The following is a 144,179-nucleotide window of genomic DNA, read 5'->3' as shown; positions in this document are numbered from 1 at the left end:
TCCCCACTGTATATACAGTGACTTGCAAAAGTATTCACCCCCTTGGCATTTAAAATTATTTTTTTGCCTTACAACCTGGAATTAAGATGGATTTTGGGAGGGGTTTGTATCATTTGATTTACACAACATGCCTACCATTTGAAGATGCAAAATAAGACAAAAAAGACAAACAAGAAATAAGACAAAAAAACTGAAAACTTGAGCGTGCAAAACTATTCACCTCCCAAAGGAAATACTTTGTAGAGCCACCTTTTGCAGCAATTACAGCTGACAGTCTCTTGGGGTATGTCTCTATAAACATGACACATCTAGCCACTGGGATTTTTGCCCATTCTTCAAGGCAAAACTGCTCCAGCTCCTTCAAGTTGGATTGGTTCCGCTAGTGTATAGCAATATTTAAGTCATATCACAGAATCTCAATTGGATTGAGGTCTGGACTTTTACTAGGCCATTCCAAGACATTTAAAGGTTTCCCCGTAAAACCAATCGAGTGTTGCTTCAGCAGTATGTTTAGGGTCATTGTCCTCCTGGAAGGTGAACCTCCGTCCCAGTCTCAAATCGCTGGAAGACTGAAACAGGTTTCCCTCAAGAATGTCCCTGTATTTAGTGCCATCATTCCTTCAATTTTAACCAAATTCCCAGTCCCTGCCAATGAAAAATATGGTGTTCAGAGGTTTTGGGTTTGCGCCAGACATAGTGTTTTCCTTGATGAACAAAAAGCTCAATTTTAGTCTCATCTGACCAGAGTACCTTCTTCCATATGTTTGGGGAGTCTCCCACATGCCTTTTGGCAAACACCAAACATATGTTATTTTTTTCTTTAAGCAATGGCTTTTTTCTGGTCACTCTTCCATAAAGCCCAGCTCTGTGGAGTGTACAGATTAAAGTGGTCCTATGGACAGATGCTCCAATCTCAACTGTGCAGCTTTGCAGCTCTTTCAGGGTGATCGTTGGTCTCTGTGTTGCCTCTCTGATTAACGCCCTCCTTGCCTGGTCCGTGAGCTTTGGTGGGCGGCCCTCTCTTGGCAGGTTTGTTGTGGTGCCATATTCTTTCCGTTTTTTAATAATGGATTTAATGGTGCTCGGTGGGATGTTCAAAGTTTCTGATCTTTTTTTATAACCCAACCCTGATCTTTACTTCTCCACAACTTTGTCCCTGACCTGTTTGGAAAGCTCCTTGGTCTTCATGGTGCCACTTGCTTGGTGGTGCCCCTTGCTTAGTAGTGTTGCAGACTCTGGGGCCTTTCAGAACAGGTGTATATATACTGAGATCATGTGACACTTAAATAAAGTCCACCTGTGTGCAATCTAAATAATTGTGTGACTTCTGAAGGAAATTGGTGGCACCAGATCTTATTTAGGGGCTTCATAGCAAAGGGGGTGAATACATATGCACACACCACTTTTTGTTCTTTTTTCATTTCACTTAACCAATTTGAACTATTTTGTGTATAGTGTTACATGTAATCCAAATAAAAATCCATTTAAATTACAGGTTGTAAAGCAACAAAATAGGAAACACGCCAAGGGGGATGAATACTTTTGCAAGGCACTTTACGTCCATCTTAGCTCGCTCATTGATGTCTTAATCAAAATTACGGATTGCCGCTCATCGTTCCCTTATGCCATATCTTATACATCTCAATTGTCAGTAGAAACCATTTTTTAAGCAAGTCAGACATATCAGCTGTGTCTTTTTAAAGGCAGTAAATGAGACTGAATTAACTGTTTTGCTGCCAGACAAGGCTCCGCTGATAACCAGGTGTACAGTAGCCTTGGTAAGGATTCACTCCATGGTGTTGAAATGAAAGCTCTGCTGTCGGGACTAGCTAACATTAGCCAGCTAGCTAGCTAATGTTATGATATGAGTATGAAATTGTAATTTGTGTTGTTTAATGTTCTAGGGACTCCTGAGAAAACCAGCAAACCAAGGCTGTCGTCTTGTGAAACAGTGGATGTGAAGAATCTTGTGTTCGCCTGCCTTGCTTATTTTTGCCATGCAATGCAACTGAAGTAACGTAGCCAGCTAACAATTTATTTGCTTATTGTGTAGTGGAGGATAAAAATTACTGTATGCCTATGGATGTGTAGCTAGATACAGTATACAGATACAGTGTCCACATGATTAAGCATGTATTTCATGTATCAACAATTACATTAACTCATTTTAGACAAAATGAGCCGTTACTGCCTTTTTGCTTGGTAGAGCAGCATGAACCTCAGCTATAATAGTTGTTGTATCGACTTCAAGTCTGAATGGCATAAATGAAGCCTATGGATTTATTAGAATATCATAACTTTATTGTGCCAAGGATAGAAGTCCTATATACAGTTGAAAACGGAAGTTTACATACACCTTAGCCATATACATATAAACTCAGTCTTTCACAATTCCTGACATTTAATCCTAGTAGAAATTCCCTGTTGTAGGTCAGTTAGGATCACCACTTTATTTTAAGAATGTAAACGGTCAGAGTAACAGTAGGGAGAATGATTTATTTCAGCTTTTATTTATTTCATCACATTCCCAGTGGGTCAGAAGTTTACATACACTTTATTAGTATTTGGTAGCATTGCCTTTAAATTGTTTAACTTGGGTCAAACGTTTAGGGGTAGCCTTTCACAAGCTTCCCACAATAAATTGGGTGAATTTTCGCCCATTCCTCCTGAAAGAGCTGGTGTAACTGACTCAGGTTTGAAGGCCTCCTTGCTCGCACATGCTTTTTCAGTTCAGACCAAAAATTTGCTATAGGATTGAGGTCAGGGCTTTGTGATGGCCACTCCAATACCTTGACTCTGTTGTCCTTCAGCAATTTTGCCACAACTTTGGAAGTATGCTTAGGGTCATTGTCCATTTGGAAGACCCATTTGTGACCAAGCTTTAAGTTCCTGACTGATGTCTTGAGATGTTGCTTCAATATATCCACCTACTTTTCCTGCCTCATGATGCCATCTATTTTGTGAAGTGCACCAGTCCCTCCTTCAGCAAAGCACCCCCACAACATGATGCTGACACCCCGTGCTTCACAGTTGGGATGGTGTTCTTCGGCTTGCCTCCCCTTTTTCCTCCAACATGGTCATTATGGCCAAACGGGTGTATTTTCGTTTCATCAGACCAGAGGATTTTTCTCCAAAAAGTACCATCTTTGTCCCCATGTTCAGTTGCAAACCATAGTCAGGCTTTTTTATGGTGGTTTTGGAGCAGTTGCTACTTCCTTGCTGAGCGGCCTTTCAGGATACGTCGATATAGATACTTTTGTACCTGTTTTCTCCAGCATCTTCACAGGGTCCTTTGATGTTGTTCTGGGATTGATTTGCACTTCTCGCACCAAAGTACGTTAATCTCTAGGAGACAGAACGCATCTCCTTCCTGAGCAGTATGATGGCTGCCTGGTCCCATGGTGTTTAAACTTGCGTGCTATTGTTTGTACAGATGAACGTGGTACCTTCAGGCATTTGGAATTGCTCCCAAGGATGAACCAGACTCGTGGAGGTCTGCAATTTTTTTTCTGAGGTCTTGGCTGATTTCTTTTGATTTTCCCATGATGTCAAGCAAAGAGGCAATGCGTTTGAAGGTAGGGCTTGAAATACATCCACAGGTACACCTCCAATTGACTCAAATGATGTCAATTAGCCTATCAGAAGCTTCTAAAGCCATGACATATTTTTCGGGAATTGCCCAAGCTGTTTAAAGGCACAGTCAACTTAGTGTATGTAAACTTCTGACCCACTGGAATTGTGATACAGTGAATTATAAGTGAAATAATCTGTCTGTAAACAATTGTTGGAAAATTGACTTGTGTCATGCACAAAGTAGAGTGGAGTGGTTGAAAAACTAGTTTTAATGACTCCAACCTAAGTGTATGTAATTTTCCGACTTCAATTGTACATGTACTGTATTACCACGCATGAGATCCCCAAATTGTAGCCTGTACATAGAATATATTCACTGATCATGTACTCTTTCTTGGCAAATAAAAGAGCGGTTTAGGTATGAATCTCTTTGAGACATTCTTTTTCATTCATATCCACTACCAGGTGTATCAAACTCCATTCTTTGAATGATGCTGTGTCCGCATGTATGTATTACAATGATACACTTCAACAGTGTTTACCTCTCCTGTTCCTGGGACATCAATGACTACACATTGTAACTATGCAATAGACTAGAAACATGATTTAAATAAAGGCTGATTTGTAATTCATATATACAGAAAAAAACAGTACACTACACTTCCTATGCGTATCTAACTCCCTTTATCTGCGTTAATCTGAGGACACAGGATAGGTGTAGTAATCCAATGAGATACTTAATTTCAACCAGTGGTGAATGTGAAATGCTTTATTGAAAGTTCATTATCCAGGTGTTTTAAATAAATAATACATGCATTCTAAATATTATAATTGTAATATTATATTATAAATCTTTGTGGGCTATACTCAGCCTTGTCTCAGGATGGTAAGTTGGTGGTTGAAGATATCCCTCTAGTGGTGTGGGGGCTGTGCTTTGGCAAAGTGGGTGGGGTTATATCCTTCCTGTTTGGCCCTGTCCGGGGGTGTCCTCGGATGGGGCCACAGTGTCTCCTGACCCCTCCTGTCTCAGTCTCCAGTATTTATGCTGCAGTAGTTTATGTGTCGGAGGGCTAGGGTCAGTTTGTTATATCTGGAGTACTTCTCCTGTCCTATTCGGTGTCCTGTGTGAATCTAAGTGTGCGTTCTCTAATTCTCTCCTCTCTTTCTTTCTCTCTCTCGGAGGACCTGAGCCCTAGGACCATGCCCCAGGACTACCTGACATGATGACTCCTTGCTGTCCCCAGTAGACCTGGCCGTGCTGCTGCTCCAGTTTCAACTGTTCTGCCTTATTATTATTCGACCATGCTGGTCATTTATGAACATTTGAACATCTTGGCCATGTTCTGTTAAAATCTCCACCCGGCACAGCCAGAAGAGGACTGGCCACCCCACATATGCTCTCTCTAATTCTCTCTTTCTTTCTCTCTCTCTGAGGACCTGAGCCCTAGGACCATGCCCCAGGACTACCTGACATGATGACTCCTTGCTGTCCCCAGTCCATTTGACCGTGCTGCTGCTCCAGTTTCAACTGTTCTGCCTTATTATTATACGACCATGCTGGTCATTTATGAACATTTGGACAACTTGGCCATGTTCTGTTATAATCTCCACCCAGCACAGCCAGAAGAGGACTGGCCACCCCACATAGCCTGGTTGCTCTCTAGGTTTCTTCCTAGGTTTTGGCCTTTCTAGGGAGTTTTTCCTAGCCACCGTGCTTCTACACCTGCATTGCTTGCTGTTTGGGGTTTTAGGCTGGGTTTCTGTACAGCACTTTGAGATATCAGCTGATGTACGAAGGGCTATATAAATAAATTTGATTTGATTTGATTTGATTTTGATTTATAAATACAAGATCAATCTGTACTTCAATGCACATATGGTGTGCATTATAAAAAAAGAGGAACAAAGAGGTGTAGAAGACAGAAAAGGAAAGAGGTAAAACAGAGGAGCAGGGAAGACAGCATATTTATATGGCTGCAGATGTCAGGCAAATGTGTATAGGTGGCAGGGAAGTCAGGCGCAGGAGAGTCAAACGGAGTGTAAAATGGGGTCTTTTAATAATGTCATAGTAACATGCTCCATAACACTAAACAGGAAAAAGAACATAAACAAATATGGGTACGAAGACCCGTCGCGCACCTATACAACAAAAACACTACACTGACAAATAAACAATCTCTGACAAAGACATGAGGGGAAACAGAGGGTAAAATACACAACAGGTAATGAATGGGATTGAAAACAGGTGTGTGGGAAGACAAGACAAAACCAATGGAAAATGAAAAATGGATCAATGATGGCTAGAAGACCGGTGACGTCGAACGCCGAGCACCGCCCGAACAAGGAGAGGCAACGACTTCGGCAGAAGTCGTGACAGTACACCCCCCCTGACGCGCGGCTCCAGCCGCGCGTCGACACCGACCTCGGGGACGACCCGGAGGGCGAGGTGCAGGGCGATCCGGATGGAGACGGTGGAATTCTGATAACATGGAAGGATCTAACACGTCCTCCACCGGAACCCAGCATCTCTCCTCCGGCCCGTACCCCTCCCAGTCCACGAGGTACTGAAGGCCCCTCGCCCGACGTCTCGAATCCAAAATGGATCGAACAGAGTACGCCGGAACCCTCTCGATGTCTAGAGGAGGCGGAGGAACATCACGCACTTCAGCCTCCTGGAGCGGGCCAGCCACCATCGGCCTGAGGAGAGACACATGGAACGAGGGGTTAATACGGTAATTAGTGGGCAGTTGTAACCTATAACATACCTTGTTCACTCTCCTCAGGACTTTAAACGGCCCCACAAACCGCAGACACAGCTTCCGGCAGAGCAGGCGGAGGGGCAGGTTTCGGGTCGAGAGCCAGACCCTGTCCCCTGGTGCGAACACTGGGGCCTCACTGCGGCGACGGTCTGCGCCAATTTTCTGGCGCCTTATGGCACGCTGAAGGTGGACGTGGGCTGCCTCCCAGGTTTCCTCAGCGTGCCGAAACCAATTGTCCACCGCAGGGGCCTCGGTCTGGCTCTGATGCCAAGGAGCCAGAACCGGCTGATACCCTAATACACATTGAAAAGGAGTAAGGTTAGTGGAGGAGTGACGTAGCGAGTTCTGAGCCATCTCTGCCCAGGGCACGAACTTCGCCCACTCCCCCGGCCGTTCCTGGCAATAAGACCGCAGGAACCTACCCACATCCTGGTTAACTCTCTCCACCTGCCCATTACTCTTGGGGTGAAAACCTGAGGTAAGACTAACCGAGATCCCCAGACGCTCCATGAACGCCTTCCAGACCCTTGATGTGAACTGGGGACCCCGATCAGACACTATATCCTCAGGCACCCCATAGTGCCGGAAAACGTGTGTAAATAGGGCCTCTGCAGTTTGTAAGGCCGTAGGTAGGGAGACCGGGCAAAGGGAGGAGACGACAGGACTTTGAAAACCGATCCACAACGACCAGGATCGTGGTGTAACCCTGTGAAGGTGGAAGATCAGTCAAAAAATCCACCGACAGGTGCGACCACGGCCGTTGAGGAACGGGTAGAGGTTGTAGCTTACCTCTGGGCAGGTGTCTAGGAGCCTTGCACTGGGCGCACACCGAGCAGGAAGAAACATAAATCCTCACGTCCTTAGCTAAAGCGGGCCACCAGTACCTCCCTTCAAGACAGCGCATCGTCCGACCTATCCCAGGATGACCAGAGGAGGGTGACGTGTGAGCCCAATAGATCAATCGGTCGCGGACAGCAGACGGAACGCACAGACGACCAGCTGGACACTCAGGGGGAGAGGGCTCTGCACGTGACGCCCGCTCAATGTCCGCGTCCAGCTCCCACACTACAGGCGCCACCAGACACGAAGCTGGGAGTATGGGAGTGGTTCCATGGATCGCTCCTCTGTGTCATACAGCCGAGACAATGCGTCTGCCTTAACGTTCTGGGAGCCTGGTCTGTAAGAAAGAGTAAACATAAAACGAGTGAAAAACATGGCCCACCTTGCCTGGCAAGGATTCAATCTCTTCGCCTGCCGGATGTACTCCAGATTGCAGTGGTCAGTCCAGATGAGAAAAGGGTGTTTAGCCCCCTCAAGCCAATGCCTCCACACCTTCAAGGCTTCTACGACAGCTAACAGCTCTCGGTTCCCCACATCATAGTTTCGCTCCGCTGGGCTGAGCTTCTTCGAAAAGAAAGCACAGGGGCGAAGCTTCAGTGGCGTACCCGAACGCTGAGAGAGCACTGCTCCTATCCCAGCTTCGGACGCGTCCACCTCCACTATGAATGGCAAAGAGGGATCCGGATGAGCCAGCACAGGCACCGAGGTAAACAGAGTCTTCAGGTGCTCAAAAGCCCTGTTCGCCTCAGCCGACCACCGCAAGCGCACCGGGCCCCCCTTTAGCAGTGAGGTAATGGGAGCTGCCACCTGACCAAAACCCCGGATAAACCTCCGGAAGTAATTAGCAAACCCCAAAAAACGCTGCAACTCCTTTACCGTGGTTGGAGTCGGCCAATTACGCACGGCTGTAATGCGGTCGCTCTCCTCCACTCCTGAAGTGGAAATCCGATGCCCTAGGAAGGAGATGGATTGTTGGAAGAACAAGCATTTCTCAGCCTGGACATATAGATCATGCTCCAACAGGCGACCAAGCACCCTGCGCACCAGGGACACATGCTCGGCGCGTGTAGCAGAGTATATCAGAATATCATCTATATACACCACTACACCCTGCCCGTGCAGGTCCCTGAAGATCTCATCTACAAATGATTGGAAAACTGATGGAGCATTCATCAACCCATATGGCATGACAAGGTATTCATAATGACCTGAGGTGGTGCTAAATGCCGTCTTCCACTCATCACCCTTCCGAATATGCACCAGATTGTACGCACTCCTGAGATCCAATTTTGTGAAAAAACGTGCCCCGTGCATTAACTCAATAACCGTATTAATCAGAGGTAGCGGGTAACTATATTTCACTGTGATTTTATAGACCTCGATAATCAATGCACGGGCGTAAACCGCCATCCTAACCAGGGTAGGCCTAGCACCACAGAATACGCAGGAGAATCAATAAGGAAAAGACTAATCTTCTCCTTGTGACCCTCCTGCGTTATCATACACAAAGGTACGGTTACCTCCCTGATAAACCCTGACCCTAATGGTCGACTATCTAAGGCATGAATAGGGAAAGGCATATCCACAGGAACAATAGGGATCCCTAAACTATGAGCTAGACTTTTATTAATGAAATTCCCAGCCGCACCTGAATCTACTAGCGCCTTATACTGGGAATGCAGTGAAAAACATTAGTGCAGACAAACATTAGTGCAGCAGAGGGCTCTGGATGAGAATGTTGCCTACTCACCTGGGGTGATGCCAGAATGCCCTGCCTGCCTTCTCTATTCCCAGAGGAACCAACCCGGCACTGACCAGCAGTGTGCTCTCTGCGACCATAGATGGTGCTCGAGCGGGAACCCCCATCCGGTCTCCCTGCGCACCATCCCTCCCAATTCCATAGATTCGGGAGAGAGGGTGCGGAAGGATGGAACAACCAGACCCAGATCTAGACATCCAGGAGTAACCAGCATGATGTCCAGCCTGATGGACATATCTACCAGCTGGTCGAAGGTGAGGGTGGTGTCTCTACAGGCCAGCTCCCGACGGACGTCCTCGCGTAGACTACAATGGTAATGATCGACCAGGGCCCTGTCGCTCCATCCAGCGCCGGCAGCCAAGGTCCTAAACTCCAAAGCAAACTCCCGTGCACTCCTCGTCTCCTGCCTCAGATGATAGAGGCGCTCACCCGCCGCTTTGCCTTCGGGTGGGTGGTCGAATACTATCCGGAATTGGCGGGTGAACTCCTCAAAATGGTCCAACGCCGCATCCTCCCTTCTACACACAGTGCTGGCATACTCCAGGGCTTTCCTGGTGCGGCATGAAACGAGGGCGCAACTCTTCTCACGGTCCGATGATACTGGGGAGACCGTGGCCACAAATTCAGTTTAAGAAGAAAACCCTGGCAGCCGGCAGTATCTCCGTTGTATCCCGTGGGTAGAGATAAATGGATCTTATTAGGTTCAGGAGGGGGAAAAGCATTCAAGGGAGATCCCGTTTGTGGTGGTGGAGGCGCTGGAGAAACTCCCTGTCTCTCCCAGCGGTCCATATTCTGGACAATGCGATCCAAAGCGGCGCTCAGACAGTCAATCTCCTCCGCTTGTTCCCTTACGCGTTCCTCCATCTCCATGAGCGAAGTGTCTTCTCCTGCTGACTTTATATTTTTGGTCAGAGATTCTGTCAGAGTCGTGTGTATAGGTGGCAGGGAAGTCAGGCGCAGGAGAGTCAAACGGAGTGTAAATGGAGTCTTTTAGTATAAGTCCACTTAACATGCTCCAAACACTAAATACGTACATACATAAACGAACATGGGTATGAGGACCTGTCGCGCACCTATACAACATAAAACAACACTTGACAAATAAAACAATCTCTGACAAAGACATGAGGGGAAACAGAGGGTTAAATACACAACAGGTAATGAATGGGATTGAAAACAGGTGTGTGGGAAGACAAGACAAAACCAATGGAAAATGAAAATGGATCAATGATGGCTAGAAAGCCGGTGACGTTGACCGCCGAGCACCGCTAGAAAAAGGAGAGGCAATGACTTCGGCAGAAGTCGTGACACTGACATTTTAGCAGCTGACAGTGAACATACATCTGGCAATAACTACATTTTCGACCCCTTGATCAGCTCACAGTCTGAAAATAAAGAAAATAGCTTATTTTTTGTAGAAAGGAAAACAATAACAGAGATTTGTGGCATCCTGGCATCTGTGGTAGAACAGTCAGAAGCAGCCCTGTAATATCCTGTCCTCATGCTCCTGGGTAGCACAGGGTTTTTGCCTTGGGGACCGAGATGTTTCTCAACATAGAGCTGCCTATGATGACAGCTGGTGATGTTGAATGGGCCAGTCTCTAAGGCAGCCTCACAGTCTGGAGCTCTGAGGATCTGAACCCGAGGTAGAAGCCACAGGACGAAGACGCAGATACTTCCGGTTCCGATCTGGATTGGGAAGCCACCACGGACAAAGGCACCGGAACCTCTGGATCCAGGGCAGCAAAGCTGTTTTTGGTCTGTATCAGTTCCGGGTTCAACATCTCCATGGAGACCCCTGTTGCCAGAGAACGCCTTCTTAAACTTCCACGGCGAGTGACGTACCTTTATGGTTGGTTGGCTGGGTCTAAATCAGCTTCGTTCTCCAGGGAAGGGGGAGACCCCTTCAGGGATGGAACCCTGCCAATCACGGGCTAGTCGGCTTTGGAGATCCGACACGGCGGTGAAACTAAAATAAAATTAGGTGGGCACGGGTTCCCCAATAGCTTATGTAGGTTTTCTACTTGTTTGCTAAGAGTAGCAAATTTGCTCCTGTAGTCCTCTGCAAGCAAACAGTTGCTACACTGAAAGTCAACGCGATCCACATTGTCCCGGAACAAAGTAAAGTAAACACAGCTCCTGCAACGTTGGAAACATTCAATAGCGGCCTCCCTTTGAAACCGCCGAGCCACCTAGGCTAGCTGGGCTTTCGCTTCTCTCCCCCTATACGGAATCTGGCAGGACAGATAGCAGCATTCACAGCAATTTAGCCCAACAGAGCCGCAGGATTCAAAATAAAATAAAAGTCTAGAAAAACACCGTCAGCTTTTAAACCGAGGTCTTTAGTTCAGGTTTCAGCTTTCGACAGGTTTCAGTTTTGGCGTTTGACAGCGTTCAGCAACAACAAACATACTTCGTGCCCCTTTTGCCTACTTACTCCTGAGTCCTGCCCTGGGCCTGGCTCTAGCCTCGATATCCCTGGTATCTCAGAGTTGGTTCTTGGAGAAGTCCACAGCTTTCTATGAACTGTGGAAAGGTTGCACTAGAGGAGGAAGAAGATCTGTAATTGTAAGAGCCTGTGTAATACTTTAGCGTAAATCAGCCTAATCCAGTGTTTCCCAAACCTGGTCCTGCACATTTTGTTTTTTGTCCTAACACTACACAGCTGATTCAAATGATCAAAGCTGGATGAATAGTTGATTATTTGAGGGCAAAAAAACAAAATGAGCACCCCATGGTCTAATCCCATCAATATCAAATCATACCTGACTTTCTCTCTATCTTTCTTTATCTAACATCCCTTCCCTGTCTTACAATTATTCTCTCATCTCTCTTTTGCTCGTTCACTCTCTCTATCTCTCTCTTTTTCTTTATCTCTGCATTCTCATGATGAGAATGTGTGTGTTTTTGCCTGTGGACACATAGTGGTAGTGAACTGTCTTTTAAGGGCATGTCAGGTGTGTTTGTAGTTCCAGCTAACCCACAGTACTACTACTTATCACCTAGTTACAATGTTTATGTGTGGCCTCCTTCATGCCCAGTTAGTAACTGTCACTGACCTGGAGAAATGTGTAGGCAATATGCTCCCAGTTTGGAGTTTCATGACACAGTCAGGAGGAGAGAAATGTGGAAGGGGTCATATCCCTCCCTGTCCCACTTTCTCTTTCACTCCTCTCTCTCTTTGTTACTTGACTCTCAGGTATGTGAGGAACTCTCCCTCCCCCCTGAAGCTCCTCAGGCAGTTTTGACCCCCCCCTCCTCCTCTTTTGAGAAGAATCGGAGTGATGCCCACTGTCAAGGTTGCTACACTGTTTTTATTTATACTGGAGATGGATTCAAATCAAACCAAAGTTTATTTGTCAAATGCACTGAATACAACATTTCACCTTACAGTGAAATGCTTACTTACAGGCTCTAACCAACAGTGCAAAAAACGGTGAACAATAGTTCAACTTCTTGCGACTAGCAATCCCGGATCCGGGAGCGTAATTAGCATAACGCAGCGGACATAAATACCCCTAGAAACTTTTCCTATTCATGAAAATCGCAAATTAAATATATTCAAACACAAGCTTAGCCTTTTGTTAATCACACTGTTATCTCAGATTTTCAAAATATGCATTACAGCCAACGCTAGACAAGCATTTGTGTAAGTTTATCATGGCATAATGCTATGCTAAGCTCTGCTGGCAGCAGGCAACATTTTCACGAAAATAAGAAAAGCAACCAAATTAAATCATTTTACCTTTGAAGAACTTCGGATGCTTTCACTCAGGAGACTCCCAGTTAGATAGCAAATGTTCCTTTTTTCCAAAAAGATTATTTTTGTAGGCGAAATAGCTCCCGTTTGTTCATCATGCTTGGCTAAGAAATTGACCGGAAAATGCTACCACTACAACGCCAATTTTTTTCAAAATTAGCTACATAATATTGACAGAAACACGGCAAACGTTGTTTAGGATCCATCCTCAAGGTGTTTCTAACATATATATTCGATAATATATCCGTCGAGGCAAATGGTTTCTCATAAGAAGCGATTGGAAAAATGGCTACCTCAGTATTTTACGCAAGATTTTCTGCGGGAGTCACGATGTGACAACTTGCTAAATATGCTCCCTTACGGCTATTCTTCAATGGAAATGCGTAAAAAGACGTCACAATGCTGTAGACACCTTGGGGAATACGTGGAAAACGTAAGCTCATTCGTAGCTCATTCACAGCCATATCAATGGATTTTTATCTGGGTTTCGCCTGTAACATCAGTTCTGTAGCACTCACAGACAATATCGTTGCAGTTTTGGAAACGTCAGAGTGTTTTCTTTCCAAAGCTGTCAATTATATGCATAGTCCAGCATCTTTTCGTGACAAAATATCTTGTTTAAAACGGGAACGTTTTTCATCCAAAAATTAAAATAGCGTCTCCTAACACCAAGAGGTTTTAAGTAAATAAATAAAAACAACAGAAAGACAGTGAAAAACAGTAGAGAGGCTATATACAGTAGCAAGGCTATAAAAGTAGCGAAGCTACATACAGACGCCGGTTAGTCAGGCTGATTGAGGTAGTATGTACATGTAGATATGGTTAAGGTGACGATGCATATATAATGTACAGAGTAGCAGTAGGGTAAAGAGGGGTTGGCGGGTGGTGGGTGGCGGGACACAATGCAGATAGCCAATGTGCGGGAGCACTGGTTGGTCGGCCCAATTGAGGTAGTATGTACATACAGTGGGGCAAAAAAGTATTTAGTCAGCCACCAATTGTGCAAGTTCTCCCACTTAAAAAGATGAGAGAGGCCTGTAATTTTCATCATAGGTACACTTCAACTATGACAGACAAAATGAGAAAACAAATCCAGAAAATCACATTGTAGGATTTTTTACGAATTTATTTGCAAATTATGGTGGAAAATAAGTATTTGGTCACCTACAAACAAGCAAGATTTCTGTCTCTCACAGACCTGTAACTTCGTCTTTAAGAGGCTACTCTGTCCTCCACTCGTTACCTGTATTAATGGCACCTGTTTGAACTTGTTATCAGTATAAAAGACACCTGTCCACAACCTCAAACAGTCACACTCCAAACTCCACTATGGCCAAGACCAAAGAGCTGTCAAAGGACACCAGAAACAAAATTATAGACCTGCACCAGGCTGGGAAGACATCAACTGTGGGAGCAATTATTAGGAAATGGAAGACATACAAGACCACTGATAATCTCCCTCGATCTGGGGCTCCACGCAAGATCTCACCCCGTGGGATCAAAATTATCACAAGAACGGTGAGCAAAAATCCCAGAACCACACGTTGGGACCTAGTGAATGACCTGCAGAGAGCTGGGACCAATGTAACAAAGCATACCATCAGTAACACCCAACGACGCCAGGGACTCAAATCCTGCAGTGCCAGACGTGTCCCCCTGCTTAAGCCAGTACATGTCCAGGCCCGTCTGAAGTTTGCTATAGAGCATTTGGACGATCCAGAAGAAGATTGGGAGAATGTCATATGGTCAGATGAAACCAAAATATAACTTTTTGGTAAAAACTCAACTCAAAGAATGCTGAGTTGCATCCAAAGAACACCATACCTACTGTGAAGCATGGGGGTGGAAACATCATGCTTTGGGGCTGTTTTTCTGCAAAGGGACCAGGACGACTGATCCGTGTAAAGGAAAGAATGAATGGGGCCATGTATCGTGAGATTTTGAGTGAAAACCTCCTTCCATCAGCAAGGGCATTGAAGATGAAACGTGGCTGGGTCTTTCAGCATGACAATGATGCCAAACACACCGCCCGGGCAACGAAGGAGTGGCTTCGTAAGAAGCATTTCAAGGTCCTGGAGTGGCCTAGCCTGTCTCCAGATCTCAACCCCACAGAACATCTTTGGTGGGAGTTGAAAGTCTGTGTTGCTCAGCAACAGCACCAAAACATCACAGCTCTAGAGGAGATCTGCATGGAGGAATGGGCCAAAATACCAGCAACAGTGTGTGAAAACCTTGTGAAGACTTACAGAAAACGTTTGACCTCTGTCATTGCCAACAAAGGGTATTTAACAAAGTATTGAGATAAACTTTTGTTATTGACCAAATACTTATTTTCCACCATAATTTGCAAATAAATTCCTTAAAAATCCTACAATGTGATTTTCTGGATTTTATTTTCATTTTGTCTGTCATAGTTGAAGTGTAAAAAAGAAGCCAAAAGAAGTTAATGCAACCGCTGTGTCAGATTACAAAAAAGCAAGCCATGCAATAATCTGAGCACAGCGTTCAAACAACAAAGCAGCCAAAAATATATCTGCCATATTATGCAGTCAACATTAGTCCGAAATAGCATTATAAATATTCACTTACCTTTGATGATCTTCATTAGAATGCACTCCCAGGAATCACAGTTCCACGATAAATGTTTGATTTGTTCGATAAAGTTCATCATTTATGTCCAAATAGCTTCTTTTGTGAGCGCGTTTGGTAAACATATCCAAACGCCCGTTCAGGTCCAGCCGAACGTCGGACGAAAAGTAAAAAAAGTTATATTAAAGCCCGTAGAAACTTGTCAAACTAAGTATATAATCAATCTTTAGGATGTTTTTATAATGAATGTTCAATAATGTTCCAATCTGAGAATTCCTATGTCTGTAGAAAAGCAAAGGAACGAGAGCTAACACTCTTGTGACCGCGCCTTATAGCCTGTGGCACTCTGCCAGACACCTGGCTAAATCAGCTCTCATTCTCTCCCCTTTCATAGTAGAGGCCTGAAACAAAGTTCTAAAGACTGTTGGCATCTAGTGGAAGCCCAAGGGAGTGCAATATGACCCGATTTACACTGTATATTGGAATGGCAAATAGTTGAAAAACTACAAACCTCAGATTTCCCACTTCCTGGTCAGATTTTTCTCAGGTTTTCGCCTGCCATATGAGTTCTGTTATACTCACAGACATAATTCAAACAGTTTTATAAACGTCAGAGTGTTTTCTATCCAATACTGCTAATAACATGCGTATATTAGCATCTGGGACAGAGTAGCAGGCAGTTTACTCTGGGCACGCTATTCATCCAAGCTACTCAATACTACCCCCCTGTCACCAAGAAGTTAAATTACTATAAATATATAACTTAAATGAAATCATAAGTGTAATACATCAAAATAAAGTTTCACTTTGTTGTTAATCCAGCCTCCTTGACAGATTTCAACCAGGCTTTACGGTGAAAGCAAACCATGTGAATATTTGAGGACAGCGCCCAGCACACAAAACATTACCAACCAAGTAGATTAGTCACAGCAGTCAGAAATAGCAATATAATTAATCACTTACCTTTGATGATCTTCGTATGGTTGCACTCACAAGACTCCAAGTTACACAATAAGTGTTCGTTTTGTTCGATAAAGTCCCTCTTTATATCCAAAAACCTGCATTTAGTTAGCGCATTTTGTTCAGTAATCCAATGGCTCAAATGCAGTTACAACAGGCAGACGAACATTCCAAATAGTATCCGTAAAGTTCTTAGAAACATGTCAAACAATGTTTATAATCAATCCTCAGGTTGTTTTTATTCTAAATAATCGATAATATTTCAACCGGGGGGAGTGCTTGCGGGATTCCACCCGGAGGAGCAGATCCCGGATGGATAGCCATACCTTCTTCCCTAGCCATTACCGGGGAGCCGGGGTCCAATATAAAAGAAATACAAGAAAGGCGCTCTCTCGGTCATGCGCAGGAAACAGCTCTGGGGACATCCCACTATCCACTCACTCAAAGTGGTCATTGTCACGCCCTGGTCTTAGTATTTTGTGTTTTCTTTATTATTTTGGTCAGGCGAGGGTGTGACATGGGTTATTTATGTGGTGTGTTTTGTCTTGGGGTTTTTGTAGGTTATGGGATTGTGGTATAGTAGAGTTGTCTAGGTAAGTCTATGGTTGCCTAGAGTTGTTCTCAATCAGAGGCAGGTGTTTATCATTGTCTCTGATTAGGAACCATATTTGGGCAGCCATATTCTTTGAGTGTTTCGTGGGTGATTGTTTCTGTCTCTGTGTTTGTTTGCACCAGATAAGGCTGTTTAGGTTTTTCATGTTACGTTTATTGTTTTGTATTGTATCGTCATTATCTTTATTAAAGATGTATGAAGATAACCACGCTGCATTTTGGTCCGATCCCTGCTACACCTCCTCTTCAGAGGAAGAAGAAAACCTTAACAATCATTATCCCTCATTTTTTCAGATTAAAAGCTTGAAACAATGCCTATAGACTGTTCAAAACTAGTGGAAGCCATAGGGAACGGAATCTGGGTCCTATCCCTTTAAATGGTGGATAGGCTTGCATTGGAAAAACAGACATTTCAAAATAATGGCACTTCCTGGATGGATTTTCCTTGGGTTTTCACCTGCCATATCAGTTCTGTTATACTCACAGACATAATTTTAACAGCCCCCACTCCGACATCCAAAGCATCGGCCTCCACCCCAAACTGATGGGGAGGGTCCGTATGAACTAGGATTGGAGCCATGGTGAAGCGATGTATTAAGGTTCTGGAATGCCGGTCTGGGCTGTGGACCACGTGAACAGAATCTTGGTAAGGGTAGACAAGGGGGAGGCCAGGGTGCTGTAACCCCTGATTAAGCAGCGATAAAATTTGGCAACCCCAGGAAGCATTGCAGCTGCACCCTGGACATAGGCTGAGGCCAGTCCACCTCCGCTTTCACCTTCTCGGGATCTATCTGGACTCTTACAGCAGAGATGATGTAGCCTTAACAAACAACTGGCTCTCCAGAAGGTGCTGCTAAACCTGCCGGACATGGAGCACTTGTTCTTGGGGGGAGCAGGAGAAGACAAGGATGTCATCAATGTAGACGAAGACAAACTGGTTCAGCAAGAGCCTGAAACACAGCAGGGGCGTTGGTGATACTAAAGGGCATGACTAGATATTCATAGTGGCCGCTGACCATGTTGAAGGCAGTCTTCCCCCTTTTGTATCCGCACCAGGTGATAGGCGTTACATAGATCCAGCTTGGAGAACACAGTTGCCCCCTGGAGTGGCTTGAAGGCTGAGGAAATAAGTGGTAGCGGGTAACAGTTCTTTACCGTGATGTCATTGAGTCCTCGATAGTCAATGCATGGGCGCAGGGTCTTGTCCTTCTTCTCCACGAAGAAGAACCCTGCGCCAGCAGGAGAGGAAGAGGGGTGGATAAATCCAGTAGCTAGGGAGTCCCCAATAGCCTTGGTTTCGGGTCCCGACAGCGAGTACAGAAGCCCCCTGGGCGGCGTGGTGCTAGGGGTGGTGCGGCGCAAAGGAAGTGGCCCGGGACTTGCTGAACACCTCCTGAAGATGCTGATACTCCGCGGGGATGGCGGAGAGATCCAAAACTACCTCAGAGGACCCAGGAAGACGTCCCGGGGCAGACTGTGCAAACTTCAGACAATGGGCGTGACAGAACAGACTCCAGCCCAGGATGGCTCCCATAGACCAGTTGATGAATGGATTGTGTCACTGGAGCCAGGAGAATCCCAAAACCACAGAGATCTGGGGGGATTTGATGAGCAGGAACTGAATGGTCTCGCTGTGATTCCCTGACACACGTAGGTTGATGGGAGTGATGTTGTGGGTGACCTGGCCTATAGAGTGCCTGTCCAGCGCTCGAACATCCATGGTAATGGAGAGGGGATGAGTGAGAATGTTCAGCTCGGAAGCCAGTGCGGGGTCCAAAAAGCTCTCATCGGTCCAGAGTAAATGAGGACCCGGAGAGATTTGGACTGTTTCCCCCACAGGAGAATGACATGAAAAGGGGTGTGAGTAAGGGAAGCAGAAACTTTCTTCATCAGACCCACCCAAGTACTCACTCCCTAGTTAGCCTGGTCCTTAACCGTGCACGAGGACACAACATGACCAAAAGTCCCACAATACAGACAGCTCCTTGTGCTGACCCTATGTTTCCGTTCCGCTGGTGACAGCCCCGCTCTGCCTAGTTGCATGGGCTTGGGACACAGTGCCTCGTCCGTCTTTGGTGACTCTCGAGGAAGGTCCGGAAACCTTGGGTGCTCTCGGCCATGGGACAGTCGGGGACTTCTGGGTGGCTTGGAGGCGAGGTAGAATCCCTGGACGGGCGAGCGACATCAAATTCCCTCTCCATCCTTCATTCCTGCAATCGCTCATCAATGCGGATGGTTAAAGCGATGAGGGAGTCAAGATCCGTTGGTAACTCCCAAGCCGCAAGCTCGTCCTTAACCTCCTCCGAGATGCCGTGCAGGAACATGTCGAACAATGCTTCGCTGCCAATGTGGGGAAATCCACCGCATAGTCGGCCACAGTGCGGGCATCCTGACGGAGCTGGATTAGCTTCCAAGCAGCTTCTCTCCCAGAGAATGGGGCATCGAAAACCTTCCTCACCTCTCCCACAAACCCCTCCAGGCTGCCGGCTGCTGTTCCTATAAGGCGGTAGCCCAAGTGAGAGCCCTCCCAGACATCAGCGTAACGAGGGGAAGGAGGAGGGTTGAAGCTTGAAACTGAGGGCACACTGAGTTAAAAATGCCTGAAAGTTGCTCATCTCTCCATTAAAGTGTTCCGGGGGAGGTAACTGGAGATCCCGGGAAGGTGGAGTGGCCTGTGGGGCGGTGCTGCTAACTGCTGAGTTACTGGGGGGCAGTGGGGTTACCACCGTGGCTGGCTGACCCCCAGACAACCCACAGAATGAATTCTGCAGTATGTCCAATGCCTGGTCATTGCGCTCAGCCAACATTTGTACCCACTCCATCAGCCCACGAAGCAACTCCTCGTGCCTACAAATGGAGGCTCGTTGCGAGGAGATGGTATTGCACAGGTGGACCGGGTTTGCTGGGTCAGTCATGGCCAGTTCGTACTATCAGGGATCAGGTAAGAACCAGATGCAGACCGTGTCGAAGTAACAATGTTTATTAGAGCAACAGGGGCAAAGGTACAGGACAACAGTCAGGCTCAGGTCAGGCAGAGGTCAGTAATCCAGAGGTGGGGCAAAGGTACAGGACGGCAGGCATGCTCAGGGTCTGGCAGAGTGGCCAGGCAGGTGGGATCAGGGTCAGAACAGACAGGGGTCAAAACCAGGAGGACGAGAAAAGAGACTGGGGAAAAGCAGGAGCTGATACAAAAAACACTGGTAGGCTTGAACAAACAAGACGAACAGAGAACACAGGTATAACCACACAGTGGATGATGATAGTTTCGGCAGTTGCCGGTCTTCGCATCCCAGGTTGACATAATTTCTAGCTGCAGACTCGTAATTAGTATCTAAGATTTGCTCTTATTCCGTTGGTTCAACTCTGATACTATTGATCCCATTTCCACCTGTGTAGCTAATGCTCCATGTGGTATGGTTAGGAATTCAACAACCATACCAACCTTAGCTTACGCTGAGGTTTTTGTGGTCTAAACTCAACCTGTGCCCCCTCGGTGTCCATCGAGGTATGCGGGGTCTGAAGAGGATTTCCTCAGGAGGTGGTTTATTTATAACAGTAGAAAAGGGCTGTTCCATGACGCCAGATCATGTCTGTGCTCACAGGGACGGACCAAAGACTTAGTTCAACTTTAATAGAGAATACAATTCTTACACATTTAAAGATTAACATCATATTTCATAATTTCACAAAGAGTTCTTCACAAAGAGATATCTTTACTAATTCACTTTATACAACAAATTGCAAACCCCATAATTGAGAAATGTACATATTCAGAGATATAGTCATGTGTGTTTCCTGTCCTCTCTGAGGTCACCAATTGAAGCACATTCGTCATACCCGTCCTTTAAGTGTCCACGGACAATCCCCACCTCCTCACAAGACATTTTGAGGATTTAGGAGTTCATCATGTGAAATCCTTTGTTCTCTCTATGTGTCTCTTTCTGCATGGCCAGGGGGAGAGCATCTCCTCCGTAAATTTACGATCTGAGATAACAGAACCTGGGTGTAGGAGAGAGAGAGAGAAGGGGAAGCCACTAGCTATACCCCAAAAGGGCCACGTCAGGACACAGGGCAAATAGAACCTTGGCCTGGGTCTCCAGTCAAGGAGGGGGGTTAAATGGAGACGAAGGAGGGTGGGGTGTATGTTCAAACCCCACTCCGGGTTTAAATCCCTGCCCTCTCAGACAGCTCCTCAGCTGAGCAAATAATGAAGTGGGTTAGCTAAGTTAATTGTGAGGGCTGTGACGAGAAGCAGAAGGGCTGGGGAGAATAGCCATCTCTTGCATACAAACACACACACACACCGTGTCATACTGTATGAGTAAGAATTCCTGAGTCATTGGTCAAGCTTCTTGTAATCAGTGTAATCAGGTAGTTAGCTTCCCCTTGTTGAAATGATACAGATGAATACCTCCCCATTCTCTCTGCCTGACATCCAACACCACTGCACTTCTGACCATGATGAGTTTAATTTACATTTAGCATTGAGTTTCACATTGACTTACTATGTTTCCATTAGGTTGGAATGAATCTCTCTCTCTCTGTCTCTTTCCCTTTTGTATCGTAGAACCTGAGTATCGTAGAACCTGAGTATGGTGGCGGAGGGCTCCATCAGTAACCTGAAGAAGCAGATCCATATAGCCCACCTGTTTGGAGTCCTTGTGGTCGTGGCTCTCAACATCTTCAAGTAAGAATTTCAGTCTGAGCAGCTCAACAGCTGTATCCTCAGCTGGCCTGGGTCTCTTCCTCTCTCTCTCTGACCCCAGATTTCTTAAAAGCATGCAATGCACTTATGCAGACACAACATGTATGGTCTTAGAATTTAGATCAGTTTGCGACAAAGATACGCAAACACATATGAGCGTCCGTGACCACACACACACGTAATGTAGTTGAGGTCAGTGTTTAGAGAGCTGAATTTGTTTGACCTAGCATTAGTCTGCCAGTGTAACTGAGGAGTTTACACAGGAACTGTGGCCTGTCAGCAGCTATTAGAGTGTGGTTACATTTCTCCAGGTCCATCCCTCAGCTTTTTACCAAAAGAAAGGCGGGGAGGTGGCTTTGTTTCAATGAAGGATTCAAGCTTTAAATACATCAAGGTTGATCTCTCATTTAAATACATAATGTGTCCCAATGGCTGTGTCACACCACACCATTCATTGCTCTACGTTTGTTCCTCTGGTTGTCTCTAAGGTTATGGTATTCTTGGTTACTCCACAGGACAAATACCCAGGCAGAGATTGACCTGGTGTGCAAGATCGCCAACGAGTCTGAGGCGTCGGATGCCATGCTATATCATCATGGAAGTATGTGAAAGGAAGTAGACTAAATAGACGGGCTTGTCACGTTTCTGCAAAGCCTTCTGGCTTGTGATGTAAGAGTGTGCAGGAATTAGGTTGCTATGTCCGGTCATTATAAAATGCCCCAATATAACACACTTTGTTTATACACCAGTTGGAGAAGTTATTCATTTCTCCAACAATTCTAGTATTACAGTATATGGGGTTTTATGTGAACCTATGGCAATGAGACACAGTGCTATCTTATTTATGTGTAAGCACATGGTGGTTGTTAGCATTAGCATGGTGTAGCACTGGCCTGTGACATTGTTTGGAGCTTGTCATTCCTCTGCTATGCCATACAGAGGAGGTGTGAAGAGAACACTGGCCAAGACTGGGCCTGCTTTGGGCCAACCATACAGCTAGTAGAGAGGTGGTTACTCAAGTGATGATTAACCTTGCCTGGCACCTGAAGACTTGAGCTCCCCTAGTCAGTCCCACGATGATAACTGAGGTTCTCAGTCTTAGACATTTACGTTCAGCCTGTGCACATTGTCCCTGTAATACCTTTATAGCGGTACAGTGTGAAATATGTTGACCCAGAGTTAAAGTCTTAAAACGAATCTAGGCTCATGTGGATGAAGCCTCTTCTAACCACAAGATTATTAAAGACCCGTGACTGGTGACTAAGTGGACAGATACAGACAAACAGCCGACGGCCTGAGGGGCCTGATTCACAGTCGATGCTTTTGCAGACACTGCCATTCAGATTTCCCACATAGGTGTGTTCAGTATGGAGTAAAAAATACATAGCTGACTGAAAGTATAGATTTGGGGAGCCACCATCATGCTTCTTCATTATAACCGTGCTGCTTACCATTTTCAAGTCATTTTAAGATCGGTGAGACATAGTTATTGTGGGCAGGGCTGTTTAGGTATAAGGTCATTACAGTAATGGATGGAAGGAAAGAGTGAATTAGATTAACACTGTGCTGGAGCCTGGGATGGGTCAAAGTCACAGCAGTGGGAAATGGTATCTGGTACCACAGGAACCTACAGAGAATAAGATCCAACAAGACATGACTTGTTGATTGCAGATCTCATCCAGATGGAATAGGAACACAACAACAATATCTGCTTGTTTTTATCCAATTTAAATGTAATTATTTGTTTGTGGGAATTTTATAAAACAAAACATCAACAATATCCAAGGTCTGAGGAATCATTTATTTAATTGTCCCTAATAAATCTGATTAGAATTAAAGACAAAACAAATATTGATGAGATGGTGTAGCTTTGAGAGAAGGAGTGAGCATTCTCTCCATGGCTGAGGAGACTGTTTTGCAAGCTTGTTCTATAAGCATTTTGTGGTGGAGAGAAAATCAAGATGATTATGTCCCTGTCTGCTTTGGAGGGCAAGGGTTGACTGTTATCTTTAGTTTTTGGAGGTGCAATTATATTACCTACCTGAGAGACTGGATTGCTCACGTGCATGCGCTGGTGTGTGTAGGTCAATGGAGCCATTGCTTGTCTGTTTGATAAGCGGTGGTATCATGTAGCTGTCCTCAGATGTCTGGCCAGGCATGGTTTACAACCCGAGCTAAGGACTGTCAACAAGCACAAGACATACTGCAATCCATAGGTTGTTTTAACTTTTGTCTCCTGAGTAAATGTGACAGACACCTCATCTTTTGAGATTAAACATTTAGATTAGAATCAGAATCACTTTCATTTGTCATGTACATTTACATGTACGGGGAATTTAACCTGATGAAATGGTGCTGACCAAAGTAAATAGAATATATACAGATAGACATATATGGGACAATAAAAACGGTAATATCTTATGTTTCTCCGTGACATGACTGAATGATGACACGGATAATATACAGTTGGCTGGGTGTTCCGTGCATCAGCAGGACAGAACAACTGCGTCCGAGGGGTGGGGGTGTGTGTCTATTTGTCAATGTCTAATATTAAGGTTTTGAGGTATTGCTCGTCGAAGCTAGAGTAACTTATGATAAGCTGTAGACCACACTATCTACCAAGAGAGTTTAACTATATTCGTCGTAGCGGTATATTTACCATCACAAACCGATGCTGGCACTAACACCGCACTCAACGAGCTATATAAGGCCATAAGCGAACAAGAAAATGCTCATCCAGATTTGGCGCTCCTAGTGGCCGTGGACTTAATGGAGGCAAACTTAAATCCATTTTACCTCATTTCTACCAGCACGTTACATGCAACCAGAGCCACCAAAAAAGACTCACCTTTATTCCACACACAAGCTCTCCCTCACCCTCCATTTAGCAAATCTGACCATAATTCCATCCTCCTGATTCCTGCTTACAAGCAAAAACTAAGCAGGAAGTACCAGTGACTCGCTCAATACGGAAGTGGTCAGATGAAACAGATGCTACGCTACAGGATTGTTTTGCTAGCACAGACTGGAATATGTTCTGGGATTCATCCAATGACATTGAGGAGTATACCACCTTAATCATTGGCTTCATCAATAAGTGCATTGACGACGTCGTTCCCACAGTGACTGTACATACATCTGCCAACCAGAAGCCATGGATTACAGGCAATATCTGCTCCGAGCTAAAGGCTAGATAGAGCTGCCGCTTTCAAGGAGCGGGACACTAATCCGGACGCTTATAAGAAATCCTGCTATGCCCTCAGACAAATAATCAACAGGCATAGCGTCAACATAGGACTAAGATCGAATCCTACTACACCGGCTCTGATGCTCGTCGGATGTGGCAGGGCTTACAAACTATTACGAACTACAAAGGGAAACCCAGCCGCGAGCTGCCCAGTGACACGAGCCTACCAGATTGGTTAAATGCTTTTTATGCTCCCTTCGAGGCAAGCAACACTGAAGCATGCATGAGAGAACCAGCTGTTCTGGACGACTGTGTGATTACACTCTCCATAGGCCGATGTGAGCAAGACCTTTAACTAGGTCAACGTTCACAAGCTGCGGGAGGCAAATGGATTACCAGGATGTGTACTCACAGTATGCGTGGACCAGCTGGCAAGTGTCTTCACTGACATTTTCAACCTTTCCCTGACCGAGTCGGTAATTCCCTACATGTTTCAAGCAGACCACCATAGTCCCTGTGCCCAAGAAAGTGGAGGTAACCTCCCCAGGTGATAAGGGTAGGCAACAACACATTTGCCACACTGATCCTCAACATGGGGGTGCGTGATTAGTCCCCTCCTGTACTCCCTGTTCACCCACGACTGTGTGGCCAAGCACGACTTCAACATCTTTCATTTTGCTGATGACACAACGGTGGTAGGCCTGATCTCCGACAAAGATGAGACAGCCTACAGGGAGATGTCAGAGACCTCGCAGTTTGGTGCCAGGACAACAACCTCTCCCTCAATGTGAGCAAGACAAAGAAGATGCTCATGGACAACAGAAAAAGGATAGCTGAACACCCCCCCCCATTCACATCGACGGGGCTGTAGTGGAGCGGGTCGTGAGTTTCACGTTTCTTGGTGTCCACATCACCAACAAACTATCATGGTCCAGGCACACCAAGAAAGTCATGAAGAGGACACAAGATTAAAAGATTTGGCATGGGACCCCAGATCCTCAAATGTTATTCAGCTGCACCAACAAGAGCATCCTGACCCTTTGCATCACCGCCTGGTATGGCAACTGCTCAGCATCCGAACATAAGACACTACAGAGGGTAGTTCGTATGGCCCACTGCATCACTGGGGCCAAGCGTCCTGCCATCCAGGACCTACATACTAGGCGATGTCAGAGGAATGCCGTCACCAAGTCATAGACTGACTCAAAAGGCTCCTTAACAGCTTCTACACCCAAGCTTCTACACCCAAGCCATAAGACTGCTGAACCCCCCCCCCATTGTTTTTACACTGCTGCTACTCGCTGTTTGTTGTCTATGTATAGTCACCTCAAAAATTACCTGGACTAACCTTTACCCCTGCACATTGACTTTATTTAATTTCTTTACTTTAGTTTATTTCGGAAATATTTTCTTAACTCTATTTCTTGAACTGCATTGTTGGTTAATTAAGGGCTTAGAAGTAAGCATTTTACTGCAAGTTCTGACCCTGTGGTTTTCGACATGTCCCTCAATTGTTCACGGATTGTACTTCCGGCGCCGACAGAGATGGCCGCCTCGCTTCGCGTTCCTAGGAAACTATGCAGTTTTTTGTTTTTTTACGTGTTATTTCTTACACTAGTACCCCAGGTCATCTTAGGTTTCTTTACATACAGCCGAGAAGAACTACTGAATATAAGATCAGCGTCAACTCACCATCAGTACGACCAAGAATATGTTTTTCGCGATGCGGATTCTGTGTTCTGCCTTACAACCAGTGTAACAGAGTGGATCACATGCAGCGACCAAAAAAAAAAAAAACGACTCAGAAAAAGAGGGAAACGAAGCGGTCTTCTGGTCAGACTCCGGAGACGGGCACATCGTGCACCACTCCCTAGCATTCTTCTTGCCAATGTCCAGTCTCTTGACAACAAGGTTGATGAAATCCGAGCAAGGGTAGCATTCCAGAGGGACATCAGAGACTGTAACGTTCTCTGCTTCACGGAAACATGGCTAACTGGAGAGACGCAATCCGAAGCGGTGCAGCCAGCGGGTTTCTCCACGCATCGCGCCGACAGAAACAAACATCTTTCTGGTAAGAAGATGGGCGGGGGCGTATGCCTTATGGCCAACGTGACATGGTGTGATGAAAGAAACATACAGGAACTCAAATCCTTCTGTTCACCTGATTTAGAATTCCTCACAATCAAATGTAGACCGCATTACCTACCAAGAGAATTCTCTTCGATTATAATCACAGCCGTATATATCCCCCCCCAAGCAGACACATCGATGGCTCTGAACGAACTTTATTTAACTCTCTGCAAACTGGAAACGATTTATCCGGAGGCTGCATTCATTGTAGCTGGGGATTTTAACAAGGCTAATCTGAAAACAAGACTCCCTAAATTTTATCAGATCTATGATATATAGATCTGATAAAGATCATATAGATCTGATATAGATCATATATCTCTGCATCCCTAAATTATATCCATTCATATATCCTTATGTACATATTCTTTATCCCCTTACACTGTGTATAAGACAGTAGTTTTTTTTGGAATTGTTAGTTAGATTACTTGCTCGTTATTACTGCATTGTCGGAACTAGAAGCACAAGCATTTCGCTACACTCGCATTAACATCTGCTAACCATGTGTATGTGACAAATAAAATTTGATTTGATTTGATTTGATTTGATTTGGATGATGTGTGTCCTCCTGGGCAGCTCACAGTGAGTGTCTGGTCTGCGTGGGTCCTTGTCCTCTTTTGGTCAGATGGGAATTTCCCTCACGCTTCATAAAATACGCCACCCGCTTTCCTTGCAGACCCCCACCGGATAGCTCCGCAGACAGATTCAATAATCCTGTTCGTTGATGCCAAATTGTTGTGGAAATTCTACACATGGGACAGTCGAAGTAAATCTAATAGCCTCTACAGGATCGGAGGGTCCCCCGTGGGATGGTTGAGCTAATGTAACATAATGTGATGTAAGTATGTAAGTAATGGAAGTAACAAAAACAATTCCCAGGACATAGACATGTCAGATTTTTTGGCAGAAAGCTTAAAATCTTGTTAATCTAACTGCACAGTCTAATTTACAGTAGCTATTACAGTGAAAGAATACCATGCTATTGTTTGAGGAGAGTACACAGTTAAGAACTTGGAAATGTATTAATAAACAAATTAGGCACATTTATACAGTCTTGATACAACATTTTGATCAGAAATGCAACGTTCATTGGATCAGGTGAAACTTTGCACATACACTGCTGCCATCTAGTGGCCAAAATCTAAATTGCGCCTGGGCTGGAATAATACATTATGGTCTTTCTCTTGCATTTCAAAGATGATGTTACAAAAAAATTGAGGACACACAAACAGACACACACACCCCTCTGCACGTTGCTCCTAATCTGCAGCTTTTTCAGTGAGAATGTGCAGGGAGGTATTTTGCCACATAAAACACATTTAAACACTGTTTTTTCTGATCCGACTATCAACTGTCAATTTACGGATACGATCGTGAGCATGGCCATGTCAGCACATGTTTACAAATCTTGTTTACATGACACATCTAAAATCAGGCTGCCTGATGAGATTTTGATAAACGCACAAAATCACCAATAAAAATAAACGTTCTACCATGTTCTTTTGGGGAAGCCTATTTGATTCTGAGTTCGGACAATATAAAATGTGTATGTGAAAACTATTTCTAAGATGCATAGACCTACTTTCAGTTTTTCTGAACTTCACTCACACATAGCAAGCATAGAGAAAGGCTTGCGCTGCTGGTGCAGTCACAAGCCCAGATCAAATACACTGCTGCAGTTAATGTAGCCTAAGTCAGCTGACATACCATGCAAACCAATTACAGAATGTGACGACAAAACTGAAGCAAATTGTATAATCTGCTGGGTTGATATCCAAGATTTTAATTTAGTACAGTCTGCAAAGGCCCTTAGCATCACTAATATTGAGTTGTACTGTAGAATAAGGTCATAAAGACAGATGACATGCTTACCTCTGTTGTGCCTTGCTGTACCTCTAAATCTTTGTAAAAACAAAAAGACTACTACTGCTGAAAGAAAGATTTTTTGGACTCCATTGAACAACAAGGCAGACCGGTCTTTTATATTTCCCTCCAGTAGTTTCTAATAATATTCACATATTTGTACCATACACTACTGTCATACAGTCTGCTACATGAGTTTGAAACACTGTTCACTACATTAGACAAACTAACATAGGGGCTGGAATCATCCCATATTAGAGTACACTCCATTAGGCCCCATTAACTGCCATTAGCCCCATTAACTGCCATGCACCTGGAACTGAGGCTGGTCTGTGGGTATTCTTCCATCAGCACAGTTTGTCCCGCTCATTGATGGCCATGAGTGCATTGTGGAGCTCATTATGCACAGTCTTCACACTGGGAGAGAGGAGAGAGGGAGAAAAGGGGGAAAGAGAAGGATAGAAATGGGAGGGAGAAAGGGGAAATGAGAGATCAGGGCATGACAGAAAGTATCCGTGAGAGATGTGATAAAGAAAAACCACCCAATCTCTACACACCCTCCTCGTAACAGTCTGACTGCAGGTGTAGCCATCCTCTCATTGTTGATGATGTTCATTGTGGATCATTGCAGATCCTCTTCCTCTCCTCCTCCTGGGATTGGTCAAAGATAGAATCCATCTCCTCCATGTAGCGGGAAAGCAGGAATCGCATCGAGGGATGTTACATTTGCGGGAGATATACACATTGTTACACACACCCACTTACATATGCAGTATATAGGCAAGTTTCCAGTAGAATATCTTGTAATTACAATATTGCAATATTGAGCAAAGGGTAACTGTAAAAAAAAAACGTATTCTCTACTTTGATTGGGGTTGTACTGTATTTTCAAATGTGTTGGTGGATTACAGGTGGATGTACATCTTTGATGTAGACTGTTTTTGTTTTTTACATCATTTCAGGTATGACTGCCAGAAACAAATAAAGCTTTGTAAATTATAGGTATTTAAATGGACTAGATGGTTTCAAATAATAACATTAATTAGCTAGTTAATTCTACTCATCAAGGCCTTTTAAAATAGGAAGTCAACTCTGCTGTTTACAGCTAGCATTAGACATCTAACTAGGAATCGTAGCTAGGTAAGACCTGTGTAACGGTTTTCTAGTGGTGATGAAGGAGAGTCGGACCAAACTGCAGCGTGTCGATTGCGATCCATATTTATTAAACAAAACGTAAACACGACTAAACACTAAACACGACTAAACACTACAAAACAATAAACGTAATGAAAACCGAAAACAGCCTATCTAGTGCAAACTAACAGAGAGTACAAGTAAGACACTAAGGACAATCACCCACGACAAACTCAAAGAATATGGCTGCCTAAATATGGTTCCCAATCAGAGACAACGATAAGCACCTGCCTCTGATTGAGAACCACTCCAGACAGCCATAGACCTTGCTAGACAACCCACTAAGCTACAATCCCAATACCACCACCAAAACCCCAAGACAAACACACCACAATTACAAAAACCCCATGCCACACCCTGGCCTGACCAAATACATAAAGATAAACACAAAATACTTTGACCAGGGCGTGACAGAACCCCCTAAGGTGCGGACTCCCGAACGCACCTCAAAACAATAGGGAGGGTCCGGGTGGGCGTCTGTCCATGGTGGCGGCTCCGGCGCGGGGACGTGGACCCCACTCCTTTAATGTCTTAGTCCCCTCTCCCTTCGTCCCTGGATAGTCCACCCTCGCCGCCGACCATGGCCTAGTAGTCCCCACCCAGAACCCCACTGGACTGAGGAGCAGATCGGGACTGAAGGACAGCTCGGGACCGAGGCAGCTCGGGACTGAGGGGAAGCTCGGGAGTGAGAGAAAGCTCAGGAGTGAGAGGAAGCTCAGGAGTGAGAGGAAGCTCAGGAGTGAGAGGAAGCTCAGGAGTGAGAGGAAGCTCAGGCAGGTAGATAGATCTACCAGCTCCTGGCTGGCTGGTGGTTTCAGCAGATCCTGGCTGACTGGCAGATCCTGGCTGACTGGCAGATCCTGGCTGACTGGCAGATCTGGAAGAGTCTGGTTGACTGGCAGATCTGGAAGAGTCTGGTTGACTGGCAGATCTGGAAGAGTCTGGTTGACTGGCAGATCTGGAAGAGTCTGGTTGACTGGCAGATCTGGAAGAGTCTGGTTGACTGGCAGATCTGGAAGAGTCTGGTTGACTGGCAGATCTGGAAGAGTCTGGCTGACTGGCAGATCTGGAAGAGTCTGGCTGACTGGCAGATCTGGAAGAGTCTGGCTGACTGGCAGATCTGGCGGCGCTGGGCAGACTGGCGGCGCTGGGCAGACTGGCGGCGCTGGGCAGACTGGCGATGCTGGGCAGACTGGCGGCGCTGGGCAGACTGGCGGCGCTGGGCATACTGGCGGTGCTGGGCAGACTGGCGGTGCTGGGCAGACTGACGACGCTGGGCAGACTGACGACGCTGGGCAGACTGACGACGCTGGGCTGACTGGCGATGCTGGGCAGACTGGCGATGCTGGGCAGACTGACGGCGCTGGGCAGACTGGCGACGCTGGGCAGACTGGGGGCACTGGCGGCGCTGGGCAGACTGGCGGCACTAGCTGCTCCATATAGGCTGACAGCTCTGGCGGCTTCTTACAGACTGACCGCTCTGGCGGCTCCGGGCTGACTGGCAGCTCCTTGCAGACTGGCAGCTCCTTGCAGACTGGCAGCTCCTTACAGACTGACAGCTCCGTGCAGACTGACAGCTCCGTGCAGACTGACAGCTCCTTGCAGACTGGCAGCTCCATGCAGACTGGCAGCTCCATGCAGACTGGCAGCTCCATGCAGACTGGCTGCTCTATGCAGACTGACATCTCTGGCTGCTTCATGCAGACTGACATCTCTGGCTGCTCCATGTAGACTGGCTGCTTCATGCAGACTGGCAGCTCGGGCTGCTTCATGTAGACTGACAGCTCTGGCTGCTCCATGCGGACTGACAGCTCTGGCTGCTCCATGTAGACTGACTGCTTCATGCAGACTGGCAGCTCGGGCTGCTTCATGTAGACTGACAGCTCTGGCTGCTCCATGCAGACTGACAGCTCTGACTGTTCCATGCAGACTGACAGCTCTGGCTGCTTCATGCAGACTGGCAGCTCTGGCTGCTCCATGTAGACTGGCTGCTTCATGCAGACTGGCAGCTCGGGCTGCTTCATGTAGACTGACAGCTCTGGCTGCTCCTTGCAGACTGGCAGCTCCATGCAGACTGGCATCTCTGGCTGCTCCATGCAGACTGACAGCTCTGGCTGCTTCATGCAGACTGGCAGCTCTGGCTGCTCCATGCAGACTGGCAGCTCTGGCTGCTCCATGCAGACTGACAGCTCTGGCTGCTCCATGCAGACTGACAGCTCTGGCTGCTCCTTGCAGACTGGCATCTCTGGCTGCTCCATGCAGACTGACATCTCTGGCTGCTCCATGCAGACTGACAGCTCTGGCTGCTCCATGCGGACTGACAGCTCTATGCGGACTGACAGCTCTGGCTGCTCCATGCAGGCTGGCAGCTCTGGCTGCGCTGAACAGGCGGGAGACTCCGGCAGCGTAGGAGAGGAGAAAGGCTCTGGCTGCGCTAAACAGGCGGGAGGCTCCGGCAGCGCTGTAGAGGAGGAAGGCTCTGGCTGCGCTGAACAGGCGGGAGGACCCGGCAGCGCTGTAGAGGAGAAAGGCTCTGGCTGCGCTAAACAGGCGGGAGACTCCAGCAGTGCAGGAGAGGAGAAAAGCGCTGGCTGCGCTGAACAGGCGAGACACACTGAAGGCCTGGTGCATGGTGCTGGAACTGGTGGTACTGGATCGAGGACACGCACAGGAAGCCTGGAGCGGGGAGCTGCTACCGGAGGACTGGAGTGTGGAGGTGGCACAGGATGGGCTAGACCGTGAAGGCGTACTGGAGATCTTGAGAGCAGTGTTGGCACAGGATGTGCAAGGCTAGGGATGTGCACAGGAGGCCTGGTGCGTGAGGCTGGCACCAACTTCACCAGCCGACTAACACGCACCTCAGGACGAGTATGGAGCGCTAACCCAGGTGCCATCAAATCCCCAACACGTTCCGTCGGGCGAATTCCATGCAAAAAGCACCAACACAGCAACTCCCTCATTTCTCTCTCCTCCAATTTCCCCATTAACTCCTTCACAGTCTCTGGTTCTGGTCTCCTCCTTGGCTCCTCACGATAAACAGGGAGAGTTGGCTCAGGTCTGACTCCTGACTCTGCCACACTCTCCCTGAGCCCCCCAAGAAATTTTGGGGCTGATTCTCAGGCTTCCATCCGCTACGCCGTGCTGCCTCCTCATATCTGCGCCTCTCAGCTTTCGCCGCCTCCAGTTCTTCCTTGGGGCGGCGATATTCTCCAGGCTGAGCCCAGGGTCCTTTACCGTCCAGTTCTTCCTCCCATGTCCATTTCTCCAGGTGGTGCAGCCTCTCCCACTGCAGCTGCTGCTGCTCCTGCTGCTGCTGCCTCTGTTGCCTCTCCTGTGGTTCCTGCCTGTTAACACGCTGCTTGGTCCGTTGGTGGTGGGTGATTCTGTAACGGTTTTCTAGTGGTGATGAAGGAGAGTCGGACCAAACTGCAGCGTGTCGATTGCGATCCATATTTATTAAACAAAACGTAAACACGACTAAACACTAAACACGACTAAACACTACAAAACAATAAACGTAATGAAAACCGAAAACAGCCTATCTAGTGCAAACTAACAGAGAGTACAAGTAAGACACTAAGGACAATCACCCACGACAAACTCAAAGAATATGGCTGCCTAAATATGGTTCCCAATCAGAGACAACGATAAGCACCTGCCTCTGATTGAGAACCACTCCAGACAGCCATAGACCTTGCTAGACAACCCACTAAGCTACAATCCCAATACCACCACCAAAACCCCAAGACAAACACACCACAATTACAAAAACCCCATGCCACACCCTGGCCTGACCAAATACATAAAGATAAACACAAAATACTTTGACCAGGGCGTGACAACCTGAATGTATCTCTGGTTAATAACATTAACTAGATAGCTAGATCAAGATAATGCATAGCCAGATTATTTGTATTTCTGGAATAGTCATAAATAGCTAGCTAAATAACTGGCTAGGTAGCTAACATTCAGGAGCTATCAATGTTCAAATGTTACTTAACCTAGCTAGATATCCAGCTAATGTAGCTAGCTAACGTTAGCAAGCTGGGTGGCTAGCTAGTACCTATGTTCAACATCTAACGTTGTGATACACAAACAGAACAATGCATGGAATAATCTGCAGAAAAAGGCACATATAAGAACTTTTAACCAAGCTAACTAGCTAACCCCCATTGGTTTGTTTTAACTAAGGTTAACTAGCAAGCTGTTTGGGCTCCTTGTGGTCAATTTACAGTGTACAAATTGCTAAACAACCAACCCGTTTGCCGCAACATGACCAATAGAGCTAACAACCAGATTTTTGTCTGGACTATATTTTCTGGTGGAAGAATTTAATTGTATGAAGCGATGTCTGCAATATGCAAAATTTGAATAGTTCACCGAACTTCGGTTTATGTGACAAATCAAGCAATGTATAGTGTAGGGAATCATCATTGTCATGTAAATTGCAGTGACATTGTATTTTCAGCTGTTTGAAGATGGTGTACAAAAAAAGTTATTAACAGGAAGCATAGAAATTGCTCAAAGACCAACCACTTCTTAGATTTGCTTCAATGAGAATAACAGATCTATAACTCACATTTCTATTTGAATTTGGTCAGGTGGCCAAAAAAGTTACATGTTTCAGCTTTACTTTAATATGTTGGTAACTGTTTAATAAAATCAAGGCACGTGAAGCAGTCACATTTTCCGGTGACTATTCAGAAAATCATTATGTGGAAGTTATGTACTGTGGTAAATGTATTCCTTTCATGCAAATGTAGGCACTTTATCATTATGGAATTGTAAGACCTTTTTACAGTTGATCTAGTGTCTGTAGCTTAAACTGTTAAAGAGCTGTAAACATTTTGAAAATCAACAACTTTAGGCTGCCATTGACAGTCATGTTGTTTTATGCGATTTCAAAGAGTTCTAATGCACAGTAGTAATGTATGGTGGCAGGATTTATGTTATTATCAGACCTTCTGGAAAAAAGACTTTCAGCATAAGCAGCTTGACTGCTGCTTGAGTACTGTAGCTGTATTGATACTTGATACTTCAACAACAGATGTAGTCACATTGAATGGCTTGATTAGGATTTAAACCTTCTCTCAAACAACTTAATACATACTCTTAGAATAGGGTTCCCCCTACCCTGCAAGCAGATACCCATAGACTTCCAGTCATTGCACTAATGCTAGTTAGCATTGGCTCACAAATCTACCTTTAACTTCCTTCATACTGGACACAGATACATAAAAATAGTGTCCCTTAGATCATCTGACTCTGGGGAAGTAAACAAAGGGCCTCATTGTCAAAATCCTGAAGTATTCATTTAAGGGGCGAAGCCGGGGGGGGGGGGTGGTTCTACTATGCTAACATAGGAAATGTTTTAAGATGGTCATACCAAGGATCATTTAGATTTTTGATTTTGAAATTTAGGACCCCTTTAGATATAATATATTTTTTTACAAAAATTATTTGATAAAACCTTTGTATTTATTAAGGAACCCCATTCTTTCTGGTGTCCAGCAACATAAAGGCAGTAATATACAATACCATGTTTTATTGGAATCACTTTTATAGATAACTTTGATACCTGGAAACAGAAGATACTCTACAGGAATGACGGCATCCATCCAAATCAAGGCTGTGTTGAAACAATGACCCAAGACCAGCTCAGTTAATCCCTACCATTGTGACAACGAGTCGTCATAATGCTGCATCAAATGTGATCCTGGGGGCATTAGCAGACACAATGGAAGTAACTTCAATTATGTCCCCCTAATTGCCCTGAATACCTCTGTTGATCCTACAGCTATTATATGCAGTAATCATGAGCCGTTGAACCAGAGTTATACTGTTAGCACTGCGGCGGTGTGCCATAGTAGGAAGATCACCGTGTGCAGCTCACCCTGCTCTATCAGCTCTAATATATAAATAACATGAGCACATCTACTTCTGATAAGCTTCCCAGTAAAGCATAAAAAATAATCAAGCAACCCAGAAAGTGCTAAAAAATAGCCCATATTAACATATGTAGCCTAAGAAACAAGGTCCATGAAGTCAATAACTTGCTTGTAATAAATAACTTGCTTGTAACAGAACATTCATATTCTGACTATCTCTGAAATTCACTTAGACAATAGCTTTGATGATACAGTAGTAGCAATTCATGGTTATAACATCGAACCGAGAAGACAGAAATGCCAACAGGGGTGGTGTTGGGGTCTATATTCAGAGCCACACGATGTCGCCAGTGTTTGGAATATGGCTGAGTTGCACAAGAGTTGCTGAGTTGCATAAGACGTGATGAGGAGAGCTTTTTTCTTTTCATTCATGTATTGAATACAGATTGCCCTGTCTACAATTTGATCAATTATTAACGTTTAAAAATACCTAACGTAGTATTACAAAAGTATTTTGAAATATTTTGGCAAAGTTCATAGGGAACTTTTTGAAATATTTTGTAGTGAATTTGCGTTTTTCTAAGCTGTTTTTATATGGATCAAACGGGCTTTATAAATGGACATTTTCGATATATATGGACGGAATTAATCGTACAAAAGGACCAATTGTGATGTTTATGGTACATATTGGAGTGCCAACAAAAGAAGCTTGTCAAAGGTAATGCATATTTTCTATTTTATTTCAGCGTTTTGTGTAGCGCCTGCTACGCTAGCTCCTTTGTTTACTGCTGGTGCAGATGGCTGCAGGCTATCAGATAATAGCTTCTTATGCTTTCGCCGAAAAGCATTTTTAAAATCTGACATGTTGGCTGGATTCACACCGAGTGTAGCTTTAATTGAGTATCTTACATGTGTGATTTAATAAAAGTTTGAATTTTATAGCATTTTATTTGAATCTGGCGCTCTGCATTTCCCCTGGAAATTGGCCAGTTGAGACGCTAGCGTCTCCCCTATCCTCATTAAGTACCTGAAACCCTTTCTTGTGGAGAGTTGCTATAGACCACCAAGTGCTAACAGAGAGGTATATTTTCTGAGTGACCTTAATATTGATGGGCTTTCAATAATCTGCCAACAAAAACAAAAGCTTCAAACTGTAACCAGGTTATCAGTCAATCTACCAGGGTATTTACAAACTTGGTGTTACTTGCTGAGGAGGCCTGTAATTCGCACATTCTGAAATTCCAAACAAAATGTTACTGTATGGCGAGCTGCCAAACCCGCAATGAACGCTGCTACTCAAACCCGTACAACGTAACCACATCTTGATGGACAAACACACACACACATGCACACAGTCACCAGCACATATGATTTACCAGACAGGCACACCATCTCAGGTTGAAAATACGTCTGTGTGTGTGTGTGTGTGTGTAAGAGAGTTTATGCATCACATGTTAACAGTAACCTGAGTGCTGTGCATTGTGACTTTGCCAAATTGTTGCTCTTAATCAGATATTTCCTCATATGGATATGTTGCGTAAGAGAGAAACTTCTCACACAGCCTGGTAACTTGCACAGGGTTCCCACAGGTCCTTGAAATCCTTGAAGGTTTGTGAATTTGAGAAGAAAAACCATCAGGGGTGGATAAGCTTTAATATTGTGGGAAGATTGTTGCTTCCATCAATGTAATTGTCTGTATTTCCAATCCCCCATATATTTTTGGGGTAAACATACATACATACATACATACATACATACATACATACATACATACATACATACATATACACATACAGTTGAAGTCGGAAGTTCACATACACCTTAGCCAAATACATTTAAACTCAGTTTTTCACAATTCCTGACTTTTAATCCAAGTCAAAATTCCCTGTCTTAGGTCAGTTAGGATCACCACTTTATTTTAAGAATGTGAAATGTCAGAATAATAGTGGAGAGAATGATTAATTTCAGCTTTTATTTCTTTCGACACATTCCCAGTGAGTCAGAAGTTTACATACACTCAATTAGTATTTGGTAGCATTGCCTATAAATTGTTTAACTTGGGTCAAACGTTTCGGGTGGCCTTCCACGAGCTTCCCACAATAAATTGGGTGAATTTTGGCCCACGTCATCCTGACAAAGCTTGTGTAATTGAGTCAGGTTTGTAGGCATCCTTGCTCGCACACGCTTTTTCAGTTCTGCTCACAAAATTTCTAAAGGATTGAGGTCAGGGCTTTGTGATGGCCACTCCAATACCTTGACTTTGTGGTCCTTAAGCCATTTTGCCACAACTTTGGAAGTACGCTTTGGGTCATTGTCCACTTGGAAGACCCATTTGCCACCAAGCTTTAACTTCCTGACAGATGTCTTGAGATGTTGCTTCAATATATCCACATAATTATCCATCCTCATGATTACAAATATTTTGTGAAGTGCACCAGTCCCTCCTGCAGCAAAGCACTCCCACAACATGATGCTGCCACCCCCGTCCTTCACAGTTGGGATGGTGTTCTTCGGCTTGCAAGCCTCCCCCTTTTTCCTACAAACATAACGATGGTCATTACGGCCAAACAATTCTATTTTTGTTTCATCAGACCAGAGGACATTTCTCCAAAAAGTACAATCTGTCTCCCCATGTGCAGTTGCAAACTGTAGCCTGGCTATTTTATGATGGTTTTGGAGCGGTGGCTTCTTCCTTGCTGAGCGGCCTTTCAGTTCATGTCAGTATACTTTTGTTATGTTTCCTCCAGCATCTTCACAGGGTCCTTTCCTGTTGTACTGGGATTGATTTGCACTTTTCGCACATAAGTACATTCATCTCTAGGAGACAGAACACGTCTCCTTCCTGAGCGGTGTGACGGCTGCTTGGTCCCATGGTGTTTATACTTGCGTACTATTGTTTGTACAGATGAACGTGGTACCTTCAGGCATTTGGAAATTGCTCCCAAGGATGAACAAGACTTGTGGAGGTCTAAAAAGAAGATTCTGAGGTCTTGGCTGATTTCTTTTGATTTTCCCATGATGTCAAGCAAAGAGGCACTGAGTTTAAAGGTAGAAGTTGAAATACATCCACAGGTACCCCTCCAATTGACTCAAATTATGTCAACTAGCCTATCAGAAGCCTCTAAAGCCATTACATACTTTTCTGGAATTTTCCAAGCTGTTTAAAGGCAGTCAATTTAGTGTATGTACACTTCTGACACACTGGAATTGTGAAATAATCTGTCTGTAAACAATTGTTGGAAAAATGACTTGTGTCATGCACAAAGTAGATGTCCTAACCACCTTGCCAAAACTAGAGTTTGCTAACAAGAAATTTGTGAAGTGGTTGAAAAATTTGTTTTAATGACTCTAACCTATGTGTATGTAAACTTCCGACTTTAACTGTAGATAAAGCAGAAGTGCTGAACCTAACCATTCAGACCACAGTCCTACATGTATGTTTTCAAAAATGTTCTGTTTTAGTGTTTGTCCTGTAAGTTTAATCAAGGAAAAAGCCCCAAAAAGATAAGCTAAACACAGATATATACTGAACTAAAATATAGACGCAACAAGTAATGTGTTGGTACAATGTTTCATACACACAGAAGCTTTTTTTTCTCTATTTTTGTGCACATACTTATAATAATCCATCCACCAGACAGCTGTGGCATATCAAGGAGCTAATTAAACAGAATAATCATTACAGGTGCAAATGTCATGTTAATTTCTCTACCATAAGCCAATGTCATTTTAGAGAATTTGGCAGTACCTCCAACCGGCCTCACAACCGCAGACCATGTGTAAACACGGGACCTCCACATCCGACTTCTTCACCAGCGGGATAGTCTGAGGAGGAAGGGATGAGGTTGCTGGGGAGTATTTATATCTGTAATAAAGCCCTTTGACTGGGCCTGGCTCCCCAGTGGGTGGGCCTGTTTCCCAGGTGGGTGGGCCTCTGCCCAGTCATGTGAAATCCGTAAATTAGGGCCTGATAAATTTATTTCAATTGAAGACACCTATCCTATAGGATTTATCCTATTTTCTAAAGGAATTCTTGTATTGGAATCCTATAGTATTTTATAGGAATCCAATGGAGTCCAATAGGACTGGTTCCAAAATCTGAGAAGATTTTTCTACTAGGGATCTACCAGAAATTGGCAAAACGGGGTTGTTTTGCACACACAGACAAGGCACACACAGTGCATTTGGAAAGTATTCAGACCCCTTGACTTTATCCACTTGTGTTACGTTACAGGCTTAATTTAAATTGGAATAAAAAACGTTTTCAAATGTATACAAAAAAACTACGGGAATATCACATTTACAAAAGTGTTCAGACCCTTTACTCAGTACGTTGTTGAAGCACCTTTGGTAGCAATTACAGACTCAAGCCTTCTTGGGTATGATGCTACAGGCTTGGCATATTTAGGGAGTTTCACCCATTCTTCTCTGCAGATCCTCTCAAGCTCTGTCAGGTTGGATGGAGAGTGTTGCTCCACAGCTATTTTAAGGTCTCTCCAGAGATATTCAATCGGGTTCAAGCCCAGGCTGTGGCTGGGCCACTCAAGGACATTCAGAGACCCGGAGCCAATCCTGCATTGTCTTGGCTGTGTGCTTAGAGACGTTGTACTATTGGAAGGTGAACCTTCACCCCAGTCTGAGGTCCTGAGCACTCTGGAGTAGGTTTTCATCAAAGATCTCTCTGTACTTTGCTCCGTTCAACTTTCCCTTGATCCTGACTAGTCTCCCAGTTCCATTTAACTTTTAATGACATCCCAAAATAGACAATCTTCCACATTCCATCTCTCCTCATTACCAGCACTCGGAGGATGAAATATATTGTCCCCGTGTCCATTGTTTGATGTTCTAGTTTTGGGCTGTAAACTCTTCCTAAGGCACAAAGACATTCCGATCACCAATACTGGAGACCAGAAAGGAGTTGGTCTGCTGCCTTACAATTTACGATTGACGTAAGGTGTCATAAAACCCCCACATCAATCGCTCTACAGAGAGAGCTCTGTAACACTGTCACCTGGTCCTTTGGATCCTGACAGGAGAGGCATGGCACTCCAGATGTGACGCTTGGCATTCAGTCCAAAGAGTTTAACCTTGATTTCATCAGATATGGGAATCTTGTTTCTTTAGGTGCCTTTTGGCAAACTCTAATGTGCCTTTTACTGAGGAGTGGCTTCAGTCGGTCCACTCTACCATAAAGGCTGGATTGGTGCAGTGCTGCAGAGATTGTTTTCCTTCTGGAAGGTTCTCCCATCTCCACAGAGGAACTCTGGAGCTCTGTCAGAATGCTCATCAAATTCTTGGTCACCTCCCTGACCAAGGCTCTTCTCCCCTGATTGCCAGTTCTAGGAAGAGTCTTGGTGGTTTCAAACTTCTTCCATTTAAGAATGATGGAGTCCACTGTGTTCTTGGGGACCTTCAATGCTGCAGAAATGTTTTGGTACCCTTCCCCAGATCTGTGCCTTGACACAATCCTGTTTCGGCGCTCTATGGACATTTCCTTTGACCTCATGGCTTGGTTTTTGCTCTGACATGCACAGTCAAATGTGGAACCTTATAAATACAGGAGTGTGCCTTTCTAAGTCATGTCCAATCAATTGAATTTCCTACAGGTGGACTCCAATCAAGTTGCAGAAACATATCAAGGATGAGCAATGGAAACAGGATGCACCTGAGCTCAATTTCGAGTCTCATAGCAAAGGGTCTGTTTTTTATTTTTAATACATTTGCAAACATTTCTAAAAACCTGTTTTTGCTTTGTCATTATGGGCTATTGTGTGTAGACTGATGAGGACATTTTATTTTATTTTATCCATTTCAGAATAAGGCTGTAACATAACAAAATGTGGAAAAAGTAAAGGGGTCTGAATGCTTTCCGAATGCACTGTATATTTAGCAATAACAAACAAGAAAAAACATTTCTAGAATAATAACGTTAGAAAACCAGAGATTCTCTGAAGCTGACCTTGGGAGTTAGGCTAATTAACACTGCAAGCTCGTGCTAGCTGTGACGTCATCAGTCACTCTTAAAGGGACATGCTTTCTTACAGGTAAGTTGATACCGGTTGGGGCGCAGGAGATGGGGGTGTGAGCAGGTGGGTCTGGGCAAGGTTGATGTTGTGAATGTTTGAATATGTTGACGTTTATATGTGTATGTTTTGTATTGTTGCAACAAAAATAATAAAAAATTAAATTCCAGTAGGAACAAAAGTAGTCCTATAGGATTCTGATATAGGTGATACAAAATCCTATCATATATGGAACAATATAATTACTTTTGATTTCCAATCGGGGGAGAAAGTTGTCAAATATGATACCATTTGGATTCTGATGACACAAAATACTGGTGACACAAAATACTTTAGGACTGCGAGAATCCTATAGGCAGTGGCAACCTTTCATTCAGGGCAGGTGGGGCTTTCCTGTTTTGCATTTTATTTAGGCATTAATACATGTCACATATCAGTTTGCAAACAATGTAAATAATATATATATATATATAATTGAGTTAAGAAAATAATTTTCTCGAGTAAAGCAGCTCCAAAATGCAGGTGTTTCAGCCTAGCTCTGTGTTTTCTGTGGTGGTGCGGCAAGCCAGCAGAGAATATTGAGTTGCGCCGTGATTGACTCAGTGTTCTATCACTCATGGGGACACTAAATCACCGCCACGTGTAAGGGTAGAGCTAGAAAATTCAAGCTCCTTGGGTGCTGCCATAGAGTTACATTAGAAGTGCCCATCCAAGAAGGGTCAAGGTCAGTGGCCACAGATAACATTACGTCAAATCATATTATATCTACAGTAGCTTTGATTGGACTGATCATGTCAACATCATGCTTTCAAAATCTTAGCTAGCAGTCATCATCATGAATGAAGTCGACAATCTACTGGCAAATCGTTTTTAATCCTTGTATATGAAGAGTATTAATGAAGAGAAATTATAGATAAAATGTATCGGTGCTCATCGTCCATTGGACACAAACATTACACAACAAGTTGGAAATCACAAATTCAAACAATGAATGATTTGGAAGGAATCAGTGTGGCTAACGCCCAATTTTTCAGTTTTTGATTTGTTAAAAAAGTTTGAAATATCCAATAAATGTCGTTCCACTTCATGATTGTGTCCCACTTGTTGTTGATTCTTCACAAAAAAATACAGTTTTATATCTTTATGTTTGAAGCCTGAAATGTGGCAAAAGGTCGCAAAGTTCAAGGGGGCCGAATACTTTCGCAAGGCACTGTATGTAGCCTTTATTTATCCTACCGTTCTGACTTTGTGTACAGGGAGAACACTGTAAGAACGGCCCATGTTCTGAATTCTGTCGCTGTACATTTCAAAAGTGCTGAACAAATAGTTGTATTGACTACGTTCGTCCTAGATTGCTCATTGTCTTAATTGAAATTACGGATGGCCTCTCATCCGCTTGTCGTCCCCTTACGCCATAGTTTCTACATCTCAATTGTCAGTAGAAGCCACATTTGTTTAAGCAAGTCAGCCATATGAGCAATGTTTTTTTTAAAGGCCGTAAATGAGGCTGTATGAACTGTTTCGCTGCCAACAAGGCTCCGCTGATCGCCAGGTGTCGCAGTGGTAAGGTGTTGAGCCTGCTGTTGGGACAGCTTTATGTAGGCTCTAACAGTTTGTGGGCAGCGTTTGTCACCATTATAGTGCAATTCATGCATTGTTTAGTTTTGTGTTGTGGCTTTGCTGGCATGCCCATCTGTTGTTGTTTTTTTGCCTGTCAAGGTGTACATGCCAAAACCAACACTGCCTATAGGATCCAAAATTATACTTTTTTATTTTATTTATACTTTTTTATTATACTTGAAAATTTAGGCATAAACAATACATATGGTACAGTACAATAGGGAAAATAGAATAAAGATGCTCCTCCCCTTTGATCTGAAAACAACCCGCTCTGTGTAGCAGGTAGAAAGTCACAGTGACAAGATGCTGCTACCAAATTAAGTGATTATGCAACGCTTGCTATTGCACACTGGCCTTGGCCATGTTGTAGGGAGGGGAGGAGCGGGGTCCTAAAAGAGTTCGCTGCCTCTCACGTTTCATCACTTGAGCGCTCGACTACCCCGTCTCGGTCCTAGGACGCATTTTAGGCGCGTGGATGCATACTTGCTATCACTGACTACCTTTTTTTAAATTGCTTTTATCGCATTTGCCGTGGTTTCCGGACGAGCAGGAGCCAAAGAGTTGAAATAAGTGCGGTTTTCGCTATGGGAGCACAGACCTCAGCGCATCGGGACGGGAAGAGCCAAGAGGATGCTTCAGCCGAGAATCTGAGATCAGCGGTGAACGCGATTTCGGAGGGAGATAGCGTCGTCGAATCCAAGGTAAAACAACGGTACCCAGTAATGGCCACGTTACAGCTGACAATGTCAATATCTACTACCCTCAGGCTTAGCCTACACCCCATGTTTATAAACATATTTTAGTTTATTTTGATAGAAAAAAAAAGTATAAAATATTGGGCATCAATGTTGAATATTTTTGAGAAATTATAAACTCACGATGCTGGGATGCAGTGCAACTTTTTTTTGCTGAGTAATGCTATGAGGTGCCTGTGGTCGCTGCAGTTAGCCTGTCTGTAGTAGGCTGTAGTAGCGGACTAAACTCTACTCCCGCAGTAATAAAAACGCCAACTGTGGTCTGCCGTGGTCACGATTTACGGCTCAACATCATGGGCTCACGGCATCAACAGTCCCTGTGTGCGTTTCAATAGCCTATAGCAGCCTAACATGGATCTGCTGCTGCTGATGATGGAGAATGATAAGAAGAAGAATAAAACAGAGATTTATTAAACATTTATATTCATAACACACATGCAGTCACAATACAGGCTGCAATATTTTGTAGCTTGTAATGAATGGCACTCCCCAAGTTGATTGACAGCGGCATGTCTTGGTCTTCAGATTTAGCCTCCACATCTAGATAGTTTCCTGCACTTTTTGAAACATACTCAAAGATACCCTAGATAAAATGATGAAAATCATAAAAAAGGTATTGGCCAGTAATAACCTTTTAGCTTTTTGTGTCACATGATAATGCCATGTTTTGATTCCAATGTGCTTGTCCCAGCTCATACATAGCTGTCAAATCAAAACATGTGCTGGTCCTATGTTAGTATGTAGGGTGCATAATTGTCACATCTGTGTTAAATTGCGAACAATGAACCATGTTGACAACAAGGTCCATATGACTGACACGGATTCTGCTGTGGTGGACAGTGCAGTGCCCCGAGACTCAGCAGCGCTGGGAAGGCATGTCTCAATTTTCACCTTGTGAAAAGAAAAATGACAAGAGCACAGCAAATGTCCAAGGGGGTGCCTGGCTGGTTCTGACTTAAGATCCAGACGCACCGACGCAAACACGCGCACGCACACACACACACACACACACACACACACACACACACACACACACACACACACACACACACACACACACACACACACACCTTCATTTAATTAGGCATAACAATCATTCTTTTACTGTGGCTGGTGTTCTAGAAGCCAGGCGTGGCACAGTGGGTGTCCAACACGATACACTCTGCAGCTGGGAGCTGTGGATAGGCATTCATTTAATTAGGCATAACAATCATTCTTTTACTGTGGCTGGTGTTCTAGAAGCCAGGCGTGGCACAGTGGGTGTCCAACACGATACACTCTGCAGCTGGGAGCTGTGGATAGGCATCAGTGATGTTTTTGTTCTACTGTAAGATAAGAGGAGATAGGCCCACTGACTCCAGATGGGTTATGGATATATTGCCTCTGTGTGAACGCTTCTGTAGGTTATGCGTGAATAATTCAGCTTTAGGAGGACTTCAGTTAATGGCTTGGTACATTTGGCCACCTGCTGTTTTTGAAGCACCATTAAACATAATGCATTTCTTGACCTTTTAGTAGCCAGAAGGTGTAAAGTCAAGTTGATCTTTATTTTGTTGTATTTTACAGGTCAACAGCTACATCAAAGAGTATTTTAATATTACCATTCTATGCTGAACATAAAATGAACAGTAAATATTAGAGACTTTCAAAGATCCATTTCCCTTATATTTTGATGCAGCTGTATAGCACAAACTAAGCATTCCCTCAAGCTTGTTTTTCTGTGTGCTCCTGATGTCATGGTGTGTAATAGTGAGGGTATTGTGATTTGTGATTTTAGCAAGAACAGAGAAATAGGCATGTATGTATTTTGGATGACAATATGTACCCCACTGTAGCAGCTTTGTAGGACTTTTCAAGCAACTTGCTACTTTGCTACTTCAAACATTTTTGCTTTCTCACCAATCTCAAATTTTAGTAACTTCTTGCATTTTTACTCGATATTTGACTCCTAGTATCGATTTGTAAAAAGCTAGTGATAACTACCGCTAGTTGGCACTACTTGCACTGAAACTCGGTTATTTTTCATCCTATAGCTTGTTCTCCATCTTCTTTTTAAATAATGAGCCAACATGTTTTCAGTACTTTTATTTCCCTGACTGATAAAAACGTATTTTCTCATGCTCTCTCATCTCTCTGTAGCAGACATATAGTGAGCAATATGTTTGGACCATCAAATTGCAATAGAATCGCTGTATCGTCTCGCAATACATATAGAATCGTGAGAATCGCAATACATATTGTATCGGCACCTAAGTATTGTGACAATATTGTATCGTGAGGTCGCTGGCAATTCCCAGCCCTACTAAATACATTGTTTTGCTCCTGACACACAATACCTGTGTCAATCAAGAAATGTATGTAGCATGAACATTCCTTACACAGCACCATCCATCCGTAAGCACATACATGCATTCATACAAACACTGTTTACACATGCCTGTGTCATGCAACATGCAGTTCACAATAGAGGGCCATTCACTTGCTCTCAGCAGAACACAGTAGCAGGTGATTATACACATTTACATGGGAAATGTTATGTAATGTAATGAGTAGATCGCTTAAAGGCCCATACGTTCTTTTATAATGATCTTTGGCTGGTCTAGCTCCGTTATGACTTTTATTATTCTGTTTAGGACTGAAGGACGAGGCAGGCATAGAGGGATGGGAGTGGGTAGGGAGGAGGGGAGGGCGTAAAGCCAAATTGAGGAGCCATTGAGGATTGGCTGAGGGAGACAGGCTTGATTGTGCACCAGCCCAAAACAGCCAGGAAGGAGAGTGTTTTGGGTGGGGGGATGGAGGGATGGAGGGATGAGAGACAGAGAGTGGGAGAGAGAGGGGAGGAGAGAGGTAGAGAGAGAGACCGAGAGGTGGAGTGAAATGGGGACCTGCCAGGGTGACATAAAGACCGATGAATCGGGTGATTGTTCTTGGTCCCCTTGGTTAAAAGGACCCTGATGACAGCAGGGGTAGAGAGTGAAACAGACTCAGGTAAAGAAAGAGTATAATGGGGAGATCTAGGCAGCCAGGCAACCCGTGATACAAGTCAGTATTCAACGTCCATCCATGTCTGAGCAAGTTGGAAGATGACGTGGAAACTGGCCACTAGGGGCAACAATGAGTGGTGTTACCTTCAAGTAGATTTCAATTTTTGATTGTAGATGGTGTTGGCAGATGGGCATAAGCATCTGCCTCTGATTCCAAATCCAGCAATAGAAAGTTGTTTTTTGAATTTTCTGTTTTAAGCATATCCCAAACCTTAACACTTACCTTGAGCATTTGGAGTTAATGCCTAAACCTTGTTATATTTATTTAAGGCAAGTCAGTTAAGAACAAATTCTTATAAACATTAACGGCTTACCCTGGCGGCGCTGGGCCAATTGTGACTATGGGACACCCAATCACGGCCGGTTGTGATTCAGCCTAGAATCGTACCAGGATCTGTAGTGATGCCTCTAGCACTGAGATGCAGTGCCTTAGACCGCTGCATCACTTGGGAGCCCGAACCTAACCCTTACAATTTCAGAGTTATTGCCTTAACTTAAACAAAATGCAAAAACTTCGAAATTTGACGTTTGAGAAACATAGATGAACGTCTAATTCTGACATGAGACTGTGAGAGCTAGTTGGATCGAGTACCTCTTCTCTCATCTGCAGCTATGGGTTAATGCGAGAGTTTGGACTAAGTAGGAGTCTGTAGCTAGGTCCCAATAATCTCTCAAGGCCTCTCTCCGTTCCCCAACTTCTTCTCTTCATGACAACTGAGGGGTGGAAGGACTGGATAGGATGCAACAATATAGCATTAACCTGTCCAGTCCTGTCAGATCTTTGATCACAAAGGAAAGACAATGAGAGTTTGCTATTGAAGACTACTGGGACATGCATGCCTTAGATTCAACCTTTCACTGACTAGGTTCATGTTATAGGAGCCTCACCTGATTACATAATTCAGTTAAACAATAATGGAAGAGGCTTCTGGAGGTCAATCACATTTATTTATAAAGCCCTTTTTACATCAGCCGATGTCACAAAGTTCTGTACAGAAACCCAGACTAAAACCCCAAACAATGCAGATGTAGAAGCACAGTGCCTAGGAAAAACTCCCTAGAAAAGGCAGGAACCTAGGAAGAAACAAAGAGAGGACCCAGGCTCTGAGGAGTGGCCAGTTCTCTTCTGGCTCTGCTGGGTGGAGATTATAACAGAAGATGGCCAAGATGTTCAAATGTTCATAGATGACCAGCAGGATCAAATAATAATAATGCGGTAGAGAGAGAGTCGAAAACAGCATGTCCGGGACAGGTAGCGTGTCTGGTGAACAGGTCAGGGTTCCATAGCCGCAGGCAGAAAATCTGAAACTGGAGCAGCAGCACGAGCAGGTGGATTGGGGACAGCAAGGAGTCATCAGGCCAGGTAGTTCTGAAGCATGGTCCTCCGAGAGAGGGAGAAAGAGAATTAGATGGAGGATACTTAAATTCACACAGGACACCGGGTAAGACAGGAGAAATACTCGATATACAGTGCCTTGCAAAATATACAAATAAATGGAAAAGGGGTGCATGCATATGCTATGAAGCCCCTAATGAAGATTTAGTGCAACCAATTTGAATTTTAACCTTTATTTAACCAGGCAAGTCAGTTAAGAACAAATTCTTATTTTCAATGACAGCCTAGGAACAGTGGGTTAACTGCCTGTTCAGGGGCAGAACGCCAGATTTGTACATTGTCAACTCGGGGGTTTGAACTCGCAACCTTCTGGTTACTAGTCACACACTCTAACCACTAGGCTACCCTGCCGCCCCAGAAGTCACAAAATGAGTTAAATGAAGTCCACCTGTATGCAATTTAAGTGTCACATGACCTGTCACATGATCTCAATATATTGTTGCAGACCAGGGTGTTGGGTCACCCTCATTTTTTTTTTAAATGGCTGAAAAGTCAAACTAGTACTGTATTTGTCATTTTTATTTTCCACTGAAATGATTCAGACATAGAGTAGGATTAGCTCAGTTTCAAAAGGTGTTGATTCAAATAATAGGTCTCCCCCAAGAGACCCTCTCCGGGATACCGTCTTCGCCCTTCTGGCAGCTTTATGGGAGTTGTACAGCTGGTGAGCAATCATCCCTTGATTACTCACCAATCCCCAATCAGCCCCAATTAGTCCTGGCCGGAGAACCTGTTGAGACACGTCCAGCAGATGGCGCCATCGCCCCATGATGTATACTCCGTCTGTCACCAGGCCTCGACGAGTCTCCTGCTGGACGTCACAATATATACACCTGTTCTGGAAGGCCCCAGAGTCTGAAACACCACTAAGCAAGGGGCACCACCAAGCAAGCGGCACCATGAAGACCAAGAAGCTCTCCAAACAGGTCAGGTACAAAGTTGTGGAGAAGTACAGATCAGGGTTGGGTTATACTTGAACATCCCACGGAGCACCATTAAATCCATTATTTAAAAAATGGAAAGAATATGGCACCACAACAAACCTGCCAAAAGATGGCCGCCCACCAAAACCCATGGACCAGGCAAGGAGGGCATTTGCCAGAGAGGCAACAAAGAGACCAAAGATTACCCTGAAGGAGCTGCTAAGCTCCACAGCGGAGATCGGAGTATCTGTCCATAGGACCACTTTAAGCCGAACACTCCACAGAGCTGTGCTTTACGGTAGAGTGACCAGAAAAAAAGCCATCACTTAAAGAAAATAATAAGCAAACACGTTTGGTGTTCGCTAAAAGGCATGTGGGAGACTCCCCAAATGTATGGAAGAAGGTACTCTGGTCAGATGAGACTAAAATTGAGCTGTTTGGCCTTCAAGGAAAACGCTATGTATGGCGCAAACCCAACACCTCTCATCACCCCGAGAATACCATCCCCACAGTGAAGCATGGTGGTGGCAACATCATCGGCAGGGACTGGGAAACTGGTCAGAATTGAAGGAATGATGGATAGCACTAAACACAAGGAAATTCTTGAGGGAAACCTGTTTCAGTCTTTCAGAGATTTGAGACTGGGACAGAGGTTCACCTTCCAGCAGGACAATGAGCCTAAGCATACTGCTAAAGCAACACTCGAGTGGTTTAAGGGGAAACATTTAAATGTCTTGGAATGGCCTAGTCAAAGCCCAGACCTCAATCCACTCGAGAAACTGTGGTATAACTTAAAGATTGCTGTACACCAGCGGAACCCATCCAACTTGAAGGAGCTGGAGCAGTTTTGCCTTGAAGAATGGGCAAATATCCCAGTAGCTAGATGTACCAAGCTTATCGAGACATACCCCAAGAGACTTGCAGCTGTAATTGCTGAAAAAGGTGGCTCTACAAAGTATTGACTTTGGGGGGGTTGAATAGTTATGCACGCTCAGGTTTACTGTTTTTTTTGTCTTATTTCTTGTTTGTTTCACAATAAAAAATATTTTGCATTTTCAAAGTGGTAGGGATGTCTTGTTAATAATACAATGATACAAACCCCCCAAAAATATATTTTAATTCCAGGTTGTATGCAACAAAATAGGAAAAATGCCAAGGGGGTGAATACTTTCACAAGCCACTGTAAAAGACTGACGCTATCCCCCTGACACAAACTGTTGCAGCATAATTACTGTAGACTGAGACAGGAGGGGTCAGGGGACACTGTGGCCCCGTCCGTCGATACCCCTGGACAGGGCCAACATGGCAGGATATAACCCCACCCACTTTGCCAGAGCACTGCCCCCACACCACTCGAGGGATATATGGAGGTAGCCTAATTTGTTAAGATTGAACTGAGATGTATGCACGAGACAGAATGCACGTGCAACACGTATACAGTCCATTTGCGATGATACCTTTCTCATGTGCATATCAGTGCACAAGATTGTGTTGTCTATGTATTTGATTGCCATTTTCCATTGCCATTAGTTATCACAAAGTCCATCTTTAATTATATGAGCTCTAACATAACCCTGTGACTCTCAGATCAATTCAGTGTCTATCAATGAATTCTCTGAGAGTTCCTTAGACATTGCAGCTGAGATCCTTTTTTATATATATATATATATATATATATATATATATTTTTACCTTTATTTTACTAGGCAAGTCAGTTAAGAACAAATTCTTATTTAATGACGGCCTAGGAACAGTGGGTTAACTGCCTGTTCAGGGGCAGAACGACAGATTTGTACCTTGTCAGCTCGGGGATTCGAACTTGCAACCTTACAGTTACTAGTCCAACGCTCTAACCACTAGGCTACCCTTAAAGGGGCAGCTACCCTGCCGCCCCTTTAATAGCAAATAACACATATAGTCAGACAGCATAGACATAATACATCGTTCGTTGCTTTGTCTCCTAAACTATGTTATTTTCTCAAACTCAGAACCATAAACCAATCCTCCATATCAACAGGCACATATCAAATCCATCCTATCTTGACAAGATCACAGAGACACCCTGACTGGCACACAGACATTGTGGAGCCAAGAGATACACGCTTGACCTCTCCCCTTTCTCCGGCCCAAGCAACTTAGTCTTGACATAGAACAGATACTGCAACCCCGCCACAGTATTATACAAAAATAACATTCTGATGAGAAGTAACTTACAAACATATGATGAATATAAAACATCTTTCCTATGTTACCAAACAATTCTGATTGTTCCCCAACATATGACAAACATGATTTTTTGTTAACTAGTAAATAGTGCTCTACAACAAAGTGTGTTTAAATCTTTTCTAACTTGTAAACAATTTCTGCTACTTAGTTTTTGCTACCATGTGGGTTTTAGCTTGCTCGAGCCTGCTAAATGAGGAGTGTTAATTCACCTGTTTCCATACGTGTTTCATTTTAAAACATTTTTCTTACAAAGGAGTTGTCTAACTGCTTAACTATTTATCTGTACATGGAATTGTATTATTATTTTTTTTACAGATTGTTTTCTAATCTTTACAGGAAAATGCCACGGGCACTATGTGATGTGTGGACACATTTCACTGCAGCTAATGTAGAAGGAAAAGCTGTACATTTGAAAATACTGTGCCATATCATATGTGACGAATGTAACAAAGATGCAGAAACATCTGGCCAAGTGCATAAAGTTCCCTCAGCGCTCACAACACCTCAGCGCTCACAACAAGCAACCTTTTATTCGCGGTGAAAATTATGAATCAGACACCTTATCAATTGCAACAGCTCATGGGCCTCCTGGAATCAGAAGTGTTTTTGACTCAATGGAGGAACGTAGTCAGAGAAATGCTGACGAATGTCTTTTGCTCAAGGTGTGTATGCAACTGGTTTACCTCTGATGCTCACAGGTAATGTGTTTTGGAAGAGATTTGAATGTTCTTCGCCCAGCATACACCCTCCCACCAGACTTGCCTTATCTACTCATTTGCTGAATGCAGAGTTCAACAGTTCAAGTTAACGTCAAGCAAATCATAGAGAAAGCAGACTGTATTGCAATCATCTCTGATGAGTGGTCGAATGTTCGTGGGCAAGGAATAATTAACTACATCATCTCCACACCTCAACCAGTATTCTACAAGAGCACAGACACAAGGGACAACAGACACATCGGTCTCTACATTGCAGCTGAGCTGAAGGCAGTCATCAATAACCTTGGACCACAGAAGGTATTTGCACTGGTGACAGACAATGCTGCGAACATGAAGGCTACTTGGTCTAAAGTGGAGGAGTCCTGCCCTGACATCACACCCATTGGCTGTGCTGCTCATGCATTGAATCTGCTCCTCAATGACATTATGGCACTGAAAACAATGGATACACTCTACAAGAGAGCACCACATTGAAGCCGTTGGGGTGGTGTTGTCATCATGTTTGACAGTCTCCTGGAGGGGAAGGAGTCTCTCCAAGAAATGGCATATCACAGCCTACCGATATGGACAGCCCCATCAAGAGGGTCCTCCTGGATGATGTATTTTGGGAGAGGTAAGCAGCCTGAAACTCCTGAAACCTATATAGCAGTAGCCATTGCACGGATTGAGGGAGACAATGCCATCCTGTCTGATGTTCAGAATCTGCTTGCAGATGTAAGAGAAGAAATCTTTACTACCCTGCCCACTTCCCTGTTGCGCCAAGCAGAGGAAACTGCAGTTCTGAAATACATAAAAAAGCGTGAAGACTTCTGCCTGAAGCCCATACACGCCACAGCGTACATGTTGGACCCCAAGTATGCTAGCAAGAGCATCCTGTCTGGTGCAGAGATCAACAAGGCCTATGGTGTCATCACTACCGTGTCTCGCCACCTTGGCTTGGATGAGGGAAAGGTTCTTTGTTGTCTGGCGAAGTACACTTCCAAGCAAGGGCTTTGGGATGGAGATGCAATATGGCAGTTGTGCCAACATATCTCATCAACCACCTGGTGGAAGGGACTTCGTGGATCTGAGGCCCTTTCTCATTTTCCTCCATCATCCTCCAAATCCCACCAACAGACACCAAAGCCCGCAACAGGCTGACCAATACAAGGGTAAAAAAACTGGTGGCCATCCGGGCAAATGTGAGGCTTTTTGAACCTGACAACCAGCCTTCCACAACAAGGTTGGAAAGTGACAGTAAAGATGAGGACTCAGAGTCTGATGTTCAAGTGGTGGACATTGTTGTGGTCCAGGGAGAAGACATGAATGCCTGAGAGGAAGACAACCAAAGCGTTAGTTTCTAGACTATCATTTTACAGAATTGAATAATTTGCTATTATGTCTACTTATGATAAGGTAAAATGTTTGTTTTTCTCTCCATGTGATATGGCAAATATATCCAATGCAAAAAAAATCTACATTTAAATGAGATTCGTATTAATTTGCATATATTTCCGTTAATTCCCATGAATGTTTCCACCTCTGAATATAACCCAAAATGTGCAACCCTACTAGTAACGCTACAATGTTCTCTTCCCAGAGTGTCTACTTTGTGTTGTTTTGGTCTTTATGTCTCACTGCTCTGTACGAGCTCTCCTCTCCTGCCTCTCTTTCTCTCTTAATGGAGGAGAAATGGGAAGAAGCTTGTGTGTAATTAGAGTTTGTCCTCCATCCCCCCATTTCGGCCATGTCAGATCCACCGCCAGCTCAGTTCTGAAAATAATGGACTTGTGTATTTGGGCTTTTAAAAAGGAGAGGAGGCTCTTGTTCTTTTGTAAGTTTCTCACCCCTCGCTCCCCCTGACGGGGATTTCAATCCCGTTACATGATAATGAGTTTCAGGGAAACCCGGAATAACAAAACGGCAACAAAATAAACGAGGAACATAACAATCGGAAAAATCTATGAATATAATTACATAAATTATATCATGATTATCTTAAAATGTTCCTGAAATAGGCTTACCCCCTCTTTGGAGGCCATCCTTGAGACAGCATGAGTGTCTGTCGGTGTTTCTCTGTTAGTTATTTTGCGTTATAGGGATAAGGGAAACATCACATGGAGAGCCGTCTGGTCTGTGGCTCTCTAATCTAACAGGTTGTCTTTTGTTCTAGTCCTGTTATATTTTACACACAGCACCGGACAGGTTTATTCCACTGTGTCTGTGGATTCTCCAGTTCAGATGTCTGGTTATTCATCTGGTTATTATTGACAGATTAATCATAATATTTTAAATTGTTGTATTGTTGTTGTCTTGTCACTGTGATAAATGTGCATTAGAAAGTGTGGCATGACCCAACACAGCTACAATAAACGGCTTTGTCTTGAAGTAGGCCTAAAGATTGGCTTGTAATGAATCATCATTTTATGTACAGTAGTACCATTTTCAAGTAGGCCTTAGGGACAAGTGCACCTCTGGATCGGCACTCAGAGCTGGTTTTCCCACCGGACGCTGGAACGCTTTCTATTCAAATCCTATGGAAAACAAACCCATCGCTATCTGCTTTCATTTTTGGGAAAAGGGGAAAAGGGAATTTAGGTGGGTGTGGGTTTTTTCTATCTTGGCAGCAGAGTACTGTTAACTCATGCAATGTTCCCACATTTATGTATCTATGTAAAATACCCTGTCCCTCATTCCATCAGTCATGCCATTGTTATTTAGTTTACATTAATTTGATTATAATATACCCCAGCTAGATATGGTATACCCTAACCTTTGGGGTTTAACATACAGTATTGGAAAACAGCCATTTACAGCCATATATCTCATGCATAAATGGTATCCCAGTGAACACATAGATGCAGAATGACACAGCAGAAGCAGCATGCCCTCATGAAGAGAGTCATACTGGGGAGACATGCTCATCATCTCTAGTTTGCCGGAAGGATGTGTGTGGGATCTGATGGGAAAATGTTTCCCTCCGCCCAGCTATGGTTCCAGTCAACTTAATACTGTAAGTAGGAAGAGATCTTTGGATTGATCCATTGTTATACACTTAAACACACATCCAAATATGAATCTACTCCCTCCTCCTCCCCAACACACGTGCATTCTCTACCTCTCTTTTAAAATGACGGATGGCATCCCTTTGAAGAATCTAATTGATTTGTCTCCCATGTTTTAATCTCAAAAGTAATGAGACCAGATGCTGAGGTATTGGGCAGTGGGGGGGATTTGCCTGCTCTGGACATTTGGGAGACATTGTCCTGTGATGACATTGTCCTGAGGATGCGCACAGGTCTGGCCAGCGAGGGGTGCACCCTCTGCTGTTTCCTGAAGTCCACGATCATCTCCTTTGTTTTGTTGACGTTGAGTGAGAGGTTGTTTTCCAGGCACCACATTCCCAGAGCCCTCACCTCCTCCCTGTAGGCTGTCTCGTCATTGTTGGTATTCAAGCCTACTACTGTTGTGTCGTCTGCAAACTTGATGATTGAGTTGGAGACGTGCTTGGCCACGCAGTCATGGGTGAACAGGGAGTACAGGAGGGGGCTGAGAACTCACCCTTTTGGGGTCCCAGTGTTGACAATCAGCGGAGTGGAGGTGATGTTTCCTACCTTCACCACCTGGGGGCTGCCCATCAGGAAGTCCAGGACCCAGTTGCACAGGGCTCAGACACAGGGCCTCGAGCTTAATGATGAGCTTGGAGGGTACTATGGTGTTGAATGCTGAGCTATAGTTAATAAACAGCATTCTTACATAGGTATTCCACTTGCTCAGATGGGATAGGGCAGTGTGCAGAGCGATGACGCTTGCAACATCTGTGGATCTATTGGGGCGGTAAGCAAATTGAAGTGGGTCTAGGGTGACAGGTGAGGTAGAGGTGATATGATCCTTGACTAGTCTCTCAAAGCACTTCATGATGCCAGAGGTGAGTGCTACTGGGCGGTAGTCATTCACCTGTGCCTTCTTGGGTACAGGAACAATGGTGGCCATCTTGAAGCATGTGGGGACAGCAGACGGGGATAGGGAGATATTGAAGATGCCCGTAAACACACCAGCCAGCTGGTCTGCGCATGCTTTGAGGACGCGGCTAGGGGTGCCGTCTTTACCTTGTATCCTTGTGTGGGTTAACACGTTTACAATGTTTCCTTTCCCTTTCTTTCCCTGTCCTTCGGAAACCCATTTAAATACCTCTTCAAAACAGTTCATCCTCTTCTCTGTAACCATCATACCACATAAAAAAAATAAAACTTCATTTTAAGTTTGGTAACCCCAATGCTAATTCCTCGTGACCCCTCCACCCTTTCGTCCATTCTAGAATCCCATTCCAGAATAAGACGACATCAAACATGAATGTATTTAAAAAATAAAACCACACAAAATGCCTAATGACTTAAACAAACCCTAAAAACTTCTGAATTAGCAAGGAGTGTTTGGCCATATCATTTAAATGTGTTCCCTTTAGAATACATTCCCCTGGCATTTCGCCTAAAATCTTCAACCCAAAATACGTTTTCGTGTGGCAAATTTAGCCAATTTCTCATTGTAGGGAATACGCAGGTTCTATAACACTTTCTCTCACCAAGGCAGCCGCCTTAACCATTTTGTCTGCTTTACGATTGCCTATGGCGATTGTATCTGTACGACTAGTATGAGCTTCACATTTCACCACTGCTAATTTACTGGTTAACTGACATTCTTCTGTCGCTGTTAACATGCCCCGTGATGACCACAATGTACCGAAATCATGAACTACTCCAAATGCATACCACACACAGCCTACCCCATTACTCTATTCTCGTCTGTGTTCATGTAACTAGAGCCATCTTTATACAATATTTTTCCCTCTTGCAAATCAGGTCTAGGTTTTGGAGTAATTTGATCTGGGTCACATGTATGCGATTCACCTTCCCCATGCAACGGCATTAATAACGCAGGATTCAAAGCACCAATCTTATGAAATTGTAGATTTTCCCCATTTAACGTTAATTCCCATTTTGTCCATCTTGCACTATTAACATGTTGTGCTTTCATGCTGTTCACTATGGTTGCTACTGCGTGTGTTATATACATATCTACTTTTTGACCCATTGTAATGGAAGCCGTGTTATGCAACACCATTTCAGTCGCCTGTATCTCTCTAAGGCATGGTGTGACATTTCTTTTGCCACCTTTGCCACCTACCTAGTCTAGCGATTTACTCCAGTACATTACTGGTCTTTCTCTACCCCCATGATTTAGCATAACCACCGCTCTACAATGTCCCTCTTGTTCATGAACACATTTTTTAAATGTAATTTTAGGTTTAGCAATCCCAATGCTGGCGCTTGACACAATTGCTTCTTTAACTCGACAAACACTTCATCTTCTCATGTGGACCCTTCCCCCCTTACATCAACTCTGTAAGTGGCTCAGCAATTTCAGAGAATGATGGAATGTTGAACAAAATTGAAAACTCTTATAGTTTTCCTGAGAAAAAATGGAAAACCCCAAAATATGTTACCTTTTGCTTTGGTAGTTGTGCTTTGTCATACGATGCTTTATGACCCCGTTCCACCAAATTGTCTACCAATGTGGTGCGGTCTCACATGTGAGTTTCTTTCATCCACGTATTGTACCAACACAGAACCTACAATTGACACCCTTTTAACGATTGTTTCAATGCAAAATGATACCACGTGGGACTGTTTTTAAATCCCATCAGTACTCTACTAAAAATGAGGTAAAACGTGATCTTATACGTCTTCCATCACATAGAAACCGTAATCTCTAATCTCTTTGAAAAAGATGCAATCTCTTGTATAGCTGCATTTCCTGCTAATGCCAATGCCCGATTGTCCCACATCTAAAACAGGGAGCCATCTCCTTACACTTTGATGTTTTTTTCGCTACGTTTCTTAGTTTTATCCTGGCCATTGAAACTATAGTTAGTGATTTCCTCTATGGCTCTACTAACCCTTCACATGTCTGTGAGGCGAGCGGAGTCATATTCCACTCTCAAAACATTGTCTCGAATTAAATTTACTACCCCCGCAATTATCGTTTTGATCACAGGGTTCAACCCCTTCATTAAAGCAGAAGGGCAAATTCTATTCAATTCACTCCCGTTCCCAGGCCTTCTATAGTAAAGTACCGGTGTTACACTTTCTGGGTTTATCATTATGCATTTTCTGTTAATAGAATGCTGACATTAAAACTCTGGTATATTGAGCTTTTGATTCTGGTTTTATGTCCTTGTGCCAAGTAATTCATAATTGCCTCCCAGAATTCTTTATTTGATTTGAATTCACCGTCAGCAGGAAAATATTGTCCAATTTTATCTAATTTGCTAAATTCCTCCCATATTCCAGCCGAAATGGTATAATGCTTGTGCACTTCTTTTAGCGCCTCCATGGCTTTATTACATTTCGCTATTGTAACGGGTGTCGTCGTCGGATGAGGAGGAATCGGACCAAAGCGCAGCGTGGTAAGTGTTCATGACTTTTATTTAACTGAACACGGAAACAAAAAGAACAAAGTGCAAAACGAAACCGAAACAGTGCTGTCAGGTGCAGAAAACACTAAACAGAAAACTTCCCACAAAACATAGGTGGGAAAAAGCTACCTAAGTATGGTTCCCAATCAGAGACAACGATAGTCAGCTGTCCCTGATCGAGAACCATACCCGGTCTGTTTGTCGCCATATCAATAGTTATTATTCCGTGAACATGCCCGACGGTGTTCAGGGTATTTTAGATTTCTTCACTCCCGTCTATAATACCCACCTTCTATTAACTATTTTCTAAGATAGCACAAGACACTTCCCTGGATAATAATTAATTGGTCACGGCACTTAATACCTTGTATTATAACCGATACCATAGTTTCTGCAAATGTATTACTGGAGAACACGGACAATACTTTGTCCTATTCCAGTACTTCCTCAAATATCACTATTATTGATAACACACATCATCAAAATGATTCACAATTGTCTTCCTATTTCCACATACTCTGCCATGGTACAGGGAACCAACCCCGCTGGTATTTACCCCCTAGGACTCACCCTTCGCAGTTTCCAGCCTGCTCGGGTTTACCTTCCGGGACTCACCCTATATTAATAGTAATCACAGATATTCATCCACTGGGATTAACTATTGACTTTATAGTACTAGCAGGAACCAACCTACTAGGGAGCTACCCCCTAGGACTTACCCTACAGGTACCAGTCTGTAGGAGTTTCATCCGGGACTTACCATTTACTATAAAGCTATGACCGGTCGTCACACAATGGGCCTATAGAATTAAACTTAGGCTCTCCAGGTCCAAATCCCATAATTAGTTCAGCCAACGATTCTCATCTCCCCAAGATGTCAAAATGAGTGGAAACAGATATAGGAACTAGCCTACCTTGCTTGTTGCCAGCTCTGCTCCACTGATCTGGACTCTTTGGTTTGACTACAAATTGTGGTGAACTCCTGGCTATCTCGCCATCTGTTAGATTCTTATTTTTCAGAGCTGATAACCCACGGACTCTAGAGAAGCTTGAACCAAGTTTAATTCTTCCCAACGGTTCTGTACAGCTGTAATCAGACAACCCAAAATTTGTCACATCCAGATATTTATATCCCACTTAAGGCACTCCTTCTCTCCAATCCTTACATGTTATGGCTCTACAGGAAGATAATAAAGAAGGTAACAGGATACCAAACCTTTATTGCTCCTTTACACATTCCACAGTTATCTGTCTTTCTACAGAGACCCAGTCTCTTTCACTCATTAATATACTATGTGTCTGATCTATCAAGTCTTTAACCTTTCTGGCGCAGGTGTTCCGCTAGCGACCCACCTTGACAACATCCGGTGAAATTGTAGCACGCCAAATTCAAAATACAATAAACGCAATATTAAACATTCATGATAATACAAGTGTCATACATGATTCTTTAGCTTAGAATCTTGGCAATCTTACCGCATCGTCTGATTGCAAAAAGGCTTTACGGCGAAAGCACAGCATTCGATTATCTGAGGTCAGCACTCCACAACAGCATAATATCCAAACAGGCACAGCAATCACAAAATCCCATATATCGACAAAATAAGTCACTTCTGTAATGAAGTGCTATTTCCTATGCAAATGAACAGCTTACTGCTATTGCATTGCTATAACTGAGACAACACATAGCAACGTATTTTCACAGTAAAACATGTTAGGGCTCATACAGGATATCTCTCACACACACACTCACTTAAATCATCCACAACACTGTCAAGACAGGATACATCCTAGCCACAGGTGCTAGCCGTCAGTTCGGCCACAACATCCCAGGACTGCAAGAACGCACACACATACACACACTCACTGCAAGGACACACAGACTTGCCAAGACATGAACGCACACACATCCACACACTCACTGCAAGGACACACAGACTTGCCAAGACATGAACGCACACACATCCACACACTCACTGCGAGGACACACAGACTTGCCAAGACTTGAACGCACACACATACACACATGCACCCCCTCCCCTGGGGATGGGCTCCAAAGACAAAGAACTCTTCCAACTGCCAATGGGACGCTGACACCAGGCTGGAGGGGACTGTCTATCACCTACAAGCAACCTACCAGAAGCCAGGACTACCAGAATCTACCTACGTCATTTCAATGTATAAAATGAACTGTATGACATGTTTCCGGCCTCTTTTATTCCTATAGTTCCATAAGAACTGGACGAATGGGGCCGTGCAGCACGTTTTGCCAGATATCATTACTCTTGAATAAACGGCCTTTACTATACATTATCCGCCTTGTCCAGAGTCGCAACTTGGTCTCATTTCTCATGTACCTATTCATCAACACTTCCCTTTGAAGACCTTCCTCTGATCGCGATCACAAGAGTCCCAGGAACACAATGAATGGTAATTTTGTTCGATAAATTCCTTCTTTATATCCCAAACAGTCCGTTTAGTAGGCGTCATTGAGTTCAGTAATCCAACCGTTCAGAATGCAGACATAGGAGTTCCAAAAGTTACCTGTAAAGTTTGTCCAAACAAATCAAACAACGTTTCTAATCCATTATTATGTACTCTAATATCTAAATAAACAATATTTAATACGGAGCAAACTATTTTCAAGAGGAAAGGAAAAGAACGCAGCGCGCTCCCTCGGTCACGCGCGCAATGAGACTAATTTTGCCATAGGACTCCCTGAGGATAAACAACTATTCTTCGTTGGTTTTTCAGAATACAAGCCAGAAACCATATATAATGACTGTTGACATCTAGCGAAAGCCATAGGAACTGCAATTTGGGCAAATTGCTTAGAGTTACAACCAACCACATATTCACCCCAATTTTAATTGGTGCTTGGTGTGTGGGATGTGCCCAGAAATCTGGAAAGAGTTAAAGGTCATTCCACTACCAAAGGAAAACAAATCTGCCTTCACAGCATGCTGCCTGTGTTAAGATGTGTTAGGATTCGGCATGGGCCTTCAGATCCTCAAAAAGTTCTACAGCTGCACCATTGAGAGCATCTTGAATGGCTGCATCACCACTATGGCCTGATGATTAGTTGATTAGTTGACAAGTTGAATGACGTATGCTTCAATAAAACTGTGTACTGTTGGGGGTACTCGAGGACCAGTTGGGAAGCACTGGCCTAAAGTATGATGGCATTAGCATTATGGGCATTTGCAAGGCACATTGTTTACATATTGTTGAACCTCCAAATTGTGATAAATTTTAAAATGATAACAGTAAAAAATGTCAACTCAGCAAAAAAGAAACGTCCTCTCACTGTCAACTGTGTTTATTTTCAGCAAAGTTAACATTTGTAAATATTTGTATTAACATACAAAGATTCAACAACTGAGACATAAACTGAACAAGTTCCACAGACATGTGACTAACAGAAATTTAATAATGTGTCCCTGAGCAAAGGAGGGGTCTAAAATAAAAAGTAACAGTCAGTATCTAGTGTAGCCACCAGCTGCATTAAGAACTGCAGAACTGCATCTCCTCCTCATGGGACCACACCAGATTTGCCAGTTCTTGATGTGAGATGTTACCCCACTCTTCCACCAAGGCACCTGCAAGTTCCCAGAACTTTCTGGTGGGAATGGCCATAGCCCTCACCCTCCGATCCAACAGGTCCCAGACGTGCTCAATGGGATTGAGATCCGGGCTCTTCGCTGGCCATGGCAGAACACTGACAGTCCTGTCTGGCAGGGAATCACGCACAAAACGAGCAGTATGGCTGGTGGCATTGTCATGCTGGAGGGTCATGTCAGGATGAACCTGCAGGAAGGTTACCACATGAGGGAGGAGGATGTCTTTCCTGTAACGCACCGCGTTGAGATTGCCTGCAAGGACAACAATCTCAGTCCGATGATGCTGTGACACACCGCCCCAGACCATGACGGACCCTCCACCTCCAAATCAATCCCGCTCCAGAGTACTGGCCTTGGAGTAACGCTCATTCCTTCAACGATAAACTCGAATCTGACCATCACCCCTGGTGAGACAAAACCGCAACTCGTCAGTGAAGGGCAGCGATGGTGGGTTTGTGCCCATAGGTGACGTTGTTGCCGGTGATGTCTGGTGAGGACCTGCCTTACAACAGGCCTATCAGTCCTCAATTCAGCCTCTCTCAGCCTATTGCAGACAGTATAAGCACTGATTGAGGGATTGTGCATTCCTGGTGTAACTCGGGCAGTAGTTGTTGCCATCCTGTACCTGTCCCGCAGGTGTGATGTTTGGCTGTACCGATCCCGTGCAGGTGTTGTTACACGTGATCTGCCACTGCGAGGACGATCAGCGGTCCGTCCTGTCTCCCTGTAGCGCTGTCTTAGGCGTCTCACATTGCAATCTATTGCCCTGGCCACATCTGCAGTCCTCTTGCTTCCTTACAGCATGCCTAAGACATGTTCACGCAGATGAGCAGGGACCCTGGTCATCTTTCTTTTGCTGTTTTTCCAGATTCAGTAGAAAGGCCTCTTTGATGTCCTAAGGTTTCTTAACTGTGACCTTAATTGCCTAATTCCCTATCGTCTGTAAGCTGTTAGTGTCTCTAAGACCGTTCCACAGGTGCATGTTCGTTAATTGTTTACGGTTCATTGAACAAGCACATGAAACAGTGTTTAAACCCTTTACAATGAAGGTCTGTGAAGTTATTTGGATTTTTACGAATTATTTTGAACGACAGGGTCCTGAAAAGGGAAGTTTCTTTTTTTGCTGAGTTTTTATATCCCGAAGTATTCAGACTCCTTGACTTTTCCCACATTTTGTTACGTTACAGCCTTATTCTAAAATGGATTATATTAGTGTTTCTCCTCATCAATCTACACATAATACACCATAATGACAAAGTGAAAACAGGTTTAACATTTTTTTTTTGCAGATGTATTAAAAACAGAAGTACCTTATTGACATAAGTATTCAGACCATATGCTATGAGATCTCAGGTGCATCCTGTTTCCACTGATCATCCTTGAGAAGTTTTTCTAACTTGATCCACCGGTGGTAAATTCTATTGATTGGACATGATTTGGAAAGTGTCACGTTAGTCGTATTGATGAGACCAAGGCACAGCGTGATTTCAATACATACTTCTTTTAATAAAGAAAGGACACTAAACAAAATAACCGTGACGCTATATAAACCGAGTGCTGACAGGCAACTACACAGACAATAACCCACCAAACCAAAATGGGAAATGGCAACCTAAATAGGATCCCATATACCTACATTTACCTAGACAAACGAAAACCCCATAGATGTACAAAAACCCTAGACAAGACGAAAACACACATACCACCCTTGTCACACCCTGACCTAACCATAATAATAAAGAAAACAAAGATACCTAAGGTCAAGGGCGTGACAGAAAGGCACACACCTGTCTTTACAAGGTCCCACAGTTGACAGTGCATGTCAGAGCAAAAACCAAGCCATGGCTTGGACAAAAAGATTTGTCCGTAGAGCGCCGAGACAGGATTGTGTCGAGGCACAGGTATTATTACTGCACTGTTTGAAGTCTGAGATGGCACTTACCCTTGTGCACCCTATGGGCATGACACCTCTGGGAGGTGTATAGCGACTTTGTTATGAATTTGACATTATATGTCATTGTTGGATGGAGAAATATTATTATGATACATGTTTCTTTATTTTGAAACCTTGATGAAAACCATTTGTTTTTTCTGCTCTCTTGACATGACAATTTGTGGATTGAATACTGTGCAGATGCTGTGCTTTTACTGATGAGTATCTCTGCTGTGTTGTTGAAGTTATCTTTCAGTGCTCTCTCTCTACTCTCCTCTCCCCCTTCCTCATCAGTTCCAGCAGAAGAATGGACAGAATGGACAAGAATGGCTCAATGACCACTCAGAGGACAACACCCTAGCAGAGGAAGGTTAGAGAGACAGTTGTTTATTTATCTATATGATTGTGATTGTCTGTGAGCTTGTGTTTATGTATGGATGTGTGTTTGAGTTTGTCCCTGATCGTATTTGTGCATTCGATGTGCAGGTGGGTGGGGTGTGTGTGAGAGAGTGTGAGCGTGGTATGGCCCCTGACTGACACAAAATACAATGCCACCCATGTTCAGCCTCTGGCCCTTCGTGTGTGGGTGTGGGTGTCTGTGTGGTCTGTAGATCCCTGCAACTATGTCCCTCGAGAGCCTCTTGATCCTTCACTAATCTTTCTGTCAACGCTGAAGGGACACCTACAGTCTCCTATTGGAGCTTTGAAACAGGTCCCTCACACGGTGACCAGACCGCCAATGTGCAACATCGCGCACATAATTTTGTTCACCCACACCAGACGCAATCAGGACACGCAGGTTGAAATTTCAAAATGAAATCTGAACCAACTATATTAATTTGGGGACAGGTCAAAAAGCATTAAATATAAATGGAAATGTAGCTTGCTAGCTTGCTGTTGCTAGCTAATTTGTCCTGGGATATAAACATTGGGTTGTTATTTTACCTGAAATGCACAAGGTCCTCTACTCCGACAATAATCCACAGATTATAATCCACAGAAACCGAGTTTGATTCTAGTAATCTCTCCTCCTTCAGGATTCTTCTTCTTCTCTGGACTTTATATGGCGGTTGGCAACCAACTTTAAGGTGCATTACCAACTGGACTGGAGTGAAGAACTCAGTTCATCTTTCAATCACCCATGGGGGTATATGCTCCTAAAAACCAATGAGGAGATGGGAGAGGCGGGACTTGCAGTGCGTCAAGCGTCACAAATAGAACCAAGTTCTATTTTAGCGCCTGGCTATGCAGACGCTTGTTGACGCGCGCTAGCAGTGTGGTGCAATGATTGAATAACATCATTGCACCACATTGGCTATGTGAGTGTGCATGTCACACACTCACATAGCCAATGCACACCTGGACTGCATGGAGGCTTAGTTGTTCTAGGTAATCGGGTGTAAGACTGTGTGTAGACACCTGCCCATTAACTTGAACTAGCCTGAAAGTAATTTGTTTGTGGGGTCTTAACTAAAGCCAGGTAGAATTCCTTACGACCCTGCCCACTCTGTGTATGCGTGTTTGTTTATTTACGTTAACGTTCCTAACAGGGTCTCCATCTAGGGAGGAAAGTGCCCGTGCAGCCCTCCCAGATAAATATTTAACAGGCTGAGACCCGACTCGAACAAAAGTGACCATTGACGTTTAATAACTCTGTTCTGCCAGGGGAAGGAGTAACTCTATACTTCTTTAAACAGAGGGATATGTCACATACCACACTGTCAAAAAGCCTATTTAATGAAGTGATGCACTGTATGTAGAGAAAGATCTGGTGAGATTAGACCTACAGTACATTAGGAAAGTATTCAGACCCCTTCACTTTTTTCCACATTTGGTTACGTTACAGCCTTGTTCTAAAATGGATTAAATAAATAAAAAATCTGAGAAAGCGAAAACAGGTTTTAAATCAGAAATAACTTATTTACATAAGTATTCTGACCCTTTGCTCTGAGACTCAAAATTGAGCTGAGGTGCATCCTGTTTCCATTGATCATCCTTTAGATGTTTCTACAACTTGAATGGAGACCACCTGTGGTAAATTCAATTGATTGTACGTGATTTGGAAAGGCACACTCCTGTCTATATAAGGTCCCACAGTTGACAGTGCATGTTAGGGCAAATACCAAGCCATGACGTCAAAGGAATTGTCCGTAGAGCTCAGAGAGAGGATGGTGTCGAGGCACAGATCTGAGGAAGGGTACCAAAACACTTCTGCAGCATTGACGGTCCCCAAGAACACAGTGGCCTCCATCATTCTTAAAAGGAAGAAGTTTGGAACCAACAAGACTTTTCCTAGAGCTGGTCGCCCGGCCAAACTGAGCAATCGGGGGAGAAGGGCCATGGTCATGAAGGTGACCAAGAACCCGATGGTCACTCTGACAGAGCTCTAGAGTTCGTCTGTGGAGATGGGAGAACCTTCCAGAAGGACAACATCTCTGCAGCACTGCACCAATCATCAAACATAGACTTGGAATCACTTGCCACTTTAATAATTGGAACGCTAGTCACTTTAATGTTTACATAATTCTTTACTCATCTCATATGTATATACTGTATTCTATTGTACTCTATTTTAGTCAATGCCACTTCGACATTGATGAATCTAATATTTATATAATTCCATTTTTTTACTTTTAGATGTGTGAATTGTTAGATAATACTGCACTGTTGGAGCTAGGAACACAAGCATTTCACTACACCTGCAACAACATGTTAAATATGTGTATGTAACCAATACAATTTATTTTATATGGTAGAGTGGCCAGACAGAAGCTACTCCTCAGTAAAAGGCACATGACCACTGACTTGGAGTTTGCATAAAGGACTCTCAGAACTTGAGAAACTAGATTCTCTGTTCTGATGAAACCAAAATTGAACTATTTTTGGCCTGACTGCCAAGCATCACATCTGGAGGAAACCTGGCACCATCCCTAAGGTGAAACATGGTGGTGGCAGCATCATTCTGTGGAGATGTTTTTCAGACTAGTCCAGAGCGCTCAGGACCTCAGACTGGGGCGACGGTTCACCTTCCAACAGGAAAACAGTCCTCAGCTTCGGGACAAGTCTCTGAATGTCCTTGAGTGGCCCAGCCAGAGCCCAGATTTGAGCCTGATCGAATATCTCTGGAGAGACCTGAAAATAGCTGTGCATGGGCCACAGGATCTCGTCATGGTATCTATGTGGATTCAAATTGCCATCAATGAAATGCAATTGTGTTGCCAATACCACAACCCCACCGCCACCATGGGGGACTCTGTTCACAACGTTGACATCAGCAAACCAATCGCCAACACGGCACCACACACGCTGTCTGTCATCAGCCCGTTACAGTTGATGCCATACACGTGGTCTGCAGTTGTGAGGCCGTTTGGACGTACTGCTCTATCAACCCCATCACCCTCTTGTGTTAAAATCCCCACTTCAACATTCCAGTGCAATTAAAGTGATTTTCCAGTTTTTTGAAATACTGGACAAAAATATGAACGCAACATGTGAAGTTTTGGTCTCATGTTTCATGAGCTGAAGTAAAAGATCCCAGAAATGTTCCATACGCACAAAAAGCTTATTTCTCTCAAACGTTGTGGACAAATGTATTTACACCCCTGTTAGTGAGTGTTTCTCCTTTGCCAAGATAATTAATCCACATGACAGGTGTGGCATTTCAAGAAGCTGGTCAAACAGAATGATCATTACACAGGTGCAGCTTGTGCTGGTGACAATAAAAGGCCACTCTAAAATGTGCAGTTGTCACACAACACAATGCCACAGATGTCTCAAATTTTGAGGGAGCGTGCAATTGGCATGCTGACTGCAGGAATGTCAAACAGAGCTGTTGCCAAATATTTGAATCAGAATTTCTCTACCATAAGCATCCTCCAATGTCGTTTTAGAGAATTTGGCAGTATGTCCAACCAGGCTCACAACCGCAGATCACTTGTGACCACGCCAGCCCAGGACCTCCACATCTGGTTTCTTCACCTGCAGGATTGTCTGAGGAGGGCGGGGGTGGTGCTGAGGAGTATTTCTGTCTGTATTAAAGCCCTTTTGTGGGGGAAAACTCTGATTGGCTGGGCCTGGCTCCCCAGTGGGTGGGCCTGGCTCCCCAGCCCATTCAAGTGAAGTCCATAAATTAGGGCCTAATTTATTGATTTCAATTGACTGATTTCCTTCTATGAACTGTAAATCAAATCAAATGTACTTATAAAGCCCTTCTTACATCAGCTGATATCTCAAAGTGCTGTACAGAAACCCAGCCTAAAACCCCAAAAAGTAAGCAATACAGGTATAGAAGCACGGTGGCTAGGAAAAACTCCCTAGAAAGGCCAGAACCTAGGAAGAAACCTAGAGAGGAACCAGGCTATGAGGGGTGGCCAGTCCTCTTCTGGCTGTACTGGGTGGAGATTATAACAGAACATGTCCAAGATGTTCAAATGTTCATAGGTGACCAGCAGGGTCAAATAATAATAATCACAGTGGATGTCGAGGGTGCAACAAGTCAGCACCTCAAGAGTAAATGTCAGTTGGATTTTCATAGCTGATCATTCAGAGTATCTCTGCTGCTCCTGCTGTCTCTAGAGAGTTGAAAACAGCAGGGCGGGGGCAGGTAGCACATCTGGTGAACAGGTCAGGATTCCATAGCCGCAGGCAGAACAGTTGAAACTGGAGCAGCAGCGCGGCCAGGTGGACTGGGGACAGCAAGGAGTCATCAGGCCAGATAGTCCTGAGGCATGGTCCTAGGGCTCAGGTCCTCCGAGAGAGAGAAATAAAGAAAGAAAGAAAGAGAGACAGTTAGAGAGAGAATACTTAACTTCTTCGATATAGGGGGCGCTCTTTTAATTTTTGGATGAAAAACGTTCCCGTTTTAAACAAGATATTTTGTCACGAAAAGATGCTCGACTATGCATATAATTGACAGCTTTGGAAAGAAAACACTGATGTTTCCAAAACTGCAAAGATATTGTCTGTGAGTGCCACAGAACTGATGTTACAGGCGAAACCCAAATAAAAATCCAACCAGGAAGTGCCGCATTTTTTGAAACCGCCTCATTCCAATGACTCCTTATATGGCGGAGGAGGAGCTAGGTGTCAGCTTACGTTTTCCCCAAGGTGTCTGCAGCATTGTGACATATTTGTAGGCATATCATTGGAAGATTGACCATAAGAGACTACATCTATCAGGTGGTCGCTTGGTGTCCTCCGTTGTAACTATTGCGTAATCTCCAGCTGCAGTATTTTTCCGTTTGCCTCTGATGAGAAACCGACTGCCAGGAATGATTTTTCATCAAATAGAATTGTGAAAAACACCTTGAGGATTGATTCTAAACAACGTTTGCCATGTTTCTGTCGATATTATGGAGCTAATTTGGAAAAAAGTTTGGCGTTGCTATTTCTCTTACACAAATAATCTTTTTGGAAAAAATGAACATTTGCTATCTAACTGAGAGTCTCGTCATTGAAAACATCCGAAGTCCTTCAAAGGTAAATTATTTTATTTGAATGCTTTTCTTGTTTTTGTGAAAATGTTGCCTGCTGAATGCTAGGCTTAATGCTATGCTAGGCTATCAATACTCTTACACAAATGCTTGTGTAGCTTTGGTTAAAGCATATTTTGAAAATCTGAGATGACAGTGTTGTTAACAAAAGGCTAAGCTTGTGTTTCAATATATTTATTTCATTTCATTTGTGATTTTCATGAATAGAAACTTTGCGTTACGGTAATGAGCTTCAAATCAAATCAAATCAAATTTTATTTGTCACATACACATGGTTAGCAGATGTTAATGCGAGTGTAGCGAAATGCTTGTGCTTCTAGTTCCGACAATGCAGTAATAACCAACAAGTAATCTAACTAACAATTCCAAAACTACTGTCTTATACACACAAGTGTAAGGGGATAAAGAATATGTACATAAAGATATATGAATGAGTGATGGTACAGAGCGGCATAGGCAAGATACAGTAGATGGTATCGAGTACAGTATATACATATGAGATGAGTATGAAAACAAAGTGGCATAGTTAAAGTGGCTAGTGATACATGTATTACATAAAGATGCAGTAGATGATATAGAGTACAGTATATACGTATACATATGAGATTAATAATGCAGGTAGTTTGCCCCCGGTGATGCATTGTGCAGACCTCACTACCCTCTGGAGAGCCTTACGGTTGTGGGCGGAGCAGTTGACGTACCAGGCGGTGATACAGCCTGCCAGGATGCTCTCGATTGTGCATCTGTAGAAGTTTGTGAGTGCTTTTGGTGACAAGCCGAATTTCTTCAGCCTCCTGAGGTTGAAGAGGCGCTGTTGCGCCTTCTTCACGATGCTCTCTGTGTGGGTGGACCAATTCAGTTTGTCTGTGATGTGTATGCCGAGGAACTTAGTTTTGTTGACGTTGAGTGTGAGGTTATTTTCCTGACACCACACTCCGAGGGCCCTCACCTCCTCCCTGTAGGCCGTCTCGTCGTTGTTGGTAATCAAGCCTACCACTGTTGTGTCGTCCGCAAACTTGATGATTGAGTTGGAGGCGTGCGTGGCCACGCAGTCGTGGGTGAACGGGGAGTACAGGAGACGGCTCAGAACGCACCCTTGTGGGGCCCCAGTGTTGAGGATCAGCGGGGTGGAGATGTTGTTGCCTACCCTCACCACCTGGGGGCGGCCCGTCAGGAAGTCCAGTACCCAGTTGCACAGGGCGGGGTCGAGACCCAGGGTCTCGAACTTGATGACGAGCTTGGAGGGTACTATGGTGTTAAATGCCGAGCTATAGTCGATGAACAGCATTCTCACATAGGTATTCCTCTTGTCCAGGTGGGTTAGGGCAGTGTGCAGTGTGGTTGAGATTTTTGAGACTCTGTACACCAAACCCTTTTTCATGATGAAGTGGGGAAAACTATTAGGCATCATCCCATCATTTATGGGAGTACCATCTACGACCTGTGCAGGCTTGTTGCAGGGTTGGATCCTGGTTTTGGGCCGTCCTGAAATTAGTCAAGGACCCTGCCAGATCTGCTGGTTCTAAATAGTTGTCCTCTGGATTCAGATCGACCCCAGCCCCACTAGTACCGTCAGTTCGTTATCAACGAGGTCTGCCACTTCATCCTCATCCTCCCCTACTAGTACCTGTGACGTTGGCCCCTGGGAGACCTCTTTTCTTGGCTTTGGTTAAAGGCCCCATGCTTCTTCCTGCTTGGTCAGGGTTGTTGACTTCTCAAATAAATCCTACATATATGTGACATTTAAAAAAAATAGAGAGATACAGATCAAAAAGATCAAAAATCATTATTGGACACCCTTTTTCTATAGTGAACCGGTTTCACAAGCTTTCCACATGCTAATTAACAATCATTTTAAATTTAAAGATAGGCTCTCGTGGAATAAACGTTTATGCGCACCACTCAGAATGGACGGACAAGCGCACAACTTTTCTGTTGCTGATGAAAATCGCCGAAATGTAGGAAAGAAACGTAAAACAAAACTAAAAGAATGGAAAGAGAGGCAAAGGAAGATCTTACGGGATGCGGGAAAACCCTATACAAATCGTAAGGGTAAAAAAAAAGCAATCAAGCTACCTAGGTATAGAGTACAGTAACTAACATGCATGTTCTGGGTTGTCTAATTTGTAACTATATAGAAAACATATTAGCTAAAGCTCTTTGGCTACTAACTTATACATTATCGTTACAAATGTTATTGCTAGATTATAGAAGAAACATAGCTAGCTACTTTTTCTCCATCTACCGGATGATTCGACATGGCTACAGTAGCTAGCTAGTTATATGTAACGTTACACTGTATCCTGCAGGGATTGCACACCATTGAAGTGGCAAGCTGCATATTGAACTGGGTGAAGACAAAATTCACACCACTCACCAAACCAGAGGTGCGCAAATTGATCATCTTCAGTGACTGATGCTGTGGGCACAATAACAACTGGCGGATGCTCAATCTATTGTCGATGCTCGTCTCTATGGGTTACTTTACCCAAGTTGAGCAGAAGTTCATGGTCTCTAGTCATTCTTTTCTTCCTTGTGATCGATCTTTCACCACCACCTGATGATGTTTCAAAGATGATACTTGAAACACAACCAGCAAAACCATTCAAGGTGATGAGGATGCAATGTGAAGACTTCAGGTACGTCCCAGATTCTGTACTCAAGTGACCAGCTGGACTACAGATCACATCAGTGAGGTGGTTAAAAGTCACAGGTATTGAACAGAGAATAGTTCACCAACATCCCATCAACATGCAACATGTTGTTCTAACAATAAAATATCCTAATGCTTGACTGTGAAAGTTGTTATTGATGTCAGGAACTTAAAATGTTTCTGTTCTAATTTCAGTTGAGGATCTTGGAATCTGTACGCCAGACAGAGCCACAGTCTACTTGAGGGATGGAAATCGTGGCTGATCTCCAAACCAAAACAAGGAGCTATACCTCAACCTCCCTATTTTGCAAGCCACTACCCTAGAGCATATGAGATTCCTCTGCCTATCAAATCAAGTACCAAGATCTGATGACCATGATCAACTACTTACCAGCTGCTGCACGCTCTTTTTATAAATCACTGCAGAGTGAATCATTTGTTGTTAAACCAAGCTACATAATTAACCATTTTTTTCTGTGAGTTTATGATCCCCTGAACCTGTATAGTATGTTGAATCTGAATACATTTCAGAAGACATGTCACCCCTATTGTAGGAAATTAAATGTATAGTAGGTGTTTTCTACATTGAGGGCTTCATTTTAAATGAGACTAAGATTTCATGACTCAACTTTTAAGAAAAGTCATCAGTGCTAAAGTTGATAGACCACCTTTAAATGAACCTCCATACAAATGAATTAACTACATATTGCATTTAGGTTATTTACATGAAGGGCATCTGTACTTGAAAGTACTTAAAACATCATATCAGGTGTTAAAAAAGGACATCTTACAAGAGTCATGCAAAATGTCACATATACTGTTCTTCCACAAACTGAAATCATCACTGGAGTTATCCTGTTCTTCCACATTCTAAAAATTAAAACGGCAATAAAAAAGTATTTTTTGAAATAACAAAAAATATAAATTGTTGTTGGAAGATATAGGTATGGTGAATTATGTCAACCATAAAACACCTAATGTGGTACACAATTAATAATATAAAAATAACTGATTATCTTAAAATGGAAAAATTGTCACATATATGGTTCTTTGTCTGTAGGATTCAAATATGCCATTCTTTTGGCCTAACTTCGCAAAGTATCTACCCAATATTACATCATATGGTATCTTTGGGACCACGCCGACCTCATAATCCAGTAGACCGTCCTCTGTTTGTATGCTCACGGCTGTGGGGTACAGATGGGTATCTCCATGATTGCATGTAACACTGATATCTTGACTTATATCCAGTTTATGAGTCGGCACTAGGTTTGCAACGACCAGGTTTAGCATACTGATGGAATCCAGCAGTGCTTCAACCTCTTTCCCTTCAACCTTCACCCTGCACATATGTTGGTTTCTTGATTTTTCAAGTACAGTGGTTACCACAGGACATGCATACCATATATCATCTTTTTCACAGAGGTTACATTGCATTGGCTCTTCTTTTATAGGGCAGGGGGGGGGTTCCTTAGTGACAGTCTTACCCTGTCCGCTGGTTTGCCCAGGCCCGGGGAATGGGAATCTTTCCTCCTGTGCCTGCTCAGCTGTTCCTGCCGTACAATACCGTTCAACAAGGCCCACGAGATGGTCGGCAGAAAGTACCTCGTTCTGGCCAATCCATCATTGCACTTCTTGGGTTAGACCTCGCTGAAACTGGTCGAGTACGATGGCCTCGACGATCTCGGCGGATGAACGGATCTCCGGTCGCAACCATTTCCGTGCCAGGTGAATCAAGTATACATCTGTATACATCTGTATTCGGGGGGTTGGCCAGGTCGGTAGGACCACTGGTGGAAGCGGTGTGCCCTCACGGTATCGGTCACTCCCACTCTAGTCAGAATCTCTCGCTTTAGTTTATCATAATCCTGTGCATCTTTCAACTCCAGGTCGAAATACGCCTTTTGAGCGTCCCCTGACAGGTATGGTGCCAGAAGCCCTGCCCAATCTTCTTTCACTTCTCCCTCTCTGCCGTCCTTTCGAAGGTGGTAAGATATGACTCCAAATCATCCTGCTTTGTCATTTTTTAAAGAAAATGATTGGCCTGCCTCTGGCTATTTGCAGCTGGTAACTGAGTCCCAATTTGGTCCGCTAGCTCCTTTAGGCCTTCTCTTAACTCCCGGGTGTTTCTCTCTTGCTCTTCACTGAGCAGCTGGTTGGTGCGATGTTGGACCTGTAACGTGTCCTGATACACTCGCATTGAATCCTGATGAGCTATTTGTTGAGTTCTAGTTGCCTCTTGTTGGGCGGACACCGCTTGTAACAGGGCCTGTATGGCTCCCTCCATACTCATTTTCCTGATAAACTGTCCTAACCAAACAAGGCCACAAAAAAAAAACCTGACTCCCCTTTGGAGTGCTATCTGAACGATTGTTTTTGTTTTCTTCTTCCTAACCAGCGGTATGGTTAGTCCATTGCCCGCATTCTCCACCACGTGTGACAAACCTCTTCAAGGTTAGGAGTGTTTGTCACAAATTAAGTGGGAAACTGTCACCAAAATCACCCCAGAATGAGAGTTTTCCCGAACAGGACAGTACCTGTGTGTTTGTTTCTCCATCCCGGTCCACCCAGGCCGCAGGCAAGGTCAAGGATAGCAGGGTTCGGTACACAAATCGGGTTCTCGGAGGGTCCAGGTCCAAATGCCAACAGGTAAATCCAAAACAGTCTAGCTCATACACAGTAAATCCAGCCAATATATATTGTCTCTGTCTCTATGGTTCACAGATCCTTCCAGTCCTCTCTCTCTCTTCCTGGTTTGTCTTGACCCTTTATCTGTGAGCCGGCCCCAACTTCTGAGAGTTCCCCTTTTTCAAGACCTCTGCAATCCGCCCTGGCATGCTGTCAATTAACTTCTGGGCCACATCTTGACTGATGGCAGCCCATTCTTGCATAATCAATGCTTGGAGTTTGTGGGATTTTGTTTGTACACCCGCCTCTTGAGGATTGACCACAAGTTCTCAATGGGATTAAGGTCTGGGGAGTTTCCTGGCCATGGACCCAAAATATCGATGTTTGTTCCCCGAGCCACTTACCACTTATCACGTTTGCCTTATGGCAAGGAGCCCCGTCATGCTGGAAAAGGCATTGTTCATCACCAAACTGTTCCTGGATGGTTGGGAGAAGTTGCACTCGGAGGGTGTGTTTGTACCATTCTTTATTCATGTCTGTGTTCTTAGACAAACCAGTCTGTTATTTGAACTCAATCAGTATGACAGAGTGATCTCCAGCCTTGTCCTCGTAAACACTCACACCTGTGTTAACGAGAGTGTCACTGACATGATGTCAGCTGGTCCTTTTGTGGCAGGGATGAAATGCAGTGGATATGTTTTTGGGGGATTCAGTTAATTTGCATGGCAAAGAGGGACTTTGCAATGAATTGCAATTCATCTGATCACTTTTCATAACATTCTGGAGTATATGCAAATTGCCATCATACAAACTGAGGCAGCAGACTTTGTGAAAATGAATATTTTCCACGACTGTATACACTACCGTTCAAATGTTTGGGGTCAGTTAGAAATGTCCTTGCTTTTGAACAGAAAAGCATCATTTTTTGTCCATTAAAATAACATCAAATTGATCAGAAATAGTGTGGACATTGTTCATTTTGAAAATGACTATTGTAGCTGGAAACGGCGTACAGAGGCCCATTATCAGCAACCATCGCGTGTGTGTGTTCCAATGGCACCTTGTGTGAGCTAATCCAAGTTAATCATTTTAAAAGGCTAATTGATCATTAGAAAACCCTTTTGCAATTGTGTTAGCACAGATGAAAACATACTAATCATATGCATGTGCTATATTCCTGGCATGAGTAGCAGGACGTTGAAATTTTGCGCGATTTTTAACAAAATGTTGAAAAAAAAGTCCCGAGCTTTAAGAGGTTAAAGAAGAAATAAAACGGGCATTCTTTAGACGAGTTGAGTATCTTGATCATCAGCGTCTGTGGGTTCAATTACAGACTCAAAAAAAAGACGTTTCTCATGAAACTCGTCAGTCTATTCTTGTCCTGAGAAATGAAGGCTATTCCATGCGAGCAATTGCCAAGAAACTGAAGATCTCGTACAACGCTGTGTACTACTCTCTTCACAGAACATCGCAAACGGGCCCTAACCAGAATAGAAAGAGGAGTGGGAGGCCCGGGTGGACAACTGAGCAAGAGGACAAGTACATTAGTGTTTAGTTTGAGAAACAGACGCCTCACAAGTCTTCAACTGCCAGATTCATTAAATAGTACCCGCAAAACACCAGTCTCAACGTCAACAGTGAAGAGGCTACTCCGAGATGCTGGCCTTCTAAGCAGAGTTGCAAGGAAAAAGCCATATCTCAGACTGGCCAATAAAAATAAAATATTAAGATGGGCAAAAGAACACAGACATTGGACAGAAGAACTCTGCCTAGAAGGCTAGCAACCCGTAGCAAGTATTCAACCACAGGAGGTTGGTGGCACCTTAATTGGGGAGAGTGGGCTTGTGGTATTGGCTGGAGCGGAATAGGTGGAATCGTATCAAGTATATCACAAGGTTTCCTCCGCTGTTTTGTCTCCACTCAGGCCACTGACCGGAGCAAGTTCCTCGTCTGGTGAGTAAGATGCTCACAACATACTGCCGAACTCGTCCACTGGACTATCTCCATTCGAGTGTCAGTTCGGGTTCATTGTGTTTTTTGTTTTCACAAACTTTGTACCTTCTGTGGCAGACCCGGGGGATTGGTCAAGATGTTTACATAGATCAGACACGGACAGAGTATGATTAGCTCGGTTTGAAGGGTGTTTATTAAATAATAAATCAAAAAGAAAAGAACAGGTCTCCCCCATGAGACCCTCTCCGGGATACCTTCTCCTGGGCTCCGGGTCTTCCTGTATCCTATCGGGCACACAAACTCAACTCCCTCATCTTAGCTCGGGTAACCGTATCCAACCACACGGAAGTCACCTCACTTCCCCCAGTCCTCCTGTGTGCTGCCCTTCTGGCAGCTTTATGGGCCTTGCACAGCTGATGAGCAATCCGCCCTTGATTACTCACTAGCTCCCAATCAGCCCCAATTAGTCCTGGCTGGAGAGCCCGTCGAGACCTGGCACGTCCAGCGGATGGAGCCATCATCTCGTGATGTATACACCATCTGTTACCAGGCCTCGACGAGTCTCCCCATCGTGGCTGACCTGCTGTACGCCACACAAACTTAAGGGCTCTTTGAGTGAGTGGTCTGGCAGAGTGCCGCAGCCTCGGTCTGGTGCGCTCACGTGAAAGGTAGCTACGTTCCATTTCATTTGTACAGACAAAGGAATTGTCCGGTTGGAACATTAATGAAGTTTTATGTTAAAAACGTCCTAAAGATTGATTCCATACTTAGTTTGGCATGTTTCTACGGGCTGTAATGGAACTTTTTGAACTTTTCGTCCGATGTTCGGCGCGACTTGATCGCGCTTTTGGATTTGTTTACAAAACGCCCTAACAAAAGAAGATATTTGGACATAACTGATGGACATTATCAAACAAATCAAACATTTATGGTGGAACTGGGATTCCTGGGAGTGCATTCTGATGAAGATTATCAAAGGTAAGTGAATATTTAAAATGCTATTTCTGAGTAATTTTGACTACCCAATATCTTTTTGGCTGCTTTGTTGTCTAAAGGCTGTACTCAGATTATTGCATGGTTTGCTTTCTCCGTAAAGTTATTTTGAAATCTGATACAGCGGTTGCATTAAGGAGAAGTTTATCTAAAGTTCCATGTATAATAGTCGAATCTTTATCAATGTTTATTATGAGTATTTCTGTAAATTGATGTGGCTCTCTGCACAATCACCGCATGTTTTAGAACTACTGAACGTAACGTGCCAATGTAAACTCCGATTTTTTTATATAAATATGAACTTTATCAAACAAAACATACATGTTTTGTGTAACATGAAGTCCTATGAGTGTCATCTGATGAAGCTCATCAAAGGTTAGTGATTCATTTTATCTCTATTTCTGCTTTTTGTGACTCCTCTTTGGCTGGAAAAATGTTTTTCTGTGGCTTGGTGGTGACCTAACATAATCGTTTGTGGTGCTTTCGCTGTAAATCCTTTTTGAAATCAGACACTGTGTCTGCATTAATATGGCTGCGATCCCTGTACAGGGATCAACATCAGGGGAAGTATCAGAGTGACAACTAAAAATACAACGTCGTAACATTAAACATTCTTGAAAATGCAAGTGTCTTACATCCTTCAAAAGATTAGAATCTTGGAAATCAAACTACGTTTTCCGATTTAAAATAGCTATTACAGAGAACAAATACAATGCTTTTGTTTGAGAAGAGCAATCAACAACAGAAACATTTTCTGCCATGACAGTTTTTACACATTCACATCTGAAGGTAAAATTTACATTCTGATATCTTGCTCTTATTTCTCTTCCTGAGGGTCCCAGTGATCAAATGAAGTGCCGTTTTCTTTGATAAAATACATTTTTATAGCCTAAATCTAAACATTTTGTAAACCGTTTGTGCCGTGAATGCCATCTCTATCAATTTTTTACGGAGCGTTCGACATGATTACACACCGTAAACAATCGTTTATCTAGTCATGGTTGGTTTCAGTGCATTCCTCTGGATGTTTGCAACACAGCCAAACATCATTGTTTTTTTTGCGGGGAGTATTGACCGAAGTGAACTGATTTGAAGACAACAAGCAATTACTTCCTTGCGCACCAATAATTTTTGCGAAGCTTCATTGATTGACTGTATTTCTGCCCAATGACCACTGATCTTCTTGAAATCTAGCTGGATAGATAGCCAATGAGCTGAGGTAAACGCCAGTATGTAATGGTTTTGGGTTGGACCACTATTCCTTGTTTATAAATACACACGTAAGGAACTCCATTCTCGCCTTGACTATCAGAGGACTTGCTGTGACGCTTGTTACGCGCAGCAGTATTTCGGAAAGTTGTATTTTCAACGATTTCATTAAAGATATCATGGCGAATAAATCAGGAAAAGCGAAGTCCAAGTCTAAAGTGAAAGTGAAAAAGTGGAAGTGAGACAGATTTTTTGTTTGAGGAATCTTTGAGTGTTATGATTCAAACAGGAACTGAGGAGCTGTTTCTGCATGGACAGGACGTACTTCTGGAAGGGTAAGTGCAAATGCCGTTTTATTAAAAAAAAAATATATATATATATATACACTGCTCAAAAAAATAAAGGGAACACTTAAACAACACAATATAACTCCAAGTCAATCACACTTCTGTGAAATCAAACTGTCCACTTAGGAAGCAACACTGATTGACAATACATTTCACATGCTGTTGTGCAAATGGAATAGAAAACAGGTGGAAATTATAGGCAATTAGCAAAGCACCCCCAATAAAGGAGTGGTTCTGCAGGTGGGGACCACAGACCACTTCTCAGTTCCTATATGCTTCCTGGCTGATGTTTTGGTCACTTTTGAATGCTGGCGGTGCTTTCACTCTAGTGGTAGCATGAGACAGTGTCTACAACCCACACAAGTGGCTCAGGTAGTGCAGCTCATCCAGGATGGCACATCAATGCGAGCTGTGGCAAGAAGGTTTGCTGTGTCTGTCAGCGTAGTGTCCAGAGCATGGAGGCGCTACCAGGAGACAGGCCAGTACATCAGGAGACGTGGAGGAGGCCGTAGGAGGGCAACAACCCAGCAGCAGGACCGCTACCTTCGCCTTTGTGCAAGGAGGAGCAGGAGGAGCACTGCCAGAGCCCTGCAAATTGACCTCCAGCAGGCCACAAATGTACATGTGTCTGCTCAAACAGTCAGAAACAGACTCCATGAGGGTGGTATGAGGGCCTGACGTCCACAGGTGGGGGTTGTGCTTACAGCCCAACACCGTGCAGGACGTTTTTCATTTGCCAGAGAACACCAAGATTGGCAAAATCGACACTGGCTCCCTGTGCTCTTCACAGATGAAAGCAGGTTCACACTGAGCACATGTGACAGACGTGACAGTCTGGAGACGCCGTGGAGAACGTTCTGCTGCCTGCAACATCCTCCAGCATGGTCAGTCATGGTGTGGGGTGGCATTTCTTTGGGGGGGGCCGCACAGCTCCCCATGTGCTTGCCAGAGGTAGCCTGACTGCCATTAGGTACCGAGATGAGATCCTCAGACCCTTTGTGAGACCATATGCTGGTGCGGTTGGCCCTGGGTTCCTCCTAATGCAAGACAATGCTAGACCTCATGTGGCTGGAGTGTGTCAGCAGTTCCTGCAAGAGAAAGGCATTGATGCTATGGACTGGCCCGCCCGTTCCCCAGACCTGAATCCAATTGAGCACATCTGGGACATCATGTCTTGCTCCATCCACCAACGTCACGTTGCACCACCGACTGTCCAGGAGATGGCGGATCCTTTAGTCAAGGTCTGGGAGGAAATCCCTCAGGAGACCATCCGCCACCTCATCAGGAGCATGCCCAGGCGTTGTAGGGAGCTCATACAGACATGTGGAGGCCACACATACTACTGAGCCTCATTTTGACTTGTTTTAAGGACATTACATCAAAGTTGGATCTGTAGTGTGGTTTTCCACTTTAATTTTGAGTGTGACTCCAAATCCAGACCTCCATGGGTTGATAAATTTGATTTCCATTGATCATTTTTGTGTGATTTTGTTGTCAGCACATTCAACTATGTAAAGAAAAAAGTATTTAATAAGAATATTTCTTTCATTCAGATCTAGGATGTGTTATTTTAGTGTTCCCTTTATTTTTTTGAGCAGTGTATTTTGCAATTTGCAATGACGTGTGTGTGTGTGTGTGTGTGTGTGTGTTTGTGTGTGTGTGTATATATGTATGTGTGTGTGTATATATATATACATATATATTCATATATATATATTCCATGTCAGATTATATTTTCATTTTTTTTATTCAAATGGGATGGAGTAGAACAGCAAACACACACATGGCTACTGCACCTGCTACTCCTCTCCATTTCCATATGAAATATCCATTGAGTGCTGTTCAGGGGAGTTGAATGGAACAGCACTTCACATTAGTGACTGTTCCCTCTGCTCTATACAATACATATCTGTTTATTTTATGTGATGATAAAAGGCTCATACAATACAAATATTTGTTTTATGTTTTCTTTCACAGTGATAGAGACTCCGACTGGGAGCCCCCGGTGCCAAGCTGCCCGCTCTACCTCTGCCCCCAGTGGTGTTCATATGCCACAGTTTATTACTGCAGGCATGACTGTGCCTCAGGGCCAAAAGGGCACAGCATGGAGGCGTCGTTGTGTTCTGTGTCGCATGAACTCCACCACTTGTTCAGTTTGCCTCTGCTTTACATCAGAAAGAGACTGCTATGGGACATGGCACAGGCAGCAAAATATTGTGTAGAGGACTTCCTAAGGGTGTACTGTTTTTTTTCTAATATTTTTTTAAACATCCGCTAGCAGTCCTAGGCAGGTTAATAGCTGTAATGGGAGAAAACTGTGGATGGATCAACATTGTAGTTACACAACAATACTAACCTAATAGACAGAGAGAAATGAAGGAAGCCTGTACAGAATACAAATATTCCCAAATGTATCCTGTTTGCAATAAGGCACTAAAGTGAGACTGCAAAATGTCAAAGAAATGGTTTGAGGCAAAACCACACAACACATCACTGAGTACCATTCTTCATATGTTCAAGCATTTTGAACAATTTCATAAAAACATGTTTTCATTTTTCCATTGAGATATTGTGTGTAGATTGGTGAGAGACATTTTCTAATTCAGGCTAACACATCAATGTGGAATAAGTCAAGGGTTATGAAAGGCAAAACGCAGCACTCCGGGCCGCATTAGGCATGGATTTGTTTAGGGTGCATTCCGGCCACCAAGGGGATGCCGCCGAGAAACTCGAGGCATTATCAAGTGCTTTTCAAATTGTGAATAAGAGACTATTGGAGTGTGTACAGCTTGCACACAAAAAAAACAAAGCAGAGCTCATGCCTTTCAAGTGACTTTTTTCATATCAACAGTCTCATCATGCAGCCTTACAACGCTTATATTATGTCAGGATATGTTATTGCTAGCCATCAGGGATCCTCTGGGAGGAGACGAGATATAGTCTGGTACCAGTCCCTTTGAGCATGGTGAAGTTATTATTTACACTTCGGATGGTGTATCAATACACCCATTCACGACAAGTATACAGGCGTCCTTCCTGTTGGTTGGGGAGGAGTGAGCACTTTGGAGCAGAGGTCAGGTCAGATGAAGTGAGGAAGAACAGATATCACTAAAGGTTCTGTCTAGCAAGAGAGATGCATTGGCTGTTCAGATGTGTAGGAGGAGACTTGGCATAGGAGAAGGGTTAAATACAAGTGCTCGTGTGAATATGTTTTTGTCTATTCAGCTGATTTAAGTTTAAGCTTTCAGTGTCTGAGTTCTTAATATAATAATTAGAACCTAGCAATATGCTATCATTTTTTTCTAAAATGGACTACATTTTCTACATATCATGCTTCTTTTAGACCTGTCTAAAATAAATAATGGATTTATTGTGAAGGTGTAGGCTATATTACATGGATTTATTAGACTTTTTAAAATGGCTTGTAGGCTGTGTGGAAGCCAGGAGATGATACATGTGTTTGTAAATTAACGGTCAATTACTGTGAGACCGACAGTTAATTGTTTGACAATCACCAGCTGATGACATTTCATGACTGCCACAGCCCTAGCCTCACATATCTCTCTTAAAATATAAATGTTTTTAGGGATATATGGTGCATTCTGAAAGTATTCAGATCTCTTCCCCTTTTCCATATTTTGTTATTATTATTATTATTATTGGATTTCTTTTGAAAATGTATTACTAATAAAAAACAAATACCTTATTTACATGAGGTTGAAGGAGTTGTACGTAGAGCTCAGATCTGGGGAAGGGTTCCAAAAAATGTTTGCAGCATTGAAGGTCCCCAAGAACACATAGGCCTCCATCATTCTTAAATGGAAAAAGATTGGAAACACAAAGCGCTGGCCGCCTGGCCAAACATAGCAATCGAGGAAAAGGGACTTTGTCATGGAGGTGACCAAGAACCTGATGGTCACTGACAGAGCTCCAGAGTTCCTCTGTGGAGATGGGAGCACTCCACTAATCTGCAGCACTCCACCAATCAGGCCTTTATGGTAGATTGGCCAGACGGAAGCCACTACTAGTAAAAGGCACATGACACACCACTTAGAATTTGACAAAAGGCACCTAAAGGACTCTGACCATGAGAAAAGAGATTCTCTGGTCTGATGAAACCAAGATTCAACTTTTTGGCTTGAATGCCAAGCGTCAAATCTGAAGGAAACCTGGCACCATCCCTACGGTGAAGCATGGTGGTGGCTGCATCATGCTATAGGGATGTTTTTCAGCGGCAGGGCCTGGGAGACTAGTCAGGATCGAGGGAAAGATGAAGTGAGATACTTGATGAAAACCTGCTCCAGAGCGCTCAGGACCTCAGACTGGGGCGAAGGTTCACCTTCCATCAGGACAATGACCGTAAGCACACAGCCAAGACAACGATTGAGTAGCTTCAGGATAAGTCTCTGAATGTCCTTGAGTGGCCCAGCCAGAGCCTGGACTTGCACCCGATCGAACATCTCTAGAGAGACCTGAAAATAGCTGTGCAGCAACACTCCCCATCCAACCAGACAGAGCTTGAGAGGATCTGCAGAAAAGAATGGGAGAAACTCCCCAAATACAGGTGTACCAATCTTGTAGCGTCATACCCAAGAACACTCGAGGATGTACTGAGTAAAGAGTGTGAATACTTATTTATTTATACATTTGCAAAAATGTATAAACATGTTTTTTCTTTGTCATAATGGGGTATTGTATTGAGAAAAATATTTTATTAATTTTAGAATAAGGCTATAACATAACAAAATGTGGAAAAAGTCAAGGGGTCTGAATACTTTCTGAATGCACGGTATATAATTTCTTTGATTTAAATTGAAACTTTATGCTCCAATGTCTTATGTCTATAGTTTAACATTTCTTTTGATATATTACCTTGTGTATTTCACATTCTTTCATCCCGTAGGGAAATTGATGAGAGATTTTTCATTAGTTGGCTCAAAAAAGATAGGATCATCTTCAGACATGTAATAAAAACTAACATTAGCAAGGTTGTCAGAGGGAAAATTATTAATATTGAACTGTATTCTAATACTGTTGTTTTATGGGTATATTGCATGTGTGTGTGTGGTGGGGGGTTAGGGGCATGTTTGTGAGTGTTGATCTGGCAGATAGACAACAGAAGAGAGAGTGACAGGGTCACTATGAGGATATGAACATGTTTGTCTGATTAAGAGACTGTGTGTGTCTCCCAGTCTGGCTGTGTATCTAGGTAAGGTGATATCCATTAATTAAAAATGCTGGGAGCTTTCCCCTGCTGTAGGGGGATGTCACAGGAAAGGGGGCCTCAGAGGTTTCCAGAGCCTGTGAACTTATCCCACCCCCAGCCCACTACCTCCACCCCACTTCTGTCAAAACACAGATACACATGGCAGGAATTTCAGGCAGTGTGTGTGTGTGTGTGTGTGTGTGTGTGTGTGTGTGTGTGTGTTTCTTTTTATCTCACCTGTCACTAGTTCAACAGCCACATTTTTTTCCTGTCAAATCAAAGTTTATTTGTCGCATGCGCCAAATATAACAGGTGTAGACCTTACAGTGAAATGCTTACCTACCGGCTCTAACCAATAGTGCAAAAAAGGTATTAGGTGAACAATAGGTAAGTAAAGAAATAAAAACAACAACATGTTGATAGAAATTAGGTAGAACTGATTTAAGTTTCCCTGCATTAAAGTCTCCGGCCACTAGGAGCGCCGCCTCTGGGTGAGTGGTTTCCTGTTTGCTTGTTTCTTTATACAGCTGACTCAGTGCGGTCTTAGTGCCAGCATCTGTCTGGTGGTAAATAAACAGCCGCGAAAAGTATAGCGCTCTAGGCAAGTAGTACGGCCTGCAATGTATCACAATATACTCTACTTCAGGCGTGCAACATCTAGAGACTTCCTTAGATTTCGTGCACCAGCTGTTTTTACAAATATGCACAGACCAATTTTTTTGCTGTAAGATACAGTTGCAGAAACATTATGTACAAAATAAGTTACAAATAACGCAAAAAAAAACACATTGGTGAGGCGCCCGTAAAAACTGCTGCCTTTTCTTTTGGCGCCATTTTATAACCTAAACAATAGAGAAATACGTCTTACAGTAGATGCATGAGTGGATAAGGTCAGCTATAATTTTGGAAAATGCAACATAGCCGAGAAGTTTACAGTATACCCTTGTCTGTAAACTTTCTTTGTTTTGAGACTGAATCTTTGTTCAAGCGATGGCAATGGAATTGCTTTCATTGTGAAACATGCTGCAGTCTCCTCCAGGGCTTGTTGTTGGCTGGTGTCAATGATCAAACCATTCTTTTTTAAATTTAATCTGACTGCAATTAATCTATCAAATGATTGAATCCACTCAGGGAGTCAAAATCTCTCAGCTATTGTTTTTGTAATGTGGTTATCTTCAAATGTTGAAGATGAAATCTTTAGATACAGTTGAAGTTGGAAGTTTACATACACTTAGGTTGGAGTCATTGAAACTTGTTTTTCAACCACTCCACAAATTTCTTGTTAACAAACTCTAGTTTTGGCAAGTCGGTTAGGATATCTACTTTGTGCATGACAAAAGTAATTTTTGTTTACAGACAGGTTATTTCACTTATAATTCACTGTATCACAATTCCAGTGGGTCAGAAGTTTACATACACTAAGTTGACTTTAAGCAGCTTGGAAAATTCCCCAAAATTATGTCATGGCTTTAGAAACTTCTGATAGGCTAATTGACATCATTTGAGTCAATTGGAGGTGTGCCTGTGGATGTATTTCAAGGCCTACCTTCAAACTCAGTGCCTCTTTGCTTGACATCATGGGAAAATAAAAAGAAATCAGCCAAGACCTCAGAAAAAATTGTAGACCTCCACAAGTCTGGTTCATCCTTGGGAGAAATTTCCAAATGCCTGAAGGTACCTCATTCATCTGCACAAACAATAGTACGAAAGTATAAACACCATGGGACCACGCAGCCGTCATACCGCTCAGGAAGGAGACACGTTCTGTCTCCTAGAGATGAACATACTTTGTTGCGAAAAGTGCAAATCAATCCCAGAACAACAGCAAAGGACCTTGTGAAGATGCTGGATGAATTAGGTACAAAATAATCTATATCCACAGTAAAACGAGTCCTATATCAACATAACCTGAAAGGCCGCTCAGCAAGGAAGATGCCACTGCTCCAAAACCACCATAAATAGCCAGACTACTGTTTGCAACTGCATTTTGCGAGAAATGTCCTCTGGTCTGATGAAACAAAAATAGAACTGTTTGGCCATAATGACCATCATTATGTTTGGAGGAAAAAGGGGGAGGCTTGCAAGCCGAAGAACACCATCCCAACCGTGAAGAACAGGTGTGGCAGCATCATGTTGTGGAGGTGCTTTGCTGCAGGAGGAACTGGTGCACTTCACAAAATAGATGGCATCACGAGGCAGGAAAATTACGTGGCTATATTGACGCAACATTTCAAGACATCAGTCAGGAAGTTAAAGCTTGGTCGTAAAATGCGTCTTCCAAATGGACAATGGCCCCAAGAATGCTTCCAAAGTTGTGGCAAAATGGCTTAAGGACAACAAAGTCAAGGTATTGGAGAGGCCATCACAAAGCCCTGACCTCAACCCTATAGAAAATGTGTGGGCAGAACTGAATGTTTGTGTGTGAGCATTGAGGCCTACAAACCTGACTCAGTTACACTAGCTCTGTCAGGAGGAATGGGCCAACATTCACCCAACTTATTGTGGGAAGCTTGTGCAAGGCTACCTGAAATGTTTGACCCAAGTAATACAATTTAAAGGCAATGCTACCAAATACTAATTGAGTGTATGTAAACTTCTGACCCACTGGGAATGTTGAAATAAATAATTTTCTACTATTATTCTTGACATTTCATATTCTTAAAATAAAGTGGTGATCCTAACTTACCTAAAACAGGGAATTGTTACTAGGATTAAATGTCAGGAATTGTGAAAAACTGAAAGTTGAAATGTATTTGGCGGGTGTATGTATTTGGTAGGTGTATGTAATTCCGACTTCAAGTGTACATTATATCAGTTTTATATTTTTATTGTTTTCTACCCATTTTCCTTCTGCCCTGACAGTCTTGTTTCTAGTCTGGTTCCACCCTATGTGCCCGTGTGAGAGAAAGAGTGCCTGCTGGTTTTTGTTTGTGGGAATGTGTATTACCTCAACCTAAAGATGAATACTTATCTCTGTCATTTCAGTTGATGGCGTGTCCGTGTCTCGGAAGGAGGAGGTTCTTGAGACAATGGACTCCCTCCAGGCTGTGGTGGCCTCTCAGGTGAACAGAGAGGAGGAGGAGAATGAGTCTCCTGATGCCAACAACATCACCAGGCCTGAAGAGAAGGTTGTTGAGGAGAAACCGGACGAGGCCAATGAGGTGGGCTTCAAGAAGATCTTCAATTTCATCGGCTTCAAGTTCACTCTGAAGAAGGACAAGAATGAGAAGACTGACCCGGTGCAGATGCTGAAGTTGATGGACAAGGAAGTGGAAGGAGGGACTAAGGGGTCTGAGGAAACTAAGGAGGAAGCCGCCACTGCAGAGGAGGGGAAGGCAGCTGAGCCAGAGACCGCCACTGGTGAGGCTGACTTCTCTGAAACCACAACTGAGGCTGCAACTTCAGTGGATTCCCCATCTCAGACTGTGGATGGAGAGGCTACAGAAAAAGAGCCCTCGGACCCAGCTGCAGCTGCAACTACCCCACGTGGCCAGGAGGCCCCCCTGTCCCCCTTCAGAAGGTTCTTTACACAGGGAATCTTCTCCAATCAGCGCAAGAAGGCAAGTATCAAAAGAGCCAAAGAGAAGGAACCAAAAGAGAAAGCTGCTGAGGAGAAGATAAAGGAGGGAGAGGAGAAAGCAGAGGATGGGGTGGAGGAGGAGCAAGAGAAAGCAAAGGAAGAGGTGAAGGAGGTGGAGCCAGTGACAACACCAGAAACTAAGACACCTGAAGTATCTGCGGAAGAGATCAAAGAGGAGATCCAAGCCGAATTTGCCAAGGAAACCTCAGAAGCTGCTGTTACTGATGACGCCAAACAAGTGGAGGAGAATGTTGAAGACGCTGTGGAATCAGACAAGGCCCCAGTTGAGGTCACCACCGAGGCTGAGCTTTTCTCATCCCAGAAGAAGGTCAAGGCCCAGGGTAGCCCACTGAAAAAGCTGTTTACTGGGTCTGGCCTGAAGAAGCTCTCTACCAAAAAACAGAAGAAAGACAAGAAAGATACGGAGACCAAGCTGACCGAGTCTGGGGAACAGGCGGCTGAACAGCTCCAGTCCTCTACAGAGTCGGCAGAGGTCCAGAAACCTGACAGTGGGGCATCATCTCCAGAGGAGTCTGGTGAGCATGCCATCGGGGTGGAAGCCACCCAGGCTGAGGCCAGCCAAGTGGCTGATGAGGAGGTAACAAGCTCAGACGAAGGGAAGAAGAAAGAAGGTATCATGCCCTGGTCCTCCTTCAAGAAGCTGGTGACACCCAAGAAACGAGTCAAGAGGCCCTCTGAGAGCGAGGACGAGGCAACTGTTGAGAAGGCCATGTCGGCCACCCTGTTCTCCACTGACAGTGCCGTGTTTGTGGAGAAAAAGAAAGAGGAGCCGGAACTCCCTGAAGAGGAGCCAAAAGCCGAAACCACAGAGGACCTGGAGGGCACCACAGAGGACCCCAAAAAGATGAAGATGGACACCTCACTCTCCTGGGAGGCCCTGATGTGTATGGGTGGAAACAAGAAGAGGACCAGGAAGACCTCTGACTCTGAAGATGAGGAGACCAAAATCGAAGAGGAGGCACCACCAACTGGGGAAGAGCAGGTTAAGACAGCAGTCTCTCCTTTTGGCAGCTCTGGAGAGGCAGATCAGGAAAACACAGTGTCATCCCCCGAACGATCCACTAGCCCCGCCGCAGGAGACTCCACATGGGATACTCTCAAGCGTCTTGTCAGCCATAGAAAGAAGCCCAAAAACGAGGAGAGGACAGATGAATCTGGTGGTGAACAGGTAATCTCAGACAGTGAAATTCCCAAAGAAGATTCCTCCTTCTCTCTGAGGAAACTCATTCCCGGACGCAGAAAGAAGAAGCTGCTTTCCTCCAATCTGGGGTCTGGCGAGGAAGATTCCGACACACCAGCCGTGGTCCCTCTCTCAGAGTACGACAACGAGCACACCGAGAGTAAAGAAGAGGCTGAAGCCGAAATGACAGTGGAGACAAAGGACTCTGAGGAAGCAGCACCAATCACTCAGGTCCAATTGTCCATTGAAGAGAGATCCCCCTCTTGGATCTCAGCCACGGCTGTCATGGAAAACCTCCAGGAGATCCCACATGATCAGCTGAGTGACATCCCAGAAGAGGGTGCCGCCACCCCCAAATCTGCTGACACCACCATCGCAGAGGACATTGCAGAACAGACCTTAGAGGCAGTTCCATGCCAAGAGCAGGAACCTGAGTTATCTGTTGCTGAGGTGACTGCAAATTCTGATGCCAAGAACATTTTAGAGCTGATCCCAGAAACAGTCACTTGCCAGGAGCCTGAGCTGTCTGTTTCCGAGGTAACTGAAGAGATGATCCCAGCCACGTATGGCGAAACCACCCCTCTGCCCAATGAGCCTGAGACAGAGTCTTTGGAGGTCCCGCAGGAGGCTGTGGAGCTGCTCAGTGATCTTCCAAGCCTGACTTTTATGGAAATCATAGAGATCCAACTGGAGGAGGCTGCTTCCATCCCAGAACCCACACCGCCGATCAAGTTCACCGAAACCAAATCAAAGGTTGTCTTGATGGAGCATGAAGAAATTGAGGGTTCTGCCATCTACACTGACCTGGGCACCAAGGAGATCACCAAGGTGGCTGTGGAGAAGCTTGTAATTCCCACCATGGAATGTCTACCTGAGATCAGCAATGGTCTGTCCGCTGAGATGCCGGTAGAAGATAAGGCTTATCCAACTGAGGCGGCTGACGCTAATGAAGACCCAGTATTCAAGGCTCAAGTGGAGCAGGTCGAAAGCATATTCCTGGAGCCGCCACTAGAGAAAACTATTGAAGACATCCCAGATCCTTATATAGCCACTGAGGGTAAAGAGCATGAAGATGAAAAGGTCGCCACGATCAATAATATCAAGATGGAGGTTGAAATTGTTGAGGCCCCTGCGGTGAATGAGAACATCGTGGACCCCATTGTACCAACTGTCGAAGACTCCATTGCCGCTAATATTGTGGATGGCTCTGAGGCACCTGTCATTGAGGTCAAAAGTAAAGAAGAGATGGCAGCTGTCGAAGAGATTGCTGCTGTAGAAGAGGTGAATGAGCCTGCTGCCCAAGAAATGGTCACTTCACTAACTGATGCCAACCAGCTCACAGTCACTGAAGTGTGCGATGCAGCCATTGTTGCCCCTGCTTTAGAGTTTGCCATTGTAAAGGAGACCACGTACCTCGTCTGCCCACTGTCTGAGTCCTTGGAAACCCAGAAAGTGGAGGTCACAGAGGCTGTGGCAGTGGAAAAGCTCTCAGTGGCAGTTGCAGGGCCCGCTGGCGATGACCAAATTCAAGTGCAGGTGACTGAGGTTGGCATTACAGAGGCTGAAGAGACAAAGGAGGCAGAGGCCATGGAGGAGCCGGGCTTGGTCATCGCTCAGGTGGTTATCCAGAGTACTGTGGAGAAAGTGTCTGAAGCAGAGTTTGAACCCAAAGCACCTGCCTCTGCCACTGCTACCATCACAACTGAAGATGCACTACCAGTCCAGGCGGTAGCAACAATAGAGAAAGAGATTGAACTAGTAGCAGAGGAGAAACCTGTCATTGCTGAAACACCTGTAGTCCAAGTTGAGGAACCAGCACCAGAAACCCCAGCAGAGGTGTCTACTACTCCAGAGGTACCAGCCGAGGCTGAAAAACCACCAAAGGAAGTCCACGAGGCTGTCCAGGTCATTGAGACCATTCCAGTCACAATTGAAATCACAAAGAGTATCATGGAAGAGGTTACCAAGGAGGTGGAGTATGTTCTCAAAGAGGAAGTAGAGGAAATTAAACATGAAGTGGAATTAAAGCAAGCAATGGAGGTCAATGTAAGTGTGGAGAAAGTTGTAGAGGTTGAAGTTGTAACAGAGGTGGAACAGACAGAGAGTGCGACAGATAGAAAGGGAGAGGAGGAGATCAAAGAGGTAGAGGGCAACATTGAGGCATTAGAGGTTCAGGAAGTTCCGCAATCTGAGGTAGAGGAAGTAGTTAAAGAATTCCAACTTGAGGTTCAACAAGCTGAGGTAATAACGGTGGTTCAGGAAGTGATAGCAGAGGTTCCCACTCCAGAGACAGCTGAAGAGAAGTCAGAAGCAATGATTGTGACAGAAGAGACCCCAGTCCCAGATGCCCCCACAGAGACTGCTGAAGCCCCAGCCCAGGCAGAGGGGACAACTGCAGAGGTCGTAGTCCCACAGACCACACAGGTGGTCATACAGGCAACAGAGATCATTGAAGAGGCAGAGGAGGAAATCATGGTGGAGGTGGTAGAAAAAGATGCCATTGTAAGCTCACCAGAGACAAAGGAAGCTCCGGCCAAAGAAGACACAACAGACCCTGAACAAACGCCAGACACCCCCACCCCTGAACCCACACCAGATACCCCCGCCCCTGCTCCAACTGTTGCCGATGTTGTCGAAACAAACATGAAAGACGACAGTGCCGCAGTTCAGGGACAGGTATCGGATGGCCCCCAGACAGCACTGGAAGAGCATCAAATGTATGATTCAATAGAGGCTGTGGCTGCCATCCAAGATGCCCCCGTTAGCAGCATGGAAGAGGAGGTTGCTGTTGCCATGGCTGTGACAGTTGCCAGCCCAGCGGAGGCAGCGGCAGAGAAGGCGACGTCGGTGAAGTGTGCAGAGGTGATGGTGCAGGTGATTGAGGAGGTGGTGAAGGAGATCAAACCTGTCTCCTAAAAGCTTACAGCAGCATCGTGAGCAGGTGAGCAGTCTATATTATACAATTCCCTGTTTTAAGCAATGAGTGGATGTTGTCAAAGAGTTCCAAAAATATTTCCCCATAATTACTGTAAATGCATTTAGTTAATGTTAGTCATCTGATCATACCCTCTGCCTTGTCTTCTACCACAAGAAAGTGAAAGAAAGCGTTTTCTTGTGTTTTACCAAGGTATCAATTCTAGATATGTTATTATGGTTATTTTATTCCACTAGCAAAGAAAGAGTGATAGAAAAGAGTACCCACATTTATTTTGTTGTTTCCAGAATTCCTTTGTCGGGTATCACACAATATTCTCATGGTGGCCTTTTAACAATAACAATGGGCCCTATTTTTATTAGGGGGAAGGGAGAGTGAGAGAGAGAGCGAGAGATGTAATCTACAATATATCCCAAAAAACATTCTCCACTCAGACACATGAGTCATAAAGTTATTCTGTTTTGAACTACTCTGAGTGCTCAAAGTATAACATCTTAGAAAGATCTATTAGAAGAAAATTCAATCACTGAATGGACTTTTCTAGGTAACTCAATTGCCTAATTGCTATCCACGGGATGGGAGATGGAGACCAGTTCCCTTTCAGTCAGCACTCTCGGTACAACACAACTTTGGGGAGTCAGACTCTCGCGACTTTGACAAGTATAAGCGTTAGGCTCAGATTCATTAGTAGAATTTTCCCACTCTTCACCTCGATGTGAGCAATAACGTTCACGCTACTAAAAACTACATTTTTGGGAACACAAGACTATCTAACTTTGCGCCATCCAAACTAGCCATCCAAAAAGTATTGTGTTTCCCACATGTGATTTCAATCATTCATGTCCCTCCTCCACATTCAGACAGTTGTCTTCCGTGTCTTGGTGCATAAACTGAAATTAGGTGAACTATTGAAATTTTTGCAACTAGGAAATGGCAGAGCGATTTCTGCATAGTGCATCCTTCAGGGATGGTTCTTCTGTCGGAGGCCCAGAACGACTGGTACAGTCAATATTCTGAAAAGGGAAGGGTCTACGTTCCATTCTAGACCTTCGTACCCTAAACAAGCAACTCAGGGTTTGCACATTCAGGATGCTCACAAACCAGAGGCTGTTATGGTCCATGCGTCCCGGCGATTGGTTCACCACAATCAACCTGAAGGAGGCATATTTTAATGTGCCCATGTACCCCAGTCACAGGAAATGTTGGAGGTTCCATTATGAGGCAATAGCCTACGGGTTTTTGGTCCTGTTGTGTGGTCTGTTCCTCTCGCTTCGTGCCTTTTTAAAGGTAGTGGAGGCAACTCTGGCACCCATGAGGGGCCAGGGGCTGAGTGTGTTGGCCTATCTGGACGATTGGCTGATAGCAGCAGAGTCAAGGGAACAAGCGATGTTGCACACATCCAGGCTAGTGTTCCATATTCAGTCTCTAGGTTTTATTGTAAACCAGAAAAAGAGCTGTCGGACCCCATTGCAGTGCATTCTGTTCCTGGGTCTCGAGTTAGACTTGCACGTGAATCACAATTTTTATATCCATGCAGAGGCCTTCCTCACCTGGCATAATACAGGTATGGAAGGCTCTTAGAGATTTACCCAGAAAGACTCACAGCTGTAATCTTTGCCAAAGGGGATTCTAACATGTAATGACTTAGGGGGTTGAATACTTATCTAATCAAGACGTGTTTTTTTGTGTTTTTTTAATCTTCTACAAATGTTACAATTTTTCTAAGGGGTGTGATTACTTTCGGAATGCACTGGAGCATCAGCAAATCAACATAATTTAGTTGAGAGGGCCGGGCCCAGACTATTCAGTCTGCAAGGACACCCTGCATTAGAGGGCTGTATGTGTATAAGTGACAGGCGTTTGAGCTCTGGTGCCAAGATAAAGGACTTGTTCATTTTCAGTTCTTTGTGAGAGACATTCTAGTGTTCCTACAGGAGCTTTTCGACCAGGGTCGGGCATTCTCCACACTGTGGGCCCAACCCCTGGTTGTTAGGTTCCTTAAAGGTGTGTGCTGTCTGTCAACATGGGATTTGGCTATGGTTTTGGAGGCGCCCTTTGAGACTCTGGAGTCGGTGGATCTTAAGATTCTCTCCTACATGACATTTCAGCTCATGGCTTTGGCCTCAGCTAAACGTGTTGGGGACCTGCATGCGTCACCCATATACCCTTCCTGTACTCAGTTCGCCCCTGGCAACGGTAAGAGGACGTTGCATCCGAATGCTGCCTTCTTCCTGAAAGTCATGGTTATGTCCCACAGGTCTTTAGATTGAGCAATTTCCCTTTGCTTCTGAAGAGCAACAGAGGTCACATGCCCTGTGTCCAGTACGAGTTTGCGCACGTACATTGAGCGGACCTGGGATTTCCCGTTAGGTGACCAGCTTTTTTTCTGTTTTACCAGCTCACGGCAGGGCACTCTCTAAGCGTCTCTCCCACTGTATTGTGGAGGCTATCTCCCTGGCAAATAGCAGAAAGGGCCAAGGGTTACATAGCGGTGTTTCGCGCCCACTCCACCAGGTGTCTGGCAGCGTCTTGGACATTATTTAAAGGGTTGACTGTAGGGCATATTTGTGCTGAGGCGAGCATCACCACTCACATTTGTGAGGTTTTATCGCTTGGATGTCACTGCTCCCAGCATAGCCCACAGCATGTATACAGCTAGGACAGGAGAGGGTCATTAGGCAGCGTGTCCCATGTGCACAATACCCAACTACTGCCTCTTGAGGGGTGGAGGTCTGGGTGGTCTGCCATGGACCATATCATTTGGTATCCGTTGGGGCCAGCTTGGGGCGGGATTCTAGTTCCCCATAATTGTGTTGTACCACGAGTACTGACTGAAAGGGAACGTAATGTTATGAATATAACTACTGTTCCCTGAAGGAGGGAAATGAGGTACAACACCTGTTTGGCCCCGCACCGCCCGTTCCTAGGCTCTGTGAAGTGCAGTACTGAATTGAAGGAATTAATCCGAGCATCACGCTTATCACCTGTGTGTTTTTTTTTATCACCCATGATTTTTGGCCTGATTATTGTTCTTCAATCGAAGTCGCTAGAGTGCAACTGCCCATAGTTGTGTTGAACCTTGTTTCCCACCTTCAGGGAACAGTAGTTATAGTTATAACGTGTGTTTCCGAGGATAATGGTATCCATTTACTAATAACATGTATTTCTCTCTACCCCAGCTGTAGATGCAAGATGGTTGACTGGAAGACCGACTGTCCTGACCAGGAAGGGAGTGATAGTGAAAAAGGGAGCGAGAGAATGCTCTATGGAGAAACACACTGAGACTCAGCTCCAACCCACCCTGCCCAGAGTGACTGAGCAACGACTTCACCCCTCTCCTTCCCCCCTGCCCCCTTCACCCCCTGCCCTGCAGCACCAGCCCCTTCACACAGAGGTGACCCCTCTCCACCCCTGGGGTGAAGCATCAATCCCCCTAAACACACACCAAGCCACTGTCCTAGTCCCACACATCTGAAGCTTCCCACCCTGCTGATAATCAATGTGATGTACGCTTCCTGTCTTGATGAGCTTCCATCGCCCTTGCTGCAACTCGGGAGTATTCTGTCCCCTGGAGAGTGTGGTGTGTGTCTGTGTGTGTCTGTGTGTGTCTGTGCGTGTGCGTGTGTGTGTGTGTGTGCGTGTGCGTGTGTGTGTGTGTGTGTGTGCAAAGTGAGTTTGAGAAAGTGTGTGTGTGTGGTCTTAGAGTTGGAGGATTATTATCTTGTTTATTATATTTATATTTTGTGAGTATTTTCTCATTCTCCCCATCCTTTATCTTTTCTATTTCTGATTGTATAGAATATGTGCCCTATTTTCTCATGTATATGTAAGACAATGTCTGGATTATGCAGAAATTCTACCTTAACAATGGTACAGATGTGATTTCAATGGCAGGGTCCTGTATCATTGATTACAGAGGATGACTTAATGTGAATAGACAGGGCGTGAGGTGAAAGCCAATAGAAGTGCAACAATCTTAAACTTTAACCTTTGACATTGTACTTACCTTCAGCTTTCAGCCTGACAATATATTTTCTGCTCCTACTGTAGATAAAACATACTTCACTGGCTGACTGACTGTGAAAAAAGTATTGTTACTTTCTGAAATATATGGTGTGTAGAAATACAATAAAACACTATAATACACTACAATGCAAATTTTGCTGAGATAACAAGGCCTAGGAGGATATAAAGTTGCATAATGGTAAAGGCCACGTACTCTCATGCAATGCCATGCCAATTGGCCACATAGTGGCGCTATAACAAGCAATTGAAAAGGGAAATGCCCCTCACCCCATGTGACCTAAAGTCCTGAAATTCAGTACATAGGTCCCTCCCCTCACAAGGAACAAATTTGCCTCAACAACACATAATGGTCTCCATGATGAATTATTCGCTATTTTTAATTTTGTGGAAAAACACTCGATACTCCTCTGACACTGAATGACCGATCTCCACAGAACTTGGTACATGGCATCTACGAACAAATTTAGGGAAAAACCAAGGCTAACAGTTCTTCGATGAAGGGTATCTATATTATTATGAAGGTAAGTTAATGTTTTCATTATGAAGATTGCATTTACACTGATTTGTATATCTAAATAACTAGGGTTTTGAAATGTCACCCTAAGGCTTGCTTGATACAGTGTACAGTAGTACGCCAATAGTTTTTGCAATAATGTGTTTTAAGAACAAGAATACTAATGCATGCGCTGTGTAGCGTTGATATAGTCCATCGGAAAGTTTATTTCTCAACAGGTTACATCTGACACAAACATTTCTAAACCATCTCGAGTGGCGCAGCGGTCTAAGGCACTGCATCTCAGTGCTAGAGGCATCACTACAGACACCTTGGTTTGAATCCAGGCTTTATCACAACTGGCTGTGATTGTGAGTCCCATAGGGCGGCGCACAATTGGCCCAGCGTCATCAAGGTTTGGCTGGTGTAGGCCATCATTGTAAATGAGATTTGTTCTTAACTGGCCACAACGGTGATCTTTTAAATGAGCAAAGTAGGCAATGCATCTGAAGTTATGTTAAACAACATTTTTAGCTATTTCAGTAATGTTTATATGAGGCGAAGTAGTGTGAAATTCTGTAATAAGCAAAATATAAATCAATGCGTTTTTTTCCTGGTGCCACACCAGTAATGCTTTCTTGGCCTTAAGTAACCAATGGAGTAAATTAGGCCAAATTTTACCAGAGCGAATATCGACAAAGGGTCTTGGAGTATGTGTTCATGTAGGATAACTTTTGCCTAGAGAGAATGAATGGTGATATACCATACATTTTCTTTGTTTGATGGCAATGTCAATAAATAACATAGTCATAACATAATAACATAGACCTTTGTTTCCAAGTATGCATGTAACAGTTAAACTGTTATGGTTGTTACTGTCATTCCAAAAGCATTACCAACATTTTCTATCTTCAGAGTGTTGCCAAGTATGGTACTATGTTGCAGAAAACAGGAAGGGAAGCACTGCTAAGGTAGGGTTTGGTCACATGAAGGTGCACTTTCGTAGAAGGGTACACTGGTAATCAAAAAGAAAGAAGGACCAGGGCACTCTTCATATAATTAATTAAAATGCCTTCATTTCTATGACATGCTCAAGGGAAACAAAGGTGAAAAACGACAACGCGTTTTGGCTGCGTGGCCTTCGCCAGGGAGTACAAAGATATGATAAAACCATGTCCTCTTTTGAACAGCTTTTTCCAATCAACCCTGATTTGAAGGGGGTGAGGTTACAGAATTCATTGAACAATACCTAGTAAGCAATACTATACTCATTAAAAAGTGAAATACTGTAGATATGTTATCAAAATGCAAATAAAGTCTAGAAGTATCAGAACCCATAGAAAGGTAGTTCTATCTTTGAATATAACTGGGTAAAGTAGCCGTGGCAATTTTAGCAATCTTGGTGGGGCAAACTCCCCAAAAAAGTTTTAGATGCATGCCAGCAAAGCCACTACACAGCACAACACTTGTCTGGCAGCGAAACAGTTAATTCAACATCATTTTTTGCCATTAAAAAAAACATAGTTGAAATGGCTGATTTGCTTAAACAAATGTGGTTTCTACTGACAATTGAGATGTACACACTTTGGCATAAGGGGACGATAAGAGGCAATCCGTAATTTTGATTAAGACATTAATTAAGGATTGGACCCTTTCAATTTCCACGTAAAATGACATACCCAAATCAACTGCCTGTAGCTCAGGACCTGAATCAAGGATATGCATATTTCTGATACTATTTGAAAGGAAAAACTTTCAAGTTTGTGGAAATGTGAAAAGTATGTAGGAGAATAACACATTAGATATGGTTCAAGATAAAACAAACAAAATAACATGTTTTCTTTGAAATGCAAAAAGAAGGCCATACATTAGGAATATGGGTGTAATTTAGATGTTGTCCAGAAGATGGCGGCAGTGTGTGTGCATCAGACTGATTCTACATAATATTTTTTTATCCCTGGTGTCCCTCAAGAGTTTGCCCAAATATACCCAAGTGTCTGAATTGGTCAATTGATAAATTCCCAAGTACGTAACTATAGAGAACATGCAAAAATATTATGGTAATACATTTTTTTAGATTACTCACTTCAAGCAATGTCATACATGATGGATCATTAGCTTCCCTACATAAAAGACACTAACATTCACACATCTAGATGTCCGGACGGGGTTAGTGTGGAGCCAGAGACAGCCGAATGGTCAGACTGAAGGATCCAGATCAGTTAGAACTCAAGTTTACTATTACTTATTTGATTTAACCTTTATTTTAGCAAGAGATGAGCATCAACCATTTTACGGATGAGCCCTGCATCAATACATCAAATAAACATATTATACAGAGTATGGGGAAGAACTAATTGAGCTATGCATAATGCAAACTCCTCTTCGACCAGTTTATTTTCAATGGAGAATGAATCCCGTTGCGCGTGGGCTTAGCACAATGGCCTTTACTCATACAAAGGGCCATCACATACTCATGTAAAGCCCAGCTCATTGGCTAACTAGTTATGTTTCAAAGCGATCGGTGGTCATTGGACCAAGATACAGTCAATCAAGTGAACACTGCCTGTCTTATTGGTGCGTAATGTCTGTCCTTCATGGGCTAAAAGAGGTGTTGTGTAGCCAATACTTAATGTAGAATGGTGAAACAAAGTTTGGTTGCCTTCTAGAGTGTCTGAGGATTGCACAGTAATTGAACTTGACTGGGTAAAGCATGATATAGTGTTTATATTTCATCAATTGTTTTGATGGAAGTTGAGTCGGAATTCATGAGAAACGCTGTATACAACATGGATCATGATAGGATATAAAAATGTATTTTATCAAACAAAACTATGCTACATTTTATCTCGGGGACCCTCAGGATGACAAATCAGAGCAAGACTACTGAATGGAAGTACATGATTTACCTTCAGAGGTGAATGTAATCAAACCACTTGATAAGTGTTTTGTTGTTGTGCACTATCCTCAAACAATAGCATGGTATTTTTTCGCTGTAATAGCTACTGTAAATTGAACACTGCAGTCAGATCAGCAATAATTTAAGCGTCCTGCCCATACAATAATTGTCTTTGTCCCGGAAAGTTGGCTGTTGTTTACAATGTCAATTCTAGTCACATGATTGAATATTGATAAAAAACTGTCCCGATTTTGGGACACCGCTCCAGAGCGAGCTAGGACAGACGTAGTTAATATAGCTATATGTTTAGCACTTTTGAAGTTTAAAGCGTCAGAAATCAGAACATAGGCCGTTCTTACAGTATTCTCCCTGTACACCAAGTCAGAACCGTAGGACAAACACAGGAGGCATATGATGGTGAAAAGAAAATGAGCAGAAAATGAAAGCTCTTAAAATATTTGACATTTCTCTAAAACAAGCTACAGGCTACATGTGCACCACCAAGTCAGAACAGTCGGTTAAATTATGAGGGGGAAAAGGGACCACATTATTAGGGTGAGTCACATGGGCTACAAACAGCTTACTACACAACATACACTTAGTATTACTTTCCTAGCTACAGTATACATATCTCCCTGGCATATTACATAATTTATGCAGTAGCATACAATACATTTTTGAACTCCTCTTTTTGTGCTGTGCTCACTTGAACAGGAAGGTGGTGCAGCGGTCCTTCGTGGGCAAATTCTGTCATCAGTCTGGCATTCTCTGGATTTGTTTTTTTCAAGACAACTGGGAACTCTGGGTGGGGACGAGGTCAAATCATGACATTAGTTATCTTCAGTTTGAGACTTGGAATTCCAAGTTTTCCCAGTCAGAGCTAGTTTTTTCCCCCCAGAGTTCCCAGTTCTCTTGAACTCCAGTTGTTCCCAGTTGTTTTGAACACGGCAAAAGTCATGCTGGATTGACCAATGCTGAATGTTTAACCTTTTAAACTTGTAAAAGAGACCACTAAACCCAGACTTGGACCACACATCCACTCCACTGAATAGCAGGCCAGTGATTGTTTGCAATGCTTGCAGTTAGGCACTGATTCCTTCCAAATCACTCATTGTTGAATTTGCGATTTCCAAGTCTGTTGTGTAATGTTTATGGCCGATGCGCACTGATACTTTATCTATAATTTCTCTTCATATGACAAGTATTGATTAGCCAGTAGGTTGTCGACTTGATTCATGATGATGACTGCTAGCTTGCTAGCTAAGATTTTAAAATTATGTGGCCAATGACCTCCACCCTTCTTGGAAGGTTACTTCTAATGTAACTCTATGGCAGCTTGAATTTTCGAGCTCTCCCTGTAGATTTTGCGGTGACGTAGTGTCCCCATGAGTGACAGAACACGGATCCAACCACGGCGCAACTAGAGAACATTACCAACCCCTAGGCTCTGTATTTTCCGCTGGCTGCCCCACCACCACAGAAAACACTGAGCTAGGCAGAAACACCTGCATTTGGTAGCTGCCTTACTCAAGAAAGCAAAAAAGAGACCACGTTTGGATACGGCTTTATTAACTCAATTATTATTTTAAAAAATGTTGACATTGTCTGCAAACTTTTATTTTTGACACGTATTAATGCCAAAATAACATTTTTTAAAAACGGTAGGGCTTTTCCCTGAAAGACTTTTCCCTCACCACTGCAAAGTGGTAAGAACTGGCAGTGGTGTAAAGTACTTACCCCAAAAAACTACTTAAGTAGTGCTTTACAGATAACATATTTATTTATATTCTTCGCAACTTTTACTTCACTACATTGCTAAAGAAAATAATGTACTTTTTACTCCATACATTTTCCCAGACACCCAAAAGTACTCGTTACATTTTGTATGTTTAGCAGGAGAGGAAAATGTTCCAGTTCACACACTTGTCAAGACAACATGCCTACTGCCTCTGATCTGGCGGACTCACTAAACACAAATGCTTTGTTTGTAAATTATGTGTGAGTGTTGGATTGTGCCCCTGGGCCTCTGTACATTTAAAAAATAATACATTATTGTGCCATCAGGCTTTCTTAATATAAGCAATTTGAAATTATTTAAACTTTTAGTAAAGTATATTTTTGCAATTACATTTGATACTTAAGTAGATTTACAACTTTTGATACTTAAGTAGATTTAAAACCAAATACTTTTAGACTTTACTGGGTGACTCCTTTTTACTTTTTATATTAAGGTATCTTTACTTCTACTCAAATATGACAATTTGGTACTCTTCCACAACTGAGAATAGGAGAGCCATCTATTTTTATAGTATGCTAGATAACAGCAAACATGGGCCTCGGCAGTCTAAACATACCTGGAGGGCAATACAGCATTATGTCCACTAGGTGACGGCAAAGGGAACTCTCTCAACCCTATAGGAAAAGTGAGAAATCCATATCTTAATTTAAACTAGGACACTTAGTGGCCTGTAGTTTGTAAATCCCAAAACCTTCCCTTTGGTTTAGTTGTTTAAGACGGTCCCCTTTTCTAATTGAGGCCGGAACATGATCAATACCTAAAACTTGTAGGAAGGCATGGTTGCCATGGTGTAAGAATTTGTAGTGCCTTGCCATGGGGTAGTCTTCTATGCCTACCCTTATGGCGTACTTGTGTTCCATTAAGCAGTCTTGAAGGTGTCTCTTACTCATGGACGTTCAGTCCAACCGTTATAATTAAGTGCTGCGGGTGCACAGCGGAGCGGCTCTACGCCTCTTCTTAGAATGGTGCTTTGTCTTGCAAGATCACTTCATTATTAATGATATTCTTCATAACAAACCAAATTTAATAGCATGATAATATCAGGCTACTGTTATAGCAAAAACACCATGTAATTTCTTATGACAATTTAGGATGATTGTGCTGAAATGCTGCATTTTTTTCCTCATGCGGTGGCTGTGTTTGACTTCATCTTCTCTAAAATGAGATTAGTTAGGCTAGTTAGTCACCTTTCCTTACATCATTCAAGAAGATTGACATGAATATTCCCATGAAACGGATTGGGATAAATTGGTTAGTATGATTGCAGCATGGACATTTCACCTGTAAAACGTGAAGAATTATCCTTCACGATTGACTGTGATGATGTCATAATTTACAATAAAATGGGCGTAATTTGGTGTTTTAGGATCTGAAAAATAAAACAAATTCCTCTTACGGTATGTAAAGGCATAGGAAATAATGCAAGTTGGATGATGCATTGTATGTAACCTATATTCTAAAATGATTTTATACAATAAACTTCATGTTGGTACTAACTTTCATTCAGAAATTATGGCTTAATAATACAAAAGACCACCGGTTAAAATAAAGGTAAAGCAATTTCCATGTGTGGTCAGCTGATGATTCCAGCACCATTTTGTTTGGGAAAGCGTCATGGCAAAGCATGGGAACTCATCTTGATAAATCTACACACATTAGGCCTATAGCCTACCTGATGAGCTTCCCTGATGTTTTCCTGAACTTTCCAATACTTTTCCGATGCATTTCAGGTACTTAGCCTACTGACGTGAAAACACATTTGACACCTTTCCAATAGACTATTCAAGTCATTTGACATATTTTATTGTTTAAAAAGTTCATGAGGCCTACATCGTTTCAATAGCAATATAGTTGAAACCACTATTGGCTTCATTCATTTACTGAATCTATTCTCGTAATTTTATCCTAGGCTACATGCTGATAGATTATTTTAAGTATTATTGTAACAGTAGGCCTACCTACACAATAACCTCATATGGGGTTACTGACCACAATCGATTGAGTTAATGATAGTAAGTGTTGATACATTTATTTTGTCTTGGCGAGCACAGCACATGGAAGAAAACAGCGCTGCAGGAAGGGGTGCTGAAAGTGCTGCAGAAAAATTAAAATACATTTGTGTGACCCGAAACACTGGAGACCACTCGGAACCCATCTGTCCTCTTACTACGACATTCCCAAAGCCGGTTGTCAATCCGGATGGCCAGAACGATGAGCTCATCCAGAGTGTCAGGGTTGTACCGGGAAGCCAGTTCACCCTTGAACGTCACCGAGTCTGTTCAGAATGGCTGAGTGAAGTGCCTCTGTATTAAAGGTCGACCAATTAATCGGAATGGTCGATTAATTAGGGTCGATTTCAAGTTTTCATAACAATCGGAAATCGGTATTTTTGGACGCCGATTTCCAATTTTTTTTATTTTATTTTATTATTATTATTTTACACCTTTAATTAACTAGGCAAGTCAGTTAAGAACACATTCTTATTTTCAATGACGGTTAACTAGTCTAATGCTCTAACCACCTGCCTCTCATTGCACTCCACGAGGAGCCTGCCTGTTACGCGAATGCAGTAGAAGCCAAGGTAGGTTGCTAGCTAGCATTAAACTTATCTTATAAAAAACAATCAATCAATCAATCACTAGTTAACTACACATGGTTGATATTACTAGTTTATCTAGCGTGTCCTGCGTTGCATATAATCGATGCAACGCTGGGGGGTTATTTAACAAAAGTGCATTTGCGAAAAAAGCACAATCGTTGCACGACTAACCATAAACACTCATGCCTTAAAATCAATACACAGAAGTATATATTTTTAAAGCTGCATATTTAGCTAAAAGAAATCCAGGTTAGCAAGCAATATTAACCAGGTGAAATTGTGTCACTTATCTTGCGTTCAGTGCACGCAGAGTCAGTGTATATGCAAGTTTGGGCAGCCTGGCTCATTGCGAACTAATTTGCCAAACTTTTACGTCTATTATGACGTAACATTGAAGGTTGTACAATGTAACAAGAATATTTAGACTTAGGGATGCCACCCGTTAGATAAAATACCGAACGGTTCCGTATTTCACTGAAATAATAAACGTTTTGCTTTCGAAATGATAGTTTCCGGATTCAACCATATTAATGACCAAAGGCTCGTATTTCTGTGTGTTATATTATAATTAAGTCTATGATTTGATATTTGATAGAGCAGTCTGACTGAGCAATGGTAGACAGCAGCAGGCTCATAAGCATTTTCGTGTGTTTTGCCAGCAGCTCTTTGCAAGCACAGCGCTGTTTATGACTTAAAGCCTATCAGCCTAATGGCTGGTGTAACCGATGTGAAATGGCTAGCTAGTTAGCGGGGTACGCGCTAATAGTGTTTCAAACGTCACTCTCTCTGAGACTTGGAGTAGTTATTCCCCTTGCTCTGCAAGGGCCGCGGCTTTTGTGGAGTGAAGGGTAATGCTGCTTCAAGTGTGGCTGTTGTCAATGTGTTCCTGGTTCGAGCCCAGGTAGGGAGAGGAGAGGGACGGAAGCTATACTGTTACACTGGCAATACTAAAGTGCCTATAAGAACATCCAATTGTCAAAGGTATATGAAATACAAATGGTATAGAGTCCTATAATTCCTATAATAACTATAACCTAAAACTTCTTACCTGGGAATATTGAAGTCTCATGTTAAAAGGAACCACCAGCTTTCATATGTTCTCATGTTCTGAGCAAGGAACTCAAACGTTAGCTTTTTTACATGGCACATATTTCACTTTTACTTTCTTCTCCAACGCTTTGGTTTTGCATTATTTAAACCAAATGGAACATGTTTTAATATTTATTTGAGGCTAAATTGATTTTTATTGATGTATTAAGTTAAAATAAGTGTTTATTCAGTATTGTTGTAATTGTCATTATTACAAATAAAAGAAATTGGCAGATTAATCGGTATCGGCCTTTTTTGGTCCTCCAATAATCGGTATCGGCGTTGAAAAATCATAATCGGTCAACCTCTACTCTCTATTCCAACCGCTCTCAGCCGCGAGCGTCCGAAAGTCAATGGCGTAATCGGCTATGCTCCGGCTTCCCTGTTGAAGCAGTCTTTGAGCAGCGTTCCTCCACTGATGGGGTGATCAGAAACCCTATTCTCCTAGATGAAGCTTTGCCAATTAAAACAAATGTCTAATTGTTGCTCCCATATGGCAGTGGCCCAGGCCACAGCCCGTCCTGAGAGCAAGGAGATGCCACTCTGGAACGCTCGGTGGGAAACGATGCCTGCAGCTCGAAGACCAGAGAGCATTGGAACAGGAACCCACAACACCTCTCAGGATGCCCCGCAAAGCCCTCCGGTGCCGGGAGATGAGGCTCCCGTAGTGAGGAAGAAGCTGAGCTGGTAGGGAGTGGAGGATTAGGAACAGCCACAGGTGCAGCAGCCGTTGCTCCAGTCTGTCCTGTCTGCAGAGCGGACACAAGTTCATAAATCATCTGACAATGCAGCCGCGCCTCATGGTGGCCAATCACAGTTCCACGGTGGGTGAGAGCCGACTGTAAATGGAGTTCGGCATGTTCCTCAGATGACTGAGAAATCTCTGCTGGGTCCATTGTTGGCTTAGGTCTATTGTTACAATGATGCTTGTACAAACTCAAACCCAGTCACAGAGAAACACAGCAAGCAGAGGTAAGGGTAAATCCAGATCTCTACTTAAAGTCTTGACAAAAACAAGGCAACAGCACAAGAGTGCACTAAACAAAACAAGGCCTAAGCAAGGATCCAGGCCAACAGAGGAACCTAAAATAGCCAGGCAACCAGGTGAACAGAAGGGGGAAACAAACACAGGTGAAACCAAAAAGAAACAATCAGGGTAACCTGGAAACAAGAAACAAGGTAAGGGTGCCCGCCAGTGGTAACCTAAGGAAGCGCACTAAAAATAAAACAGAAAATGTAACAGATTGGACGCTGGGCATTCAGGATAGAGCGTTCAATCTTGGCTTCATCAGACCAGATAATGTTGTTTCTCATGGTCTGAGAGCCCTTTAGGTGCCTTTTAACAAATTCCTAGTAGGCTGTCATGTGCCGTTTACTGAGAAGTGGGCTCCGTCTGGCCACTCTACCATAAAGGCCTGCTTGGTGGAGTGCTACAGAGATGGTTGTCCTTCTGGAAGGTTCTCCCATCTCCACAGAGGAAGTCTGGAGCTGTCAGTGACCATCGGGTTCTTGGTCACCTCCCTGACCAAGATCCTCCTCCCCTGATTGCTCAGTTTGGCTGGGCGGCCAGCTCTAGGAAGAGTCTTGGTGGTTCCAATCTTCTTCCATTTAAGAATGATTGAGGGCACTGTATTCTTGGGACCTTCAATGCTGCAGACATTTTTTGGTACTCTTCCCCAGATCTGTGCCTCAACACAATCTTGTCTTGGAGCGCTATGAACAATTCCTTCGACCTCATGGCTTGCTTTATGCTCTGACATGCACTGTCAAATGTGGTACATTATATAGACAGGAGTGTGCCTTTCCAAATCTAGTCCAATCAATTGAATTTACCAAAGCTCGACTCAAATCAAGTTATAGAAAAATCTCAAGGATGATCAATGGAAACAGGATGTACCTGACCTCAATTTTGAGTCTCATAGCAAAGGGTCTGAATACTTATGTAAATCAGGTATCCGTTAATTTTGTATAAATTAGTAAACATTTCTACAAACCTGTTTTCGCTTTCTCATTATGGGGTATTGTGTGTGATGTGTGGGGGGAAAAATGAAATCAATTTTAGTATAAGGCTATAATGTAACAAAATGTGGAAAAAGGGAAGGGGTCTGAATACTTTCCAAACACACTGTATATCTAGCAATAAACATCTGCCATAAAAATACAGTGACTCAAAAATGACAGAAATTGCAACAACTTAGCAAGCTAGCTAGCATAAAAATGAGTGCATAAAATGCTGTACAATGACAAAATGTGGTCAGGAAACATAAGAAAACAAATATTATTCTCAACGTTCTTGCATTCATGCACAGTGAAGGACAAAACATAATAATAATGTTAGAAAACCAGAGATTCTCTGCACAGCCACTGATGGCAAGCTGAGCTTGGGTGTTAGGCTAATTAACACTGTGAGCCCATGCTAGCTGTGAAGTTGTCACTCTTAAAGGGACTGGCTGCAATTTAGCTGCAGGAACACCTCTTTATACTTCTATTGGTACATTTTTAAGCTGTGACCCAGTACATAGATGGATGGCAGGGGTGCTCCAGTACAGTGGATTGCAGAGCTGCTCCAGAACAGTAGATGGCGGTAATGCACCATGACGTTGGATGCCAACCACTGATAAACACCACAGAAGAAGAAGAGGCGGAGTTAACAAAGGTAGCTATAGCTAGTACATACCGGCAGAGTGTCCTTCACCCCTGACGGACAGGCATGTTTGACTTATTAACTACAAAAAGGTAAGACGTGTTTTTAATTCTGATGCTGCTCTGCATACATAAGCATGTTAGCTAGCTAGCTCAAGCTTATTAGCTAGCTAGCTCAAAGGACATTCAGCGTTACTCCACAGAAGCCGCTCCTCCTAGGTATAATTCCGATAATGCATGTAATAAGATGCCCAGCGCTTCAAGCCTCCTCAACCCTCTCTCGCTCTCTCTCTCGCTCTCTCCCACTCGCAAAATTTCAGTTGCATCTTACACCATGGGCTACACTTGATATCCATCACAACTGAAAACAACTAGCTTGCCTGCTCTATCCACACTGATTGTTGAAGTATTTTAATGAGCTAAATGTTAAAAAAAAAGTTTTCACAGGTTAAAAAGGAACAGAAAGGAACAATATGAACTGGTACTTTTTTGGGGTTCGAACCGGTTCAGAACTTTATTTTACTGGTCGAAACAACAGTGGAACGAATCCCCCCAAAACTGTGGTTCTATTCACAAAACGATTTTCGGTTCCAACCCCTGATAAAGACAAACGGCTTGCATAAATACAAATGTTATAATTGACACAGCGAAAAACAAGTAAACTAAAAGCTTAACATCTTCTCACCTATGTGAGAATGCTGTTCATCGACTACAGCTCAGCATTTAACACCATAGTACCCTCAAAACTCGTCATCAAGCTCGAGACCCTGGGTATCGACGCCACCCTGTGCAACTGGGTACTGGACTTCCTGACGGGCCACCCCCAGGTGGTGAGGGTAGGTAACAACATCTCCACCCCGCTGATCCTCAACACTGGGGCCCCACAAGGGTGCGTTCTAAGCCCTCTCCTGTACTCCCTGTTCACCCACAACTACGTGGCCATGCACGCCTCCAACTCAATCATCAAGTTTGCGGACGACACTACAGTGGTAGGCTTCATTACCAACAACGATGAGATGGCCTACAGGGAGGAGGTGAGGGCCCACGGAGTGTGGTGTCAGGAAAATAACCACACACTCAACGTCAACAAAACAAAGGAGATGATTGTGGACTTCAGGAAACAGCAGAGGGAGCACCCCCCTATCCACATCGACAGGACAGTAGTGGAGAGGGTAGTAAGTTTTAAATTCCTCGGCGTACACATCACGGACAAACAGAAATGGTCCACCCACACAGACAGCGTTGTGAAGAAGGCGCAGCAGCGCCTCTTCAACCTCAGGAGGCTGAAGAAATTTGGCTTGTCACCAAAAGCACTCACGAACTTCTACAGATGCACAATCGAGAGCATCCTGGCGGGCTGTATCACCGCCTGGTACGGCAACTGCTCTGCCCACAACCGTAAGGCTCTCCAGAGGGTAGTGAGGTCTGCACAACGCATCACCGGGGGCAAACTACCTGCCCTCCAGGACACCTACACCACCCGATGTCACAGGAAGGCCATAAAGATCATCAAGGACAACAACCACCCGAGCCACTGCCTGTTCTCCCCACTATCATCCAGAAGGCGAGGTCAGTACAGGTGCATCAAAGCAGGGACCGAGAGACTGAAAAACAGCTTCTATCTCAAGGCCATCAGACTGTTAAACAGCCACCACAAACATTGAGTGGCTGCTGCCAACATACTGACTCAACTCCAGCTCACCTTAATAATGGAAATTGATGGAAATTGATGTAAAAAATGTATCACTAGCCACTTTAAACAATGCCACTTCTTATAATGTTTACATACCCTACATTACTCATCTCATATGTATATGTATATACTGTACTCTATCATCTACTGCATCTTTATTTAATACATGTATCACTAGCCACTTTAAACTACCCACTTTGTTTACACACCCTACATTACTCATCTCATATGTATATACTGTACTCGATACCACCTACTGCATCTTTCCTTTGCCGTTCTGTACCATCACTCATTCATATATCTTTATGTACATATTGTTTATCCCTTTACACCTGTGTGTATAAGGTAGTAGTTGTGGGGAATTGTTAGGTTAGATTACTCATTGGTTATTACTGCATTGTCGGAACTAGAAGCACAAGCATTTCGCTACACACGCATTAACATCTGCTAACCATGTGTATGTGACAAATAACATTTGATTTTACAAGCAAAGCGTCAATACAGGATTAAGATTGAATCCTAATACACCGGCTCTGACGCTCGTTGGATGTGGCAGGGCTTGCAAACTATTATGGACTACAAAGGGAAACCCAGACGTGAGATGCCCAGTGACGCGAGCCTACCAGACTAGCTAAATGCCTTTGTATGCTTGCTTCGAGGCAAGCAACACTGAAGCATGCACGAGAGCACCAGATGTTCTGGATGATTGTGTGATAACGCTCTCAGTAGCCGATGTGAACAAAACCTTTAAACAGGTCAACATTCACAAAGCCGCAGGGCCAGACTGATTACCAGGGAGTGTACTCAAAGCATGCGCGGACCAACTCAAGTGTCTTCACTGACATTTTCAATGTCTTCCTGACCGAGTCTGTAATACCTACATGTTTCAAGCAGACCACCATAGTCCCTGTGCCTAAGGAAGCGAAGGTACCTGCCTAAATGATTACCGCCCAGCGGCACTCACGTCGGTAGCCATGAAGTGCTTTGAAAGGCTGGTCATGGCTCACATCAACAGCATCCTCCCAGACACCCTAGACCCACTCCAATTCGAATACCGCCCCAACAGATCCACAGATGACGCAATCTCAATCGTTCTCCAAACTGCCCTTTCTCACCTGGACAAAAGGAACACCTATGTGAGAATGCTGTTCATCGACTACAGTGCCCACGAAGCTCATCACTAAGCTAAGGACTCTGGGACTACATCTGCCACGCTGATCCTTAACACTGGGGCCCCTCAGGGGTGTGTGCCTAGTCCCCTCCTCTATTCCCTGTTCACCCACGACTGCGTGGCCAAACACTACTCCAACACCATCAAGTTTGCTGACGACACAGCCGTGGTTAGCCTGATCACCGACAATGATGAGACTGCCTTTAGGGAGGAGGTCAGAGAACGGGCAGTGTGGTGGCAGGACATCAACCTCTCCCTTAATGTGAGCAAGACAAAGGAGCAGCTAGCTAGCTGCAATCCGAGTGGCTATTCCTTGCTAAAGTCTCTGTCCTCCAGCTAATTTTTGGGCTACAATACCTCTCTTGCCAATTGCCTGGATCCTTTACTGCCGACACAGAGCCCCGCCGATCCATCACGACTGGTCTGCCGACATAATCGTCCGAGGTGGTTTCAACAGGCTATCCCGTTGCGACGTCACCGAAGGCCCATCTGCTATCCCCGGCCCGCTAGCTGTCTGAATCGCCATGTCTCCAGCTCGCCTACTGTGGTAGCGACAGCTGAATCAGCTCCTTCACTCACCTATTCCTACTCATTGGACCCTTTGATCACTCAGCTACACATGCCTGTCCCTAATGTCAATATGCCTTATCTATTGCTGTTTTGGTTAGTGATTGTCTTACTTCACTGTAGAGCCCCCAGCCCTGCCCAATATGCCTTAGATAGCTATTTTGTCCAACCCACATGCGGTGACCTCACCTGGCTTAACTGGTGCCTCTAGAGACAAAACCTCTCATCGTCATTCAATGCCTAGGTTTACCTCCACTGTACTCACATCCTACCATACACTTGTCTGTACATTATGCCTTGAATCTTTTCTTCCACACCCAGAAATCCGCTCCTTTTACTCTCTGTTCCGAACGCACCAGATGACCAGTTCTTATAGTCGTACCCTTATCCGACTCCTCCTCTGTTCCTCTGGTGATGTAGATGTTAACCCAGGCCTTGCAGCCCCCAGCACCACTGCCATTCCCAGGAGCTCTCATTTGTTGACCATATAAGCCTTGGTTTCATGCATGTTAATTTCAGAAGCCTCCTCCCTAAGTTTGTTTTATTCACTGCTTTAGCACGCTCCGCCAAACCTGATGTCCTAGCTGTGTCTGAATCCTGGCTTTGGAAGGCCACCAAAAATCCTGAAATCTCCATCCCCATCTACAACTTTTTTCGACAAGATAGAACTGCCAAAGGGGGCGGAGTTGCAATCTACTGCAGAGAGAGCCTGCAGAGTTCTGCCATACTATCCAGGTCTGTGCCCAAACAATTTGAGCTTCTACTTTTAAAAATGTACCTTTCCAAAAACAAGTCTCTCACCGTTGCAGCTTGTTATAGACCCTACCTCAGCCCCCAGCTGTGCCCTGGACACCATATGTGAATTGATTGCCCCCCATCTATCTTCAGAGTTCGTACTGTTAGGTGACATAAACTGGGATATGGTTAACACCCTGGCCATCATACAATCTAAGCTAGATGCCCTCAATCTCACACAAATCATCAAGGAACCTTCCAGGTACAAACCTAAATCCGTGACCATGGGAACCTCATAGATATCATCCTGACCAACTTGCCCTCTAAATACACCTCTGCTGTCTTCAACCAGGATCGCCGTGATCACTGCCTCATTGCCTGCGTCGGCAATGGGTCTGCGGTCAAACGACCACACCTCATCACTGTCAAAAGCTCACTAAAAAACTTCCGGCCTGGCCCAGGTATCCTGGAAGGATATTGACCTCATCCCGTCAGTATAGGATGCCTGGTTAATCTTTAAAGGTGCTTTCCTCAACATCTCAACTAAACATTCCCCATTCAAAAATGTAGAACAGACATAGCCCTTGGTTCACCCCAGACTTGACTGCCCCTGACCAGCACGATTACATCCTGTGGCATTCTGCATTAGCATCGAATAGCCCCCGCGATATTACACTTTTTAGGGAAGTCAGGAACCAATATACACACACAGTCAGTTAGGAAAGCTAAGGCTAGCTTTCTGAGTAAAATTTGCATCCTGTAGCACTAATTCCAATAGGTTCCGGGACACTGTAGTCCATGGAGAATAAGAGCACCTCCTCCCAGTTGCCCAATGCACTGAGGATAGGAAAAATCTACAATAATCGATAATTTCAATAAGCAGTTTTCAATGGCTGGCCATGCTTCCCACCTGGCTACCCCTACCCCGGCCAACAGCTTTGCACCCCCTGCAGCAACTTGCCCACCCCACCCCCTCTCCTTCACCCAAATCCAGACTGCTGATTTTCTGAAAGAGCTGCAAAATCTGGATCCCTACAAATCAGCTGGGCTAGACAATCTGAACCCTCTTTCTAAAATTATCAGTCGAAATTGTTGCAACCCCTATTACTAGCCTGTTCAACTGCTCTTTCATATCGTCTGAGATCCCTAAAGATTGGAAAGCTGCCGCGACCATCCCCTTCTTCAAAGGGGGAGACACTCGAGAGCCAGACTGCTACAGACCTATATCTATCCTACCCTTGCCTTTCTGAAATCTTCGAAAGCTAAGTTAACAAACAGATCAATGACCATTTCGAATCCCACCGTACCTTCTCCGCTATGCAATCTGGTTTCTGAGCTGGTCATGGGTGCACCTCAGCCATGCTCAAGATCCTAAATGATATCATAACCACAATTGATAAAAGATGGTACTGTGCAGCCGTCTTCATCGACCTGGCCAAGGCTCTTGACTCTGTCAATCACCGCATTCTTATAGGCCGACTCAATAGCCTTGGATTAATAATGACTGCCTCACCTGGTTTACCGACTACTTCTCAGATAGAGTTCAGTTTGTCAAATTGGAGGGCCTGTTGTCCGGACCTCTGGCGGTCTCTATGGGGGTGCCACAGGGTTAATTTCTCGGGCCGACTCTTTTCTCTGTGTATATATCAATGATGTCGCTCTTGCTGCTGGTGATTCTCTGATCCACCTCTACACAAACAACGGCATTCTGTATACATCTGGCCCTTCTTTAGACACTGTGTTAACAAACCTCCAAATGAGCTTCAATGCCAATTGACACTCCTTCCGTGGTCTCCAAATGCTTTTAAATGCTAGTAAAACTAAATGCAGCTCTTCAACATATTGCTGCCCGCACCCGCCCGCCCGACGAGCATCACTACTCTGGACGGTTCTGAATTAGAATATGTGGACAACCACAAATACCTAGGTGTCTGGTTAGACTGTAAACTCTCCTTCCAGACTCACATTAAGCATCTCCAATCCAAAATTAAATCTGGAATCTGCATCCTATTTTGCAACAAAGCCTCCCTCACTCATGCTGCCAAACATACCCTCGTATCCTACCTATCGTTGATTTCGGCAATTTAATTGATGAAATAGCCTCCAACACTCTACTCAGCAAACTGGATGTAGTCTATCAAAGTGCCATCCGTTATTTTCCCCAAAGCGAAATATACTACCCACCGCTTCGACCTGTATGCTCTCGTTGGCTGGCCCTCGTTACATATTCATCGCCAAACCCACTGGCTCCAGGTCATCGATAAGTATTTGTTAGGTAAAGCTCCGCCTTATCTCAGCTCACTGGTCACCATAGCAGCACCCATCTGAAGCACTCGCTCCAGCAGGTATACAGTGGGGCAAAAACGTATTTAGTCAGCCACCAATTGTGCAAGTTCTCCCACTTAAAAAGAAGAGAGGCCTGTAATTTTCTTCATAGGTAACCTTCAACTATGACCGAAAAAAATGAGGGAAAAAAATTCAGAAAATCACATTGTAGGATTTTAAATGAATTTATTTGCAAATTATGGTGGAAAATAAGTATTTGTTCAACAACAATAGTTTATCTCAATACTTTGTTAAATACCCTTTGTTGGAAATGACAGAGGTCAAACGTTGTCTGTAAGTCTTCACAAGGTTTTCGAACACTGTTAGTGGTATTTTGTCCCATTCCTCCATGCAGATCTCCTCTAGAGCAGTGATGTTTTGGGGCTGTTGCTGGGCAACACTGACTTTCAACTCCCTCCAATGATTTTCTATGGTGTTGAGATCTGGAAACGGGCTAGGCCACTCCAGGACCTTGAAATGCTTCTTACGAAGCCACTCCTTCGTTGCCCGGGCGGTGTGTTTGGGATCATTGTCATGCTGAAAGACCGAGCCACGTTTCATCTTCAATGCCCTTGCTGATGGAAGGAGGTTTTCACTCAAAACCTCACGATACATGGCCCCATTCATTCATTTTCTTTACACGGATCAGTCGTCCTGGTCCCTTTGCAGAAAAACAGCCCCAAAGCATGATGTTTCCATCCCCATGCTTCACAGTAGGTATGGTGTTCTTTGGATGCAACTCAGCATTCTTTGTCCTCCAAACACGACGAGTTGAGTTTTTACCAAAAAGTTCTATTTGGGTTTCATCTGACCATATGACATTCTCCCAATCTTCTTCTGGATCATCCAAATGCTCTCTAGCAAACTTCAGACGGGCCTGGACATGTACTGGCTTAAGCAGGGGGACACGTCTGGCACTGCAGGATTTGAGTCCCTGGCGGCATAGTGTGTTACTGATGCTAGGCTTTGTTACTTTGGTCCCCGCTCTCAGCATGTCATTCACTAGGTCCCCCCGTGTGGTTCTGGGATTTTTGCTCACCATTCTTGTGATCATTTTGACCCCACGGGGTGAGATCTTGCGTGGAGCCCCAGATTGAGGGAGATTCAGTGGTCTTGTATGTCTTCCATTTCCTAATAATTGCTCCCACAGTTGATTTCTTAAAACCAAGCTGCTTACCTATTGCAGATTCAGTCTTCCCAGCCTGGTGCATGTCTACAATTTTGTTTCTGGTGTCCTTTGACAGCTCTTTGGTCTTGGCCATAGTGGAGTTTGGAGTGTGACTGTTTGAGGTTGTGGAATGCGTGAGTTCCAAATATCTCTAACGGTCGCCCCAGCGTGAGTTTTTTTATGCACGTGATGTTAGAATGTTCTCTCCATTCCAGAATGTGATTGATACGTAACAGTACATTTTATCCGCGCTGCCCTCAAACTAAAGCACGCACCCTGTTTATATTTATAGGTTGTTTTAACTTCAATTTCAAATGATTTTCAAACAAGTTTTTATTTTCTAAAAACAGTTTGAATTTAGGTGTGTTCCGCCTCCTCATTCATTCACATAAAAATAGTCATTTTTACTTTTGCGGATAATTACATTTTTGGGACATTTCTGACACGGACAAAATTCCCCAAGCACTTCCCAATTGTTTGTGCAGTTCACGTCTGCAGACATTTGCTTATCTCCCGTCAGAACAGGATCTGCACACGTGTTCACATTTTCTATTCCACATTTCTATTGTAGCGTACTGTATGTATGGAGCATAATATATTTGTGTATATTCTTTATCACCGCGGACACGTGAGGTAACGTTACTCATTTTATAACCTTTATGGTGTTATAGTCAATCGTGCTTATGTAGCCACATTCTTCTATTAGCTCTGTAAAACAATGCTAAATGCGTCAGAGAAGTATTATCTTGTGTTGCATTTTGAAGCTACCATGGCCTTATGACTCTCAAGTGGTGCAGCGGTCAAAGGCACAGCACATCAGTACTAGAGGTGTCACTACAGACTCCCTGGTTCAAATCCAGGCTGCGTTTCCATCAAAGTAAGTGCCTTATTACGTTATAATAGTTATAATAATAGTTTCCGTATGCCGTTTCTGCTGTAGCTGTAGATCATAATATATTCCTTATAACTGCGGACACGTGAGGTAACGTTACACATTTTATAACCTTTATGGTGTTATTGTCAATCATGCTTACCTAGCTACATTATTCTATTAGCTCTGTAAAACAATGCTAGTTGCGTCAGAAAACTATTAGCTTGTGTTGTATTTTGAAGCTACCCTGGCCTTATGACTCCCAAGTGGCGCAGCGGTATACTGGTTCAAATCCAGGCTGTATCACAACTGGCTGTGATTGGGAGTCCCATAGTGCAGCGCACAATTGGCCCAGCGTTGTCTGAGTTTGGCCGGTGTAGGCCATCATTGTAAATAATAATTGGTTCTTAAATTACTTGCCTAGTTAAATAAATAAAAAATATGACCATGGTTTGTTTATTTGGTCTATTCAGCATAGCTCTATTCTGCCCTGCCTTGCCCCCTTGTGGAGCTCAAAAGTTAGTTTCTTACTGTTATAACTCAAATCTGTGATTTTGTCAATGCAATAAACAATTTATTTATAGCAGTGTTTATTATGTTACTTCTTTGTAGTATTGTTTTATTGCTATATCCTTATATTGTATTCTAATGAATAATTCCTCTTTATTCTGTACTTTCAGAAACCAGAAACATTATTTGCCAATATCATAACTGGAGCTGGACATCTTTGGAGCTGAATAATGAGGACAGCTTTTGTATGCTAACGTACACTCCTTAACAGTTGTACTGGATGAAAACACAGCAAGAAAACACATATGCCAATATGTAATATTCATCTATTTTATTGCAGGACTGGTAGTTGGTTCAACAACTTGTTTTACTAGAGGACAAAAAACTGAATATGCAAAACCCATATTCATTATCCATGCAGTGACTGAACAACAACTGCATTTCCACCCCCATCTCTAAGGCATAGTATCATGGCTGGTCACCTATCAAGTCACATGTCAGGTCAGTCAGTCACCTATTGCTGCAGATGTGCTCAATAATGCTTGAGCATGTGATACTCCTCAAAGCATGGTGAAATACATAGAGGTGTATCACAAGCTAGACACATGTATTTTGTCATCTTCCTCTGCTTACTTCTCCTGGCGCCAGACAGGCAGACTTTGCAATGCCTCCGTGTGCGACTACCTTGAGAAGCAGTTTGAGGGACTTTGCAGGGAAAATGTCGTGCAGTGAGGCGTAGGGGATTGTCTGCAGCAGGACGGCCCCCAGTGGATGGGCGCCGAGGGGTGTGGTGCTCCTCCAGCAGCTCTCTCATGAGGTTCTCTCTGTATTTTTGGTAGGTAATTACTTTACCTATGAGGGAGTGGGTAAGATGAGGAAAGTTAGAGGATAATGAGGCAGTGGGTAGGTGGGTGAGATATTGTCACTATAATTGCATAATGGATTTGTATGTGAACTGTACATCCAATTACAAAAATACCTTGTTCAGTAATCATCTCACCTGTTAGTTGGCGGTGAACTATGCTGCCGTTGAGGACAGCAGTGTCGATCAGATGGAAAAATATCTTCTTATACCACTTGTTCGTTTTCCGTGTGCATTCCACAAAGCTGTTTATCATGTCTGCCTTATCCACGGCCCCCATTTTGAGGTTATAATCAAGCACACAATCTGGTTTGATCTTTCTCTCTCCGGTCAGGTGGTCCACCTTCCCTGTGGCCGACATGGTTGCTGTATGGACAGTGGAGAGGACATGGACGTCTCGCTTGTCATGCCACTTTACTGCCAGCTGTTGACCGTTCTCCTGGAATTCCACCTCCCCTCTCTGCATCTTCCCGCATCCGAATGCCGGCATCCCCTTCCGGTTCGACCTGACTGTGCCACAGGCCCCTGTGCTGTTGGAGAGCAGATGCTGGAAGAGTGTGGGACTGCTGTACCAATTGTCCACGTACAAAGTGTGTCCCTTGCCGAGATGAGGAGCCAGCATGGTCATCACCACGGACCCTGACACCCCAAGCCCCTCATAATGTTTGATGTCAGTGGTGGACCCTGTGTAAACTATAATATCCTGGACAAATCCTGTCTTCACGTCGCACATGACAAAGAACTTGACTCCAAACCTGTGCCTTTTGGAGGGAATATATTGACGGAACGCCAGCCTACCTTTCCATAACATCAGGGACTCATCAATGCATAGGTCCTTGTATGGTACAAAGACCCGACCAAATGCTGATGTCAGGCTGATAAGAACATTTCTTATTTTGTGTAACGGGTCACTTAGGATGGCAGTAGCATTGTTGACAAAATGCAGGCATCGCAGCAGAACTAGGAAGCGATCTTGGGAAAAGAGGGAGGCAAAGAAGGGAGTTGCAAACATAGGATCTGTGCTCCAGTATTCTCTTAGGGAGTTCTTCTTTACTATTCCCATGAGAAGGACTGTCACCAGGAAGGTATACATTTCACTAATTGTGGTTGTCACCCATTTAGCGAGTTTTCCCCTCACTCCTGGCTCTCTCTTCTCCTGTAGCTCTAAGGCATAGCGATTGGTCTCCTCAACTATCTCTCCCACCAGCTCCTCTGTCAGAAACAACTTGAAGCACTCTGCCTCAGTTGGAAATGGCAAGGGGCGTTGCACTCCAGACTGGGACTCGTCAAAGCAGACAGCAGGGCCAGGTGGGGTGAAATGACTGGTGGCCTTCCAGCTACCACAGAACTCCTGTACTTCATCCACTGTCCGTCTGCCTCCATCACCACCAGCATCTTCAAAGGGACCTGGTACTTCCTCAGTTGACAAGGGAAATTCAGATTCAGGGTTCTCAATGGCTACAAGGTTGAGGGGCAGCTCCTCACTGTCACTGTCAGAATCTGATTCCTGACTTTCATACTCAGACTCATTGTCAGAATTTTAAAAAATCTCCAGAATTTCCACATTTGTGAGTTGTCTCCTTTTGAAAGACATTGTTAATGCTACAGCTTAGCTCACTAGCTACATACATAAACAACAACACTGAATGGCGCAGAGTGGGAGGTTACGTGGTTGACTGCCGGCACGCGCCACTTGTATCAATAAATCACTATCAGAAAATGTTTTGTGTGGTAATTATTTGTGTATTTACGATTTTATTCACATGTTTTCAATTCTAGGTGACAACTCATGCATTCCGATTCAAGCACAGATTGTAATGTGCACATATTATGTGTGTAAAATACTTTTTTGAAGGTTGTACTGATTATGATGAGCTAAGCTAATTCCAGCTGTGTAGCCATGTTTGTTGACATACAATGCATTCTGGGATTCACGTCTGTTTGACCAAAGATGTTATAACAAAATGAGGCGAGTAAGAGTTCACAAATTTTTTGAGGACTTCCGGGAAATTAATGGTGGGATGTGAACGACGGTAGATGACACACCCCTTCAACATGCAATACTACAAACAGACCAAACTCATCTCGTCTTCTCTTATTATCTTCGGTTTCTGTGAGGAAAAAATGCATGGCTGCGCTGAAACTAATCGTCGGATTACTTTCGATTTCTATAAAGTGTTTTACCTAGTTATTTCGATCAATGGTGAGCTCACCTGTGATGTGATTAATTATATATAGTAATTGCTATTAGCTAATTCATATTGTAGTTTGTAGTCAGCTGAGAGTTAGAAAATATGACTGCTTGTGTTGGGTCAATCTTTCCTCAGCGCTAGGACAAATGTAGCCTACATTTTTCCGGTTAGGATGATTGTGTTATGCTATATTTACTTCTGTGAATATCTGAACAATGCATCCAAAAATAAACTGCTGACATTCTGGACATAACTTTGTAAGGACTGTGTTTGTGTAAATAGTTTCTGAAAAAAGTGGCCAGCTCAAACGCTGATTGTTGCGTCATTCGAAACTGCCGTTCTAAACGAGCATTCTAAATGAGTGTTCTAAACACACGGGTGTGATCGTACGCTTCAGGGACCACTGTAGAACGATCACACCCGTGTGATGGTACGTGTGAAAGGGTTATCTGTCATAGTTGAAGTGTACCTATGAAGAACATTTACAGGCCTCTCATCTTTTTAAGTGGGAGAACTTGCACGATTGGTGGCTGACTAAATACTTTTTTGCCCCACTGTATATTATACTCGAAAAATTCAGTTAAATGATTTTGTCTTAGCTAAAAATAAGTTGTCATTCAGTAAACTTTCATTCAATTTCAAAATGCCCCCATCCAATAACAGTTATGTGAATGCCAATTAGATGATGATCTGATCTCCTTCTGTCTCCTATTAAAACTTTAACCTTAGATGCAAGAAAGTAGTCAAGACGACCAACTTGATTTTGTAACGTGTGTGTGCTGGGAGTCGGGAAGTAAGTACAGGGAGTGAATATTTTAATAGAAAACAGAAACAAATGAACAAGAAACGCAAACGCACAGACATGAAACTGAAGCAAACAATAACGCCTGGGGAAGGAACCAAAGGGAGTGACAATAAAAAGGGTAGGTAATCAAGGAGGTGATGGAATCCAGGGGAGTATCATTATGTGCTGATGCGCGGAGCGATGTGCTCCATAACGAGCAGCCTGGTGACCTTGAGGCCGGAGAGGGAGCACACGTGACAGATTAAGTCTCCTTCATGTATATCTCACTAGGTCGGTGATTTTTTAAATCTCCAAATATCCACTATTTCTAATGTGTTCGTAATATTTGTGATTTCCTTAAGGATTTCCTTCCTTCCTTCCTTAATGAGATGATAGTTTGTAGAGTGATTTCCTTTACGGTCCACTGAGGTATTTAACACTGTTATAAATTGTTTCAAAAAATTATAAAAACTAAAAAAATTAAAAGTGGTGCATGCATATACACTGCTCAAAAAAATAAAGGGAACACTAAAATAACACACTAGATCTGAATGAATGAAATATTCTTATTAAATACTTATTTCTTTACATAGTTGAATGTGCTGACAACAAAATCACACAAAAATGGCGAGCTCTGGCGAGCACATGGAGGGCTGTGCGGCCCCCCCAAAGAAATGCCACCCCACACCATGACTGACCCACCGCCAAACCGGTCATGCTGGAGGATGTTGCAGGCAGCAGAACGTTTTCCACGGCATCTCCAGACTCTGTCACGTCTGTCACATGTGCTCAGTGTGAACCTGCTTTCATATGTGAAGAGCATAGGGTGCCAGTGGCAAATTTGCCAATCTTGGTGTTCTCTGGCAAATGGCAAACATCCTGCACGGTGTTGGGCTGTAAGCACAACCCCCACCTGTGGACGTCGGGCCCTCATACTGTACCACCCTTATGGAGTCTGTTTCTGACCGTTTGAGCAGACACATGCACATTTGTGGCCTGCTGGAGGTCATTTTACAGGGCTCTGGCAGTGCTCCTCCTGCTCCTCCTTGCACAAAGGCGGAGGTAGCGGTCCTGCTGCTGGGTTGTTGCCCTCCTACGGCCTCTTCCACGTCTCCTGATGTACTGGCCTGTCTCCTGGCAGCGCCTCCATGCTCTGGACACTATGCTGACAGACACAGCAAACCTTCATGCCACAGCTCGCTTTGATGTGGCATCCTGGATGAGATGCACTACCTGAGCCACTTGTGTGGGTTGTAGACTCCGTCTCATGCTACCACTAGAGTGAAAGCACCGCCAGCATTCAAAAGTGACCAAAACATCAGCCAGGAACCATAGGAACTGAGAAGTGGTCTGTGGTCACCACCTGCAGAACCACTCCTTTATTGGGGGTGTCTTGCTAATTGCCTATAATTTCCACCTGTTGTCTATTCCATTTTCACAACAGCATGTGACATTTATTGTCAAACAGTGTTGCTTCCTAAGTGGACAGTTTGATTTCACAGAAGTGTGATTGACTTGGAGTTACATTGTGTTGTTTAAGTGTTCCCTTTATTTTTTTGAGCAGTGTATATTCACCCTCTTTGCTGTGAAGCCGCTAACCCCTTGGGTTGTGCGATGGCGGAGATCTTTGTGGGCTATACTCAGCCTTGTCTCAGGATGGTAAGTTGGTGGTTGAAGATATCCCTCTAGTGGTGTGGGGCTGTGCTTTGGCAAAGTGGGTGGGGTTATATCCTTCCTGTTTGGCCCTGTCCGGGGGTGTCCTCGGATGGGGCCACAGTGTCTCCTGACCCCTCCTGTCTCAGCCTCTAGTATTTATGCTGCAGTAGTTTATGTGTCGGGGGGGCTAGGGTCAGTTTGTTATATCTGGAGTACTTCTCCTGTCCTATTCGGTGTCCTGTGTGAATCTAAGTGTGCGTTCTCTAATTCTCTCCTTCTCTCTTTCTTTCTCTCTCTCGGAGGACCTGAGCCCTAGGACCATGCCCCAGGACTACCTGACATGATGACTCCTTGCTGTCCCCAGTCCACCTGGCCGTGCTGCTGCTCCAGTTTCAACTGTTCTGCCTTATTATTATTCGACCATGCTGGTCATTTATGAACATTTGAACATCTTGGCCATGTTCTGTTATAATCTCCACCTGGCATAGCCAGAAGAGGACTGGCCACCCCACATAGCCTGGTTCCTCTTTAGGTTTCTTCCTAGGTTTTGGCCTTTCTAGGGAGTTTTTCCTAGCCACCATGCTTCTACACCTGCATTGCTTGCTGTTTGGGGTTTTAGGCTGGGGTTCTGTACAGCACTTTGAGATATCAGCTGATGTACGAAGGGCTATATAAATAAATTTGATTTGATTTAAATAAGATCTGGTGCAACCAATTACCTGGTGCAACCAATTAAATAGTTAGATTGCACACAGGTGGACTTTATTTAAGTGTCACATGATCTCATTGTGTGTGTGTGTGTGTGTATATATATACAGTGCCTTGCGAAAGTATTCGGCCCCCTTGAACTTTGCGACCTTTTGCCACATTTCAGGCTTCAAACATAAAGATATAAAATTGTATTTTTTTGTGAACAATCAACAACAAGTGGGACACAATCATGAAGTGGAACGACATTTATTGGATATTTCAAACTTTTTTAACAAATCAAAAACTGAAAAATTGGGCGTGCAAAATTATTCAGCCCCTTTACTTTCAGTGCAGCAAACTCTCTCCAGAAGTTCAGTGAGGATCTCTGAATGATCCAATGTTGACCTAAATGACGAATGATGATAAATACAATCCACCTGTGTGTAATCAAGTCTCCGTATAAATGCACCTGCACTGTGATAGTCTCAGAGGTCCGTTAAAAGCGCAGAGAGCATTATGAAGACCGAATACGAATACTTTCGCAAGGCACTGTATATATATATACATATATATATATACCTGTTCTGAAAGGCCACAAAGTCTGCAACTCCACTAAGCAAGGGGTACCACCAAGTAAGCGGCACCATGGAGACCAAGGAGCTCTCCAAACAGGTCAGGGTTCAGTTATAAAAAAATATCAGGAACTTTGAACATTCCATGGAGCACCATTAAATCCGTTATTAAAAAATGGAAAGAATATGTCACCACAACAAACCTGCCAAGAGAAGGCCGCCCACCAAAACTCATGGACCAGGCAAGGAGGGCATTAATCAGAGAAGCAACAAAGAGACCAAAGATAACCCTGAAGGAGCTGCAGAGCGCCACATTGGAGATTGGAGTATCTGTCCATAGGACCACTCTAAGCCGTACACTCCACAGAGCTGGGCTTTACAGAAGAGTGGCCAGAAAAAAGCCATTGCTTAAAGAAAAAAATAAGCTGACATGATTGGTGTTCACCAAAAGACATGTGGGAGACTCCCAAAACATATATGGAAGAAGGTATTCTGGTCAGATGAGACTTTCCTTGATGGCTTTTTCGCCATCAAGGAAAACGCTATGTCTGGCGGAAACCCAACACCTCTCATCACCCCGAGAATACCATCCCCACAGTGAAGCATGGTGGTGGCAGCATCATGCTGTGGGGATGTTTTACATCGGCTCTTGCCAAAACTGGTCAGAATTGAAGGAATGATGGATGGCGCTAAGTACAGGGAAATGCTTGAGGGCAAACCTGTTTCAGTCTTCCAGAGATTTGAGACTGGGTCGGAGGTTCACCTTCCAGCAAAACAATGACCCTAATCATACTGCTAAAGCAACACTCGAGTGGTTTAAGGGTGAACATGTAAATGTATTGGAATGGGCTAATCAAAGCCCAGACCTCAATCCAATTGAGAATTTGTGGTGTGACTTAAAGATTGCTGTACACCAGCAGAACCCATCCAACTTGAATGAGCTGGAGCGGTTTTGCCTTGAAGAATGGGCTTAAATCCCAGTGGCTAGCTTATAGAGACATACCCCAAGAGACTTGCAGCTGTAATTGCTGCAAAAGGTGGCTCTACAAAGTATTGACTTTGGGGGGGGTGAATAGTTATGCATGCTCAACTGTTCAGTTTTATTTCTTGTTTGTTTTACAATAGAATATATTTAGTATCTTCAAAATGGAGGCATGTTGTGTAAATCATACAAACCCCCCAAAAAATCAAATTTAATTCCAGGTTGTAAGTCATCAAAATACTTTTTTGAAGCCACTGTAGGTTGAAGGTCAGCCATTTTCCTTGTATGCCCTGAAACCTGCCTAAGGGAATGGAGGAGTCATTGATAAACAATAACTTTTTAAGCATTGGTTTAATTTCAACGTGCAGGGTTATCCCTGTGATGCAGCATGTGCGTAAAACCCCTCTGTTTGTTGCTTTGGCTGGTTGATTGTTTATATTTGCTCAGTAGCAATCAGTTTTAAGGTATCCCTGTGGAAAGGCCCTATAATAGCAAAAAATATACTTAAAATATATATCATTTTCTTGAGCACAGTAGGGCTTGTTTTAGTGTAGTTTGGTGAAATCTGCAATGCTGCTGTATGTTTATCTGTAAAAAAATAAATACAAAAAAACTCTAAAAAGATGGAACATTCGTTGCCTGATTTGTCTATCTACTTATCATTTCCCCACTGAGTTGCATAATGTTGGCATCAGGAGAGAGTGTTGACCTCCCATTCTGTTTGCTGTGTTATGGTGACCTGCTCTAGAGACACACCATCAATATCGTACTGGCTGCATCTTCACCTTGTTTCTCTTATTTTATTTGTACCTACTTATCTTGTTCTCATTGTGGAACAACGGCAGATCTCAGAAAGACAGGAGAAAGTGAGATGAGAAAGGGAAGGAACAGTCCCTACACAACAATGCTCATGATTAGACCCAAAGGAAGAGCTGAAAATTGATCCATAATGACATGAAGGTAAGTATATATATATATATATATATCTTTGTAATTTGTTCCTATTTTATAGCTTCCTACTTGTGGATGAGTTTTTCTGTCATTTTGCCTTGAGTATATTTCTCAGATTTGCAAGTAAGTCAGTCCCGTGATAGGCACATTCAATAATGATTTGACTTGAAGTCAGTGTCAGAAAGGAGTGGTATTCTGTGCGACTGCAGTACCTACATATACAAAAGTATGTGGACACCCCGTCAAATTAGTGGATTTGGCTATTTCAGCCACACCTGTTGCTACAGGTGTATACAATTGAGCACATGGACATGCAATCTCCATAGACAAACATTGGCAGTAGAATGGGCTCAGTGACTTTCTACGTGGCACAGTCATAGGATGCCACCTTTCCAACAAGTCAGCCACCAGGGCTGCCCCAGTGAACTGTAAGGGATGTTGTTGTGAAGTAGAAGCATCTCGGAGCAACAACGGCTCAGTCGCGAAGTGGTAGACCACACAATCTCACAGAACGGGACCGCTGAGTGCTGAAGCGCTAACTAACTGACTTAAGCATTCAAAGAGGAAATCACACCAGGGTGAAAGCTGTCTGCTAAAAGCTTTTCAGGGAAAAGAAGCTGGCATTTTAGAAAAATTTAAGAAAGGATAGGGGAGTGGAATGACTGCCTGTTTCTTTCCTTCTTATACTCTCTCCCTCTCATTCTTTTTTTCTCATTTCCTCTATCCCTCTTAGTTAAGGGAAGGAACGAGGTAGGAATTTTTGGGGGTCGGTGTGTCTAGCCGGAAGCTGGGCAAGAAAGAAAGAGGGGGGTAGAGAGAGAACACAGTGAACCCCACTCCCAAACCTCTTCAGCGTAACAGCCTCTATTAAGTTGTTTGGCACACAACGAAGAACAGCGCAAGAGACAGAGAGAGAAGAGGAAAAAAGAGGCAAAACAGAGCACCTCTCCCCTCCCACCCCTTAGTGAGCCAGTCTAAATCATACTGGTTATAAGTGCTGCTGTTCTGTGAGTGTGATGCTGGTCAGACAGACACAGGCGCAGACCTTCGAACCTTGCGGAGCTCCTCTGCAACCCTGGAGAGCCTAGCCATCTCCCCCCAGAAACTCTCGCCGCAGCCACCGCTCACTCCCTACAGTGACATGTACCCTGAGGAGACCCGTGGGGGTGGAGGGGCAGCCTCCATTGACTACCTGGAGGGAGTGGATGACTACACTGCCCATGCCCCTGGCCTCGTCCCCTTCTACAGTTCCTCAACCGCATCCCTGGATGCCCATGGACCCCCCTCGGACAGCAGCCTGCAGTCCCTTCTGTTTGTGCCCTCCACTCCCCAGCTCAGCCCCTTCCTCCGCCACACCAGCCTCCCCAACCAGTCTATCTACCTGGAGATCTCCTCCACCCCTGTAAACAGGTGAGCGATATAACTGTCTTTGACCCTTATGGGGGGGCAAGAGTTAATTATCTGGCTGAATGTGTGCGGCTTAGATAGCTGTACTGTACCTAGGTGATCAAATCACATTTTATGTATAAAATAGCTTTATTTATACAGGTTTTTCTCATTGAGAACATCTCTTTTCCAAGAGAGACCTGGTCCAATAGCAGCAGGGGGAACAACATTTCAGACAGAACAACTTACATACACTAACACAACATTAAACAAAATTATAAACACACATACAGTACATCAAACATTTAACGTTAAAAACAAGTTTGACTAAAAACAGCTGGCCTTAAGACTCTTCTATGATTATATACATCGATCAAGTGTTTAAACTCCACCAACGAAACTAGATCATCCAATTTTTAAATGTTCAGGAGAGAATTCCAGGACCACGGAGCTAAGTAACTGAAACTATTTTGACCATGACCTGTTCTCATTTTTGGTACTGCTAGAAGCAAATGAGAATGGGACCGTAATTGATATTTATTTACCGACCTGACTAAAAAAAACAGAGATAAAATAGCATTTTACCCAATATGGCCTTATAAATGACGACCATCCAACAGCGCTGTAGAGATCACAGTGATGTGTTGGATGTACTTACAAGCCCTTGTAAGTAATGTGTAAGAGAGTGAGATCAGTGACCCTATTCCACTCCATTTGATCTGAATGTTCGTTAGAGTTAGTGTTAACTCTTGTGATGTTAGTTTTAGCAGTGTTGTTTGGACAGTGTGCTGACTATGTAGTGTTGTTCAATAGCTGCTGTTTCCCGTTTTTTTTTCTTCTTCACCAGACCTCTGATTATGTAATTTGTCACAGAGCATTTCAATAGACATGTCATATGTTGCCCCATATGATAGCTTGGAGAGAAATGGAGGGATAGTCTACATTGGTTGACATAGAGTTTAGGTTTAGTATTTTTCTAAATGTACGCTTCAATTGACTGTCGTTACTCCACATTAACAATATGTATTTGTCTTCCTGTGATCACACACACATTGGCCCACATTGTTATTTGGCTCAGTGTACTTTTGTTTCTCTAGCATCCTCTAAGTAGTCTGACAAACAATGACAGTCAGACAAAATAAATACTTTAAAACTAAACATGTACTCAGGACTTAGTTTCATAACACCTTTCCAATAATGTTTTGTCCTCAAAGTGGGGTATTATGCTCATTATATGTGACGTTACTAGGTGAGTTTCATTTTAAAGTTAAACATTCATTATCAGAAGGGAAATATTTAGGCTGTTGAAAAGCCTTAGTTACGGAGCTCTAATTCCTCAGATTAGCGACTTTGCTAGAGACCTTGAGAAAAGAACAATATGTAAGAACAACAAAATGCACATGTACAGTTCATTTCCTGAATGAGGTGGAGACAGAGCTAGTTCCTGGGGGGATAATAGATGAGTCCAAGTTGCTGCTGTTAGCTATAATTGGCTTGAGGGATTGAGGGGCTCAATGGTGTTGTCGACCTCAACAAGACGAAGCTGCTATTCCTCCTGGGGAAGGCCTGCCCGCTCCAAAACCTCTATCACAGTTGACAACTCTACGATGTCGACTTCCCAGAGTGCAAAAAACTTTAGTGACCCTGGACAACACCCTGTTATTCTTTGAAAACATCAAAGCAGTGACTCACTTATGGAAGTTCATGCTCTACAACATCCATAGAGTACGAACTCTCTTCACCCCGGAAGCGGTACTTGCAATCTCCCGTCTGGTCTACTGCATCTCTGTTGGCTGAGCTCCCCGCTTGTGCCATCAAACCCCTGGAATTTATCCAGAATGCCGCAGCCCACTTAGTGTTCAACTCCACTGGTTTCCAGTCAAAGCTTGCATCCACGACAAGACGATGGTCGTGGATGCAAACCCTACAAACCCTACAAACCCTCAAACCCTACACTCCAACCCCGAACACTCCGTTTTTCCACCTTTGGTCTCTGGGCCGTCCCACCCCTACAGGGGGTCAGTGCCCTCTTAGACCCGTCGAACGTCTTCTCTGTCCTGGCACCCCAAAGGTGGCATGAGCTTCCCCCTGAATCTAGGACTGTAGGTCCGAAACCCTACCTCTTCAAAGAGTATCTTGAATAAGACATCCCTTATCCCCACCCCCATTGTATGAATTAAACATGTACTTCTGTTTTCCTACTAGCACTAACTTTGCTGAGCTTCTTAAGTGTGGAAAAATGTACATTAACACGATTGTGATGTAGTTGTCTCACCTAGCTACGGTATCTTAAGATGAATGCTCTAACTGTAAGTCACTCTGGATAACAGCGCCTGCTAAATTACTCAAATTAAATGTAGTCACCTCTTACAGCTCTCTTTATTGAATGAGAAAATATCTTTGTTTGACTGTTGTGAGATTTCTATCGGAGAAACTGATGTTGGTAATTTCAAGTTTTGAAAGCACTTAAATTGAAACTGAGGCAGAGGTCATTAGAGGAGTATGTTTTCAAAGAGAACCAGCACATTTTTGTAGCCCAAAAGTCACATTTTGAATGAATGAGTTTGCAAAAGTTTTTTGTGATGTCATCTTGAAAAGAAATTCACAGAACAACTCCAGGTTGATTCGTCCGAGAAAAGCCAATCATCTGACCATCCTGACCAACCCTGTGTTGCAGGTCAAGTGTGGTAGCCAATCAGCAGTCAGTGTCCCAGGAGGAGCTCAGCAGCGCCTCCGACACTGCGGTAGGGTCAGGCTCAGGTTCAGGGCCAGGGGTCGGTGTGTTAGAGATGGCCAAGGAGACTAGGTACTGTGTGGTCTGCAGTGACTATGCCTCTGGGTATCACTACGGAGTTTGGTCCTGCGAGGGCTGTAAAGCCTTCTTCAAAAGGAGCATCCAAGGTAAGCCTCTCATCCCTACTGTTATATCCCACTTCACTTCAAAATATTTAACTCCTTCTATTCACTGAATCAGAAGATGTACTCAAGACCAAACTTTTTAAATTCTTATCTAAGCCCTCTTCACAATAAGGGTGCCACAAAAATACCACGTAATTCCCCATTCAGCACTATACTCTATTAAAAGTAACTCATCTGACTGGCACCCAATGTTCCCTCTAAGCTGCGTGCGAGCAGTAGCCCCACGAAGCTCTCCCTGCACTGCCATGCAGAAATATCAGCCCACAGAGAGAAGCACGTTATTGAACTTCACTCAGATTTCTAGAGCAGTGGTCACGTTGATCTCCAAGGCATTCCTAGTCGATCGCCAAACATTTCTGTAAAAAAAACTATTTAAAAAATAAAAAAATAAAAAATGGTTTCAGGCTGTTGCCAGTAGGTGTACCCGATTCAGCTGCCCTGTGTGCCGGGTAGGCAAACTGTTGCCATCTTTGAACCATTTCATGTGTTTGAAGGTACAAACCCTGCCTTCCTGGTGGGCCCAGAGAGAAAATCAAGTGTACTATAGGGCTACCGCTTGCCAACTAGATGGCTCAGATGACCGTGTCTGCAGTAATGTAAGCAGACATAAGAAAGCTACAGCAACATTGATACTGTGAGATTTAAAAAAAAATAAAAAAATAACATGATGACAGAGAGACTATTAACGAATACAGCGAAGAGCTGCTGTTTTTATAGTGAGTTCCAGTGCAGGCTGAGGTGAGGACGGCTAGAAATAATGGCTGGAACGGAGTTAATTGAATGAAAACCATGTATTTGATACCATTCCAAGAATTCTGCAAGAAAAACAATCCGTGGGCAAATCAAGCTAATATGCGTTGATAATGTATTGGGCCTATAGCTTACTGCACAAACTTCATTGCTACAGTACTGTTTTTAATTGGTTCATGTTGCATAGGCTTATTTTTTTAAAGTAATGTTTTAAAAAATCTGACCGTTAGATCGCTGCTTGCATTTTGACTCAGTGATCTTGACTCAAAAGGTTGGTGATCACTGTTTTGAGTTTCCTGTTAACATTATAAATGTTTCCCTTGGCACTGTGGCACGTGATCAAATCAAAGCAATATTAGCCACTTTCAATGCAACGTACGGAAACAAAACACTATGCAACATATTTTGTTGTAAGCAGAACACATCGGAGTAGGATTCTATTGCATTGACATGCACTACTCAGCCCGTACTCTACACAGACCGGTGTGGCATAAACGATCAGAGTTGCAGTAGTCCTATGTGCAAATGTACCTTTACCATATATGGATCTGTGCCATTTACGTTGAACTGGATTGTGTTTACAGCATAAGTGGTCGTGACTAGATGTGCTTGTTTTGAGATCAAGGCGAGAGCTGCTTGTAGCCACGTGTGCACATTTTGTTCATGTCCTTTGCTAGTTAGTGATTTATTAGCCCAGTTATAGATCATTTGTAGTCAGTAATAGGGGGCGGATTGCTTCCTACAAGAGCACAAAATGTGTACATTTCTAGACATCTTTAAAAAGCAAGTCAGGTAAAGAGCTTTTAATAAGCTAAATAGGCAGAGGGTAGCATAATTGGTCTGATTCTCTGTAATAATGGTATGAGAATAATAATGCATTTTCTTTTGTAAAGTGCTTTCTTGCATCAAACCACAATAGATTTTAAGTCACTTGTCTCAAGAACAAGTGGAAAAACAGGTTAATGTCAAGCCCTGCATGTTTTTTCAAAAGTCTCATGAAATGTAGGCCTACATTGAACACCACAAATTGGCTGCTACTGTAGGCTGAATGATAGAACAGCTATTTCCCTGTTACAATTTCATGGAATGCATTTTCTTCATTGTTTTTGATGGTAGTCCACTCTGGTATGCCTACATTATGATCAAATAGCCACAGTAGCCTACATGGCCACTGTTAAAACTGTAGGGGGTACAGCCTAAGTGTACAGCCTAACGCATGCTGTAAGTTTTCATAACGGTCAAGTTTGCACTCAGCAGACCTGACATTTGCTCAGCGCTGGGAAAAAATGAGAGGGAACATTGCTGGCACCCACTGTGGGCACATGAATATTATTGAGAAATCAACCTTGACATTGGCTGTTAATTGTTCCTGGTTCCCAGTCAGCTTCAAACCTCTTACAGAGAGAAGACCATCGAAGTTTAACTGTCATTTACCAGGACCACTTCAGTGATATTGCGAAAGGTACATTGGGTATAGAGAAGGAACTAATCAAAGAGAACAGAACGACCTGAATTAAGGGAAAATATAATGTTCCTTTCATATCTGAATGAGAGTCTGTAGCTTTTTTTGCAAGTGTCTTGTATAGTAGGTATTATGCCATAGACAGTTTTCATTATTACTGAAATAGAACATGTTGTAAAACCATATTCTAATGTGCTTTCAAAGTTTAACCTAGGCTATCCTAGGTAGCGGAGTTAATTTTACCTTGTACGGCAGAGGAATCTTAAATTACATTTCATGACGTTCCGAGGGGGTGGACATCGCACAACAAAAGACACACAATCAGAACACAGTAGTCTCATGGTAATAAAACAATGTAGATACTACAGTTGAATTCACTCTATGCCAGAGAAATATGAAAAAGCGGTATAGAGTGTTCCTCTCTGTCAAATAACCTCAAACTGTGTGCCAGTCCCTGTGATTGGATCACAATAAAGTTTTCTTCCAGGTCACAATGACTACATGTGCCCTGCGACCAACCAGTGTACCATTGACAGGAACCGTAGGAAGAGCTGCCAGGCATGCCGCCTCAGAAAGTGTTACGAAGTGGGCATGATGAAAGGAGGTGAGCAAGGGAACACAATGGTGCTCACGTGTGTGCCCGCACACACACACACAACTTACGGTTTGGTTTGGCTTGCCTCAGTAGTGTGAAAAGGGTAGTATTAGTTAAGACTGTTAGATGCTGAAACGACAGGCGGTGTGTGGCTAAGCATTGTGTGTGCAGATAAAATAGAGACATATTTTATCATGGTGTAACGGTCATCATTGCGTGAAGATGGATCGGACCAAAGCGCAGCATGGTAAGTGTTCCTGATTTTTATTAACACTAGAACAAAATAACAGAGTGAGAAATGAAACCGTCCTGTCAGGTGCAGAACACTAAACAGAAAACAACTACCCACAAAACACAGGTGGGAAAAGGCTACCTAAGTATGGTTCCCAATCAGAGACCAAGATAGACAGCTGTCCCTGATTGAGAACCATACCCGGCCAAAACAAAGAAATACAAAACATAGAAAGCTGAACATAGAATGCCCACCCAAATCACACCCTGACCAAACCAAAAAAGAGACATAAAAAAGCTCTCTAAGGTCAGGGCGTGACACATGGCCTTGAACCACTTTTCTCTGATGGATGTAAAGGATTGATTAGTAGCCTACACACCCACAGTTTTGTTTTCATACTTCATGAATACACACACATCCATTCTGCCACAAGGAAAAGATATTAATGTATACGTGGGAGTTTGAGTGTAAATAGCGAGATGCTTGTGTGTGTGTGTGTGTGTGTGTATGCGTGTGTGTTCGTTACTAACTCTACTCTAAACTCCAGGCTTGCGAAAGGACCGCAGTGGGCGGGTTCTCCGGAGGGATAAGCTGCGTGGTGGCACTGCTGGTGACAACAGTGTCCTGGAGCACAGCAAAGTGTCCCCTCAGGATAGTAGCAAGAACAGCAGCTTCGGTGGTGGAGGAGGAGGAGAAGGGCGTCTCAAGATCACCATGACTCCTGAACAGGTCTGAACATTTTCACTGGCTTCCTCCATTTCATACATCTCCAATGTAGCCACTTTCATTTAGCAACAGTCCTAAACAATTCAGTTAATACAAATGAATATGTAAGTGGATTATTATTAAGTACCAGGATTATTATCTTCCTCGCTAGCAATCATAACCACGGGTAAAATTGGAATTAAATGCACGGTGCCAGACTTCCTGCTCTCCTCTCCCAGGTGCTGTTCCTGCTGCAGGGTGCGGAGCCTCCAGCCCTGTGTTCTAGTCAGCAGTTGGGCCGTCCCTACACAGAGATCACCATGATGACCCTGCTCACCAGCATGGCTGACAAGGAGCTGGTACACATGATCGCCTGGGCTAAGAAAATACCAGGCAAGAACCTAACACGGCACAGAAATTATACAGTGCTTTCGGAAAGTATTCAGACCCCTTGACTTTTTCCACATTTTTACGTTACAGATTTATTCTGAAATGGATTAAGGGACCAGTTTTCCTCAGCAATCTACACACAATAGCCCATAATGACAAAACAAAAACAGGTTTTTAGATAATTTTGCAAATGTGAATAAAAAGAAATACATTATTTACATAAGTATTCAGACCCTTTGATATGAGACTCGAAATTGAGTTCAGGTGCATCCTGTTTCCATTGATCATCCTTTAGATCTTTCTACAGCTTCATTGGAGTCCACCTGTGGTCAATTCAATTGATTGGACATGATTTGGAAAGGCACACACCTGTCTATTTAAGGTCCCACAGTTGACCGTGCATGTCAGAGCAAAAACCAAGCCATGAGGTCGAAGGAATTGTCCGGAAGAGACAGGATTGTGTCGAGGCACAGATCTGGGGAAGGGTACCAAAAAGATCTGGGGAAGGGTACCAAAGTCCACAAGAACCTCCATCATTCTTAAATGGAAGAAGATTGGAACCACCAAGACTCTTCCAATAGAACCTTCTAGAAGGACAACCATCTCTGCAGCACTCCACCAATAAGGCCTTTACTGTAGAGAGCCAGACGGAAGCCACTCCTCAGTAAAAGGCACATGACAGCCCCCTTGGAGTTTGCCAAAAGGCACCTAAAGACTCTCATGCCATGAGAAACAATATTCTCTGGTCTGATGAAACCAAGATTGAACTCTTTGGCTTGAATACCAAGCGACACATATGGAGAAAACCTGGCACCCTTCCTATGGTGAAGCATGGTGGTTGGCAGCATCATGCTGTGGGGAAGTTTTTCAGTGGCAGGGACTGGGAGACTAGTCAGGATCGAAGCAAAGATTAACATAGCAAAGTACAGACACATTCTTGATGAAAACCTGCTACAGAGCACTCAGGACTTGGAAGGTTCACCTTCCAACAGGACAACGACTCTAAGCACACCGCCAAGACAACGCAGGAGTGACTTCGGGACAAGTCTCTGAATGTCCTTGTGTGGCCCAGCCAGAGCCCGGACTTGAACCTGATCAAACATCTCTGAAGAGATCTGGGAGCAACACTCCCCATCCAACCTGACAGAGCTTGACACGATCTGCAGAGAAGAATGGGAGAAACTCCCTAAATACAGGTGTGCCAAGCTTGTAGCATCACGCCCAAGAAGACCAGATGCTGTAATCACTGCAAACGGGGCTTCAACAAAGTACTGATTTAAAGGGTCTGAATACTTATGAAATGTGATATTTGTTTTGATAAATTAGCAACATTTCTAAAAACCTGTTTTTGCTTTGTCATTATGGGGTGTTTTGTGTAGATTGATAAGGGGAAAAAAACAATTTAATACATTTTAGAATAAGGCTGTAACGCAACAAAGTAGAAAAAGTCAAGGTGTTTGAATACTTTCCAAAAGTACTGTATATGATGTTGTAACATGGCTTCTATAGTACTCATTATCTCTCTCTCTTTCTCTCTCACACACACAGACACACACAGAAAATACACACACACAGAGTAGACCCCCACACAATCCTAGACTTCAGCCTTCATATGACTGCTTACGCAACCACTTTCCTCCTGTATTGGCAGGCCTTGGTAGTGGCAGTGACCGGCTGCTGAGGTTGCACACACACACTGGGACATTACAGGCATTAGGTCGATGATTACAGTCACCATCTCAAAGGGTTGTTTGGGCATAACCACTGCTACCCAATGGAGCCACACACACACAACCTCCCCGTGACACTGTCTAAGTAAAAACTGATGTTATGATGTCCCAGTGTGCGTCACTAAGAACCCAAAAGCACACCCTTTTTAGGAGTCTTTAGCCATGTACAGAGAGGAAAAATGGAAGGGAATGGGATGTAATTGGATATGCATTTGGACAGCTGAGTTGTGCTGATAAGGACCCATGCCAGGCCAGCAAAGGGATTGCAGATAGGACAATTCACAATGGCTGTTATCTGGCAAGGTTGTAATAAGTTTAATGCATAGCATTTATTTTTACCTAAGAATTCAGATCAGAGAAAAAACATTATCCTGGAAAAATACAACCAACACATGATAATATACATATTGATCTGATTCAACTAGATGCTTCGTCCAGTCAACCACAGATGAAAGGAAATCATCACTTTCATGACTTTGCATTTGCAGTGTGTGGGGGAGCTTCTATCCTTTGAATGACAATTTGACTATTAAATGAGTAATGTGACCATCTTAAAGTGGTTGAATGGACTAGTGGTTAATGTATGGTTGATAGTGGGTTTATATATGGTTTTACCCCAGTGTGACTGTGTCTCCTGTACTGGTAGGTTTCCAGGAGCTGTCTCTCCATGGCCAGGTGCAGTTGCTTGAGAGTTCCTGGCTGGAGGTGCTGATGATCGGACTCATTTGGAGGTCCATCCCCAGCCCTGGGAAACTAATCTTCGCCAAGGATCTCATACTTGACAGGTGGGTACACACACACATAAAATATATTGTATAAGAAACCAATCTAAATTGTAGATGTCCATTTCGCATCTTGTCTGTGTACGTCTACTGAAGGCCATGTCACAATGAGCCTAACTTATGATAGTCCCATGGAGAAAGAAACACACTGTTTCACCTGCACAAGTCCCCATCATTACACTTTAACGTTGGCAGAGGGGAGTGAAATGTCATCAAATAAAATAAAATAAAATAAAATTTTATTTGTCACATACACATGGTTAGCAGATGTTAATGCGAGTGTAGCGAAATGCTTGTGCTTCTAGTTCCGACAATGCAGTAATAACGAACAAGTAATCTAACTAACAATTCCAAAAAACTACTGTCTTATACACAGTGTAAGGGGATAAAGAATATGTACATAAGGATATATGAATGAGTGATGGTACAGAGCAGCATAGGCAAGATACAGTAGATGATATCGAGTACAGTATATACATATGAGATGAGTATGTAAACCAAGTGGCATAGTTAAAGTGGCTAGTGGTACATGTATTACATAAGGATGCAGTCCTATGTATCTACATATGCATATGAGATGAATAATGTAGGGTAAGTAACATTATATAAGGTAGCATTGTTTAAAGTGGCTAGTGATATATTTACATCATTTCCCATCAATTCCCATTATTAAAGTGGCTGGAGTAGAGTCAGTGTCATTGACAGTGTGTTGGCAGTAGCCACTCAATGTTAGTGGTGGCTGTTTAACAGTCTGATGGCCTTGAGATAGAAGCTGTTTTTCAGTCTCTCGGTCCCAGCTTTGATGCACCTGTACTGACCTCGCCTTCTGGATGACAGCGGGGTGAACAGGCAGTGGCTCGGGTGGTTGATGTCCTTGATGATCTTTATGGCCTTCCTGTAGCATCGGGTGGTGTAGGTGTCCTGGAGGGCAGGTAGTTTGCCCCCGGTGATGCGTTGTGCAGACCTCACTACCCTCTGGAGAGCCTTACAGTTGAGGGCGGTGCAGTTGCCATACCAGGCGGTGATACAGCCCGCCAGGATGCTCTCGATTGTGCATCTGTAGAAGTTTGTGAGTGCTTTTGGTGACAAGCGCAATTTCTTCAGCCTCCTGAGGTTGAAGAGGCGCTGCTGCGCCTTCCTCACGATGCTGTCTGTGTGAGTGGACCAATTCAGTTTGTCTGTGATGTGTATGCCGAGGAACTTAAAACTTGCTACCCTCTCCACTACTGTTCCATCGATGTGGATGGGGGGGTGTTCCCTCTGCTGTTTCCTGAAGTCTACAATCAAAAATGGTGACTCTTGGGTAAGATGGAAACATCATGCAAGACGACATGAGAGAAAGGGGGGAAAGACTGAGAGATGGAAAGAGAGGGAGAGGAGGCCAAGAGGGTGTATTTTTCACGCACAGCCTGTTCCCTTAATTTACCCCCACCATGTTCAAAGTAAACAAGTTTCACAGAGCTGCAGACCCTTCCTAAAGGGAAAGAGGGAGAGGGTGACATGAAATAAGGAGAGAGGAAGAAGGGCTGTTACTCTCTCGTTAATGCCTATGATGTTCTCATTTGATCTGAGTTTTATTATAGAGCATTACTTCTGACACCAGGTCCATAGCTAGCCACTTTGACATGATGAGTAAAATGGTGCAGGAGAGGTGGGAAGGCTAGTTGAGTTAGGGGGCAACTATCAAACTTATTCTAGATGGCTGCTCTTCAGAAATACTGTATGATTATTGTTCTTACCCCGACCACCATCTCTGGTCCAGTGCTGCAGTCACTCAGAGTTTCACTGTACTTTACTTATGTCTCATCCCGACTCATATGGAAAATAAGAATTAAAAATGAAGATTACTTGTACAGAAATCTGATAAGTAATCTAATTAGGAGCCTATCTGATAAGATTTTTTATGTTTTACCTTGTATGTCAGTAATGTATTTGTATATGTGTTAACTTACACTGAGTATACAAAACATTAGGAACACCTGCTCTTTCCATAAGACTGATCAGGTGAAAGCTATGATCCCTTATTGATTTCACTTGGTACATCCACTTCAAACAGTGTAGATGAAAGGGGGGAGACCGGTTAAAGAAGGAATGTTTCATTAGTTTTACCCCTTTTCATGATATCCAATTGGTAGTTATAGTCTTGTCTCATCGCTGCAACTCCCGTACGGACACGGGAGAGGTGAAGGTCGAGAGCCATGCGTCCCCCGAAACACGACCCTGCCAAGCCGCACTGCTTCTTGACACGATACTTGCTCAACCTGGAAGCCAGCCGCACCAATGTGTAGGAGGAAACACTGTACAGCTGGCGACCGAAGTCTGCGTGCATCCACCCGGCCCCCCACAGGAGTTGCTAGGGCGCGATGGGACAAGGACATCCCAGCCAGCCAAACCCTCCCTTAACCCAGAAGACGCTGGGCCCTCCCATAACCCAGACGACGGTGGACACAACCACTCAGGAGGCCAAAAGAATGATTCTTAAGCCTCGAGACAATTGAGACATGGATTGTGTATGTGTGCCATTCAGAGCGTGAATGGGCAAGACAAAACATTTAAGTACCTTTAAACAGGGTATAGAGCTAAAGTTTCCCTTGTGTTTCAAGAATTGTCCACCACCAAAAGGACATCCAGCCAACTTGACACAACTGTGGGAAGCATTGGAACGTTTTCGACACCTTGTAGAGTCCATGCCCCGATTAATTGAGTTTGTTCTGAGTGGGGAGGGGGCAACACAATATTAGGAAGGCGATCCTCGGTGCATATGTCTTATATGACATACACAATTCGCTACATGACTTTCACCATCCAGGAATTGTGTACAGATCCTTGCGTCATGGGGCTGTGCACAACCATGCTGAAACATGAGGTGATGGTGGCGGATGAATGGCACGACAATGGGCCTCAGGATCTCGCCATTTTACCGATGGCAATTCAAATTGAATGATTGTTGAGGGATCTCCACTTAATAATGAAAGAGATTCACTGCTTCTTTCGAAGGTGTTCCTATCCTTCTCCCTCCTCCTTCGCATCCCCCTCTCCTCCTCCTCCCCTTCTTCCTCCTTCTGCTTTCACCCTTTCCTCCTGCTCCTCCTCGTGGCAGACTTGTAAGTGTAACGTTGCGTGCGACTCACTTCAGACAGTGCTATGCAATTGCTTTGAAATGTGTGTATCTCATGTATGTGAGACCTTAGAAGGCTTAACTTACATGTCTTTTGTATGTTATTATACAACTGGAACATGTATTCTATGTCTAAATGTTACGCATCCTTATAAGTCAGATATTACAAGAATCTAATATGAATCTTGTATGTGTATTTGCTGCCATATGTATTACTTACAAGTTCTAGGTGGAACATACAGGAATCTTGTTCAATTATTCTGTATCTTTTCCATATGGGGGGGGGGGATCTTTGACCTCCAGGAGTGAAGGGGACTGTGTGGAGGGCATGGCTGAGATCTTTGACATGCTCCTGGCCACTGTGTCTCGCTTCCGCATGCTCAAACTAAAGCCTGAGGAGTTTGTGTGTCTCAAAGCCATCATCTTGCTTAACTCTGGTGAGTGTGTTATTCTAAGCTATTAAAGATACTTTGCTTAGTATGTTTTGTTGTTGTGAGTGTGACCGGAGTTCAATTCTGGGTCAGCCTTGGCTGTGATTGAACATTAAGTGTGTATGATAGAAGAACATCTCCATTAAGATTTTTTTTTGTCCAATCACAAATGTTTTTTCTGTTTGAGGCAGATTCCGAACCGAGTTAAGCGCACGTAAATGGAACGAAATTCCCTATTTATGCACATTTCTCTCTTTGCGTATTCTGACCTTGAATTTAAGCATGAGAATAGCATGCTATTCACCCGCTATTCATTTGGGGTGGAGATCAAAGAAACTAAGATGTGGTGGTGTCTACAGATACTCCGTATTCTGACCTTGACTTAATTCCCTCATAATTCCACTATCTTTACTGGTGACGAAACAATGAATAAGATCGAGCAACCTGTCGGTTCCAAGTGGAACAACATCGAATTTCCTTTCTCAGATAGAAATAACACCATCCTCCATGCACTGTATTTTACAAATTAAGAAGAACTAGGTAAATGAGTAAGCCGTTTGGATAAGGGGATTGTATAAATGACAATTGTTTTTAGATCTGTTTTACCGTACGATCACTGTAGACAAATGGGAAGACAGTATTTTTTTACAGTGAAGTTTATGAAATGCTGGCCTTACAAGGATGACATTTGGAGACCCAACCTATAGGCTCTTGTAGCCATGCGCAAATGACAGTATAGCGCCAAACCTACTGAGTTGATATATGATTTCACTCTATTTTTACAATTTGTATCTTGTTAAACATTAGTCACCTTCAGTTATGTGGCCCCACCAAGCAAAAAGGCAGTAACTGCTCATAGTGTGGAACTGACAAAAATCACAGTAACTTTATGCAGTTACTGCTTACATGACCCCCATTTTCTCCAAAACACAATACAATAGAGGCAGGATACTTGTCCACGTGATTAAGCATGTATTTCATGTAGAAAAAATGACCAACTCATTTTTTACCAAATGAGCAGTTACTGCCTTTTGCTTGGTAGGGCACTATACCCACATAGGCCTACATAACTGTCACTTTAGTGTTTCCTTACATTTTACATCATTCCCTTACATAGTTTACCTTTCTTTCCTCTGTCACATTTGTGTGTTTGTCCTGAGGATCGCTGGCAATAGTGGATCATATGTCATGACTTCCACCGAAGTCGGTTTCTCTCCTTGTTCGGTCTGTGTTCGTTGGTCGGCGTCGCCGGTCTTCTAGCCATCATCGATCCACTTTTCATTTTCCATTTGTTTTGTCTTCCCACACACCTGGTTTCAATTCCCTCAATATATGTTGTGTATTTAACCCTCTGTTCCCCCCCATGTCCTTGTCCGGAATTGTTTTATTGTAAGTGCTTGTGCACGTTATTCTGGTGCGCGACGGGTTTTGTACCCATTGATTGTTTGTTCTGGATGCCGGTGGTTTTATGTATTAAACTGCTCCATTGTACCCAGTTTTTGCTCTCCTGCGCCTGACTTCCCTGCCGCCAGTACGCACCCCTTACATCATATTAAGCTAACATATTAGAATTTGGGACACATAGCCTATTTTTATCATTATGGAACACAGGCCATAGGTAGCAGTTTAAACCTGGAGCCTGGCGCACAGTTCACGACAACTGGAATGTTATCACAGTTCTATGATTAGTGAGGATTATTAGGGTAGATTTGTGGGACTACTGTTCAATTGTAAACTTTTGTCATCTTCCAATATTTAATGGATTGAACAATTGACTATGGCAACTTTCAGGATGAATCAAGCCACTGTATTTTTGGTTCACCAATATTTTGTGCTTAAAGACTGCAAACACCATTTTTTTCCCCCTTCATTATTTATAAGTACTTTCCTAACCCTAAATTATATGCAAGATCAGAATATTTTTAAATCTACCAATTGGTGCTGAAAAGGAGACGAATGTCTGTATTTAGGCCTACATGACTTTATTTCATTGATCCCTAATATTCTGAACTGTTTTTGTCCATTTACTTTAATGAGTCTGTAAAGAAAATTCTAACGATACACCAAATTTAAATGGTTGGCTTTAGATAAATGTACTGAAAACGCTATTGAATGAAAACTCCACTATAAAATCTGTGGGCCAGCAAGTGGAAGGGTTTTCAGTAGGTGAATTACATTAATTCAGCGCGTGCAAGGGAACCACACCTGCAAAGCCTGCTTAAATGTCTGAATAGCAACTACTCATAAGTGCGTAAGAATGGCGGAGTTTCCTAAGTCTGAATCGGCCACTTTCTGAACATGGTGTAGAACTAATGCATTCTGTTGCCCTTTAGTAAAAGGATGAACTCTGTTTTTATGCCACTCAAGAGCATTTGCTGTGAACAGAATTCGTTCTTTCTCAATGTACCCCATAACTGTTACCATGACAACTGGGCCAGCTGTTCTATGCTGTTGACTGGGAGAAAATTCTGTGTTTGTTTTGAGACTGACTAATATGTAAGAGACAGAAATACCTTAGCAATGGGTGTTGTTGCAGGTTTCTGATCTTATTAATTGCTGAGTTAGCAGTTGCTGCATTGAGAACATCAGGCTCTTCCCTTTTCCCTGTCTTTGTCTCTTTTTTTCTTTACTTAAAACCCTTACAAAATCCCGTGTAGGTACAATAACCTCTCCTCTGTCTCTCTCCTCATTCCCTCTAGGTGCCTTCTCCTTCTGTTATTACTCTGTGGAGTCCCTCCACAACAGCCCGGAGGTGCAAAGCATGTTGGACAACATCACTGACGCCCTCATCCACCACATCAGCCAATCGGGAGCCTCGGTGCAGCAGCAGTCCAGACGGCAGGCCCAGCTCCTGCTCCTGCTCTCACACATCAGACATATGAGGTGAGGGCACTCTATCTAGTGGAGGAGCACTAAAGAGAGGGGAGGGGGGGGGTGGTGGTAAGGGGAGTGTGGTTAGGAGACTGCTGTTTTTCTCACAAATCAGACACATTATATGAGGAGTTCAAACTACACGAGGGGACACATGCTCCTGATAATGTAAATTCAGATTCTGAAAATCGAGGCTCACTTTAGACCTAGGCGAATGGAATGTTCATATTATCTGTCAGTTATATACAGTAGGATCATCATTTACTTGGTTATACCCATAGATTATATTTCTGTGGTTATAAATATCCCCTCTCACTCCTCTTCTCTCCTCTCTGTAGCAACAAAGGCATGCAGCACCTGTACAGCATGAAGTGTAAGAACAAAGTGCCTCTGTACGACCTGCTCCTGGAGATGCTGGACGCTCACAGGATCCACTCCCCAGGCAAGGTGGCCCAAGCCTGGGGACAGGCCAAGGGGGAACCCCTCTCTACCAAATGCTCCAGCATAGGACCCAAGCAAGGCAACCAAGATACCCAGCTCCGAAGCCCCGGTCCTGGGGTACTCGAGTATGGCACTCCACGCTCTGACCGGAGCCCCATTCCATGATGAGATATAGAAATAGGTATTTGTAGATATGGAAGATGTAAATGTCCTTCCATGCGATATAGTATATGTAGAGAAATATTTTGACATTTATGGAGGTGAGAGTAGATAAAAATATATATATACATGAATTTCTTGTTTGTAATATTTGTTTATAAGTTATATAGATAGTTAAAATGATTTGGCAGAGATCCGTTGAA

The 144,179-nt window shown here is 43.7% G+C and overlaps 2 protein-coding genes and 1 pseudogene across 2 annotated transcripts; 2 read left to right on the top strand and 1 right to left on the bottom strand.

The window, feature by feature from the left end:
* The first annotated feature begins 43,774 nt into the window (after positions 1 to 43,774).
* LOC112232973 (A-kinase anchor protein 12-like) lies at positions 43,775 to 96,878 on the top strand. The gene is made up of 4 exons (XM_024400315.1): positions 43,775 to 44,163; positions 64,827 to 64,902; positions 87,999 to 92,735; positions 95,909 to 96,878. Exons 1-3 carry the CDS (start codon positions 44,047 to 44,049, stop codon positions 92,708 to 92,710), a joined length of 4,905 nt encoding a protein of 1,634 aa, XP_024256083.1. The 5' UTR covers positions 43,775 to 44,046; the 3' UTR covers positions 92,711 to 92,735; positions 95,909 to 96,878.
* Positions 96,879 to 117,632: 20,754 nt separating this feature from the next.
* On the bottom strand, positions 117,633 to 118,458 carry LOC121846518 (piggyBac transposable element-derived protein 4-like). The gene is made up of 2 exons (XM_042321881.1): positions 118,317 to 118,458; positions 117,633 to 118,168 (listed from the first exon to the last, which is right to left on the bottom strand). The coding sequence occupies exons 1-2, from the start codon at positions 118,456 to 118,458 to the stop codon at positions 117,849 to 117,851; spliced, it is 462 nt and encodes a 153-aa protein (XP_042177815.1). The 3' UTR covers positions 117,633 to 117,848.
* Positions 118,459 to 127,021: 8,563 nt separating this feature from the next.
* On the top strand, positions 127,022 to 144,044 carry LOC112232972 (annotated as a pseudogene).
* The last annotated feature ends 135 nt before the right edge of the window (positions 144,045 to 144,179 follow it).

This window comes from Oncorhynchus tshawytscha, linkage group LG05, assembly GCF_018296145.1.
Source record: "Oncorhynchus tshawytscha isolate Ot180627B linkage group LG05, Otsh_v2.0, whole genome shotgun sequence".
NCBI classification, from domain to species: Eukaryota; Metazoa; Chordata; class Actinopteri; order Salmoniformes; family Salmonidae; genus Oncorhynchus; species Oncorhynchus tshawytscha.
Note: the sequence above shows the minus strand (reverse complement) of the source record. Positions and strands in the feature narration are given on the sequence as shown.

Excerpts from the sequence above, each read along its gene's own strand:
- LOC121846518 (XM_042321881.1), bottom strand. The coding sequence starts at position 118,458 with ATGGGGGCCGTGGATAAGGCAGACATGATAAACAGCTTTGTGGAATGC. Across the intron at positions 118,169-118,316 it reads AGTTCACCGCCAACTAACAG|GTAAAGTAATTACCTACCAA; the intron begins GTGAGATGATTA and ends ACTCCCTCATAG.
- LOC112232973 (XM_024400315.1), top strand. The coding sequence starts at position 44,047 with ATGGGAGCACAGACCTCAGCGCATCGGGACGGGAAGAGCCAAGAGGAT. Across the intron at positions 44,164-64,826 it reads ATAGCGTCGTCGAATCCAAG|TTCCAGCAGAAGAATGGACA; the intron begins GTAAAACAACGG and ends CTTCCTCATCAG. Across the intron at positions 64,903-87,998 it reads CAACACCCTAGCAGAGGAAG|TTGATGGCGTGTCCGTGTCT; the intron begins GTTAGAGAGACA and ends CTGTCATTTCAG.